This window comes from Microcaecilia unicolor, chromosome 4 (genome assembly GCF_901765095.1).
Source record: "Microcaecilia unicolor chromosome 4, aMicUni1.1, whole genome shotgun sequence".
Lineage (NCBI taxonomy): Eukaryota > Metazoa > Chordata > Amphibia > Gymnophiona > Siphonopidae > Microcaecilia > Microcaecilia unicolor.
In genome coordinates this window covers 260,975,402-261,119,580 of record NC_044034.1, presented here as the reverse complement: position 1 = coordinate 261,119,580, position 144,179 = coordinate 260,975,402, and the positions used below count along the sequence as shown (strand labels likewise).

The 144,179-nt window shown below is 41.9% G+C and overlaps 1 protein-coding gene across 1 annotated transcript; it reads right to left on the bottom strand.

Moving 5' to 3' along the window:
* Window positions 1-29,078: 29,078 nt before the first annotated feature.
* SLC5A7 (solute carrier family 5 member 7) lies at window positions 29,079-108,243 on the bottom strand. Its single transcript, XM_030199562.1, has 8 exons — window positions 108,066-108,243; window positions 106,509-106,622; window positions 87,500-87,655; window positions 71,530-71,678; window positions 53,352-53,495; window positions 50,920-51,073; window positions 36,705-36,928; window positions 29,079-31,442 (listed from the first exon to the last, which is right to left on the bottom strand). The coding sequence occupies exons 1-8, from the start codon at window positions 108,241-108,243 to the stop codon at window positions 30,810-30,812; spliced, it is 1,752 nt and encodes a 583-aa protein (XP_030055422.1). The 3' UTR covers window positions 29,079-30,809.
* Between the last annotated feature and the right edge of the window lie 35,936 nt (window positions 108,244-144,179).

Here is a 144,179-nt window from a genome sequence, read left to right as displayed (position 1 = left end):
GCACTACTGGAAAGGGGGAGGAGGCAGGATCACAGAGTAGAAAACAGTAGAAAAAGGTATTTTATTTTCAATTTGATATTAGGAATATGACAGTATTTGAAAATGCACATCTCCGATACCTTCAAATTAGCAACCCTGCAGGGGTCTGAGTGCATTTTCTTAAGTCAGTATTCTACTATTTATAGAGTCTGGCTTCCTTGGGCAGAGAGGAGGGAGTTCTCTATTTCAATTTTTGTTGCTGGTGGTGGTTTCTTTTGTTTTGGTTTTTTTTTGTTGTTGTTTTTGTGGCTCCCTATTCTGTATTAGATTGGAATATTGTCACAATTTGGGTTTCTGCCAGGACTTGTGACCTGGGTTGGCCACTGTTGGAAACAGGATACTCGGCTAGATGGACCATTGGTTTGACCCAACATGACTACTCTTATGTTATATAGATGAGGATCTGTCCATGTTCTGCATGTGTGCCTGAGGTGAAGGATTCTGCTAGCACGTAGCATCTGTGTAGGAATGTGTAACAGTGCAGCTTGTTCCAGTTTCCCAATAGTAGGTTAATTGGTACTCTAGAGCCCAGTGTAATATAATAGCACTATCTGTTCAAAGGTGGGTTAGGGCTGTTATGGTGTGGCAAGTTTTGTGTTCTAGAGCAGTGTTTCCCAAGTTGGTCCTGGAGTACCCCCTTGCCAGTCAGGATTTCAGGATATCCACAGTAAATATGCATGACATTGATTTGTATATATTGCCTCCATTACATGCAAATCTTTTTCATGCAGATTCATTGTGGATAACCTGAATGGCAAGCGGGTACTCCAGGACCAATAGGGAAACATTTCTCTAGGTCCCACTGTAATATTTATAGCACTGTCTTTTTGTAGGTGGATTAGGGCTGTTATAGTGTTGTAAGTTTTCAGTATAGGTTTTGGGTGTCTTTTTGCAGGGGGTTGTGTTATTTCACAAAATGTCTAGCCCTATTTGAAAGCAGGCTCTGGGGCAAGGGCCCTTGTCACCTAAAATAAAAATGTTCAGGACTAGTGTTCTTCACATCCTGTAGAATCAACACACAAACTCCCGTTTGATTTAAACAAGGTGTCTAACAGTGGAAGGAATGTGTGTACTATTCCTAAGGTGATGGTCACGATTTGAATATTTTTACTTTGTAGTTAAGAAGACAAGTTACCTGCTCTGGCCAGTCCAGGGATCTCTTCTGCATCCTGCCTCTTGATGTAACTTGCTGTTTCCTTGTAGGCAGGACGCAACAGAGACAGCCTATATTAATCAGTGCCCGCTACAGCTCCTGAGCAACAACACAGACACTGATGTGTAACTGACACCAACCGGCGCCTATTTTATAAAAGTCTGCTCCCACTGAGATCAAAACCTGGCTACGCCCTGAAGACCCATCTGTTTTCCTGTTCTTTCCCTCCAATTCATGATTTTCCCCCTTCTTTTAGTATATATATGTTATTTTATTAATAATTTTTATTGTTTTTAGCTTTTCTATTTTACAGACTGCCTTATGCCTGTTTGTTTTTGTAAACCACTTTATGTCTGTTTGTCAGGCTACAGTGGTATATCAAGTTCCATGAAATAAATAAGGGTCCCTTTTACCAAGCTGCTGCAAAAGGGGGCCTGTGTTTTTGACGTGCACTGATGCCCCCTTTTACCGCAGCTGGTAAAAGATAGGTCTTTCTTTTTTTAAAGAAATGGCTGTGCAGCCATTTCAGGGAGCTCTTACTGCCACCAATTGAGGTGGTGGTAATGGCTCCAGTGCTAACCCGGTGGTAACCAGGCACTGCCCGTTTACTGCTGGGTACACACCGGTGCTACAAAAATAAATATATATTTTTATACAACCAGATATGACAGCGCACTGGGGGTGGGAAGTACCACTGGGCTGCTGTGGTAGCCCAGCAGTACTTCCTTTTTAGCAAGCAGTAAGCCTGCGTTGGGCTTACTGTCACTTTGTAAAAGGGTCCCTAAATAAATAAATATGTATACTTTCTTATATACCATATATCTCCATCATTCATGATGTATTGTAAGCCACATTGAGCCTGCAAAGAGGTGGGAAAATGTGGAATACAAATGCAACAAATAAATAAATAAATAAAATAAATAAGTAAAAAAATGAACAACTGAATGACAAGGGTTAATTTTATATGTGTTTGTATGGAATTCATGTTGCTTGACTCAATGACTTCTGGTCTACTTTATTGCTGAATGCCAGTTGTTTTTCTTAATGGTTGCATTGTTGTTATTGCTGTATGCTGTGCTCAGATGTTCATCAATGAAAAAGTTATAAAAAATTTAAAAAAGTCAGCCATGCATACAGAATTCTCATTGCACTTTTTGATGTTTCTGTTCTCTGCAGAATGTTTTTGTTCTTCTGTTTCTCGCCTATCTCTAGGCATCATTTTATAGAATTACCCCTAATCCTGATGCTGGCAGGAAGGATTGGAGGTGTAACACCTAACTATTCTCTTCTTATTCCCCTTTCTAGAACATTATACTTCACAGTGAGGATAAGGTTTTGAGCACACTTAGAACCCAGGCTACTGGAGTCATCTATCTTAGATGTCATGGTCCTGTTAAAAACTTATCTAATACCACTGAAGCCCTCTTAACTTTGCTTTCTATTCTGTAGTTAATCTTTTGGGAACTAAAAGCGTAACAAACTGTAGATAATTTACTTTGAATTAAAAATGTTTCATTATCCATGAAAGCCTATGCAACTGCACATGTGTTTCTTCTAATTTTTCTCTGAGTTACTACCAGAATGACTGTTGCAATAGTGGATTGGAATAGCTTGTTTTCTTTTGTCCTAATTTCATCTGTCATAAAGAGCAAAGAACAAAACTAATTACAGCAAATATTTTTCTTTTCTCCTTCTCCTTCTCAAAGGGGAAATGCTAGAGATTAGCGATAGATTGCCTTTTAAGCTCTCATCAAAACATGCCAAGATAAATATGACTTGAGCTTGTAAGTAAAATCTTTTCGGTGGAATATCACTTTTATTGACTAGCAGGAGCACAAACATTTTTGGAGAAGGCAACATATGACCTCTTTTGAGCAGGGACTGTCTCTTTGTATCAGGTGTTCAGTGCTGCGTGTGTCTGGTAGCGCTATACAAATGATAATAATAATAATATGACCTATTTTGCCAAGAGAGTTAGCATTTTTTTTCCACATGTGTAAATAGAACCGCAATTCAGGATGCTGCTTTGAGCTAATACAGCCTTTTTCTTCTTTAGATTCCATCTGATGCATGTTTCATTGTGCTGCAGCAATCAAAAACCTATTTGTGTATGAGTCCTGGAAGGTTTACACATGAAGAGAACTGCAGGCACATCATATACTTGCTGTCCCCAGGCATGCATTCAGTTTTTATAAGTGATGAGCTTATCAAGGCTTCTGCTCCATAAAAGCCCTTCTGGGAGTGATTTGTCAGACAGTTTGCTTTTCTATCTTTAAAATTCATAACAGTATGACTATGGCAATGTCTGCTTTCAACTATATGCATTAGAACACTAACTGGTATGTATAGAGCAATGGGGTATATAGAGCAACTGAACCCAAACTAATAAAGCCTGAGTTCAAATTCCATTTCTTCCACTGATGCTCATTAGATGTTGGGCAAGTTATTTCACCCTGTTTTGCCTCACGTGTAACTTAGACTATAAAACCTCTTGGACAGCGACCTACCAACTGTACCTGGATGGGTGTTTCTCATCTTGATCATGGATTTGGAAACACAAATAATTACATACGTATAAAATCTAAATCCTCTATTAGTCAAAATTTTTGAGGAGCTAATCACTCATCAGTTAATGGAATATCTTCAGCATCATTCAATTCTACATAATAATCAATTGGGTTTCAGGCCCTCATATAGTACTGAAATCATTCTTACTACATTAGTAGCCAATCTTAGATGAGAATTAAGCTTAGGCAACAACGTTTTAATTCTCTAATTTGACATGTGCAGTGCATTTGATACAGTAGATCATGACATCCTTTTAAACATACTTGACTATTATAGAATCTGTGGAACTTTCCTGAAATGGTTTTCTGGATTTTTAAAATCCAGGTCTTACCAAGTTAAGCAACTGGGTACTATCTCATTGTCATGGGTTTCTTGTAATAGAGTGCCACATGATGATCCCTTTAGGTCATTTGCTAGAATCAAACAGGTTTTCAGCATTCATATATGCTGATAATGTTACAATTTATATCCCATTCATCAAAGAATTACATGAGATTGCAAACAAAATCAAAGTAGGTATTGACTTAATGGAATCCTGGGCTCTTAATTTTAAACTGAAACTTAATACTGATAAAGCAAAATTTATGATAGTACCTAGCCCTTATCACTCAATAACCATCTCAAATTTTAAGATTGATAAAGTTACTTATTCTTTGGATTCAACAATGAAAATCTTGGGGATCTTAATCGATCAGTTTCTTTCTTTTGATTGCCAAATTTCCAAAGTAGTCTCAAATTTTCTCTTTAATTCATTGTGGAAACTTAAAAGATTAAGACCATTCTTTTCAAGATCAGTCTTTCGCACTTTAGTTCAGTCGTTAGCCTTAACCAAATTTGACTATTGCAATTCAATTTATTTAGGTATTAAGTGGAGACTCCTAAGAAAACTACAAACTGCACAAAACACAGCTGCCAACCTTATATATAGATCACTTTACATTAAAGCATCTCCTCATTGGTTACCTATCAATGAAAGAATTTAATTTAAGCTTTGTGTTCTTGTTCATCAGATTCTTTATGGTATCTTACTATCATGTATGATAGATCTCATTAAGTTATCACCACAAAATGCCAATTAATCATGTAGAGAATATCACATATTACATTTCCTATGTTGTAAAATCTTAACCTACAAAACTATCTACATTGCTAATTTTTCTTACCAAAGTACCAAACTCTGGAACTCATTGCCCAAATATATCAGTTGATTATATGTCATTTAGAAGTTTACTTAAAGCCCATTTCTTTAGATCTGTGTTCAGCTAATATGAAAAGATTTTTTAAAATAGTTGTATTCTTGTATTACTTGCCTTGTAATGCTTCTTCTTAATTTGTTATGGAAGCTGCATTGAACCTTGGGAAAATTGGGATAGAAATGGCATAATAAATAAATAAAATCCACATCTTTCTGTAGATCATTGAACCCCCATGGTTAATAAAATAGCTCTATAAGTACTGCTAATACGTGAGAATATTTAGCGTGCCTAGCATTCCATGTTGAATTGGCTTAACAAGCTAATCAGTGTTAAGCAATAATGAGCACTAATTGGCAATAATTAGAATTTATATGCACAACTCACTAAGCGTATTCTGCAATGAGCTGCGCCTAAATTCTAATGTGCGTAGTTCAAAAGGGGCATGGTCATGGGTAGGGAAATGGACATTTCATGGGCGTTCCTAAATTTACGCATGTAGTTATAGAATATGGCATTCTATGCCTAAATGTACATGCTGGGATTTATGCCATGTTTTTGTTGGTGTAAATGGAAGCACGTAGTTTTAGGTGTTGGGATGTCAACTAAGCATATTCTATATACCACGCCTAAATCTAGGTGTCGCTTATAGAATAGGCTTAACTGGAAATGTTTACCTTGTGGATTTTTTAGGTGCTTTAGATAGAATCTTGCCCTTAGTGTTGATATTTAGCAGCACTATCCAGTTAAGAGCGCTGTTCCCTCTATGTTGAGCTGGAGTCCCCCATCTACAGTCCTGCCAGTGGGAGGTGCTGTTTCACTATCACATTTTCAATAGCGAGGGACAGATAAGTTCTGCAGGACTCCAGGGAATCTGCCTGTGCTTAGAGACTGAAAACACAATTTTGAAGCACCACCCCCTACTGGTAGCAATGCAGTTGGAGGACACCCACTCAGCTTAGAGGGAACAGTGGTTAAGAGCCACTGAGTATCAGCAGATAGCCCTTGCTGACATCTTCTATGTTATGTTAAGCAGCAGGAGCGTCTCCTGCCCAGTTAAACCAGTTTGAATATTAACCTATGTCTTTTAATCTGTTGGTAGAAAAGGATATTTAACATTAATATTTCAAGCTTTTCATTAGGAAATTATAGAGGCAGAACTATGCAGAAGATGTTACTGAGTGGCAATTTGATATGTTGTTGACACCTATGTGAGCAGAGCAAAGAGGGCCATAGTAGGCTGGTGAAAAGAACAACATCTAAATATCCCAGTGTGCAAACTATATAACCTATAAACTATATAACCTCTCCTCAATTCGATCCTCATTGTGCCTGAAATCGACCACAACATCACCATGTATTTGTTTCTCTACCGGACTTGGCGAACACCTTTACGGTACTATATAAGCCACATTGAGCCTCCAAATAGGTGGGAAAATATGGGATACAAATGTAACAAATAAATAAATAAATTTGAGAGATGTGTTTTGAACTCAGAATTCAGTTTAAATTCAGTGGATATAGCTTTAGGGCTATGTAGTGTCTCAAGTCATTGCTTTCCTCTGCACTGACCTTCCGTGTGGGATCAGAATTGATGAGGAAACTTACCCTTCACTTTGAATCTTTGTCTCTTGCTGTCATCTGTGAAAAATAATTGACTGACAGACTATCACTTTCCCTTATTTTTTGAAGCAGAATCTGTCTGCAGCATGGTGAGGCTTAGAATGTGCCAATCACGTCAGATCAGGTGCTGACCGTGGTTTGAAAACTGTTGTGAGTATTTTAATTGTGACACATACTATGGCAGCAGGAGGAACATGCCTCATGCTGACTGCCAAGACAGTGTTTTGATAGTTCAGTTATATATATATATATTTTAAATCTCCTTTTCTGAAAAAAGGACATATTAGGAGGTATATGATAAATTCCAAGTTACTACACATATTTCTAACTGGAAACTATACAGCCATTTCATCATGTGCATGTGAAAACTAATGAAATCATAGCTAAAAATACATTTTGCAGAGCAATGTCTTAAATTAAAAAAAATTGATTCAAATGACACCTCAATATAGTGTCATTTTTATGTATTTCTTTGGCAAAGAAATTCCCAAGAAAGACATTGAATCAACAATACTCCGAATTCTACAGTATAATTTATTTATTTCATTTATATTCTACATTATCCCAATAGATCAGATTCAATGTGGCTAATAACTTGTGATTAACAGTGCAAAAATTGATGCAGGATAGTATACATTAAGTAGTAATAAAATAAATGAGGATTGAGTTATTACAATATGTAATATAGAAAGAAATGCTAGATGCAAAAAGGTAACAATTTATAGTCATCCATCTATAATAACAATTAGAATGGAACTGAGAAATTGAATAATTGTACAATTAGGGATTTAAATTAATTATGATCATCCATGAGAAATTGCTTAAACAGAGAGGCTTTAAGGTATTTCCGGAATATTAAATAATTAGGTCCCATCTGAAGAATTTTGGGAGGGAATTCCACCATTTGGTACAGAGGTAAGGGAATCCGGACATGTAGATTGACTTGCAGATCAGATTTTTGCAACTGGGATAGTGGAGGGTTAGATAATCTCTTGAACCAGGGAGAGCGTTGCGAAGGGGGAGATCAACTAAAGATTGCATATAATCAGGGGTTGAGCCATATAGAGTTTTGAAAACAAATGTACATAGTTTGAATGCTATTCTGGCTTTGATTAGGAGCCAGTGCAACTTTGTAAGCAAAGAGGCTGCACTTTCAAATCTTGTAGCAGAACAAGATCACAAATTAGAAATAAAAATATTTAGACAAAAATTGAAAGGGAACCCCATGAAGTTAAACATTGCATTACTGCAACACTGGAGACATAAAACTTTTCTACAGAACACAATACAAAGACATTTGCTATGCACATTTCCAAAAGCTAACATATTCCATTTAAAACATTCAAAATAAAATGCTTCGTTTCTACCTTTGTTGTCTGGACATTTTATTTTTCCATCTTGCTGGTTCCAATTTCTCTTTTCTGCTTTCCTCTCTGTCATCTGCTAATTCTTCTTCAAGCTGCTGCAGTCCATTTGTCTTTTCTCCTCTCTCCTGTCTGTTCCCTCACTATTCCTGCCTCTGACATATTGATCATTCCTTTTCAGCTTTTTTCTGCCCTTCTTCGTCTCCTTTTTACTTTTCAACTACCTATCAAATTCCCATCTTCTTCTTTCACCCACTAGCTCTCCCATTCCCCATCTTACTCCTCCCCATCCCTACTTTCTCTTTTATCTTTAATCTACTCCCCATTACCATATTTCTACCCTCTGTAATCACTATCTCTCATTCATTTCCTTGCCACCCCCTCCTCCACCTCTTGGCCTCTCCCACAGGGCTCCACCATTCCCATCATCTTCCTCCCTCCACCCTTCTAACCAGCATCTGATCCCCTCCCCACCCCACCCTGGTAGCCTTATATTTTCCTGCCCCTTCTCTCTTCATTCCTGTCCTCTCCCCCATGGCCCAGCATTCCCCCCCTCACCACCTACTGTATACCACTCCCTCCCTCTCATCCACCCCCATGTCTATCTCCTCCTCTCATTCCCACTGTCCACCATCTCTCTCTCCCTCTCCCTTGTGTTCTGGTCCAACATCTCTCTCCCCTTCCCATGCAGCATCTCTCCCTTCCTCCCCTCTACCATCATGTCTAACATTTCTCCCTTCCCTTCACCCCTATGCCCACCATTTCTCCCTCCTCTCCACCCCTATGTTCAACATTTCTCCCCCTCTCACCACCTATCCCCTCTCTATGCAGCATGTCTCCCTCCCCTCCACCTCATATGCAGCCAAGACTTCTCCCTTCCTCACCCCTCCACCCCTTTGCTGCATCTCTCCCTTCTTCCCCGCGCAGCATCTCCCCCACCCACCATGCCTCATCTTTCCATCTTCCCTCTCCCCTGTGCAGCATCCTTCCTTCCATCTTCCCTCCCCCTATGCAGCTGCTGTCCCCCGTCTTCTCTCCCCCGTGCAACATCTTTTCCCCATCATCCCTTCCCCCATGCAGCAACTTTCACCCCATCTTCCCTCACTCTCCTTGCAGGCCCGCCCAGCAGCAGTGTTCCTGTAGCTCGCAGCGATTCCAGTTGCAGGCTCGGCTTGCAGCAATTCCCACACGCTGCCTGCCGGCTATCGCTCAACAATCTCCTTGCAGCTACTAAATGCTAACCCAGAAGCCTCTCTTCTGCCACAACTTCCGGTTTCTGCCCAGTCAAGATGCGGCAGAGGAGAGGCTTCCGGGTTAGCGCTTAGTAGCTGCAAGGAGATTGTTGAGTGGCAGGCAGCTTGTGGGAATCGCTGCGAGCCGAGCCTGCGACTGGAATCGCTGTGCAGGAACACTGCTGCTGGGCAGGCCTGACCCCAAATTGGGTGGGCCCAGGCCTACCCAGGCCCGCCCATGGCTACACTCCTGGTTTGGATCTACGGCAGCGTCAGATGTCCAAATCCCGCCTTTGCAAAATTGTGACTTGGACATTTCAAGCACATGGATGTCCATTTCAGCATTTTGTGACATCCATATGTTTTGAAAATAAGTGTCATGGAGGGGCATAATCGAACAGTGCTGGCCATCTATGTGGGCCGCCATCTATATGGCCGACACCGCAAACAGCGGTCCCGAACCGTATTATTGAAAAAGATAGCCGGCCATCTTTCATTTCGATAATACGGTTGGGGCTGGCCAAATGTCAGAGATGGCCGGGTTTGCGATGGCTGGCATCAGTTTTCGCCGATAATGGAAACAGTTTCCGGCCATCTCAAATCTGGCCAAATCCAAGACATTTGGTCGTGGGAGGGGCCAGCATTTGTAGTGCACTGGTCCCCCTGACATGCCAGGACCACCCTAGGGGGCACTGCATTGGACTTCAAAAATTGCTCCCAGGTGCATACCTCCCTTTCCTTGTGTGCTGAGCCCCCCAAATCCCCCCCAAAACCCACTCCCCACAACTCTACACCATTGCCATAGCCCTTATGTGTGAAGGGGGGCACCTACATATGGGTACAGTGGGTTTTGAGGGGGGGTTGAAGGGCTCCCATTTACCACCATGTGTAGCAGGTAGGGGGGATGGGCCTGGGTCCACCTGCCTGAAGTGCACTGCACCCACAAAAAACTGCTCCATGGATCTGCATACTGCTGTCAGGAAGCTGGGTATGACATTTCAGGCTGGCATAGAGGCTGACAAAAAAGTTTTAAAAAATTTTTGTTATGTGTGGGAGGGGTTGGTGACCACTGGGGGAGTAAGGGGAGCTGATCCCCGATTCCCTCTGGTGGTCATTTGGTCAGTTGGGGCAGCTTTTTGAAGTTTGGTCCTGAAAAAAAAGGGTCCAAGTGAAGCCGGCGAAATGGTCGTCAGGGCCGGCTTTCTTTTTTCCATTATCGGGTGAAGCCAGCCATCTCCTGACCACACCCCATCCCGCCCCCGTCCTGCCTTCGCTACCCTACTGACACGCCCCCTTGAAGTTTGGCCGGCTCTGCGATGGAAAGCAGTTGGCGCTGGCCAAAATCGGCTTTCGATTATACCGATTTGGCCGGGTTCAGGAGATGGCGGGCCATCTCCCGATTTGTTCGGAAGATGGCCGGCGTTCTCCTTCGAAAATAAGCAGGATAGTCTCAAGCTGTGGGCAAAACAGAGCAAAGATATACATGATCTGTTTTGCATTCAAATTCCCTGCAGAGTATGTATTATTTAAGACTGTTTTGTTAGAGAAATCATAGTACTGGAATTAAAAACAACTATGAAGTTTTAATATTTGCTATTGAAATTCCTTAAAAGTCAAAAACAGATTAGGTAATTTATATGTAAATGAAAGTTCTTTCTCAAAGAAACTTTCATGTTTTATAATTAGCAGTTACCATTGGTCTGGGGAATAAGGTGACAATTACAATATGTCATGCACAGAGAAGTGCCACTGTAAAGGGTGAGCACTGCATTTATTTTTGAAAAATAGTAAATGAAATGCATTTTTATTAAAACTGTAAGATGTTCAGTAAAGCTGATTTAAGATATATACAGATGATATAATGTAGATGTATGAACAGTAATGAATAGCAGTAAGCTACTATTCTATCTGAGCACATATGTATTGCATTTCTTTCTCCAACTCCATCCAATCTAAGCCCGTGGGAAACCAGATTACATAAAAGTAAGTGCTATCCTGTGAAGTGTGTATGTAAAAGGAACCTATTTTGGTGTGAAAACATGTTGTTTGGCTAAATGTTAACTGATTTGTGGACCTGAACTTTTAAACTAACAATTTATCTGATTATCTTCTGAAGTTGACTGACTAAATTGTTTCAATATCAGCCCCCTAGAATTTTCCCATAATGGGCCAGATTCTGTAAATGGCGTCTAAAATCTAGATGTGTCTGAGAAAAGCGTGTAGCGCTATTCTATATAATTCACCTAAAGATAGGCATATTGTATAGAATAGTGAGGAGGCATGTATGGTAGCAAGTCTCTGGGAGGGGGGTTTGGGATTGGCAGGGAAAGGGGGGGAAGGGGAAAAGTGTGCAAGAGAAAAGTGACAGGGTATGTAACTTGTGTTAACCATGCTATTTGTTCAGAGGAGTTGAGTAGAGGTGGAATTCAGTTATGCTGTCATCTACTTTTCGCTGCCTCGTGAAGATGGAAAATGTATCGGAATATATAAGTACTGTGATGAAATGGCGTGTACTAGGATAGATGTTATGTATTTTTGAGGATGCAAGTCATGTTGATGTTACTATTTTGCATATTTCTTGCCAATAAAAATTATTAACAAACAAACAAAAAAAGAATAGCGCATAGGGCCAGGGAATGCGCCTACATTCAGGTGCGGACAATTATGCCACTGAAAACCTGGTGTAAGTACCCATGCCTAAATGAAGGTGCATTCCCCTGGATTCTATAACAACGCATGTAAATTTGAGTAATGTCCCTGACACATCCACACTCCTCCCATGGTGCACACCCTTTTCAGCTATGTACATTAGAAATGACATGCTCCTCTTTTTAGAATACGCCTAGAAAGAAGCGTTGTAAATTTCAATTATTGCCAATTAGTGATAATTGGTTGCTATTGGCCAATTATTATGACTAATTGGCTCGTAACTCAAATGAGTAACATACTAAAATTGGCCACACGCACAATTTAACACACACTACTTGTTGTACCTTATATAGAATCCAGGGGAATATATATTAGGAATTTGCACAGAGCAAACGTTTTTGGTCCATATGACATTTCCTCCCAATTTTTGTTTGTTTTTTTTTGGTTCGTCTCACACATTTGTTTTAATAAAATCATTTTTAATGCACATTAAAACTTTTTAATGTGCTCTAGTCAACTTAATGTGCATTAGTTCATAGGTTAATGGTTTATGCATGTTAAATGAATTTAGTGCACACTAATTTCTTTAAAACACACTAATGAGCAAATGCATGGTAATGAATGCACATCCCTAATGTATATGAAGATGTGGATGGGCATTTTCAATGTGACATCTAAATCTGATTTTGGATGTTTTGCAAAAAACATCCAGAAATCCAGTAGCAAACATGGCTATTTTCAAACCAGAAAAGCATCTAACTTTTTGTTTTGAAAATTGCCATTTCCTAGATATTTTTGCCTGGGCAAATTCATTAATACTTGGAGACCATAGGTCAAATTTAGCAGGCAATGGAAAAGATGCCAGTACTCAATACCATGAAATATCCATGAAAAAAGCTTTGGTTTAATATAATTTAATAGAGGCATGACATAATCATGGTTGAAAGGCGTACATTCTTTATTCAATCTCTACTGTTTAGCAAGGTAGAGATTACTAATAATTTGGGTAGAGGTTAAGGATCACATCCATACAGACCTAAGAGTCAGACTTTTGGGACTTAGGTTCTACTTGTGTCTGATTATATGATGTTTTTTTAAACTTTTTATTTATAAGATTTAAACTAACATTACAAGTTAAATCACTTGCGCAAGAAATACAGAGAAGGATTCTTACAGATCAGATGAAAGGTAAACAATCATTACCTTGATAAAAAGAAAATTACAGAAAAACATTCAAAGAAGCCAAACATCTACCTCAGACCACAGTAATAGAGGGGGGAGTGGAAAGAAAGATAAAGGAGATCATTAGAAAAATATTTGAAGGAAAGACCTAACCAGACCTCTTCCCGGCATCTAAATACCATTTAGCCAAACTATGATGTTCCAACACGGGTCAACTTCTTTAGGTCCAAAAAGAATCTAAGGAGATCAGGTGCAAAAAAATACATATTTGAACCCTAAATATTTCACAACACACTTGCATGGATATGGCAGAAGAAAGGTATGTCCCGACTTCTTTGTCTCTTCTCTCGTAGCCAAGAATTCTTTCCTTCTCTCTTGTGCAGATTTTGTTACCTCAGGACATGACCAAACAGGTTGACCACAATAGAGTCCTGGTATTTCTAAAATAGAGTCTTATTATAGAATTCAAATCTTGTTCAAAGACAAAGTTTACAATTAAGATAGCATGTTCATTCACTTCTGAAAAAGAGCTCTCCAATATAGCTGAGATATTATTCCTTCCATTTGAGGCTGACCTTGAGCTTCAACCCCAGGCAATAAGTGATCTTCCAAAGTCTGATCTTCCAAGGGCTGAACTCCTATTGTACTCTTCTTAGAAGTAATTGGTAGATAATAAACTTTATTCAAAGGGGGAATAGCATCTCCAGGAATTTTTAAATTATCCATAAGAAATTTTTAAAATATATCCTCAGGGGTCATGCCCAATACTTTGGGAAAGTTTAAAACTCTCAAGTTCGATCTCCTACTAAAATTCTCTAACTGCTCGATTTTCCTATAAACAAACTTTATCTTTAGTTACTGTGGAAACAACTCCTTTAAGATTACTGACTTTAAGTTGAATTTGTGAGATTTGCTCAGAATTTTCCTGCCAAACTCTATCCAAAGATTGAGATAACATATCCACCTTACTCACAAATGTTGCCTGTGTCCTGCACAGTTTTCTCCACCGTGCCATCCAATTTCCTTATGGCCATCCAGGTCACCTCCAAAGTCACCACTTTGGAGATTGCCAAATCCTTGGCCGTCCCAACATTTCCCTGTTCAGCCGCTTCCTTCCAGAACTGGGCTCCACCGCTTCTGGACTGCGATCAGTATCTCCTGATGCCTCCGCAGCTGCAGACTTGGCCCTGGTTGCTGCTGGACAAGGTGGTACCTCTGCTTCCGGGGGGGGGGGGGGGGGTGCAACAAAACATCATGCCTGAAAATAGTCAGGGTCTCCTCCATCTGAACTCAATGTGAGGACTTTCCAGCATAACGACCTAGTGATTACTGGAGAGCTTGCTGGAGTAGGGACAACACTACAGCTGTCAGCGGAACAGCTTTCACCCTCCTCTTCCTTTTTTGTATGCAGTATCTTGGAAACAAAGAATAAAAAAAAGAAAGGGGAAATTCTCTCCAGCTTAGCAAGAGCACAAGAACACTGCTACATGTCCAGTTGCCATCTTGACCACAACCCCTTTGATTAGATATTTTTAAATTATAAGTCCCAACACTGCTATTGACTATCCCAGCTTGTAGTGTTCTGTTCCATGTACAGAATGTAAGTACACTTTTCACATGGCCATAGGTGCAAAACTGCCTGAGAGGTTAAGCAAACAAAATAAACTGTAAACTGTAACTATCTCTTTTAGCCTCTCAGACAACTTTGGTGGCGATGGGAGCTGAGCTAAATGTTCCCGCTGTCACCATTTCTGTGGCTCTTCCCTTCAGTGACTATAAGATGGGCTCTATCAAATACTCTTCAGCCGCCCTTTCTCCTTCACCTCTGGGTTTGTCATGCTGCTTCAGGATAGCAGTAGGAAGTTCATGACCCTCCTTCTTCTCCTCTTCTATTTCACAGCCCCTCATCAACTGACTGGGTAGTGGGATCAGGGACGTAGCCAGACCTCGAGGTGGTGGTGGTGGTGGTGGTGGTGGTGGTGGGGGGATCCAGAGCCAAAAGTGAGGGGGCACATTTTGGCCTGCCGCCCTTCCCCGAAGCAACACCACATACCTTGGCTGGCGGGGGTTCCCCACCCCTACCAGCTGAAGCGTTTCTCCAGCGATGCTCTCTTTACATTGCCTGCCCTGCTTCCCCTCATGTTGCGCTTGCTCGATTTTAATGAAATTGCGTATACATGGTATCGTGAATGCTCAGCTTCACTAAAACCAAACATGCACGCGACGAGAGGGAAACAGGGCAGACAATGTAAGGAGAGCATCGCTGGAGAAACGCTTCAGTTGGCAGGGGTTGGAGACCCCTGCCAGCCAAACCAGGGGCCCTGGATCCATTTTGGGGGCCCAGGCTCCCATGGTCCTCTGTAGCTGCACTACTGAGTGGGATAAAAGACAGTTGGGTGTAACTGAGTCCCGGAGCAGCACACAAGCCCCCCTGAGGGGCCAACATGGGTCATCGATGCTCACGTAAGAAAAAAAAGAACTATCTTCTCCTCCCAGTTACAAGAAAGATAAAATAAAAACCTCACACAATCTAATCCTTCTAATAGGATGTCCACAAACTAATGAAACAAAGGAATGTTTTTGTTTTTCTTCTAACCCCAAAAGTGTATGCACCTGGTATGATCATTCATTGCCTTGTAAATAGACAAGTAGAAATTGGAAAAACAGCTTGTCTGGCTATTTGTCTTCAATGTACTGTATAGATGTATTTGTCACAAGCAGTTAAACAAGAGTGACACTAGTGAATGAAAACCGTCGTCTTGATAAATTACTGTGTTTTGACAGTGCTAAACCCAGTTCATGGAGCTCAAACACATTGAAGTCGAAGAGTATATGGCATTTTCCAGCTCTTTCTAGAACTGATTTATGTTACTTGCTGCTCTTAATGCCTTTGGCAGTTTTATACATATCTTGAGCCAGCCCTTGAATGAAGTAACTCCATTCTGCAGGCTAGCTTTCTCCTTCAATCCAGGGCTTCTTATTTTTAAATTACTTACTGTCGCGTAAGGGTTATTGGCATCAGTCCATTTCTTCCATTTTAGAATTAAATTCTTGACTTTTAGCAGAATGTCTCCTTAAACCTTCTGTGCCCTTCAATTCTAAGGTCTATATTTGGCTAATATTTAATTATAACAATCTCTTTGTCTCTGTTCACCACAAATCCTGGAACATTCTGGTTGTTCTCTGGTGGACCTTGCAGCTCATGTGACTCATTATTTGTAGGGTAACGTGACCCAAATTAAACACAACAGAAAAAACTAAGGTCCCCCACCGAATGTCTGTTGCTGGTGTTGAATTTGAATAGTCAATACTGGGCCATATCCAGTCACCAGCATTGAATATCTGTTTTTTTTTTAAAGCAGAATAGCGCATGCCTGGTTAACTTGATATTCAGAGCTAACTGGCCATATAGTAGCGCATAAAGGGGCCTTTTTACTAAGCTTCGGTAAAAAGGGTCCTGCGCCAGCAGTGGGGGCCATTTTTGCCACAGGCTGAGGCCCTTTTCACCGCAGTAGGTAAAATGACCAAAAAAAGACATGGCCATGTGGTAAGATTGCTCTTACCATGTGCCATGTTGTGTGTGCTTGTGTGCTTGTGTGTGTGTGTGTGTGTGTGTGGAGGAGCACTTACTGCCACCCACTGAGGTGGCGGTAAGGTCTCCTGTGATAACACAACGGTAACTGGACAGTTTGTGGTGCTGCCCAATCACTGCCGCGTAAACCCTTCTGTTAGTACTAGAAATGCTGTGTGCTGGGGGTGGAGCTACCTCTAGCACCCGCATTGGGTCGGTCCCAAAGATAGACCAGCTATTTATGCTGTCCTATTTATGTGCTAACATGGGCTAGTCTCATATACACACACACACACACACAAGGAATGACACTGGCTGCACAAACTATAGCAGTTCATATTTATCCACTTCTATCCTATCTAAGGGGTCCTTTTACTAAGCCGCGTAAGGCTCTACGTATGTGCACCCAACACGTGCCAAAATGGAGTTACCGCCCAGCTATCATGTGGCTCTTGCAGTAATTTTGGAATGCATCCGATATGCATGTCTGAAAAATTATTTTTATTTTCAGACTCACGTATCGGATTTGCACCAAATGACATTTGACGCGTGTAGATCATTACAGCTCGGTTACTGCGTGATTCTTTACCACTAAGTCAATGGCTGGAGGTAAGGTCGCAGACCCAAAATGGACAGGTGGCAATTTTGATTTTGCTGCACATTCATTTTCGGCAAAAATAAAAAAAGGCCTTTATTACAGGTGTGCTGAAAAATGGATTGCCCAAAATCCGTGCCTACACTACCGCAAACCATTTCTCAGCGCACCTTAGTAAAAGGACCCCTAAGAAAATATTCAAGCACCTTTCTGACCTGATTTGCAACTTTCTTTAAATTATTACCTTAATTTCTTACACCTTATCTATCTATATACACCATCTTTGCTTACATCCTATGCTGTCTATTAAAATGTTTTATTGCGGATTGTGTTGACATTGTAATGTAGCATACTACTAGAGAATAACATGGGGACAAACTTTGTCCCCGTCCCCGTGGGTTCTGTCTTCATCCCCACCCCATCCCCGCAGGCCCTGTCTCCATTCCCATCCTGCCCCGCAGGCCATGTCTCCGTCTCTGCCCCATCCTCGCAGTTTCTGTCCTCATCCCTGCCCCATCCCCATGGGCTCTGTCCTCATCTGCAGAAGCCTTGAACACTTATGTTTAAATATTTTTATTAAAGTTTAAAAAGAAACAATATGCTGTGCAACTGTTGTGTATAAATTACAAATAGAAAACAATAATAACAATGAGCAGCTATTATAACTCTTCCCACCCCCACCCTCTACCCTTCCAACCCCAACAATAGATGACTTCTACTACCCCAAGGAATCCTAATCCACCCTGTTAAAATGTCCAGGGGTACAAAATACAATCCATTTTTTATGCTCTAGAGGGGAGAAATATGCCCTATGAAGCACTGTTATGATTTTTTAATCTATGGATGAATGAGACGCCATCAACAATCACAGGATTCAATCTAGCTCTCCTGTCTTCCACAGTCCTTCCTGCAACAGAAGATGTCTTATTAGAAGATGTGCTGGTAGCAGGATGCACAGGATCCCTCGTTCAAATTTTGCTAGCCGTGGCCAGCATGTTTGCTTTTTTTTCCAAAAAAGTAAAAATATCATTGTTTGCATCAATCTAACATAAATAACAGTCCAGTTCATTAACAGGCTTGAAAGTAGAAAATGACACGGGGGCAAAGTTTGTCCCCATCCCCACGGGCTGTGTCTCCATCCCCACCCCGTGCCCATGGTCTCTGTCCCCATCCCTATGGTTAACACGGGTCCCTGTCCCTGTGTCATTCTCTACATACTACGCCATACTTTGTATTGTTATTTGAATATTTTTAGTGCTGTATTTGTCTATTGCTTATGTTTGACTTATGCTTGTTGTACACCACCTTGAGTGAATTCCTTGAAAAAGGCAGTAAATAAATCCTAATAAATAAATAAATAAATAAATAAATAAATAAATAAATAAATAAATAAATAAAATAAGTGCCACTGAAAATGACCAGATAGCTGCCAATAAGCGAGTTAACCAGTTGGCTGCCGTTCCCGGCCAGCTAACTCGCTTTGAATGTTGGCCAGAAGATCTTTTTCCATAGAATTGGAGATATTCATTTTATTCAAAAATTGCTCATTGCCTTAGGTGCGAAACATAGAGTAAGTAGGCAAACAGCCACGCCAAGATATTCGGAACAGTGTTGGGGCAAGGTCTCTATCTTTTGTGCCCAGCTGTAAAGCTGGGTAGGTTTATATTGGATTTTTTAACTCTGGGAGGTTACTTTTTTTTTTTTTTTTGCCTCACCCTGTACAAACAGCACAAAGGAATCCTGTTTAGAAGGAATGGATCTATGGAATCTTAGTGGAGATTGGGTGGCAACGCCGGTAATTGGAGAGTAAAACCAGTGCTGGACGGACTTCTACGGTCTGTGCCCTGATTGTGGCTGAATAGCTATGGATGGACTGGAGTGTAAATTTTAAGGGGCTTCAATGTTAACTTCAGAACTGTTAGTACAGGAACAGTGCTGGGCAGACTTTTACGGTCTGTGCCCTGAGAAAGGCAGAGACAAATCAGACTCGGGGTATACATATAAAATATCACATATCATGTAAAATGAGTTTATCTTGTTGGGCAGACTGGATGGAACCTATGTTACTATGATATGTAAATTGGAAATACACACATACTTTTGAGACTGACTTAAACTATGCCTAAATCTTGTCCCCTTCAAAATCAGTTTGCTGTGGTTTTCTAAAATTTCTACTTGCATGCTTAAAGCAAATTGCATGTGTAAGCCTGCTATTTTCATGTGCAAATGCCATGTAACCCTTTTAAAATGACCTTCATGTTCGTTCAACTGACCTTATAATTGGATGTTGTTTCAACTATTACGAATATTGACTGGCTTAGAAAAATACTTCTGCTGAGGTTTTGCTATGTGAAAGGCTTGTAAATGAGATGCCATCAATTTCTCTTTGTACAGCACATCAGAGTATCAACAATACAGTTTAAAACTCTGATGAAACACCATGGTACAGTGAGTACAATATTAAAGTATCACACTATAGATTAATGTTACAAAAATGTTTGCTTGTCCATTACCCTACAGCAGGGTTTCTCAAGCGAGTCCTTTGGGAGCCTCAAGCCAGTCTGGTTTTTAAGATAGCCATAATGAATATGCATTAGAAATATTTGCATACAATGGAAGCAGTGTATGCAAATGTATCTCATGCGTATTCATTGTGGATATCTTGAAAATCAGTCTGGCTTTGGATTCTCCGAAGACTGGGTTGAGAAACCCTGCCCTTCAGATTCAAATTAATTAGTTGCCCAAATCATTATCCTAAAAATGGATCAGCAGAATGTCTGGGCACACAGCTGTTACAGCCAGTTCATACAGTAAAGGCAATAACGGAGTGCAGTACATGCTCCCTTAGCCAGTCTAATGGACCAACCACCCTTTAGACCCAGATTCCAGGCAAATCTGCTGCCTCCAGCTTATCTCTTCAGCTGACTAACACATCAGTGTTTCACTATCCATAATAACAATCACTACTTGTTTCCTGGAGGTGAAGAAACAGGAAGACAATTGAGTTGTGACATACATGATGTGGGGGGACTGCAATGTAAACTAAAAATCCAGAAGCATCACCTCCCATGCCATGCAGTTCATTTCATAGCTAGGCTGTGAGAGGGCTGCAGGGTCAGCTAGAAGGGGGAAGTTTGCTGCAGGAGATGAGGGAACCAGGGTGAAGTGAGGTGAGTTTTGGATGGCCTGAGCCAGAGCAACCTGTTACAGATGGTGTCTGCATGCTGTGCGATAGGGAAAAGAAACAGAAGAATAGCAACCCTTGCAGTCACCACACAGACAAGTCAAACACAGTGAGGGTGACAAAAGATACAACAACAGATGATAGCCAATATATTGTGGCTTTATTACAACATCCGAGACTCGACACGAGTCGTGTTTCGGATGTTGTAATAAAGCCACAATATATTGGCCCTCGTCTGCTGTTCTATCTGTTGTCACCCTCGCTGTGTTTGACATGCTGTGTGATAGGGCCACCTACTATTTGTGGCTGTAAGATCATAGTAAATGTGTTTAACATTGCTGAATATTTTCACGTGGACATGGATATGGTAATGGGAGAAAGCAACATGGGTCTGAAGTCATCCCTATGTGCTAGCCTGCAGTAAAAAGTACTGCACATTTCTTAAACTGATTGCACATGAACAAGTTTGCTATTGAAGAGTTTATATAATTTCTGTCCCAGTGCTTCTGTTGGTACTCTGGTTACTGCAAAAAAGGAAGGAGACAGAAAAAGAGAGAAGAGGCGAAAAAAAAATAAATGTTGACAAAAGGTGTTAGAAATGTGGAAAGTGAAAGATGGTAAGAATGAGTGAGAGGGAGTGAAAGGAGGAATAGAGAAAAATATTAAAGGGGGGTAACAATGGGTAAGACAAGGTAAAAGTAAGAGAGCGTGAGAAAAAAAATGAGTGACAGCAAAGGAGACAAAAAGCAATGGAGACAGGAGTGGCCTCAATAAGCAACAAAGTTGAGGATGTCACACAAGCAGCTTGTCCTCTGTTTCTTCAGTCCATGCACCTCAGTACTGCCCTAGAACATTGCAGCCTTTCCTCCATGACCCAGAACTGACAGGATTACAGAACTGACAGGATTACAGTTTCCTTCTTCCATTGTTAGTAATTGCTTCTAGGATTGGAGAACTCTTCAGGCAGAATAATCCTTTACAGGCCCAGCACCTCTACTTGCAGTTGTCAGTGGAAGTCTAGACTACCTCCAAACAGTTGATGGATGTGGCAATCTCATTTACAGCTTCTTATTGGATACTTCTGGTAGTAGCTATGTGCAGTGCTCAAGGGCCAGGTTAAGAGGGATGTCATTTGCAACAACAAGGGAAATGTCCAACAACATAACCCATGTCACTGTTTGTCGCTGACAAGCAAAAACAAGCAGAGAAAACACTACATCTTGTGTTTTTCATTTGCTGATAACAATGTGCTGTCTTTGCAAAGAGGGTGTACTCTTTTGGAAAAAATGTGCACTCCTTCCCGATAGTGAACTTAGGTGTGAACCATAGTACATGGGTGAACCATTATACACCATCATGACAAAATGGCCAAGAAGATCTGAATAAAATGAAAATTCCTGTAAACAGCAGGAGAAACAACCTGAAATGCAAAATTCTCAGCTGCCCAGCCCCACACAAGAAGGAGTCCCTGCTTTGTTCAATGTCTGCAGTACCACCTGTCTATAGTAGTTCTAGAGGAAGAGGGACTTCTTCCTCATAGACTGTTTATGCCCTCTCTCCTTCTATTTCTACTCGCTTGCCTTTTTTCTCAGCTCCTCTTCATTGTCCTCCTTCTTCCTTCTTCAGTTTCTAGTAATTCTTTCCAATCTTATGCCGTCACTGTCCACGGATTTCTTGGAAGTTCTGTTCCTTTAAGGCAGTCCAGTATGCTGTTGGCCAGGTTCTATAGCCAATATTTAGTTCCAAGTTTCCGAGTTTATTTAAACAAATTGATATACCACCCAATTGAAACCTTCTAGGCAGTTTACAACACTAGAAATTAATTGAAAGAGGAAGGAATGACATTTTTTTATAGGACAGGAAAGAAGAGAGCAAATAGCCTAGAAAGAGAAAGGAGATATTCTAAACAGTTATGAGTACCTCTAAATACAAAAAACAACAACAAAGAAAGGTGCCTACATATTCAGAGGAGTCAACATCAGTGCTCAGTCTAGACCCATCAAGTTGGGGAAACTCTAGGGGTAAGAGAACTAAGTTCCAAAGACATCTTTAAATAAAAAAGCTTTTAATTGTTTCTTTAAAATAGGAAAGGATGTCTCTAACTGTACAGATGACAGAATTATATTTCAAAGGGAGAGACCAGAAACATTAAACATCTTGACCCTTAAGGTGTTGCACGTAATTACACAAAATGATGGGACTACTATTTGATTTTGTGAGAGAGATCTGAGTGATCTTGTGGGTGTATTCAGAATTAATAATCTGGATAAATAGAGTGGAATACCTGAGTTATGTAACTTGTGAATGAAATATAGAATTTTGAAAGTTATCCTGTGATTGATAAGGAGCCAGTGTTCTTCCCATAATAAATGTGTGACATGATCGTACTTTTTGGAATTAGCCAGTAGTTTAACTGCCAAATTTTGGACAGTCTAATATCTGATTGATGTATGCTAATATCTGACTGTTGTATGCTGTCATATAGGACATTACAATAGTCTAACTGACTGATTATAAAAGAGTGAACCAAAACCTGAAGGGCTGATATAGAAAAGAAATTTTGAACTGAATAGATCATCTTCAGTTTACAGAAGCTGTGTTATACAACACTAGAAATCTGTGCTCTAAAATTCTGGTTTTCGATAAGTAAAACACCCAATAATTTTAGAGTGGAATGTAATAAAATTTTGCTGCCTGCTATTGTTTGTGGAAACCGTAGTTCTGGTGAGATTTTTATGGATTCAATTTCAGCCTCTGGGAATTGAACCAGGCTGCCAACAGATCAAGTCTGAGTGACAAGGTTTGAATTTCATGTGAAATGGTATGGTCAATAGAGTATAAGATCTGAATAACATTTGCATATACATAAAGAGTGAGGCTTACAGACTATGCCAAGCAAAGGAGAGGCGCCAAAAAATGTTAAATAATATAGGAACTAACAGTGATCCTTGAGGGACTCCTGAGGGAAGAGAGTAGGAGCAAGGCTGTAAATCACGCCAGTGAACCGCATTAGATCGTCTTGAAAGATATGAGTCCAACCAAACAAGTGCTATATCTGTGATACCTATTTCCTGTAGGCGATGAATTGTGTCAAAAACTGAGGATAGGTCTAAGGAAATGAGGACCACAGTCTTATCTTGAGCAAATTGTTGGTGGAGAAATGTAGTGATCCCGATAAGTGCCATTTCAGTATTGTGGTCTTTTTAAAACCTTGTTTGATTAGGATGTAAGGTGTTAGTCTTTTCCAAAAAATCTTCAAGTTGATCAAGGACAACTGATTCTGTCAATTTCCCCTAGAAAGGGTAAATTGGCAATTGGATGATAACTGCTAATGTCTACATCCTTAAGTTTGCAATTCTTTAATTTTGGATGAACAGAAGTGTTTTTCCAAATCTGAAGGACCGAGCCTGTTTCCAAACTCTTAATGATCATCATGTGAATGAATGGTAAATGTAAGCAAGTGAACCTTTTCACTAAGCCTGATGGAATGAGGTTATAAAGAGCTGTAGTGTCTTTAATAAAATCCAGTATCTTAGCTAGATTGGCGTTCATAGGAAGGCTAAAGGCAGAAAACAAGCTAGTTGAAATCTCTCAGGATCACTGGGATCCATGACATTATATTGTGGGAACTAATTAAAGATTAAAGTAATTGAAAAGTATAGGGAGAGACTGGAGGGGGGAGATATACCAAAAGCAGGTCTAAAGATTGGTGAGAAGAAACATTTAAATCAAGTGACTCCAAAGTAGGAGTCTGGTTGAAAGAGAGTATAGTAATATTGAGTGGAACGATAGAGAACTCCCAATCCATCTCCTCTCCTACCTAGTCTGGAACTGTGAAGGAAGGTATACCCCAAAGAGGCCACCTGCGATATATAGGCCAATTCTGATTCCTGTAGCCAAGTCTCGTTTAAACAGAGTACATCTAGGTTATATTGCTCTATATGGTCCATAACCAAATATTTCCTACCTTTATGGGATTGAGTGTTTAAGCGGTCTAATTGAAGTGAAGTCTTCATGGGAGGCTGAATATCTGACCCTTGACAGGGCAGGGGATAGAGAAATCTAGGCCTAGGAAAAGATTTCTGATGGTAATAAGTAGGCCTAGAAGTCCAATGAACTGGAATGGGTAGCCCCCTGAATGGCTTAGAATGAAGCATTAAGATAAAATTTATTGTAAGCAAACAGCCACATAAAAATAAACAGAAGTGCAGACATAATGATCTGCATTCTAAGTTGCACACAAAGGAATGCACTAAGGAGCACAACCGACTCCTTAAGTTTGCTCCTTCAGCGTACGCCACAAGGGGCTAGTGGTGATATCTGGCACCAATCCATACATCAGTTCCAGGAGGCGGCACTTGTGATCCTGTGTTCATGGGCCTCGGGTGCTAGGCAACTAGTGAGCAATGATGGAATGTCAGTTCCAGAAGGCAGGGCTTGTAATCTTCCTGCTACTGCTGCTGCCGCCGTCCCCTGCTTTTTTTCTCTCACTCTCTGCTGCTAGCGCTGCTGCTGTTGTTTCTTAGTCATTTTACTGGAGGTGAAAATTCTACTGCAGTAACTATGGGGTTAATTCTCAGCAGTGGTAGTCATCATTTTAACTTACTTGCTCACTGTGGTTTTTAAGGGTTGATATTCAAAAGAGTTTAGCCAAGCAAGAGAGAATCCTGCCTGGTTAAATCCAGCTGACCTAGCCAGCCACCGATATTCAGCAGCAATTAACCGGGTAGTGCCCCTGAATATCTCTGCTAACTGGCCATCCTTTAACAGGCTAGGTTGGGGGGAGGGGGGCACAGGGATGGAGTTAGGGTAGACCATCAACTTAGCTGGTTAGCGGTGATATTCACTTAACTAACCAGCTAAGTAAGCACATAAAGTTGGGATAGCAAAACAGTTGTCCTAACTATAGGCACAGAGTTAACTGGACACTGGTTTGAAATCAGCTGGTGCCCAGTTAAATTAGGGGTTAGTGGACATACTTGAATATTCAGTGCTGGGGTTGTGCCTACCTTGTCACTGAATATCCAGGTTAGTTCAGCTCATGGTTGGAAGCAGCTTATAAGCCACTTACCATCACAGATTGAATATTACCCCTTAAATTAATATATATATTTAGTGTATAGTCAGTGGTGCTCACAAGCATTGATAGTCATATAACGTAGAAATCAGTAACTTGTGGTACTGAAACAGTGGCATAGTATGGCCCACCCACTTTGAACTCAGGCCCACCCAGCTGCAATACAGTTGTAATGTGGCTGGTGGGAATTCCCAAGTTCTGCCAGCTGAAGAATCCCAGCATCTCTCCCTCCCCTCCCAGGGGATCGGGGGTCTCTTCACTCCACTCCCCCAACCCCATGGTACCTTTTAAATCCTTCAGTTCTTTGCTGGGAGTGAGCAGGAACTGATACCTGCTGCTCATGCCAGCCCCCAGCCTTTCCTCTGATGTAACGTCCTGTTCGTAAGACCAGGAATTGCATCAGAGCGAAGGCTCAGGGCCGGCACGAGCAGCAGGTATGAGTTGCTGCTTGCTGCCGGTGAAGAACGGAAGGACTTAAAAGATACTGGGAGAGTTTGGGGAATGTAGTGAAGAGATCCCTGATCTCATGAGGGGAGTGTGAGATGCTGGGTGGGTGGCAGGGGTTTCATATCCTCCCATTTTGGGCTCAGGCCCATGCAAAATCAGTTGTCTGGTGGCTATGCCCCTGTATTGAGCTATTACCAGTTGTGGCTCCTGTGATAAATTATGTGTTAAAAGCCAAATTTTTACTGTATGATAGCTACCCCCTAAATACACTAGGGCAGAACTTTGGTTTATGCCATTTATGACTACATTGATTTGCATTTTCTCATGACAGCTCCAATGAGGATCATCAGTTCAACTGATCACGTGTGAATATTTAAAAGATAGTTTATTTCAGTACTATTGCTGATTTGACATGAAACATCACTTACTGTGCTGAATTAGGATAATAAACATGTTTCTTTAATACACAAAAATAAAGCTGAAACTGGACAATATTTTCCTGAATTACAATGGCACTATTTAATACAGTACTTGGCATTTAAAAGATATTAAACATCTATAAGAGGTTACTGGATTTTTTTTAGCATAATAATTGTATATATTATTTCCAACAAAGACAAAAATATACATTATATAATGGCGTCCTCAAATACAAGCCTGCTTAACAATAGACTTATTATCGCCTGAATACACAATGAATCTGCATGAAGGGAAGACCCTGTGATATTTACTTTGTATTAGAAATTCTTGATTATTATACTGAATGGAAATAAAATTCCCAAGCACAATGAATGTCAAATTTGATTGTTTTTTAGTCACACAGTTTAAGATTCATCTGGTTGGTGGAACACACGATAAAATCATATTCAACATGTATCTTACTGTTGGAAGAACAATTTTAGAAATATGAGTTTTCGAAAAGAAACGTTATGCTGGGTTAAAGAAAAATCAGGGACGAGCAGGATTTTTTAAAACTTGCCTAATAAGTACAATATATCTATAATCTTTTATAAACTAACATACTAACTAATTAGTAGTTAAATTTGAATAATTACTGTCTTTGCAAAATACAGTTTTGCTTTCATGTTATTGATTGAAACTTGTCTGGAGGTTTTGGAACATGACATTATGACAATACTGTATACTAAAAATAAAAAAAACTATAGGAGGCAGAATATGGAGGAATCCGTTGAAAGAAACTTGAAATCTTGCTAAAGCAAAGGCAAAAATGAAATTTTGCTGATAGATGCCTGTGTAAACTATAATATTCTATAAGTAAAGAATTAGTGGCTTCATAAAATATAATTTCAGCAACAGCAACTCTGAATCATCATTTTTTGATGCTTACTTGAATATATATATCTAAAATGCCCATGTTGTCATGTGTGGCTGCTGGTATTGCTACAGAGCAGCTGAAGTGGCCACCCTTCAAATTTACCACCTGGAGTAAACAGCACAATTTCTGGAAAAAAAAACATTTAAAAGAACTCCAGAAAAGGAGCAAGATAATCTTGAAGTTCAACCTCACCTACATTGGGTAACATCTGACAACAAATTTCAATGGCTTTTTCCTTTAACAGTTATTGGCCACATTCAGTTCTACAGATATCAGTAAGACCTTGTCATGCAGTCTAAAGTGAGGGCAAACAGGTTTTCCTGTGCTGAAATTTTCAGGACTTGATTTATAGATTTCTTCAATAGGCATGATATAGAAGACATCCCCTTCCTTATTACTACAGAGATCCCAACATTTGGTAACTATGGACATTATTCTGCAGAAGGAAGAAGAGACACACTTTTCAGCAAACTTATCTCTACTTCATCATAGCCACTCATGCCTATTGCTTTTATTATTACATTTAGAACTGATTTTACATTAATTTATTTATTGCTGTTAAAGAATGACTTTCCTATTGTTTCTGGAGATACAGAGTTTTTAGACTAAAAGGACAAAAGGAGCCTGTTTACCAAACCACCTGCTCTGGAACCCCTAGACCACTAAGACCCCTAGACCACTAGGAATTCTAAGAGGTAGGCCTGGAGGACCTATAGAAGAGTGAGGGTCTTCAGAAGGGGGTCTTTTTTTTGGGGGGGGGGGGGGGAGCACTGTTTATCCTTGAGAGGCTCTGGCCCCTTTAAGATGGCACTCAGGAGCCTCAAGCCAATGATCCCAGGAAGGAAAAATAATGGCAGCATTGAGGTGTTTTGCATGCGTTTGCTTGCATTGCATCTATTATGTTTCCTATGGTGGCTAAAACCAAAGTGTATTATGGTGATATAATGCACAATAATAAAACACCATATTGCCATTTACCCCAGGATTCTATATATTGTGCTGAGATTTCTGAGCAGAAATCGAAGTGTATTCCATAAAAATGTGCATAAGGTAATTGGCTAACAATCTAATCAGCATTGATAATTAGATGTTAAAACATTCTTAAAGTATCAATTTTTAAATGCCATCAAACTTGCATGTGTGTTCATATTCACACTAAAGCATTTTTTTAATAAGGGGAACCTCAGGTATCATAATGCTATGAACGATCACTTTCTTGATGCAGCACTGCATACTCCTCATTGGTCCCTCATTTTATTTTAATTTTTTATATCCAAAATCCAAAAGCTACTTAGCTTAGAAAAGGAATGGCCAGGTTTCGCAATCTTCTTCAGGGTACAGCTCCAAAATGGCAGAGGCTACATCAAGAAAGTGATCGTTGATAACACTTGCATTGTGATATCTGAGGATCCCCTTACTAAAAAAATGTTTTAGTGTGAATATGAATACACTTGCAAGTTTGATGGCGTTTAAAAATTGATACTTTAAGAATGTTTGCTCAGAAAATTGATTTTGTTAACAACCAATTATCAGCACTGGCATTAATTAGAATTTACAAGCAAAACTGTCTAAGCGTATTCTTTAACGTGGCGCATGTAAATTCTAAGTCACGTATTTGAAAAGTGGTCATGGCCAGGGGTAGGTCATGGGTGTTTCTAAAATCTATGCGCATTGTTATGGAATACACCTGGTCCACGCATAATTTAGGCGATGGGATTTACACCGTTACTTGGCGTAACTGCCTGCGACTAAATTTAGTCATGCGGAGCAGTGCTCTGCGTATTCTATACACCACATGGAAATTTAGGCTTATTCTATAAAGTACACCTAAATTAAGGTGTACTTTATAGAATACACTTAGGAGAATGTCATTTCGGCACAAATGTTTTTAGGCGTGATATATAGATATATAGAATCTAGTCCTTAATGTGCATCAAGGTGTAAATATCATGTGTTATTCCCTTTATGATTCAAAGCATAAAATACCCTTTGCAGTAATAAATGGCAATATCCATTTCACACAAAAAGTTAAATAAATTTCACCTTAATGAGATGCTGTGATGGAAATTTCATGCAAAGGAGTTCATTAATGAGGAATTTTGCAACAACAGACATGTGAAAAGACTACTGTATACTAGTTTTTGTGAAAACATTTTTGCTGGGATCCAAGATTTTTTGCAGTTGCAATTTAAAGAGGCCACTGGTCCTGTCACTCATGGTTATTGGCCATGTTACTCTTCTTCCCCTCCCTATCCTTGGTCTGGAAATAGTTCCTGGCTTGATGCCAAGTCCTGCCCAACATCTGAAGTTTTTTGCTTCTAAAACCTTTTTTGGAAGGTGGGTTCGCATCTCCCGAGTAGTCCCAATTCTGTGAGCATTTTCTGAATCTCTCAACGGGCCAGGAGTAATCCATACTCTCTCCTGTCCTGGTGCCACTATTTTGGGCAGGCAGCCTATAAATATTCATGAATAAATCAATTTTAATAAACAAAAACAGTGGCACCTGCTCCCTAGTGGTACATCAGAACATATGACTAGAGGTCAGATGTTATCTAGTTTCCTGACCCCTAGTGGTTCTTTCCAATGTACTGCTAGGAGGCACATGCTGCCAGTTTGCAAGGTGGCAGGGCTAAGGCATGATCTACTGGGAAATGCTCCTGTCCTCTTTAGGTGTTCACCTACTTGAGATGAGTCAGGGCTATCTAGCAGGGGATGAGGTATGGGGGCAACAAACACCTCCACAATTTTTAAGGGTGTGGGACTTCAGTGCGTGGTTGGGACTTAGCCACAAGGCCAGGAGCTTTTAATCACTGAGACCCTAATTAGGGCTGGGAAGGGGGACGAGAGTATTGGGGCTACTAGATGACCAAGAATTTGAGGCCCCTAAGAATGGGGATGGACATTGGGCCACTATGAATGTGAGGCTATATCACAAGGGCCACTTACCCTTTAAAACTGATGCTGCCGTGTGAAAGGGACATTTTTTTTCTTTTTAGTGTGTTTCTACAGCTCTTGGCTATGGTAATGCAAATAAAATGAATTGACATTATTTTGCTATTTAAATAAACTCATCTGTATCCTGTTGCTAAATAGCACAGAAATGGCCAGAAACTGCAACTTTTTGACATGGTAGTACATCAGGTCCTAAAGATATGGCTAATCGGTAACAAATCTAGTGGGTGAATGACAATGTATTTGGGGTTGCAGAAATGTTCATTTTTACAATGACCTTAACATCTCTCTAACAACTGAACACTATCAGGTACAGCAGATTCTGCATAATAGATTTTTCTGCTACTTTTCTGGGGCCTGTATACGCTTATTTTGAAATATTCCATTTCTGTTAAATTCAGTAGGACATGGTTCTTTTCATCCATGTGTCTTGAAGATGGCTTTTTCAGCAGCAGGAACAAAAAAGTGGTGAGAAAACATCAGCGCTGATCCCATACATTTCTTTCTCCTTGAAATGACACAGTATTGTGCATTGGTATTTGGCAAGGAAAATCGTGTCTTGTTAACATGCTGCGTATCATTGCTTCTAGAGCTTACCCAGTTTTGCACTATTAGCGTTAGAGCAGCATTTTGACCTGGTCTCCTCACAGTTCATGATTTTCAGCAATGGGTGAGGGTGAAGATGACTGAGAGCTACCACTGAAGGCCTCTTTGTTTGTGAAAGCTGAGTTGAGTGTCACGCTTTGCCTGGGCTTCACTGAGGCGAGCTCAGACAAGTTAATGTTGTCACTCTTTACAAGAGTTGCTTTGTCCATATTTTCTTTGCTATGTTTTGCAATCACAGCTTCTAGGAAGTCTACTTTGGGTGGCAGAGATCCACTTTCAAATAAATATTTTGCTAGGTAGGAAAAAGCAATGTTGGCCAGAAAGGAGGACAGCATGGAAAGCATCTTAAATGGGAATCTCTGAACATAGATATGGTCTTCATTCAGGTAGCAACCAGGATAGCAGATAAAGGGCTGAAGATAGAGGTATGGTTCTCCTCCACTTATTCGAAGCAGGAGGCCAAAAACATACCCTGCAATGGAGCCATAAGTATTAGTTCCTTTGATGAAAAGGACACAGAGCAGCTGAGGGAAGATGATAATATATACAAGGTCAGAGCTGAGGTACCAAAGTCCATAAACTGACTTTGCTAGTAACGCCATTGCAGTTGCTGATGCTCCAAATAAGAAAACAGTGATTCTCATCACCCATGTGAGTTCTCTCTCTGAAGCCTGAAAAACACAACCAGCTTTTCTTTAAATATTTGTAGTAATCATAATATTTATAATGATGCTTTTATGCTTCTCATCAGAAATAAAGTTTGATTAAAAATACCATATAAGTTTGTGATTTAATGAGATGAATGACTGTGCGGTTGTGTCAGATGGTTGAATATATTATTTTTCTAACTTGAATTATTATTTTCCTTACAGCTGAAACATGTAGAGAACTAAATATCTCTGGAATGGATTAACAGAACAGGATATGTTCATTGGTAGCTTCACAAGAAGCTACTATGGTAACAGCTTCTTTTACTAAGTATTTAAAACTTTCAGTTAATTTGCCTTGAACAAACCTTAAAATAAGACTTTAAATTAGCCATATGCGCTGCCACTTGATCAATGCAACGCTTTGTAGACTGAGAAAGTAGCAGCAAGCTAGAATGCATGGATAAATATAAAGACATTCCAGCTGACATTCATTGGTAGTCGGCTTAACTGGCCGGTTGCATAGCACTTAACCGGATATCCGTGAATATTCAGTGGATGATATCCAGCTATTTCCTGCTGAATATTTGTGGTCAGTGCATAGTAGCTAACCAGTTATATTGTGCGATATAGCCGGCTAGTTGCAAATATTCAAACGCTGGCTGGCTAAAGGGTCCTTTTATTAAGCTGTGTTGGCGCCTACATGTGTCCTATGCGTATCAATTTTGAACTACTGACTGGCTACCACGTGGCTAGGAGGTAATTTCATTTTTAACGAGCATCTGCTATGCGCAGCAGAAAATCTTTTTTATTTTCTGGTGTGCGGCGCTAACTGGGTGGTAATCGACATTGTACACACGCTGACGATTACCGCCCATTAACACATGAGACCTCACTACTAAGTCAATGGGTGGCAGTAAGATCTCAGGCTCAAAATGGATGTGCGCCAATTTTCATTTTGCTGCGAGTTTATTTTCAGCCAAAAAAAGGCCTTTTTTGCAGGTGTGCTGAAAAATGGACCTGCACATGTCCAATATTCACGTCTACACCAGCGCAGGCCATTTTTTGGCACACCTTAGTAAAAGGACCTCTAAGTTTTGTGGCCAAATCAGGCTGTATAAATAGCAGTCTGATCTTTGGCCACTATGAACTTAACTGGTCAGCTCTGAATATTTACTTAGTTGGCTAACCAGCTTATAATCGAACGAGAAAAACGCCCAAGTTCCGACCTAAATCGGGAGATGGACGTTTATCTCACAAAAACGAATAAAGCGGTATAATCGAAAGCCGATTTTTGGGCGTTTTCAACTGCACTCCGTCGCGGATGCGGACAAAGTTTATGGGGGCGTGTCAGAGGTGTGGCGAAGGCGGAACTGGGGCGTGGTTATCTGCCGAACAGAGATGGGCGCATTTCACAGATAATGGGACAAAAGTATGCGTTTTTAGCTAGAATTTAGGGCACTTTTCCTGGACCCTGTTTTTTCACGAATAAGGCCCCAAAAAGTGCCCTAAATGACCAGATGACCACTGGAGGGAATCGGGGATGACCTCCCCTGACTCCCCCAGTGGTCATAAACCCCCTCCCACCTCAAAAAATGATGTTTCACAACTTTTTATTTTGACCCTCAAATGTCATACCCACCTCCCTGGCAGCAGTATGCAGGTCCCTGGAGCAGTTGTTAGGGGGTGCAGTGGACTTCAGGCAGGTGGACCCAGGCCCATCCCCCCCCTACCTGTTACAATTGTGCTGCTTAATGCTTAGTCGTCCAACCCCCCCCCCGAACCCACTGTACCCACATGTAGGTGCCCCCCTTCACTCCTTAGGGCTATAGTAATGGTGTAGACTTGTGGGCAGTGGGTTTTGAGGGGGATTTGGGGGGCTCTACACACAAGGGAAGGGTGCTATGCACCTGGGAGCTCTTTTACCTTTTGTTCTGTTTTTGTAAAAGTGCCCCCTAGGGTGCCTGGTTGGTGTCCTGGCATGTTAGGGGGACCAGTGCACTACGACTCCTGGCCCCTCCCTCGAACAAATGCCTTGGATTTATTCGTTTTTGAGCTGGGCGATTTCATTGTCCATTATCGCTGAAAAGCAAAAACGCCCAGCTCATAACTTGGCGAATAAAACATGGACGTCTAATTTTTTCGAAAATACGCTTGGGTCCGCCCCTTCACGGACCCGTTCTCGGAGATAAACGCCCATGGAGATAGGCGTTTCTGTTCGATTATGCCCCTCTAAGTGTATAGCGACCAAAAATAAACTGGATATTCAATGCCGGTCACCGGAAACTGTCCAGCATTGAATATTGGGACTCACCGCCGACCACAGGAGTTAGCCAGGCTGCCTCCCATGGTCTGAATATCAGCCCTCATTGTCATTAACCTCATAACCCAAATTCTATAAATGGTGCTCAAGGTCAAATGTGCTGTTGGGCGCACAGTTATGGAATACGGTCGGTTACGCATGTAACTTAATTGGCTAATTGGCGCTAAATAGGCACTTAATTCATGATTAGTACTAAGAACTGGCTTTAGCAAGCACTAATTGGCACTAATTTGTAGTTATGCATGTAATTGCCATTAGCGGATATTCTATAAGTTGCGCACCCAAAATCCATAATGTGCAACTAAAAGGGAGATGTGGACCTGGGAAGGGCATGGGTGGGCTGGGAGCATGTCAGGCAGTTACACAAGCTGCTTACGAATGTAAGTGCAGACTTATGCTCTACTCTACCACAGATGATGATCAGACAGTGAAGATGATTATGAAAATGCACAGAGTCATTAATAGTGCTGTCAAAGCTTTAATCAAATTAATGTGTGACTCTACATGGGCCTGTGTTTCGGCCACTGGCCTTCATTATGAGTCTAATGCCAATGGAGCTGCTAAATTCAGTGTTCTCTGCACCTTTAATGCTATGAATCAGTAAACGTAGGCAATCCTGTTATAGGCTCACTCTCCTCAGTTGTTGCTCGCTGAGCTTCAATAGAGTACTACAATCCTGTTCAGGATAAAGTTAAAGGTGCAATGAACACTGAATTTAGCAGCTCCAAGGGCATTAGACTCCTGATGCAGGCCAGGTGGCTGAAACACAGGCCTGTGTCGAGTCATGCCTTGTTTTGATTAAAAACTTGTCGGCACCATTACTGACTCTGTGCGTTTTTGTTGTTGTCTACGCTGATTTGTGAGGATTGGCTCTTCTGTTTTGTTGTCTACTCTATCACAACAATTGTGCACACAATTGCTGTTATAGAATTTGCACTTAGCATCCATCATCTTGGTGCCTAACTTTAGGCGACCTTTGCAGAATTAACCCGAAAAGTTGAAGATTAAATTATTAGAGAAACCATAAGGAGCCTTGAGACAGATTAAAAATTCACAAACCCCCAGAATTTCATGAAAGGCTCTGTTGAATATGGAGTCTTTTATAAAATATGTATAAGGATGGCATCATAAGGACATAAGCGTTGCCATATTGGGACAGACTAAAGGTCCATTAAGCCCAGTATCCTGTTTTTAACAGTGGCCAATCCAGGTCACAAGTACCTGGCAAGATCCCATTTTGTCATTACAGGAGCAATGACATTAAATAGTGCACATTATCCCCCAGGTTCTATATATGGCACTCAGATTTGCGCCTAAATTTGTGCACAATCCCAAGATGTGCGGGCAACCTAATTGGCTAATGAGCTGTTAATAAGCAATAATTGGCTGCTAACAACCAATTATTGATGTTGATTGGTACCAATCAGGGTTTCTTTGCGCATCTGGCTACACACTGTTCTATCCTATCATGCACAGCTCAAATGGGGGCGTAGTCATGGGAGGTGCATGGGAGTGTCAGAGCAGTTCCTAAAAGTTGTGCATGTTGTTAAAGAATACACATGTTCAGAAATCACATGTATATGCCTGAACATTTAGGAGGTAATTCTCAAACTGGGCTCCCATACATGTGCCCAGAGGGCGCCTGATAGGAGTCTAGGGAATAATTCTCTACAGGTTGCACAAATTCTATATCGGCAATTATACGCCTAATTGCTTTTATAAATACTAGTATAAGTCCGAAGTTATGTGCCTGACTTTAGGACCAAGCACTTATGCTAATTTATTGACTGGTCTAAATGCTAGAATCTAACTGATGGCAATTAGGTGCAAAACCGATAGTATTCTTTAACCTTCGTGCATAAGTTCTAGGCACGCCCATGACCCATCCATGCCCCTCCCATGTCCACACACCCCTTTTGCTATAGAATTTGCACACTAAGGTTATAGAGTACTAGATGAGCAGTTATGTGCGTAACTGCAAATTAATACCAATTAACACTAACTATACCCAATTATTGACTGTTAATGCCAATTAGCAGCTAATTTAACAAACGAAGGGCCCCTTTTATCAAGTGGCAGTAAGCCCAATGCGGGCTTACTGCTCGCTAAACAGGAAGTACTACTGAGCTACCGGTAGCCTGGCAGTACTTCCCACCCCTAGTAAGCCATCATATCCGGCGCTACAAAAATATAGCGGGTTACCACCGGGTTAGCGTGGGAGCCCTTACTGGCACCTCAATGGGTGGCAGTAAGGGCTCCCCCCGAAATGGCTGTGTGGCAAGTGCTTTACTTGCCACGCAGCCATTTCCTGTGAGAGAGACTTCCCTTTTACCTGCTGTGGTAAAAAGGGGACCTCAGCGCATATGAAAAACACGTGCTGATGCCAGCGCATGTCCACTTTTATCGCATCTTGGTAAAAAGGGCCCTAAATTAAACATGTGTAACTGGCAGTATTCTATATCTTGGGTGCATAATTTTGCACACTAACCCCTGGATTCTATATATGCCCCCTCCCCCCAAATTGCATACCCAAGTTGCCCTTCAGGAACCGCTAGCATACCTTGATAAAAGAGGCTCACAATGTTTTTCCTTTGGAGGGCAGCTGTAGGCATTCTCAGGGGTACAGATTGGGCATAGTGGAGATAGAGTTGTGAGGTACATTTTTTTAACAAAAGTTGTGGGTAATAAAAATAATACACACACAAATTTACACCTTTTTTTGAATAAGGTGTAAATGAGTGTTGAACATTTATGTACTATCGGGGCTGGTACTAGGTGCCTAATTTATAAAGGTGCATTGGCGCCTCTGATGTCTCTATAGCAATTATAAAAAAGGCAACTTTTTGGACTTTCCACGTGGGCATCCTGTTATAAAATTAGCCCTCACATATTCAGTAAACATTGCGTTCCTCCCATTATCCTTTTTTTTTTGCACAGCAAGTCATTTTATAAATTGCCCTTACATTTTGCCTAAATGCAAGCTGGTAGATATTTCGAGCGAACATTGAGCTGGCTGACAGGATTGAGGAGTCTGCTGAAGACATCACAGCAGCAGATACAGCACCAAGACCGAAGAAAGAAATGTACTCTGGACACAGATACTGCAGGACGATAGGTAAAATCATGTCTGCTTCCTTCTTGTCCTTGGGATCTCTACCATCGAGGCCATACTCAGTCTTGTTCCAATCTGTAAATATAAATTTTAAAAAAATCAATAACATGATTACTTTTCCCCCAACATTCAAAGCTATTTAACCGGCCAGAATCGGCCGCTGACTGGTTAAATAACATTTTGGCACCTAACCACGAATATTCAGTGGGAGATAACTGGTTATCTTCACTGAATATTCACAATCAGCACTGAAAAGTTAACTGGCTATATTGCATGATAACCGGCAATATTCAGCGCTGACCAGCTAAGTTTAGCAGGCGAATTGGACCTCATACATAGCAGTCCTATCTATGCTCACTATTAGCTTAGGGCTCCTTTTACTAAGTGGCAGTAAGCCCAATGTGAGCTTACCGCTCGCTGTACAGGAAGTACCACCGGGCTACCCCAGCAGCCTGGCGGTACTTCCTACCCCTAGTGTGCCGTCATTTCTGGCACTACAAAAATTAGCGCCGGAGTGTACCCGGTGGTAATTTTACAGTGCTGTGCGCTGCTCGGTTACTGCTGGGTTAATGCAGGAGCCCTTACTGCCACCTCAATGGGTAGTGGCAAGGGCTCCCCCCCTAAAAAATTGGCTGCATGGCAAGTGCTTTACTTGCTGTCTGGCCATTTCCTGTAGGAAGATGAGACTTCCCTTTTACCACTTGCGGTAAAAGGGAGCCTTAGCCCACATGTAAAACACACGCTGATGCCAGCGCTGGCCCCCTTTTGCCACAGCTTGGTAAAAGGGGCCCTTAACTGACCAGTGCTGAATACTCGCTTAGCTGGTTAAGCTAGCACTGGTCAACCCCCCAACCCCCCCAGATATTCAATGCCGGTCACCTTTAATGGCCTAACATTGAATATCTGGGGTTAGTGCTGACCGAGGCACTTATGTGGGCTGCCCTTTGCTGGTTGAATATCTGCCCCTTTGAATTAGGCAATATTGATGTCCAACAGAGTTGTGTAGAATTTGCACAAACACACTAGAGTTTATGCATTACAACACTAGAGAAATAAAAACAAGACTGCATTTCCTCCTGTAGTTTCAAGATTATTATTTGCTATACCACCCATGAAAAACTGCCTAAACAGTTTACAAGGACATATAACATCGGTAAAATGAAAACCTGAATAGAATTCCATTAAGACAAGAAAGGTAAGGAGAATAGAAAGCAGTATCAGAATGGAAACTATAGAACAATAGAGTAATAGAATATTAGCACCCCCAGGATCCCCCCCCCCCCCCACTGCACTCATGGCTCAACTCTCACCCAGTAAGGGACAGAGGGCTCAAGAATATGCAAGAACAAAGTCTTTAGGTCAGCTTTAAACTGGGCCAAGGAGTTCTGCAATTGCATGTCAATAGGAAGGGTGTTCCAGAGGCTGGGACCTATGACGCTGAAAACCTTTGTCCTAATATATTCATGTTATATTTGTCTAAATGTAAGTATACTAAGTGGAGAAATAGATGTGACAAGAAAAGAGGAAGGCCAGTAGAGTTTTGAAAACCATCTTGTATGATATGTATGTATGTACTACTACTACTTATCATTTCTATAGCGCTACTAGATGTACGCAGCACTGTACACTTGAAGTGGTAACCAATGTCCCTCATGTAGAAGGGACGTCACAGGGTCATACTTCCAACACCCTTCACAAGTTCAATGGCAACGTTCTGAATCAATTGGAGGCGTTGAAGATCAGATGTCCTAAGGCTCTGATAAAGGGCATTGTAGTAGTCAGTGCTGCTGATGACCAATCCATGGATGAGCGTTTCAAGTGCAGCTGGATGAAAGAGATGTCTCATGGATCTAATTTGTCTCAATTTGTAAAAGCAATGCTGTAATAATGATGAGGTTTGAGCTTGAAAACTAAGTTTATCATCCAATACAACACCTAGTATTATTAGGGTCAAAACTAAAGGTATAGTTGCACCCTGGAACATGACCATGCTGTGCAAAATACAAAAAAGCAGATTTACTTTCTAAATACTGAAATGTTCCAATCATGAAATTGAAAATAAAATTGTATTTCTACCTTTGTTGTCTAATGATTTTATTTTTCTAATCATGCAGGTCCAAGTCTCTGGTTTCTGTCTTCTCTTAAATATCTACTACTACTACTACTTAACATTTTCCCACAGTCTTCTGTCCATTTCCTATTTCTTCTCTCTCTTCTCTTCTTCATCATTTCCTCCACTACATCCATCTCTGATATTATCACTTTTAGCTTTCTTCCATTTAGTTTTCTGCCTCTAAATCCACTCAGGTTTTACCCTCTCCTTCTCACCATCCAGTCTTCAAGCACCTTTTCTTAACTGCATGTATCTGCAGCTTTCCATCTCTTTCCCAGCCTTTCACTTATTCTTCCCCATATGCAGCATCTCTAATCTATCTCTTCTCCCCTGTGTCCAGTCTTTCTTTCTCCCTTCCCTCTCTCTTCCCTCTGTGCCCAGTAGCTCCTCCATGCCCAGCATCTTAACCTCTCTCTTATCCTGTGTTCAGCATCTCCTTCCTTTTTCCCTCCACATGCCCAGCATATCCACCCTTCCTCATGGCCAGCATCTCATTCCTCCTTGCTCTCTCTTTTCCCCTATAATCTGTATCACCCTTCTTTCTAACTTACCCCCTAAGCCCAGCATCTTCCCTCTATCTTCCCCCTATGCCCATCATCTCCCTTCTATCTCCCCTTCTCCAAGCCCAGCATCTCCCCCCGTGCGCCTATAGAGGCACCCAGAGAGTGCTCATATGACATGAATTCTACAAAGAAAAGTAGGTGCTTACTTTATAGAATACTAGCTTAAGAAGTGAAATATGTACCTATATGTTCATGCCTAAATGCCAGACATAACGTGCACAATTTATTGTATTCTATAAGTTATGTATGTAAATGTGAGTCCTACCCATACTCATCCTGCTCTGTAAGATATACGTGTGTTATTTACAGAATAGTGCTTAGGCAAAATTTTGTTATCTAAATGGGTATGTGCAGAATGTTGCCTTTTTAAAATCAATGCTGAAAAGTCATCTCCTAAACCAGACTACCAGACCACCAGACTGCCATGAACTGCTCATACTTCACTGACTTTATGGTCTTGCTACATTTGTGAATATCTGTTGTTTGTATTTTAGATTGTGTATGTTGTTTTGTTACCCACCTTGGATGAAGGTGGACTGTAAATAATAAAACATAAACATTATTCTAATCACTGATGTGCACAATTAGCATATAAATGTTGGTGCCCATTTTATAGAATTACCCCTAAATGTCAGCACACATAAATTTCAATAATAATCCTAAATGTGGTTCTGTAAATACCCACTTAACATACATAGCCAGTAGCTGCAAGGGGAATGGAGAAGGAGTAGCCTAATGGATAGTGTAGCAGGCTTTGACCCTGGCAACCTGGGTTCAATTCCCACTGCAGCTCCTTGTGATCTTGGGCAGGTCACTTAACCCTCTATTGCCCCAGGTACAAAAAAGATTGTGAGCCCTCTAGGTACAGAGAAAGTACCTGCATTTAGTGTGTAAAACATTGTGCATGTAAGGTACATGTGTTCCTCACCACATCTAGGTGCCTACACCTCTATAGCTAATATTAGTGCAAGTGCCTACATGTTGGGTGAACTGATACTGGGTTATGCTTGTATTCTATACCTGAACCTAGGTGCCCAGATTATGTTGTAGAATAGGCTCAAACCATGCAGCAAGAGAGCACCTAAATGGAGGCGCCCAGTTAAAGAATTACCTCCTTAATGCAAATATTTGATTTAGGGGATGTGGAATGAGCATGGATTGTGCCTTGCAAGTAACGGCTTGTTACTGCATATTTATTTATTGGAATTTATTAACCACCCAAGGCGACGTACAATGTAACATAAAACTTACAGCGTTGTTAGCAGCAGAACAATAATAAAATGACCAAATATAAACATAAATGCAATCAATGACGTAAACTTGGAGATGGCAAATTGAAACCTAGTAACAGGATTAAGATGATACAGTATCAGAAATACAAACATTTACTGCACTGTAAAGCAATCATCAAATTGATTTAGCCTGCACAAAACATTTAAGGTACTAATGAATTGGATGCATGCTAATGAAAGCACTTTCTTTACTTTTCTTTACACTGGACTTATATCCCGCAATTACAAAAAAAGCAGTTCAATGCAGGTTACAGAGATAGAGTGAACCAAATGTTCAGATTATACATAGATCATTAGTTTATAACTACAATGAGTCCTTAATTACAATTCAAATCATGATTTACAAACTTCAAATCCTAAAATATTTTCTAGATAAAAAAGTCTTACATGACTTCTGAAAAAGTAAATAATCACTAATCATTCGAAGTTCTAGAGGCAATGAATTCCAAAATGTTACTGCCTGGTAAGATAAAGCAGCAGACAAAAATCTTTTGAACCTTTTGTTACAGAAGGAAAGCATAATAAAAGTTGCCTTCATAATCGATCTGATTTATAGCCGGTGGAAGCATTACCCATATTCATCAAACAGGATGGAACCTCACCATATAATATTCTGTCCTTAATTTGAACTGCACCCGTGCCTCAATTGACAACCAGTGTAAATCAATCAATCCCCCAGTATAAATCCCAGGAGAATATTTTGTAGCGCCATTTCACAAACAGATTATGTCTTGGTTTTCTAAATCTTTGCTCAGTACCCTAATGTTAGATTAGGGTGGGAATTTGAAAGCAAGTAATGGATGAATATATTCCCTCCAAAAATATCTTATGTCTTCTAGCTTCCGCCCAGTCCATCAGGCAGCATTTAGATGCAATAGTGGTATCATTGTAAAAACTCAGAATAGAGCATTCCAGAAGAGAGAACTGTCCGCTCATTATTTAGGCTGGAAAACAATCATGTTTTCAGTTTTCAACAGATTCTTACCATACACATAGTAGGGAAATATCTTCCACTATTAAGTTTCCAAGCTCCATCACTTCTAATACCTCAGCCTCCATGGACAATTAACCCATATTACAGCCTTGATTAGATATGTGGAGCCTATATGCTGATCAGCAGGGCTCTACAATAATGGCTTTCAGTACATTATGGGTATGTTTTTTTTCTCTTTCCCTGCATATTAAAATAAATAAATGACACAACTTACCAGTTCAAGTTCAAGTTTATTTGATCTGCCACAAACACATTAAAAGTCTAAGCGGTTAACAAGGTAAAGCAAAACAAAAAGGACAGAGCGTCTTGTTAAAGACATAAGTGACCAAAAGATGTAGATAAGCAACTTGCACAGAAGGAAGTACGGGGAAGGAGAGATACAATTTCATAGTAGGGGATGGAGAGGAGGAGAAAGGAGGGCTGGTTCAACAGAGGACATAGGACGCTCTTCAGGAGTCATGCTTCAAGCTGCTGACAGTTTCTTTTCTCTATACATCTGAATTCTTGGAGGTGGGAAATGCCTGCTGACCTCTCTCTAAATGACTCACAGAAGAAACCTAGTAGCATTCTTTTTGGTCCATTTTTACACCTGGAAATAATTACCACGAGTCTGTGGAACTCATTTTCGAAAGAGAAAAACATCCAAAAAGTGTCATAAAGCAGCATTTGGACAAATTTCTTCTCAAAAGGTTGAAATCAGTATTTTCAAAACCTATTTTGCAGACGTTTATTTATGCAATTCGTCTGCAGTGCATTCAGATCATAAGGGGGCATGTCAGGGGTGTTCCTAACACTTCAACATTTTATAGCCATAATGGAACAAAATGAAAACGTCTAGGGCTAAAACTTCAATGTTTTGATCTAGATCTGTTTTTTTTAGAATGGATAAGGCACAAAAAGGTGCCCTAAATGACCAGATGAGCAATAGAGCGAATCAGGGATGACCCCCTTACTCCCCCAGAAGTCACTGACCCCCTCCCACCTCCAAAAATGTGAATAAAAATAGTACTTACCAGCCTCAATGACAGCTTCAGATGTTATAGCCAGTTTTATTAGAGCAGCAAGAAAGTCACTGAAGCAGTGCAGTGGTCGGTGCAGTGCACTGTAGAAAGGAGGATCCAGGTCCATATCTCACACTACCTGTCACACTTGTGGTGGAAGCTGTGAGCCCTAAAAAACTCACCAACAACCTACTGTACCCACATATAGGTGACCCCTTCATCCATAAGGGCTATTGTAGTGGTGTACATTTCGGGGCAATGGGTGACTGGGTTTTGGAGGACTCAGCAGACAAGATAAGAGGGTAATGGTGAGATGTGTACCTGGGAGCTTTTATATGAAGTTCACATCAGTGCCCCCATATGGTGCCCCATTGCTCTCCTGGGATGTCTGTCTGGCCAGTCTACTAAGAAAGCTGGCTCTTCGTACATTCCAATTGCTTGTTTTTGTGCATTTTGTACTTGGACATTTTTTTTTCAAAAATGGACCAAAAAGATAAACACACAAAGCACAAAACCATCTAGCATGTTCCTATCAAAAAAAATATATAGACATTTTGCTGTTTTGAAAATGGCATTATTAATTCCTAATGCTCGACGATAACAATATGCAGGTGATATGCATGCTATTAGCTTCATGCATTAGGAAGAAAAGAGGGAGGATGGTGATGGCGCATGCACTCCTCCACTCCTACAAAAGCATCATCACGTGATGTCCCAGGAGAGAAAGATGTCCATTAGTTCCCACTCCCCTGCCTGGCACAGTGCAAGAAGTTCCCCTTGCCTGGAGTATTTCTTTTGAAGATTAAACTACCACAAAGTTGAACGGCTTGCAGAAAAATGTTTGAATGACACATCAAAAACCAAAAGGGCACACAGAGGTGTTTCAAAACTGGAGATGGTCGGAATCAGCAGCATAAAGTCCAGCCTAATCAAACCACCTCCCCGCTCCTGCTGCTGCCTCTCCAGCCACCACTACTCATGATCTCTGAAGCCTCTTCCCGAGCCCAACCAGAGTACAAATCCTCTCTTCATAAACTCTAACGCCAGCTCTGAGCTGGCGTTAGGTTCTTTGTGGTAAGGGCACCCTTCTTTAGGGCACTGTTCTCTGAGCATTAAAGGGGAATAGGAAAAGACCTAATTTAAATCTTCTTGACTGCATTTGCACAGATCTGGGGCAAGATTTCCGTGGTAGGGGCCTCTGAACATTGTGTGCCAGCAAATGCAGATGCTAGTCTGGCGCTAATAGCCTCTGGCGCCCGCGTTTACTTCTGATCATTGGGGTCTTGGAAAAGAAAGAGAAAAAGAATCCTTTGTGAATAACCTGCAAGACTGACGTTCATGTTACGTGCCTGGGGAGCATGGTAGAACAATACAGTTCAGAAGAATGGTTGTCTGACTCTGCCTGTACACTGTTCTGTCTGTCAGTACCATCCTTTGGTTCTGTGCAGCCAGAGGGTGACATGATTATTACAGTTCCTCTCTGCTTCTGTATCACAGACCGATCTCTCTCCTATTAGTGTCACTATTAGTGACAACTAGGCAGATAAAGAGGGGGTGTTCTGTAACAGGGCACCCATATTTGGGCACCAAATGCATGCACTCAGGAGCCTATTTCTAGGGAGGAAGGTACTTGTTTACTTTACTTTGTACAGTGCTGGTGTAACAGTCAAAATGCGCATGTTGTGTTTGGGTGCGACCACTTACACCAGACATAGATTGATGCGAGTATTCACACCTAAATGCAGCAAGAAGGTGCACAATGATGCCAATTTACCTAGTTCCAAGCTGGGAATTTTGGGCCAGTGCTGGTTTTGAACTTACACCCCAAAGCAGTGTGGGATCTGTAGTGCTGTAAATCCCATAATACACTAGGATGGGGTGGGCAGCAGCGGAGTGGAGTGGCCTAGTTAGAGCACCAGTCTTGTAATACAGAGGTGGCTGGTTCAAATCCCACTGCTGCTCCTTGTGATTTTGGGCAAGTCACTTAACACTCCATTGCCTCAGGTACAAACTTAGATTGTGAGCCCTCCTGGGACAGAGAAATATCCACTGTACCTGAACATAACTCACCTTGAGCTACTACTGAAAAAGGTGTGAGCAAAATCTAAATAAATAAGAAAATGTTCCCTCTAAGCAGAGTGAATGAGTGATCACTCATACACTTTAGGAGCATTGCTCACAGATTTGACATGGTCGCTCACAAAAATACCAACCTGACTATTTAGAGAAATGCATTGCTAATATTGCGCTCAAAAATTGTTGGTTTTTAAAACTTGTTGCTCACACATAAAAAAACTTTGTGTGCACTAGGCCACTCCTTAGAGGCACATTGGTCAGAAATCCAGGACTGCCCCAAAATCTCCAGCCTGAAACTGGGCAATTTGACATCTCTGCGTGTTGATGGGAGACCTGCCTGGGCTCTGTCCATGTGTGTGCTCTCCCTACAACTATACGCTATGGGGGGCATGTGCACAGTTATAGGATGACGCATAGGCAGTGTAGGGTCCATTTGTATATGTAAGTGCAGAAATGTGCATGTAGGTGGCCTTTATTCTGTAACTATGTGTGCAATTTGCAGCTAAGTGACCATGCATGTTATTGACAGTAGCTCTGTAGTCACTACTAGCCAGCCAGCCACAGGTAGAAAGCATGAGGGAGTTTTAAAAATCACTTTTCTCTGCTTCAGGGGCAAATCTGAGCCAAAGAACTGTCTGCTGTTTGAATAATTTGATTCTTCATTTTCTTTTACATCTTTTCCACTTCAGCAAAACACATTTTTTTTTCTGAAGCAGCTGCCAGGGAATTACCTTCCCTAGGAGAAAATGGTGCTCTGCTTTTTATTCCTGTCCAGCTGCTGACATCATCACCCATGGGATTTCAGACAACGCAAGCAGGGATAGGTTTTTTTTGGCTCCTTTTCAAATTTTCAACATGATTTGCAAAGTGCCTTATGCTTTTTCTTTCTCCTTCTCCCAAATTGGCTCCAATGTGTTTGGCTCTATGGACCATACTTTACTACTAAAAATGAATGGCATTGATGGGGGTTACATAAGTACATAAGTACATAAGTAGTGCCATACTGGGAAAGACCAAAGGTCCATCTAGCCCAGCATCCTGTCACCGACAGTGGCCAATCCAGGTCAAGGGCACCTGGCACGCTCCCCAAACGTAAAAACATTCCAGACAAGTTATATCTAAAAATGCGGAATTTTTCCAAGTCCATTTAATAGCGGTCTATGGACTTGTCCTTTAGGAATCTATCTAACCCCTTTTTAAACTCCGTCAAGCTAACCGCCCGTACCACGTTCTCCGGCAACGAATTCCAGAGTCTAATTACACGTTGGGTGAAGAAACATTTTCTCCGATTCGTTTTAAATTTACCACACTGTAGCTTCAACTCATGCCCTCTAGTCCTATTATTTTTGGATAGCGTGAACAGTCGCTTCACATCCACCCGATCCATTCCACTCATTATTTTATACACTTCTATCATATCTCCCCTCAGCCGTCTCTTCTCCAAGCTGAAAAGCCCTAGCCTTCTCAGCCTCTCTTCATAGGAAAGTTGTCCCATCCCCACTATCATTTTCGTCGCCCTTCGCTGTACCTTTTCCAATTCTACTATATCTTTTTTGAGATACGGAGACCAGTACTGAACACAATACTCCAGGTGCGGTCGCACCATGGAGCGATACAACGGCATTATAACATCCGCACACCTGGACTCCATACCCTTCCTAATAACACCCAACATTCTATTTGCTTTCCTAGCCGCAGCAGCACACTGAGCAGAAGGTTTCAGCGTATCATCGACGACGACACCCAGATCCCTTTCTTGATCCGTAACTCCTAACACGGAACCTTGCAAGACGTAGCTATAATTCGGGTTCCTCTTACCCACATGCATCACTTTGCACTTGTCAACATTGAACTTCATCTGCCACTTGCACGCCCATTCTCCCAGTCTCGCAAGGTCCTCCTGTAATCGTTCACATTCCTCCTGCGACTTGACGACCCTGAATAATTTTGTGTCATCGGCGAATTTAATTACCTCACTAGTTATTCCCATCTCTAGGTCATTTATAAATACATTAAAAAGCAACGGACCCAGCACAGACCCCTGCGGGACCCCACTAACTACCCTCCTCCACTGAGAATACTGGCCACGCAATCCTACTCTCTGCTTCCTATCTTTCAACCAGTTCTTAATCCATAATAATACCCTACCTCCGATTCCATGACTCTGCAATTTCTTCAGGAGTCTTTCGTGCGGCACTTTGTCAAACGCCTTCTGAAAATCCAGATATACAATATCAACCGGCTCCCCATTGTCCACATGTTTGCTTACCCCCTCAAAAAAATGCATTAGATTGGTGAGGCAAGACTTCCCTTCACTAAATCCGTGCTGACTTTGTCTCATCAGTCCATGTTTTTGTATATGCTCTGCAATTTTATTCTTAATAATAGCCTCCACCATCTTGCCCGGCACCGACGTCAGACTCACCGGTCTATAATTTCCCGGATCTCCTCTGGAACCCTTCTTAAAAATCGGAGTAACATTGGCTACCCTCCAGTCTTCCGGTACTACACTCGATTTTAGGGACAGATTGCATATTTCTAACAGTAGCTCCGCAAGTTCATTTTTTAGTTCTATTAATACTCTGGGATGAATACCATCAGGTCCCGGTGATTTACTACTCTTCAGCTTGCTGAACTGACCCATTACATCCTCCAAGGTTACAGAGAATTTGTTTAGTTTCTCCGACTCCCCCGCTTCAAATATTCTTTCCGGCACCGGTGTCCCCCCCAAATCCTCCTCGGTGAAGACCGAAGCAAAGAATTCATTTAATTTCTCCGCTACGGCTTTGTCCTCCTTGATCGCCCCTTTAACACCATTTTCGTCCAGCGGCCCAACCGACTCTTTGGCCGGTTTCCTGCTTTTAATGTATCTAAAAAAATTTTTACTATGTATTTTTGCTTCCAACGCTAATTTCTTCTCAAAGTCCTTTTTTGCCCTCCTTATCTCCGCTTTGCATTTGGCTTGGCATTCCTTATGATCTATCCTGTTACTTTCAGTTGGTTCTCTTCTCCACTTTCTGAAGGATTGTTTTTTGGCTCTAATGATTTCCTTTATCTTACTGTTTAGCCACGCCGGCTGACGTTTAGTCTTTTTTCCCTTTTTTCTAATACGTGGAATATATTTGTCCTGAACCTCCAGGATGGTGTTTTTAAACAGCATCCACGCCTGATGCAAGTTTTTTACTCTGCGAGCTGCTCCTTTCAGTCTTTTTTTCACCATTTTTCTCATTTTGTCGTAATCACCTTTTCTATAGTTAAATGCTAGCGTACTTGATTTCCTAGTTTCACTTCCTTCAATGCCAATATCAAAACCGATCATATTATGATCACTGTTATCAAGCGGCCCTCGTATCGTTACCCCCTGCACTAGATCATGAGCACCACTAAGGACTAAGTCTAGTATTTTTCCTTCTCTTGTCGGCTCCTGAACTAGCTGTTCCATGAAGCTGTCCTTGATTTCATCAAGAAATCTTATGTCCCTTGCATGTACAGATGTTACATTAATCCAGTAAATCCTGCTCTCCCATCTGTTTGATTTGGTTTGATTATAGGTTTATGAACTGAAAATGCCCTCGTTCATTGCAGACAATAGATGTGTATGAACAATATATACATGGGTGCCAAGTGCCCTCCTGCAGCAGTGGTGAAGTTACATATATTACAGCTGAAGGGGGAAGTGGAGAGCAGAGGTGTGTACTTCTAGGCATCTCACGGCCTCCATTAAGGCACGTATCTCAGTCCACATCCCCTCCATTGTTGTGACCATGAGGTCCTTGGTCCTGTGTAGGTGAGTAAATGTCAGCCAGCAATGGTGATTCCAGGACCTTAGTCATCACCATGGACAGCAGGGAGGGGGGATCAGCTGCAGGAGCACCCTCTGCCTGCCCTTCCTAAATAATCTGTCCTCATTTTGGAAGACCAGGAGGGCAAGGCAGTTTTTTTCAGAAAAAGTTCTCTCCCACCAGGCCTCCATCTTCCACATGCATGTGAGAGCTCCGTAGTGAGTGCAGTATATATACATTGCAGAGGCGTAGCCAGGTTTTGACATCAGGGGGAGCAGACTATTATAAAATAGGTGCCGGTTAGTGTTAGCTAGACAGCAGTGACTGTGCTGTTCTCAGGTGCAGTGGCTGTGGCGGGCAATGATTAATACAGGCTGTCTCTGTTGTGTCATGCCTACAAGGAAACAGGAAGTTACATCAGGAGGCAGGACGCAGAAGAGGTCCCATGTAAAAATATTCAAATTGTGACCATCACGTCTGGAACAGCACACACATTCCTTCCACTGCTAGACACTTTGTTTAAATCAAATGAGCTTTTGTTTGTGTGGCGACTCTACAGGATGTGGAGACCACTAGTCCTGAGCATTTTTATTTTGGGTGACAAGGACCACCAAAGGCAGTCCTTGCCCTAGAGCTTACTTTCAAATAGGGCCAGACTCTTTGTGAAATAACACAAAACCCTGCAAAATGACATCCAAAATCTATATTGAAAACTTACAACACCATAACAGCTCTAATCCACCTATGAAAAGATGATGCTACAAATATTACACTGGGCCCTAGAGTAGTGTTTCCCTAGGTGGTCCTGGAGTACCCCCTTGCCATTCAGGTTTTCAAGTTATCCACAATGAATTTGCACGAAATGGAGGCAGTATATGCAAATCAGTTTCATGCGCATTTATTGTGGATAGCCTGAAAACCTGACTGGCAAGGGGGTACTGCAGACCCACTTGGGAAGCACTGCTTGGTAAAAGGGGCCCATAATTACTAAAAAATGCACAAATCTTTTTGATTCAACCCATTTGTGATTTCCAGGTCCTTTCACCAATGTTAGATAAGCTAACAATAATAAAAAAAACACATTTTTTCTAATGAAGCTTTCTACGTGTTGCTTCTTGGTGGATCATAGCAAACTCATCTGATACTCTGCCTATTTGACTTTTACTTGAGCACAACTTATCCAGGCCTTTGCCACTGACCTATAGAATTGGTTCAGTTTCTATAACTAATGAGGACAATAAAGATAAAGATATTATTTAAGACACAATTAAGGCTATTAATGAACTGGACCATGTACAACCAAACCCTATATTGTCTACTTTAGATAAACGTTTATGCTGTAACCCCTCTATCTCCTAGATTCTATATAAGGCACAGTGAGTAGCACGTGTTAAATTGAGTGCATGACCAATTTACGCATGCTACTTGAGTAACGAGCCAATCAATGATGATAATTAGCTGAAAACAACCAATTATCATCACTAATTGGCAATAATTGGAATTTACACACTCTTCTTTTTAGGCGTATTCTAAAAATAGGTGCATGTAAATTTGAACACATGGGGGTGCAGCCATGGGAGGAGTGTGGGCATGTCAGGGGCATTACTAAAATTTATGGGCATAGTTATAGAATTTGGGGGAATGTGCCTACATTTAGGCGCAGGTATTTACACCAAGTTTCCAGTGGCGTAAATGGCTGCCCCTAAATGTAGGTGTGTTCTCCGGTCCTATGTGCTATTCTATACAATGCACCTAACTGTAGGCACATTTGGCCTTATTGTATAAAGGTTATGCTCCTAAATTTACTCTCCTAAAGCTTATGCTCCTAATTTATGAGCATAATGTATGCTCCTGAATTAGGAGCATAATCTATTTTGGAGAATGAAGTATGCTCATAATTTAGGAGCATAAATTTTAGGAGCGTAAATTCAGGAGCATAACCTTTATAGAATAAGGCCCATTATATAGAATAGCGCTTTCTTCAAACGTGACTGGATTTTAGATGCCATTTACAGAATATGACCCCATATTTGTAGGATGCAAACCCATTGTCTGGTCAATATGGGTTAATTGTGATATATATTCCTTAAAATATGTTATATAAGGAAAATCTGTTGTATCTATCATCAATTTACAAAACAAATTTTCTATCACTTCAACACAATTTTTTCAGTATATGCAAATGAACTTAAAACCGAAACAATAAAAACCAAAAAAAGAAAAAAAAGCAACAACCACCATTTACCTGTTGAAGCTCCAACCGCTCCAATTAGCACTGAAGGGATAGCCATCACTAAACACCCAAAAGCAGCCAAGAATGAGAGAACTTGAGCATAGGTAGCGGAAGAGGCAGAAAGAACTCGCTGGAAATATGCTTGCCAGGGGATTCCTCCTAACACCTAAAAAGACAGCAGGTAAATAACCTCATGTCCCAATGGCAAATGATTTCCTTTTCATACTTAAATATTAATGATATGTTACTCTTAATCTCTGTTGATATCTAATTTAAGAGGTCATTTACTAACACAACATATGTAATTTACCAAAGGGACATTTTATGGAATGTGCCTTCTATAACATAGCATAGCATCAAAATTTGCAGTTCTATGTGTATTACAGACTAAAAGAAGCCAGATCAATCTCTAGGATTCATATTTATTTTTTTAGTTATTTGTTCTTATATCCCACATTATCCAAAAATTAATTTCAGTTCAATGTGGCTTACATTTAATGAAACACTGCAGTACTCCCTAAAACTGCTCCAGGGACCTGCATACTGCTATCATGGAGCTGGGTATGACATTTGAGGCTGGCAAAAATGTTTTTTTTTAAGGGTGGGAGGGGGTTGGTGACCACTGGGGGAGTACAGGGAGGCCATCCCCGATTCCCTCCGGTGGTCATCTGGTGTGTTGGGGCACCTTTTTGAGGCTTGGTCCTAAAAATAAATGGACTAAGTAAAACCAGCCAAATGCTTGTCAGGGCCTGCCTTCTTTTTTCCATTATCGGCCTAGGGCGGCCATGTGTTAACCACGCCCCTGTCCCACCTTCGCTACGCCTCCAACATGCCCCCTTAAACTTTAGCCGCTCCTGCGACGGACTGCAGTTGAGGCCAGCCAAAATCGGCTTTCGATTATGTCAATTTCGCTGGACTTGAGAGATGGCCGACCATCTCCTGATTTGTGTCGGAAGATGGCCGGCCTTCTCTTTCGAAAGTAAGCAGGTTAGGCACCTATGTTTCAAGCTGGAAACCTGTGTTGCTTAGGAGTCTAAATTAGGTTTTCATATTTAGGCCCGCCATTCACTCTTCTGAATATATGAGGTGCCTAGCACTGGAATTTAGTGCTGAATTCCTGATTTTATTTTTTTCATCATCCTGGTCCCACTGCATTTTAGGTGTCCAAATAAAAACACACATCTAATCTTAGATGCTTAGCTGTGGGACATTTTCATTTATGGAGATGTAGGCACCTTAGTCCTTGAGGGGTCCTTTTGCTAAGCCGTGGTAAGTGCTGCAAGCAATTTAAAAGGGCTTCTACAAACTGCGCGCGAAAATATATTTTCAATTTTATGGCACAGGGAGTGCGTCTGGGGGTGGAGAGTGGACATGCCAGCACGTTATAGAATATGCTTAGACAATTGTGTGCGTAAATTCTAACTATTGCCAATTAGTGTCAATAATTGCTTTTTTATTGGCAATTATCAGCGTTGATCAATTAGCACATGATTAGCGCATGAGACCTTACTGCATACAAAATAGATGTCAATAAGTGCTCATGTGCTAATTTGTTTTAATGTCTGTGTGCTAATGGCCATTAATTAAAAAAAAAAATGGGAAATCAGTCATTTTACTGCTGTGGTAAAAAGTTGGCTTAATACACAGGGCAAGGGTGCACTAAGGGCAATTTTCCTGCACCTTTGTAGAAAGACCCCTAAATAAGAAAACTACTATGGGTAATCTGAACAGCATTTGTGTTGCTCGAAAATCATTTCAGCTTCTGATGTTTGGGGATTGATATTATTATTTTGAGATATTTGATATAAACAGAAGAGGTTGGCAGCCATGTACATATATTCTGAACCTGCTGAGGCATATCTTTAATGCGATACTGTGTTTGTTATACTTTGAGGGAAAACACAGGCAATTTTGTGCCTTCTGCTTAACCTTTAAATAACTGCTGAATAAATCTTTTGCCAGTGAATAATTTTAAGTTGCACTTTCAGTGGCATAGATACATTTTTACCTTATGACTTTACATTTGCAAATCTCACAGTGATTTATTTATATATTTATTGGGATTTATTAACCGCCTTTTAGAACAGCTTCATCTAAGGCGGTGTACAGCAGGTCCAGTTTAGCATAAAACTTACATTTTTGTTAACATAAAAAATGCAGAGGCAGATTTTAGACAGCATGTGGGGAGCGAAATTCACTTGTCCCATAATATTTTATAAGAGGCTCTACGAAATAGGTACAGGCCTGCACTTTCAAATCCCTCCACATCCAGAGGCAGCAGCAATTTGATGGAGATGCACGTAGGAAAAACAAATGTAGGTTTCCCCCAACCCCAACATAGACATGGCAGCAGTTTTGTAAAATGGCTGTTCCCTCTGGAAACTCCCCTGCAGCAGTGATATGCTCTGTACTCAGTAATTACTGACGTTCAAACTATGACTTACCAGTAAAAAGAAACTGTCAACCCAATACCAGGCATCGTCGCTTTTAATTGATCCAAGCCAAGGCTTCTGGTAGACTTTTTTTACTGCTGTTATCCCAATGTCTGTCACTGCAGGATGTAACATTGCAAAAGGCACACTAATCCACTGCAACCAAAAAATAATGATGCAATTAGATATGAATCATTCATTTATAATATATCAATGCATGATCCCAAGGTCACAAGTTTTGGGTATTTTCAGGGATTTCAAAATATTTCAACCTTATACATGATCTAAGTACGTACATGTTACATGAAGAATAAATGATGAATCTCATTATACTGTTTTATGATATTAAAGTATTTTGGTGTTTATCATCAACCATAGATCAAAGTTTGACCTTTGGCAGGAATATCTCAAGATGGTCTTATTGAGTCTGACTTACAATAAAGGTTTCACCAGGCAGGAGAGACTCCTGTACGACTAAAAACCATGCTGAGTGGGCTGGGAGGGAATATTCAGAAGCACTTAACTGGACAATGCACTGAATATCTCCTCTGACCACTGTGGCACTGCTTATATAGCAGTCCTAATTTTGCCCAATATAGCTATTGAATATCATCTGTATCTGCGTAACTATCAGGTATTGCTGCTCACCTTGTTATTCAGTACCGGTGTCCGGACATGACCTGGCATTGATTGTTCATGTCTAATTTGGCTGGCAGCAGTGAGCATTTAAAAAAACTACTCTCTTCTGGCAACTGAATATTGACTGGTCTGTCTTTTAGATTATGTCAATGACTGTCAATCATGTTCAAAAAGAAGTCCCATTTAGGGGTTTCCTTTGAAAATGCACAAGCCATGTGATGCAGAATGGAACAATTCTACTTTTGTCATTGGAAATTGGGCCCACATAGGCTGTGAATTGAGGTTTTCAGAGAACTGACGTTGGAGTGGAGGAATACCCTAAAGGTTAGTGCAGCAGGCTTTGATCCTGGCAACCTGGGTTCAATGCCCACTGCAGCTCCATGTGACCTTGGGCAAATCACTTAATCCTCCATTGACCAAGGTACAAAAGCTTAGATTGTGAGCCCTCTAGGGACAGAAAAGTAACTGCATATAATGTGTACAGTATTGCATACATCTAGTAGCACTATAGAAATAATTCTCCCTGCCACAGCCAGAGGCCTTCACCTCCTTTTATCATTCCTTTTTCTGTATATGTGAACATGTTACCCTGGCCAGGCTCTGTGTATGTGTATATATTTTGATTGGTTGCCCTGTCCAGTTTCTGTCCTGCTTTGGGCTGGGCACAGCAAGAGTATAGCTGCACTATGCACTGGTACATTTGAAGCTACACTCAAGGAAGTTACCTAGAAATACTTTCAAAAGAAATAGGAAGAAATGTTTTTTTTTTTCACTCAATAAATAGTTAAGCTCTGGAACTCTTTGATGGAGGATCTAGTAACAGTGGTTAGAGTATCTGGGTTTGTAAAAGGTTTGGACAAGTTCTTGGAGGAAATGTCCATAGTCTGCTATTGAGACAGACATGGGGAAACCATTGTTTGCCATGGGATTGCTAGCATGGAATGTTGCTACTATTTGGGATTCTGCCAGGTATTGTGACCTGGCTTGGACACTGTTGGAAACAGGATACTGGGCTAGATGGACCATTGATCTGACCCAGTATGGCTGTTCTTATGTCTCTTTTCTTTTTCTTTGGGTTTTTGCTCTGATATTCTATTTTGTTTTTGCACTATGGAGATGTAGCCACAAATCTCTGCAGTCCAGACCCTTCATACCCCCTTCCTGTGCAAGGGAGGCAAAAGATTGCCATGAGAACCTTTTATTTGTAACCAGAAGCTATGTGAGGTGATTGTTCGGCTGGCATCATATAAAAGGTATCTATCATATCCTATTTCCTGGGTGAATGTCTGAGTCTGTAGTCTATGCACATTAGAACTCACAAGGTACCAGCAGGAGCCACTGCTGTTCTAGATCACCACGAGAATAGGGCTGGCTATTTGGCATGTACATTTGTACCTGCTTTGAAGAAGGCACACCTTTAGCAGAGTTGCCAAGTTACCCGGCTCCTGGCCAGAGACCTTTTGGCCAGTATTGGTTTTGAACTTACATCCCAAAGCAGTTTGGGATTTGTAGTGCCTGATCCTGACCATTGAAATCCATGCTGCAAGTCCAATAATGCACCAGGATGGGTTGATCAGAAATCCAGGACTGTCCCAAAATTTCCAGCCTGAACTGGGTAACTTGGCATTTCTGCTTTACTCACTAAAAATGCACATGGGTTTTCAAACTGAAAGCTCTGCTCAAAGATTTCCTCCCTTCATTTCACCATCCCCTTCCCCTTCTCCATCAGTTTTCTGCCATGGGTGAAAGTACCTGCATTGTGATCAGAGTGGGTAATTTTACCTGTGGGGATGAGGTGGGTGAGGTGGATTTTCAATGGGGTTTCTTCTGCAAATAAAGAGCTATCTACCCATGGAAAAAGCATTGAAATGTGTCATCCCCATCACTTGAAATTTATGAACTATAAGGAGGTTTATTCTAATTGCTCCCTGTAGACTCAGTTCTAAATCTCACAGGTTCCTTCCTGCCAGTTGAAACAGCAGCAGGCAGTAAAGAAAGAATGAATGTAGAAGAAAAGGAAAATGATCACTGAATCTCCTGTTTATGAAAGACTTGGCAGTTTTAGAAAGACTGAGAAAAGGACATAGATAGTACAAAAACAAAAAGATGCAGGACATGGAAGATTGATGGTGCATCTCAGTAATACTATTATGGCTCTTTATAATGTCCCATCAAGTAATATCACATCATTTAAATGCAGCATTGGCTCCATTGCAGAAAAGGCTCATCATTTACACAAAAGAATAATGTTTTCGAAACCTATGCTAAGCTTTACTTACAGGATTCTACAAAAGATAATAATCTACAGGAAAACCCTTTAAGTGGTTTTTGGATAGTAACTATAGTGAATGATCTGAACCTTTTGTTATATCCAGCAAAATATTTTTGATTTGTATTTTCAAAAACAGAAAAATTACAAAAAACCTGCCTGATATTCGAAATGATTTAGCTGCCGCTGACTGGTTAAATCGCTTGGTCAGGGCTATTCAGCAGCACTTAACCAGTTAAGTGCTGCTGTCTTATCACAGTTAGCACCGAACACAAAACCGGCTATACTGGGGGCATTCTGGAGGCGGAGTCAGCATTTGGCCACTTAAATACTGATATTCAACACTTAAACGACCAGGGTTAGTGTATAACTTTATTTATTTAATTTCTATCCCAATAGATCAGGTTCAATGTGGCTAACAACTTATTGTGATTAACAGTACAAAAAGTGATGCAGGATAGTATACATTAAGTAGTAATAAAATAATGAGGATTGAGTAATTACAATTTGTAATATAGAAATGCATGCTAGATGCAAAAAGGTAACAATTGATAATCATCCATGTATAATAACGATTTTAATGGAACTGAGAAATTGAATAATTGTACAATTAGGGGTTTAAATTAATTATGATCATTGGTGTGAAATTGCTTAAACAGAAAGATTAAATACTTAGGTTCCTATCTGATGAATTTTGGGAGGGAATTCCACCATTTGGTACAGAGGTAAGAGAATCTTGACATGTAGATTGACTTGTAGATCAGATTTTTGAAACTGGGATAGTGGAGGGTTAGATAATCTCTTGAACCAGGGAGAGTGTGCGAAGGGGGAGATCAATTAAAGGTTGCATATAAACAGGGGTTAAGCCATATAGAGTTTTGAAAACAAATGTACATAGTTTTAGGGGCTATTTTACTAAGGCATGTAGGTGCCTACGTGCATCCGATGTGCGTCAAATTGGAACTACCGCCTACCTCTCGCGTGCCCCAGGCAGTAATTCCATTTTTGATGTGCATCCAAAACACACGGTAGACGTGGAGCTTAGCCAGCGGTAATCGGCAGTTTACGCACGCTGATGATTACCGCCCAGTTAACACATGAGACCTTACTGCTAAGTCAATGGTTGGCGGTAAGGTCTCAGGCCGAAAATGGACGCTTGCCGGTTTTAATTTTGCCATACGTCCAGTTTCAGCCACAAAAAAGGGCTTTTTTACCAGGTGCTCTGAAAAATGGACCTACGCATGTGCAAAACACGCGCCTACACCAGCACAGGCCATTTTTCAGCACACCTTAGTAAAAGGGACACTGAATGTTATTCTGGCTTTGATTGGGAGCCAGTGTGATTTGACAAGCAAAAGGGACTGCACTTTTAAATCTCATAGCCTTGTAGACTAATTTGGCTGCTGTATTTTGAGCTGTTTGCAGTTTTATCAAGAAGATTCCTTACAGCCAGCCTAAATGGCATTACAATAATCGAAGTGTGATAATACTAATGTTTGTACTAAGGTTCTAAACATATCATTAGGGAAGAGACTATGCCCTCAATCACCTTTACTAGTAAAGGGATAAAGGCTACTGGGCTGTAATTTGTTACATCATTTATTTTTGCCAGGGGATTTTTAGGGATGGGGTTAACATTTTGGACCCTTTTTTCTGCAGGGAAATGACCTAAGGATAGCAAAAGAGAGATATGTGATCTCTGGGATTCTATAAACAGGTCAGGGACAGCTTCTAATAGAAAACTAGTGCAGAAATCCAGTACACAGTTAGAAGATGAATATTTCAACAGAAACGGTTTGACCACGGAGAATGAAAGAGGGAGAGAATGATGACCAATATCTATCAGTTTTGATACCAGTGAAGTTATGTGTCAGTTCTGGGTCTCCTTTAAACATTATAACGTTATCTCTAATTTTTATGATTTTATGCTCAAAATATGTAGCTAATTGGGTAGCAGATGGACCAGATTTGTTGGTGATAGTAAGCTCGGGTATCTAAGAGGGTGTTGACTATATTGAAAATATGTTTGGTATTGAAAGGATCAGTTTATATTAGATTTCCTTAGTAGTTTATTTTAGTCTTTTTTTATTGTATATTTATAGAGTCTTAGAGCTAATTTCCATTGTAATTTATTTTCTTCAGTTTTGGATTTTTGCCATTTTCTTTCAAGCTGCCTACATTTTCATTTGATGCATAGGATATCTTTATTGAACCAGATGGATTGGTTCTTTTTAATTTAGATTTAATTTTTACTGGTGCCATGGAGTCTAGTATTGATTTACTTAATATATCCCAATCTTTTATGAATGTTAATGAATTAGAAATGGGACCACATAAATGTCTGTCCAATTTTTATGTGGTAACTCATGGCCGCTTAAGTGATGAAGATTGACTTATGCGACTATGTGTTAGCAGGCTTAAAAATAACTAGATATTCAAAGTCGAAGTCTGCATAGGTCCTGGATTTGAATATCCAGAAATAATGCTGATTTCTGAATATTGACCCCAACCTGTTCTTTGTGCTTTGTTCACTGAAACAAAAAGGAGTGTGAGAATTAGCTCCATTACAGTTCTTGGCCCGTGAATATAATACGCAAGAAAATAGGGGTAACAGAATTCTAGAAGCAGAACATAAAGGATAATCTTGTGGCAAATGTGAGGGTTGGGATGACATTACTTTTGTTTCCCCAGTTTTAACCAGGGCTGGACTGCTAAATCAGGACCCTGATGGGCCACTGATATAACCAGTCTTAAAGGTGCAACGGTTTGCAGGCCAGCAATATAGGAACAGCTGCCAGCTCATGAGCTCCTGCATCTTTAAGAGGGGAGACTTGGAGGGGACATACCGCTGCTGGAATTTGTTTACATCAATTGAGGCTAGGCAGAGCCGTAGCGAGGGGAGCTGACACCCGGGGCGGGTCGCCGCTGCGCACCCCCCCCCGGGTGCAGCACGGCGCACCCTCCTCCTGCTGGAGCGCACCCCCCCCGGAGCGCATACCCCCCCCGGAGCGCATACCTCCCCCCCCGGAGCGTATACCTGCGGCGAGGGACGGGCGGGAGGGCCGATCCGCCCCGACTGCACGCTGCTGGGGTGTGTCGGCTCCGCGCTGGTTCACTGCTCTCTCTGTCCCGGAACAGGAAGTAACCTGTTCCGGGGCAGAGAGGGCAGTGCACCAGCGCGAAGCCGACACCCCCCAGCGGTGTGCACCCGGGGCGGACCGCCCCCCGCCCCCCCTTCCTACGCCACTGAGGCTAGGGCTTGCAGTGATAGCAGCTAGTTCTTGGAGCAGCATAGGGTTTGGCAGAAGGAGGAAGGAATGAGGGACTGAGGTGAGAGAGGGGCTGGAGAGAGGATCTTCATTCCCTGGGCTGATTTTTGGTCACAATCCCCTGGATTCTATATAGTGTGCATAAATCTAGGCATATTCTATAACTATATGCATAGATTAATTATTTTAAGAAGCTGTTAAGTGTTGTTAACAGCTCTTAACAAGCATGAACACTAATTGGCAAAAATTACACTTTACATGCGTACATTGCTAAGCGTATTCTGTAATGTACTGTACCTAAATTCTAATGTGTGCAGGCAAAAAAGGGCGTGCTTAGGGGGTGTGGAAATGGGTGTTTCATGGGCGTTCCAAAATCTACGTCATTATTATAAAATATGGGATAATGTGTGTAAATCTTCGCACAGGGATTTACACCAGTTTTTCGTTGGTGTAAATGGACGTGCTTAGATTTAGTCAAATGAACTATGCCTAAGCATACTCCTTTTTGTTTCAGTGAACAAAGCACAAAGAACAGGTTGGGGTCAATATTCAGAAATCAGCATTATTTCTGGATATTCAAATCCAGGACCTATGCAGACTTCGACTTTGAATATCTAGTTATTTTTAAGCCTGCTAACACATAGTCGCATAAGTCAATCTTCATCACTTAAGCGGCCATGAGTTACCACATAAAAATTGGACAGACATTTATGTGGTCCCATTTCTAATTCATTAACATTCATAAAAGATTGGGATATATTAAGTAAATCAATACTAGACTCCATGGCACCAGTAAAAATTAAATCTAAATTAAAAAGAACCAATCCATCTGGTTCAATAAAGATATCCTATGCATCAAATGAAAATGTAGGCGTATGCCTTGTAGCGCTATAGAAATGCTAAATAGTAGTAGTAGTAGTAAATACCACACGTATTTAGAATACGCTTAGGCTTAATTACCTAGTAAGTGTTAATTTTAGGCACCATATATAGAATCAGAACCAAAGTGCCCTTGCTTTTAACTGTAGCTTTGTAGATTCAAGGCTTATAAAATTAGTTATGTTAGACTTTTTGACTTGGATGTAACTTAGACGTTGATATTCAAAGTTAATTATTCAGGTAGCTATACTTGTTACCTAGTTAAGTATGGCTGAGCAGAGCCAGCCATGGATTTCCAGCAGCATTATCCAGATAACTTTTCTAAAAATCACTACAGACTGCCCGGATAGTGCTAGGGAAATACTGGGACAGAGTCAGAATTTATCCAGAGGCTGGCAATATTTTACATCAGTATCTGGGATAACTATCCAGATAACTTAAGACAGGAAAAAGCTGTCCAATGTTATCCTGATTTATATAGAGATGATGCTAAATATCGCCATTGGTGGTGGTCCGTGGCATACCCAGATATTCAGTCCCGATAGCTGGATAGCAGCTAGTATTAAATGTGTGGGTGTAACTTAGAATGCTGTGGCTGGTATTCAAATGAAAAGATATGAGAAGGAGCAGTCAAACAAACCAACCAACCAACCAGTGGCTGAACAGTCCAATAAAATGTAATCGGTAAAACAGTGTGTTGTGTTGTCTTACAATACAGATGTGTTAAAGAAAGCCCAACAGTTTTGGCAGCAGACTGCCTGACTCAGTGGCACGTTAGGTCCTTATCATGGGGACAAGTAACACACCTTACTATAGGACATTCAAAGCATAAACGTTGCTTGCACTGGGCTCAGTGAGGCCAGAGTGAATATTCAAAGAACGCTGATTTCTGGAAAACTCAATGTGCTCCTGATGCTGACAGTCTTCTGCCAAAATACATTGGGCTTTCCTTAACATGCCTGTATAGTAGGAGAATACAAACACACTGGTTTACCAAAGGCTGCTTTTTAATAAATTTAATTAGACTGTTCAGTCACTGGTTGGTTTGTTTGGCTGCTCCTTCTCATATCTTTGGATTGGTGTTGTGGCTCTTTTGTGCCTCTCTTTCTTCCTGTACTTAAATGAAAAGCCAACTGTGGAGTCTGAAAGTTGACCCTTAAGTTTTCTGAAGTAACTCTAATGTACAAGTGTCCTTTTAATCATAGGTAGAATAATAAACTCACAGCCATATGCTAGAAAGCTATACTTCTATGTTGGATTTTCAAGATGTTATGTTAAAAGTCATGGAAGAGAAGCTACAGAAGAAAGTTTTAAGAACTCAAAAAGAACCTCAAGATATTGTTTTGCTCCCTACGTGACTTTATTATTTCATAAGTATGTAAGGAGCTTTTCAGAAGCCTCACTAACCCAGTGTTCCTGGATGCAGACCATCCCAATTTAGAGTAGAGAGGAGGTGAGTACAATTCTGCTATAGCTTCCCCTCTTAGAACAGCTGCAATGGTTCTACCTGACCTTATATAAGCCAGAAACCCCTAAGGTGAGTGTGGTAGATTTTATTGGTGGATTATGTATTGGATTTTGTGGCGGCGTTCTTTTGCCTGATGAACAAGAGAGAGGCCCAAAAACTAAGCTTAAAAAGTGTGCTAATTAGTTTATTTCCAGTATGAGACCTCCTTTGAGTTTTGAATTTGAGTATATGGTGAAATGAATATAAAAGCTGTGGAGGGGCATAATCGAACGCGAATGCCTATCTCCATGGGCGTCTATGTCCGAAAACGTGTAAGTGAAGAGAAGGGACAAACCGTATTTTCGAAAAAAAAATGGACGTCTTTTTTTTCCGAAAATATGATTTGTACGGACCAAATGCATGGATTTGTTCGTTTCTGAGCTGGGCAGTTTTTTTTTTTTAGCGATAATGAAAACTAAAACCGGCCAGCTCAAAAACGTCCTAAGCTGAGTCATTTGGTCGTGGGAGGGGCCAGGATTCATAGTACACTGGCCCCCCTGACATGCCAGGACCCCAACTGGGCACCCTAGAGGTCAGTGCGGTGGATTTCAGAAACAGCTCCCACATGCATAGCTCCCTTACCATGGGTGCTGAGCCCCCAACCCCAACCCCCTCCCCCAAAACCCACTATCTACAAATGTACAACACTACCATAGCTCTTAGGGTTGAAGGGGGCACCTACATGTGGGTACAGTGGGTTTTGGAGGCCTCCCATTTACCACCACAAGTGTTACAGGTAGAGGGGATGGGCCTGGGTCCGCCTGCCTGAAGTGCATGGCGGTACCCACTAAAAGTGCTCCAGGGACCTGCATACACGCAGGCCTCTAGGACTTGTTGCTGCTGTAGAACCTTGGCACACCAGTTGACATCTGAAGACTAATGTCTCCGAAAACGTCCTTTATTTGAATAAGCACGCTTACTCACAGTTAACTGCAGATCAGAGGTTGTGCCCCACTGGCAAAGAGTCTCCCTGGTAACTAACTAACTAACATTTCTAAAGCGCTACTAGGGTTACGCAGCGCTGTACAATTTAAACATAGAAGGACAGTCCCTGCTCAAAGGGCTTACAATCTAAAAGACAAGAGAACAATCTAAAGACAAGTGTACAATCTAGAGGACGAGTGAACAGTTAATCTGATAGGGTGGATAGATTGGGGCATTCTATATTTCTCGAGCGGTTAGGCGCCGAAGGCAGCATTGAAGAGGTGAGTTTTAAGCAGAGATTTGAAGATGGGTAGGGAGGGGGCATGGCATATGGGTAAAGGAAGATTGTTCCAGGCATAGGGTGAGGCAAGGCAGAATGAGCGGAGCCTGGAGTTGGCAGTGGTGGAGAAGGGTACTGAGAGAAGGGCTTTGTCCTGTGAGCGGAGGTTACGGGCGGGAACATAGGGGGAGATGAGGGTGGAGAGGTAGTGAAGGAGCCGCAGACTGAGTGCATTTATAGGTAAGGAGGAGGAGCTTGAATTGTATGCGATATCTGATCGGAAGCCAATGAAGTGATTTGAGGAGAGGGGTGATATGAGTATTTCGGTTTTGGCGGAATATAAGACGTGCAGCAGCGTTCTGAACGGATTGAAGGGGGGATAGATGGCTGAGTGGGAGGCCGGTGAGGAGTAAGTTGCAGTAATCAAGGCGAGAGGTAATGAGAGCGTGGACGAGAGTTCTGGTGGTGTGCTCAGAGAGGAAAGGGCGAATTTTGCTGATGTTGAAGAGGAAGAAGCGACAGGTCTTGGCAGTCTGTTGGATATGCGCAGAGAAGGAGAGAGAGGAGTTGAAGATGACTCCGAGGTTGCGGGCAGATGGGACGGGGAGGATGAGGGTGTTATCAACTGAGATAGAGAGTGGAGGAAGAGGAGAAGTGGGTTTAGGAGGAAAGACGAGGAGCTCGGTCTTGGACATGTTCAGCTTCAGGTGGCGGTTGGACATCCATGCCGCAATGTCGGATAAACAGGCCGATACCTTGGCCTGGGTCTCCGCGGTGATGTCAGGTGTGGAGAGGTATAGCTGGGTGTCATCAGCATAGAGATGATACTGAAAACCATGAGACGAGATCAGCGAGCCCAGGGAAGAGGTGTAGATTGAGAAGAGAAGGGGTCCAAGGACAGATCCCTGGGGAACTCCAACAGATAGTGGGATGGGAGTGGAGGAAGATCCATGGGAGTGTACCCTGAAGGTGCGGTGGGAGAGATAAGAGGAGAACCAGGAGAGGACAGGGCCTTGGAACCCAAAAGACGACAGCGTGGCAAGAAGTAAATCATGATTGACAGTGTCAATCGCGGCGGAAAGATCGAGGGGGATGAGGATGGAGTAGTGACCTCTGGATTTGGCCAGGAGCAGGTCATTGCAAACTTTAGAGAGTGCCGTTTCTGTCGAGTGCAGAGGGCGAAAACCGGATTGAAGTGGATCGAGGATGGCATGAGAGGAGAGAAAATCAAGGCAGCGGCTGTGAACGGCGCGCTCAAGTATTTTGGAAAGGAAGGGTAAAAGAGAGATGGGGCGGTAGTTGGAGGGGCAGGTAGGGTCAAGTGAAGGTTTTTTGAGGACAGGTGTGACAACAGCATGCTTGAAGGTGTCAGGGACAGTTGCAGTGGAGAGAGAGAGGTTGAGGATGCGACAGATGGAGGGGGTGACAGTATGGGAGATGGTGTTGAGTAGGTTGGTGGGGATGGGATCAGAGGAACAGGTGGTGCATTTCGAGGAGGAAAGAAGGCGGGAAGTTTCATCCTCGGTGATCTCAGGAAAAGAGGAGAAAGAGGCCTGGGTAGGTTGGTTGAGGGAGAGGGTTAAAGGGTGAAGAGGAGGTGGAGACTTGGTCGTAAACTCAAGGTTGATCTTTTGCACTTTGTCGCGGAAATAGTCGGCCAGTGATTGAGGAGAGAGAGAAGGGGGAGTAGGAGCGGGGGGGGGCACTTTTAGGAGGGAGTTAAGTGTGGTGAAGAGACGACGAGGGTTGGAGCTGAGAGAATTGGTCAATTGGGTGTAATAGTCCTGTTTTGCACGGAATAGGGAGGAGTGGAGGGAGGATAGCATGAATTTGTAGTGGAGGAAGTCTGAAAGGGTACGAGATGTCCTCCAGAGGCGCTCAGCGGATCGGGTGCAGGAGCGAAGGTAACGGATGCAAGGAGTCAGCCAGGGCTGGGGATTGGTGCGCTTTGTGGGACGGGAGATGGATGGTGCGAGGGTGTCCAAAGCAGAGGAGAGAGCGGTATTGTAAGCGGAGACCGCTTTGTCGACAGTTTCGGAGGACGTGATGGAGGGGAGGAGATTAGAGATAGTAGATGATAAGGTGGAGGGGTCAATAGCCTGGAGGTTCCTGGAGGTGGTGGTTAAAGTTGGACGGGGTGGAGGGGGGGGGGGTGAAGAAGTGTGAATGTGATCAGGTGATGATCGGAGAGAGGAAGAGCTGAGATGTGGAAATTGGAGGGTGAGCCGGAGGAGGAGAGGACGAGGTCAAGACAATGGCCGTCACGGTGAGTAGGGGTGGTGGAGCACAGCTGGAGGTTGAAGGAGGATGTTAGGGTGAGGAACTTAGAAGCATGGGGGTCGGATAGGTCATCAGCATGTACGTTAAAGTCTCCGAGAATGAGGGACGGAGATGAAGGGTCAAGAAAGACGGAGAGCCAAGCATCAAAGTTGGTGAGGAAGGAAGGGAAGGATTTATCAGGGGGGCGGTAAATGACTGCCACTCTGAGTGGTAGCGGGTAGAATAGCCGGATGGAATGGGCTTCAAAGGATGAGAAGCAGTGAGACTGCGGTAGGTGGAGGGGTTGGAAACTACAGGAGGGTGAGAGTAGTAGCCCAACGCCTCCGCCGCGGCCAACTGGGCGGGGCGTGTGGGAGAAGAGATAGCCTCCATGGCAGAGGGCTGCAACTGAGGCAGAGTCTTCCGGGGAGATCCAGGTTTCGGTTAGGGTGAGCAGTTGAAGGGAGCGAGAGATAAAGAGATCGTGGGTGAGAGACAGTTTGGTACTGAGATTAGCAGTAGGTCAGATCTGGCAGAATGCTATACAATGGCCACTTTCAATAACGTGGGTAACACATGAAAGGGAGCTAAAACTGGCTTACAAAAATGACCACTACCTCATGGACTACCGGAAACAAAACAGGACACACTCTGACCCAGTAAGCAGGGGGAAAAGCACCATGGGAGTAGAGCCTACCAACTACCAACATCATGAGCATTGAACACAAGCTAGTGGAATCACGGAGCCCAATACCCTACACCCACCACAATGCACTGCCCTTAACTCTGCAGTGCCCTTATCAGAAAAGGTGTCACACTCACCCGAGAGCCACATCAGAACCAGGGAAAGGCTGTCACAGGATGGAACACATTCTGCTGTCATTAAGATGGGTACGGCCTTTGAGGCTGGCATACAGGCTGGGAAAAAAAGTTTGTAAAGTGGGTTTTTTTTGGTGGGAGGGGGTTGACCACTGGGGGAGTCAGGGGAGGTGATCCCCGATTCCCTCCGGTGGTCATCTGGTCAGTTGGGGCACTTTTTTGGGACTTGGATCTGAAAAAAAGGGTCCAAATAAAGCGGACCAAATTCTCGTCAAAAACACCCTTCTTGTTTCGATTATCAGCTAAAGACGCCCATCTCTCCTCGGCCGATAACCATGCCCCAGTCCCACCTTTGCCACGCCTCCGACATGCCCCCATCCACTTTGTTCGTTCCTGTGACGGAGTGCAGTTGAAGACGACCAAAATCGGCTTTCGATTATACCGATTTGTTCGCCCACGGGAGAAAGACGCCTATCTCCCGATTTGGGTCGAAATATGGCCGTCTTTCTCTTTTGAAAATAAGCTGGATAGAGATATAACTTACCCCTCTGTCTGCTATTAAAGAGTGGAACATCAGCTTGACCCTCAAACCCAATGGGATAAGTAGAGAGAAGCTCCACTCAGGAGTTTGACTATTAGAGGAGATATTGTAGACAAAGAGGAGCATAATCGAACGTTGCCGGCGAAATAGGTCACTGGCGATCTACTTTGGCGGCTGCGCAACAGCTGGCCAGAAACATATTTTCAAAAAGGTGGCCGGCCATCTTTTTTTTTCGATAATACGGTTTAGCCCGGCTAAATGCCAGAGTTCGCCGGGTTTGAGATCGCTGGTTTTGTTTTTCAGTGATAATGGAAAAAATGCCGGCCATCTCAAACTCGGCGAAATCCAAGGCATTTGGTCGTGGGAGGAGCCAGCATTTGTAGTGCACTGGTCCCCCTGACATGCCAGGACACCAACTGGGTACCCTAGGGGGCACTTCTAAAAATTAAAAAAATATATACAAATAGCTCCCAGGTCCATAGCTCCCTTACCTTGGGTGCTGAGCCCCCCAAATCCCCCCAAAACCCACTCACCACAACTCTACACCATTACCATAGCCCTTATGGGCGAAGGGGGGCACCTACATGTGGGTACAGTGGGTTTTGGGGAGAGGTTGGAGGGCTCAACACTTAGCACCACAAGTGTAACAGGTAGGGCGGGGATGGACCTGGGTCTGCCTGCCTGAAGTGCACTGCACCCATTAAAAACTGCTCGAGGGATCTGCATACTGCTGTGAGGGAGCTGGGTTTGACATTTGAGGCTGGCATACAGACTGGCAAAAAAGAGTTGTATTTTTATTTTTTTAGTGTGGGAGGGGGTTGGTGACCATTAGGGGAGTATGGGGAGGTCATCCCCTATTCCCTCCGGTGGTCATCTGGTCAATTGGGGCACCTTTTTGAGGCTTGGTCGTGAAAATTAAAGGACCAAGTAAACCCGGTGAAATACTGATTAACACCGTTTTTTCCCCATTATCCGCAAAAGCCGGCCATCTGGTAGCCACGCCCATGCCCGCCCATGTCCCGCCTTTGCTTCGCCGCTGACACGCTCCCATGAACTTTCGCCAGCACGGCGACGGGAAAGCAGCGATGCTGTCAAAAACGCCACTGTCAATTATACCGATTTCGCCGCTTTTGCGAGATCGCCGGCCATCTCCCGATTTATGTCGGAAGATGGCCGGCGATCACTTTCGAAAATAAGCCTGAAAGACTCCCTTGTTAAGGGAGTCTATGTAGTATAGGATCCATGAATGGAGAGACTATGAAGGAAAAGGTTTGCCCAGCAACCAGGAAACCCTGCTATTCTACCCCCATATTCATGGAGGCAGGGTATATTGTGACGTTTATTTAATATGAGTATTATTTGTATTTAATTGCATTGCCTGTGTAATAGATAGCACTGTGTAATGGGGCTTCCCTATAGTTTGCAGTATCCTGTGATTGAATAGTCAGCTTTCCCTATTGGCTGTTTGCTCTGAGCTAGGAGCAGTCCTTACTCTCTGCCCCTGCAGGCTGTGTGAGAGAGCCCAGTTTTGCTAACATGCTTTGTGATCAGCAGCTGTTCTAGGGCTGATTCCTGCTTAATCTACTCTAATTCAATCAAGATTTTTAACCATTTCCCAAGTCATTCCTCATCTATTTTCACTGAGTTTCTCCCCCTTATTCTCCTTTGAGTGTTACAGTTTTTCCTCTCTGTTGGGTTGAGGTTCTGGCCATCTCCTTGCCTCTGGGATGGTTAGATACAGACTCTAAGTGCAGAAGGCAACAATTCTCTTTTAAGCAACTGAACTGTAAACAGGATTTTCTTTGTTTATTCTGAGTACTACAATATGCATTTTCATTCACCAAATCCTGTTTGGTCAAGCCCCATCATATATGAATAATCTTATTGAATTATCCCCTCATAATGCTGTTTCATCATCTAGAGAATATCTTGTCTTACATTTCCCTATCTGTAAGAATGTGATATATAAAACAATTCACTCTGCTAATTTCTCCTATCAAGGCACCAACATTTGGAATTATCTTCCTAAATCAATCAAGTTTACAGATGATGTCTAACTTTTAGAAGTCTCTAAAAACACATATCTTCAGTCTGGCCTTTCTGAATACAAATAACTCTATTTGAATTTTATCCACACCCTTTTCTTAATCTTGTTTCCTATATAGTCCTGCCTAATTATGCTCTCACCTATCCACCCTTATTTGTTTGTCCTTGAGATAGTCTAAATCCCTGGTTACTTACTGCACATGTATTCATTTGCTTCTTGAAGTTATTGTAATTTGTGTTATATTCTGTACATTATTATGTTTTATTCACTTTATTGTTTGTAAGCCACATTGAACTTGAGTCTATTTTGGGCTAATGTGGGGTATAAATGTCATGAATAAATAAATAAATAAAGAAAGAAAGAAAGAAAGAAGATTTGCTTAAGAATTGAGAGTCTACTGGTAAAGCTTCTACTTGGGGATGGTTTAAGCTGGATATTTAGCTACACTATACTTTGCCTAGAATACTAAAGTAACACATCTTTACGGTAGCCCTTGTTGATAACTCCCCTCTTAGATGTTTATGCAAGACTATATTGAAAATACGACAAGGCTTGTGCCCCCTTCTTTCCCTCCGTTCTACCAACAGAATAGGTCCCCTGGGGCTAACCACCTCACTGGTGGTCCAGCGGAGCAATGGGGGCAACGGGGAAGCTCACTCACTCTAGCCGCTAATGGCTGTGTCTTGGAAATGGCCACCACAACTTCTAGCGGTAGTCTTGTAATACTAGCAGTAATATTTTAAGACTACTGCTAGAGGTTGCAGCAGCCATTTTCAAAACACAACCATTCCCATCACCTTGCTGGACCACTAATAAGGTGAAGATAGGCCCAGAGAGGCCTATTATAACTAGTGTGTGTGTGTGTGTGTGTGGGGTGTGGGGGGGGGGGGGGGGGTTGGAGGAGGGCCTGAGCTTTGTTTGGGAGGCTGGAAGGGAGGGGAGGATGCTGGTAATGTGTTGGCCTGTACCGGAAGTTATGTGGGTCATGGCTGATATTCAGTACAGGACCCACATAGCTAACCGGGCAAGTTTCAGGCTGCTCTTTATGTGGTCCTACATTCTCAGTTAGCTATGTGAGTGCCAACACTGATTATTGCCAGCACCCACATAACTCCTCCCCAGCTCCATCCTATAATGCCCTTGTGTGGCCCGGCTCCAAAATGGCTGGTTTGTGCTGATATTCAGCAGCACTGCCTGATTAAGTGCTGCAGTGTATAATTGGTTTGCTGGCTCCAGGCCTACTTAAATTGCTTTGATTATCAACTGGACAGTAAATAAAATTAGGTCTATGAGGTCAGTATTCAGTAGCAGAGCCACTGTTTACAGTAAATTTAAAAGGATAAGAAATTGTAAGTTATATGTATTTTCAGCAGCATTATATTTAAAGGTACTAAAAATGCTATTTGACACACTCAAGTCACTTATAAAATTAATCCCACGTTTAAAGTTTTCAAATAACAAGAAGCTGAAAATATTTTGAAAATGCTTTATACTGCTCTGGTTCATGTCTATGATTGATGTCATAACATAAATGCTCAATCAAACCTTGGTTTTGTTTGTTTCTACTGAAAATTAAACCCTGTGTATTCACTTCTATTTCTAAATTACCAACCCTGGAAGAAGGGGATACAAAGATTGAACTTAAGCTGATGCTCTGTCTTTCCTTTAGTTTAACAATGAAAGAAATGTCCACACTAAATGATAATTTTGATAATATAAAATGAAAAAAGAAAACATTTCATTTTAAATGTTTTATACTTCTTTCCAAAAAGGTGTTTCTATGTTTACTGACTTATTTTTAGTTCTGTGCCCTTCGCAATGTTCATCAGCTAACAGCCGTAATTCTTGCTTCTCTCTGAATTAGTCCAACCCATTGTTCTTGTACTTTGGAGTAGAAAAGTGAACTAGTGGTTCAATAGGCCAAGAACCAAGAAATCCAGGGCTCAACTCCTGCTTCCACAACCAACACTCTTTATGCTCTTGGGCAAGTCACTTCACCCTCCATTACCTCAAGTAGAATTTAGACTGTAAGCAGTAAGGTCAGGGAAATAACTTGTGTACCCACTTATAAACTAAATTGTGCTCAGATTTGGAAAAGGCAAGTTTAAAAAAAATCTAAAATCCAAATCTAAATGAGATATGGAAACAGGGCATACAGGGGATTACTGGGAACGGGGGTGAGGGAAGATTTCCCATGAGTCCACTGCTATAGCCATGAAGGCCAACCAAAGTTATCAGCAACAAAGCACGTGCAAATGGATGGATCACAAGGGATTAACTATTTGAAGAAGAGAAAACTCTTATAATCTGCATAATTTCTTCATTTAAGAAAGCAAAGTTGTTCAATACTTTTGAGGTAAGAAACCTTCATAATGACAAAAAATGAAATCAGATTGGATCTCTGCACTTGGGGATGCCCTACACTCCCTGTTCTGCAACTTTCATTGCACCTCACTGTGCAGAAAGGTAACTAGAGAGGAAGAACCTGGAAAATATCTCAAGCTAGTGGCAAAGAATGTTTCAATTATCTTTTGGGTGGTATGCTTGAAAGGCTAATTATTACTAGCATATATCTACAATGGCAAGTTTTATCAGAGATAAAATATAATGAGATTTGTGGAGCCAATTCCTTAGATCTGCTGCCTTCCATGTGATGAGAGAGAACAAGCAATCTGTACCACCCATAGGAGACTGGAGCATATCCCTCTCTGTTCTCAGGTATGCAACAGTGGGAAAAAATACACGGCATAAACTCACCAGTCCAAGGAAGATGCAAAATAGCTGAACAACATCGGTGTAGGCAACAGAATAGAGTCCACCGACTAGAGTGTACAAAGTGGCAATCAGGGCAGAAACAATGACCGCCATATGGATATTGATGTCTACTATCACACTTATGGTAGCTCCTGGTGAAAAAGAGAAAATGCATTATTTGTTACACTTTTTATTTTCCTATTCACAAAATTGGGACTGTAACCTGTCATACAAATATACAGAGGGGCATTTTCAATAAAATGTCAAAGCTAGGTTTTGGACAATTTGCTAAACACGTCCAAAAATCGAGTGGCGAACATAGCCATTTTTGAACCTGAAAAACATCTATCTTTTTGGCTCAGAATCACCTTTTTCTAGACGTTTTCCACCTGATTCAATACAAGATGCCAAAATTTCCATGCCCAAATTTGGGCATGCTCCCAATTTGCACACAGAATTTAATTGAATAGTGCGCCAATTAGTGGCATAATTGGCTTTTTAACAAGCCATTATTGGCACAAAATAAACTTAATTATTATGTACATGTGTAAATTAATTTTAAGCATGGTTGAAAAAAGGAGGAGTGGAAATGGGATGGAGCACGGGAGTGGTTTTACATTATGCGTGCAATTGGGGCACTGCTTTTAAATTTAGGTGCAGTCATTTGGCCATGCCTAAACTTACGCACGACCCCAGCACCTAACTTTAAGCACGGCTTAGAGAATAGTACTTTTTTCAGCGTCGATTTTTTAGGCAACCTATATAGAATTCCCCCCTTTGTGCTCGGTGCGTTTTTCTTTTTGGGAACATTTTGGAAAAACAAAAATGTCCAAGAGAAAATGCCTAAAAAACAGTCATTGGGCTGTCTGAGGGGCCACACAGATATCCCAGCAGAGCAGTGGAGCAGTCCTGGGAATCTAGGGACTTCACATAAAAGGTTCCAGGTACACATCACATCATAACCCCTTTATATTGTATGGTGAGTCCTCTAGGAACAGAGAAAAACCTACTGCACCTCACTGTACACCACTACAATAGCCCTCAAGTTTGCAGGAGACACCTATATGTAGGTACAGTAGATATTTAGTGGTTTTTGGAGGGCTTACACATTCCACCACAAGTGTACCAGTTAGAGTGGAATATGGGTATGAGTCCCCTTCTCTACTGTCTACTGCACTGACTACTAGGTTACTCCTGGGACCTGCCTGCTGTTCTAACAAAAATGGCCATCATATCTGAAGCTCTAATAGAGCCTGGTATGTACCATCACTGTCATATCTTAGGGGGGTGGGAAGGGGGGGGGGGGGTCTGTGACCACTGGGGGTCTAAATGGTGGAGGGTTATGCCTTTATCCCTCCAGTGGTCATTTAGGGCACCTTTTTGCCACTTATTCGTGAATGAAACAGATCTAGCCAAAACATCTTAAGCTTGGCCCTAGGCATTTTCATTTTGTTTCTTTATTGTAGAAGAATATCTTTCTTTTGGTGCTGCCCATGTCCCACACAAAAAACAAGCTGCGAACACCCCCCCCCCCCCAACCTTGTAATGTGGACGAACTGTGGAGAAAAATGTCTAGAATCAGAGTGTTGAAAATCACAACTTGGACGTTTTTGAGAGATAAACGTTCAACTACCACCTTATGATGGTTTTTAAAAAATGTTTTTATTGTTTTGAAAGTAAGCCCCATAATGTATTTTTAGAGACAATGTATTGAACATTGGTGGTTAATTATAGTCTTCTAATTATGGTGAGTTTCATTTATTTACTCAGCTCAACCATGAATCTTACAAAGTGGTAATTGCATTTATGTCCTAGGAGATATGATAGACTGAAGGGACTGCATTTGTATTTGATATTCATTCAAACAACTAAAAATGTAATGAATCTCAGGGTTTTGAGCTGTGTTAATGTGTTACACGGGTTAGCAACACAGCATCTTATACCCAAAGATTCATTTATTTAAAATCTCCTGTTTAAGAAAAAAAAAATCATGGCTCGGGTCTATTTTCCTTTATCCAGAAAAATACCTTTGATCTGAAAGCTAGTTGGTTTTATAAATTAGGGACCTGATATTCAGCTGGTTGCGATCAGTATATTGCTGACCACTGCCAGCATTAAACCCAGGTTAAAGATAGGACTGGTCCTTTTTAAGTAGTTAACCTTGCCTGTTCGGTGCTGAATAAGTACATCAGTACATAAGCACTGCCATATCGGGAAAAGACCAAAGATCCATCAAGCCCAGCATCCTGTCTCCGACAGTGGCCAATCCAGGCTTCAAGAACCCGGCAACCCCTCCCCCCCAAAAACAAACAAACAAACAAACAAAACTTAATTCTTAATCATGTTCAATGGACTTTTCCCTCAGGAATCTGTCCAAACCCCCTTTAAATTCCGTAAGGCCAGCTGCTGTCACTACATTTTCCAGCAACGAGTTCCAGAGTCTGACTACACGCTGAGTAAAGAAAAACTTTCTCTTATTTGTTTTAAATCTACCATATTCTAGCTTCATCTTGTGACCCCTGGTTTTGTTGTTGTTTGAAAGTGTAAACAAACGCTTCACATCTATCCGCTCTATTCCGCTCATTATCTTGTAGACTTCTATCATATCACCCCTCAGCTGCCTTTTCTCCAAGCTGAAGAGCCCTAACCTTCTCAGCCTTTCTTCATAGGGAAGTCGTTCCATTCCCTTTATCATTTTTGTCGCCCTTCTCTGCACCTTCTCTAATTCCTTTATTTCTTTTTTGAGATGCGGCGACCAGAATTGGACACAATATTCTAGGTGTGGTCATACCATGGAGCAATACAACGGCATTATAACATCCTCGTGTTTGTTTTCCATCCCTTTCCTAATAATCAGTGCTTTTTTTGTGCCGGTACGCGCCGGTACAGCGTACCGGCACCTTTTTTCTGGGTCCGGGGGTTCACCTGCCCGCTCCCTGTTTCCATCGGCCGTGATCCCTGCCTTGTAAAACTACCGAAGTCGCGAACCGGCAGACTGAAGACACCCCCCCCGCCCCACTTGCCCACCCTCCCCTGCCCCTGACTGTGTTCCCTGCCTTGTAAAACTTTTATTTTTTACAGAAGTCGCGAACCGGCAGACTGAAGACTGAAAGCAAACAGCAGGCAGGCTCACCTCCTGTTGCATCGCGTCGCTGCTTCGTTTCCCTCCCTGCCTGCATTCAATCTCAGCGCGTCCCGCCCTCAAGGAAATGACATCAGAGGAGGGCGGGACGCGCTGAGAATGCAGGCAGGGACTGGGAAACAAAGCAGCGACGCGATGCAACAGGAGGTGAGCCTGCCTGCTGTTTGCTTTCAGTCTTCAGTCTGCCGGATCGCAACTTCTGTAAAAAATAAAAGTTTTACAAGGCAGGGAACACAGCCAGGGGCAGGGGAGGGTGGGCAAGTGGGGCTGGGGGGTGTGTGTATGTGTGGACAAGTAGGGCTGGGGGGGGGGGGGTGTGTGGGCAAGTAGGGCTGGGGGGGTGTGTGGGCAAGTGAGGCTGGGGTGTGTGTGTGTATGTGAGCAAGTGGGGCTGGGGTGTGTGTGTGTGTGTGTGTGTGTGTGTGTGTGGGCAAGTAGGGCTGGTGTGTGTGTGTGTGTGTGTGTGTGGGCAAGTAGGGCTGGGGTGTGTGGGCAAGTGAGGCTGGGTGTGTGGGCAAGTGGGGCTGGGTGTGTGTGTGTGTGTGTATGTGTGTGTGTGTGTGTGTGTGTGTGGGCAAGTAGGGCTGTGGGTGTGTGTGTGGGCAAGTGGAGGTGTGTGTGTGGGCAAGTGGGGCTGGGGTGTGTGGGCAAGTAGGGCTGGAGGTGTGTGTGTGTGGGCAAGTGGGGCTGGGCAAATGGGGCTGGGGTTTGAATGATCTCGGGGGCAGGTGGAGGCTGGGGCGAGTCACTGGACATGGGAGGGGAGGGATAGGGGGAAAAGAGAATCGCTGGACATGGAGGGGAGGGAGGAGAATCATTCTGGACATGGATTGGATGGGATGGCAGGGGAGGGCAGGGGAGAGAGGAGAATGGAGATTTGCTGGGCAGGGGAGAGAGGAGAATGGAGAATTGCTGGACATGGATGAGAGGGGAAGGCGGGGAAGAGAGAATTGCTGAACTTGGATAGGAGGGGAGGGCGGGGAGAGAGGAGAATCACTGGAAATGGATGGAGAGGAGAGCAGAGATAGAGGAGAATTGCTGGGCATGGATGGATGGAGGGGTTGCCGGGGAGAGAGGAAAAATGCTGGACATGGAAGAAGAAAGGAGGAAAGTAAAGAAATGAATGGAAAGGAAGCTCTGGAAACGGAGTTAAGAGAACAGATAGAGAGCAGCAGAATCAGAAACTTGGACCAGTATGGAAAGAAAACAGTCACCAGACAACAAAGGTAGAAAAAAATCAATTTATTTTCATTTTAGTGTTTGGAATTTGTCCAATTTAAGAATTTACTCTGCTGTCTTATTTTGCACTGGGTATACTGGAGCTGTAATATCTTACAGAAATTATTTATAATGAAAAACAATCACAAGTTATTGTTTTTCTCCTATACTATTATATTTTCAATGATGTCTGTTTATATGCGCCATGGCTGATATAAGGGGTGTGGCTAATGTGGGTGTGGCTATCATAGGGGTGGAGCCATATGTGGTAACCCCGCCCACAATGAGTACCGGCACCTTTTTTTCTACAAAAAAAGCACTGCTAATAATACTCAACATTCTGTGTGCTTTTTTAGCCGCCGCAGTACACTCAGCAGAAGTTTTTAACGTCTTATCAACGATGACTCCCAGATCTCTTTCTAGGTCCGTGACTCCTAACGCGGAACCTTGCATGACATAGCTGTAATGCGGATTCCTTTTACCCACATGCATCACTTTGCACTTGTCAACATTGAAATTCATCTGCCACTTGCACGCCCAATCTCCCAGTCTCGCGAGGTCCTCCTGTAATCTTTCACACTCCTCCTGCGACTTGACGACCCTATAGAAATGCTAAATAGTAGTAAATAGTAGTAGTAGTAATTTAATTACCTCACTAGTTACTCCCATCTCTAGGTCATTTATAAATATGTTAAAAAACAGTGGTCCCAGCACAGACCCCTGTGGGACCCCACTAACTACCCTTCTCCACTGAGAATACTGACCATTCAGTCCTACGCTCTGCTTCCTATCTTTCAACCAGTTCTTAATCCATAGTAATACCCTACCTCCGATCCCATGACTCTCCGGTTTCCTCTGGAGTCTTTCATGAGGCACTTTGTCAAACGCCTTTTGAAAATCCAGATACACAAAATCCACTGGCTCCCCATTGTCCACATGTTTGTTCACCCCCTCAAAAAATGCAGTAGATTGGTGAGACAAGACTTCCCTTCACTAAATCCGTGCTGACTTTGTCTCATCAGCCCACGTTTTTGTATGTGCTCTGTAATTTTATTCTTAATAATAGCCTCTACCATTTTGCCCGGTACTGACATCAGACTCACCAGTCTATAATTTCCCGGATCTCCTCTGGAACCTTTTTTAAAAATCGGCGTAACATTGGCTACCCTCCAGTCTTCCGGTACCACACTTGATTTAAGGGATAGTTTGCATATTACTACATCCATAAGTAAAAGCTGGGTCCTCTGCAGACTTGACTGGAGGAGGTATAGAGTGGATCCAACTTCTGCTTATTTTCTCCATCCATGTGCAGTTTTTATCCTCTCTTCCTTTCCCCTCATCTCCATCATCTCCTTCCTCTCTCTTCCCTCCCCTCCATTCATATGCATCTTCTCTCTATTCCCTCTCCTCCATCCATGCCCAGCATTACTCCTCTCACCCCTCCCCTCCATCCATGTGCATCTGCTTCCTCTGTATTTCCTTCCCTCCATCCCTGTCCAACATTTCTCCTCTCTTCCCTGTCTTCCACTCCATCCAAGTCCAGCATTTATTCTCTCTCCCCTCCCCTCTATGTGCATCTCCTCCTCTGTCTTCCCTCCCCTCCATCCATGTCCAGAATTTCTCTTGCCCTTCCCTCCATCCATGTCCAGCAACTCTCCTCTGTCCCCTGCCCTCCTCTCCATCCATCCATCCATGTCCAGCAGCTCTACTCTCTCCCCTGCCCCCTTCATCCGTTCATGCCCAGCAATTCTCCTCTCTCCCTTGCGCTTCCCTCCATGCCCAGCGATTCTCCTCTTCCCTCCCATTCATGTCCAGCGACTCTCCTCTGCCCCCCTCATCCGTCATATCCAGCAATTTCTTCTCTCTCCCCTGCCCTCCCCTCCCATCCATGTCCAGTGATTCTCCTTTGACCCCTATCCTGCCCTCCTATCCATGTCCATTGACTCACCCCAGCCCCCACCTGACCCCCTTTTCAGCCCTCGAGTTCCAGTTCCAACTCCAGCCCCACCTGCCCGCCCTCTTCTCCCCTAACATCCTCCTTTTCATTTCTGCTGCTCTGCGGGGTTTAAATCTTTTATTTTACCTCAAGTCGCAGCGGCGGCAGTGAATGCAGCATTATTTATTAAATGCTAACTCCTCCCACACTGTCACTCAATAACCAGACACATTTTCATCTGCAACTTACCCAGGAACCCACTCCCTTGGGCTGGATCCTTTACCACCCAGGACTCCAGAATCCTCCACTCAGAAACTCTGGAGAGTTCTACATTCTGACACTTAGTAATCCCCTTTTAATGGGGGATTACACAATATATGCATACTTTTTGATATTGCTATTTAGGCACATGCCTATTTAACTGAGCGCCTATTATAGGACTGGCCTTCTTCCCCCTAATTGTATAAAGTCACGTGCCCAGTTTAAAGAATAGCATGCAAAGTTACATGCACAAGTTATAGAATAAGGGCAGTTGCATGCATAACTTCAAAGATTAATTAGATGCTAATTGGCTTTAACAACCAACGATTGGCTACAATTGGTGGTAATTGGCACTAATTGACACTATTGGCAGTTATGCATGCAATGGAAATAAATGCAGTGGAGTTCATGCAGTATGGAAGAAATCTACATCAAAGTTCTAATTTAAAATCTTCTAATTTAAACAAGCCTGGTGTTCAGGATAGCCATGCTATTCAAATTAGACATGTTCTTTGACCAGAGGCATGCAAATATAGGTGCTGTTGATATCCTAAAACTAGACTGTCTGGGAGCTGCTCTACTTGAACAACACTGCTCTAGGCAAGCTTTCACTGGTTAAACAAATGATATCACAGCCTTGAAACAGTCCAGTAAAAGTAAGTAAGTAAGTAAGTAAGTAAGTAAGTAAATAAATAAATAAATCAGTAAGAAATTAAACTGTGAAATTCCTTCAAGTTGTTTTGTTCCAGGTACTGTTACCCAGCAGGAGCGGCAGTTTACTCTCAAGTTTTAAAAGGAGAACATATGGTAAACAAGCTTCCTATTGTTTTGCAGCTAATCAGGCCACAGCTGGAAACAGACTCAAAAATTATATAAAAATTAAGATTGTATGACAGTGAGGTAGCATGTGTATAATGTCAGCATCATCAGCAGGGGGCAGTAAACAAGACTACTAATGGTGTAATCACTTGAATCAATTCAAGTGGCTTTTGAATGAATAACATAAGAAATGGATGTTTTTATTTTTCTTTCTAATTACAGATACCCTTTTTACTAAGGCACATTAGGATTTTTAATGCACCTAAAATTAGCACATGTGCTAATTGCGTTGGCACCTATAGGGATATTGTAGGCATGTATATGGTTAACACAAGTACATGGTTAATGCACGTTAAAAATGCTAATGTGCCTATAACAAGGCTTAGTAAACGGGGCCCTAAGATTGTTTACTAATAAAGTGATTTTTATTGCTGAAAACATTTGGCATAGATAAGAAAGCTAGGTATATTTCTTTGGATTAAATATGAAACCCATCCAAACTAGGGTTGGAGGAGGAATTTGGTAATTGGTGTCAGATTTATACCCATGTAGACTACAGACTGGTTCACATCCAATTTAATCTGTCTGGGGGCAAAATAACTCTAAAAACTTAATGGAACAGGACCAAATTTAGCATAAGGAAAATACTAGCGGAAAGACACCAGTTTGAAAATAAGCCAGATCGTCTCCCCCAACTGTCCCAATGTATTTCTATGGGAGAGGCAGCTCCAGCATAGAAATATTGGTACATTTAAACATAGTGGTTAGAGAGCTGCTCATTTCAAATTGCCCCTCCACTCCCCTAGTCACAGATACACAAAGAACCAGTACAAATCTATACACGCACATGTATGTACAAATACACATATGTATATATAAATACATATACATATACACACACACATGTAAGGAGAGATTGGAAGAAATTTCATGAAAGGGAAAGGGACTTGATATACCACCTTTCTGTGGTTTTTGCAACTACATTCAAAGTGGTTTACATATTATATACAGGTACTTATTTTGTACCTGGGGTAATGGAGGGTTAAGTGACTTGCCCAGAGTCAAATGTCCAAAACCGTATTAAACATCATATCAAAAATGTCCCTCTATGCCACTCTGAATTCTCAGATGTTTGCTTAAATCTAAACCAATTACAATTTAATCTAGACCCATGCTTGGGATTAGCTCCATTTTAACTAAATTGTATTTTAGTTTTCTCGAACAAGGAAACTCGTAAATCCGCTAGAAATGTTTATACTGTTTTTTTCCCTAATCCGAAGCCTTATCGCTCAACGAGTGTTTACAATGCCACTTTTCAATACCTAGTTGCTACTACTTATCATTTCTATAGGACTACTAGTCGGACGCAGTGCTGTACACTTGAACATGAAGAGACAATAGCTGCTCAACAGAGCATACAATCTAATCAAGACAGACAAATAGGACAAATAAGGGATAAGGGGATTCCTTAAGGTGGGAATGATAAAACAGACATGGGTACTGAACAAGTGAATAGGGCTTAGGAGTTAGAAGCAGCCTCAAAAAGGCGGGCTTTTAGCCTAGGTTTGAAGACGGCCAGAGATGGGAGAGAGTTGTGCATACCTGGAACTCACTAGACCCAAGCCATAAAAACTTAGGGCTCCTTTTACAAAGTGGCACTACCGATTAGCATATGTTAAATGTGAAGAAGCCCATGGGAATTGAGGGGCCTTTTTACTAAGCCGTGGCAAAATGTGGCCTGCTGCAGTGTGAGTGCATCTTTTGGACATGCGCTGGGCCAGTTTTTGCCGCATCCTGGAAAAAGGGCCTTTTTTCAAGGGGCCAGAAAATGGATGTGCAGCTGAATAAAAAACAGTGCGTGTCCATTTTTGGCCTGAGACCTTACCACTACCCATTGACTTAATGGTAAGGTCTCACATGCTACCTGAGTGGTAGGCATGCAGCGCGTGGCCACTGCCGTTTACTGCTGGGTAAGCACCACACGGTAGAAAATAGAAAATATTTTCTACTGTGTGTTTTTGGTGCATGCCAAATTCAGAATTACCACCCGGGGCACACGGTAGCCGGGCGGTAATGCTGATTTGGCGCACAGTGGACGTGAGTAGGCTCTTAAATGCCTTTGTAAAAAGGCCCCTAAATGAGCTACTTTGCATTGAGTGAGCTGCTAATCAGTAGCGCCACTTTGCAAAAGGAACCCTTAGTTTTATTCTTAGTAAGTTTGAGACGATAAATTAAAATCCAGTTTTCTATAGTACTAACACAATTTTGGGTTTTACAGTTACAGACCACAACTGAGATGCAGGAAATATGACAGTAATGTCATCTGTGTATATATAATGTTTAACCCCAATCTGGTCAAGAGACTCTCCAATGGACTGCATCAGCACATTAAAAAGTGATGGGGGGGGGGGGGGGGGGAAAGAGAGGGGAACCTTGTGGAACACCAATAACAGATCTCCTTCTCTATGAACAGATCCCTTCTTTTTTTACTGTGTAATATTGGTTAGTCAAAAGCCAGGATAGTGGTGCCCTCATTTTTGAGTCATGCTCACTCAGTGAGCAACAGTAACACAGGGCAATGATAGGAAAACTAGAGGTGATATCAACATCCACGCTGCCTATTAGCCATCCCTGTTGACCTTGACCCCCCCCCCCCAAAAAAAAAAAGAATCAGTCCTGGCTTTGCCCCTACAACAGAGGGAGGTATCCCAGACTAGTCAGGCCCAACAGGGGAGAACAGGGCAGTTCAACCCCTAAGAAATATAGCTAGGTGTTTCAAGAATATTGTTGACAAGTAAGTAGTCTGTCTGTGGATCTCAACATGGGTGCATTCCAAAGATTTCAAACTGCGTAGTTTTCCTGAGGAGTTGGTGGGACCCCTTAAAACTAGGAGGGAAATTTTGTGAGTGTTTAGTGATTTTTCTTGTGCTTTTCCTTGAGGAACAATTTAGAATACTGGGTAAACTATCTTTGAATCTTTTGAAAAAAGTGTCCAGGCACAGACTTATTTAGGTACCTTGACCAGGCGCTCTGAGTGAAGAAGTGAACATTGGAGTACCTTACAGGAGAAAGAGGGGACTGGGTGGCTTCCTGAGGTTCCATTGGAGTCAAACGAGACCATATTTTATCAAGGAGAAGAGGAATAAGTGTCAGTGTGAACAATTATTTAGCAACTAGTAAAAAAGGCCCGTTTCATTATGAAATGAAACGAGCGCTAGCAAGGCAATCCCCCAACCTCCCTCGCTGTCTCGCTCTGTCCCCTCCGAGTTCCAGACCCCCCTCCCACCCTCCCTCACAGTTCAAAGCCACCCTCCCTCCCAGTTCAATGCCTCCCTCCCTTCCTCCCTCCCACCCAGTTCAAGGCTTCCCTCCCTCCCAGTTCAAGGCTGGCCTGCCTCCCTCCTCCTTCCCAGTTCAAGGCTTCCCTCCCTCCCAGTTCAAGGCCTGCCTCCCTCCCTCCCAGTTGAAGGTCTCCCTCCCTCCCAGTTCAAGGCCTCCCTCCCAGTTCAAGGCCCCCCTCCCTCCCTTCCACCCACCCACACAGGCCTCCCAGCCTCTCACCCACCCATTTCAAGGCCCCCTCACGCCCCTCCCACCGAGTTCCAGACTCCCCCCTCCCTCCAATTTCAACACCCCCCTCCACGTTAAGGACAACTGGACCCCCCTGCCGTGACCCCCTTGACCCCCCTTCCCGATGAAAACACTCCCCTGCCGCCATTGCGTATCTGTGCTGATGGGAGACCCCAGCACCCGACAGCCGATGTTCTGTTTTCGTCTGTGCCGGCGTGTTGCTTGCTGAATGATCATCTGTTGAAGTTTCTGTGCGTGCGTCTGATGTCAGACGCACGCACAGAAACTTGAACAGCTTATCATTCATGAAGCAATGCCCCGGCACAGCCGAGAAGAGAACTTTGGCTGTCGGGGGTTGGGGTCCCCCGTCAGCACAGTTACGCGACGGCGGCGTTAGGGAAGTGTTTTCGTCTGGAAGGGGGGTCGAGGGGGTCACGGCAGGGAGGTCCAGGGGTCCGTAATGTGGAGGGGGGGGGTGTTGAAATAGGAGGGAGGGCGGAGTCTGGAACTCGGTGGGAGGGGCACACGTCATGATGGTGCCTAGCAGACCACAGGAGCCATGATCCCAGGCAGGACAGAATGTTGGAGGTGAGAATTATATATATAGAAGATTAAGGGGCACTTTTACTAAGTGGTGGTAAAAGGTGGCCTATGGTGACGTCAGCGTGTGGGATCATCATGCACCTAGGTCACCTTTAACTACAGCAGGTAAAAGGACATTTCCCCAATAGAGGCAGTAAATGGCTGTGCGCCAGTGGCGTACCTAGGGTAGTTGACACCCGGGGCTGGTCATTTTTTAACACCCCCCCCCCCCCAAATCCAGTACTAGGCATACCGAGAATACAAAACACTCAGGACCTATAGAGCAATTCTACCATATCATAAGCAGTCATTTCTACGAGTCACACAAGGAAAAGGAAAGCATCTTAAACACTACAGTGAGCACTAGAACATCAATTCACCTATTGTAAAACGAAACCAGACAGAACAGTACAGATCGTAGATCCTGCACAGTCAATGCCAACTGAAAGCCATGTCTTTTTCACAAACACAGATACACCCTAATCCACTATAGAATAAGTAATCATAAACTTTCTATTTAGACAAAAATTAAACTGAACCCCCGATGCCAGACTCTGTATACAATGCAACACCACAGGAACAGAAAATGTCCTCTAGTACTGTGCAAAATATAAAGACAGCAGATGTAAATTTGAAAAAACTAACAAATACCAATCACCACTTTACAAATTAACAAATAGAAATAAAACAAATACAGAAAATAAAATAATACCATTTTACTGGACTAATACATTTAGCTTCCAGAGGCCAAAATCTCCTTCCTCAGGTCAGTACAGTATAGTGCTGTTACAGTATCTTATCCTGACCTGAGGAAGGGGGTTTTGTTCTCTGAAAGTTAAGTCAAAATGTATTAAAATTAGTCCAATAAAAAGATTACCTTATTTACATGTTCTATTTATAAACAACACAGCTACAATACTATATCCTAAAGCAAAATAATAAAAATATATATTTACAGTTTGTTGTCTCTGGTTTCTGCTTTCATCTTCTTTTCACTGTCTTCCTTCCATCCAGGATCTGTCTTTGCTCTCTCTCTGCCATCCAGTGTCTGCCCTCTCTAATGTCCCTTCCATCCACTGTCTGCCCTCTCTCTCTCTGCCCCTTCCATCCACTGTCTGCCCTCTCTCCCTTCCATCTACCATTTGCCCCAGTCTGTCTTCTTTCTCTCTCCCCCTTCCACCCACCATCTGACCTTTCTCTCTGCCCCTTCAATCCGTATGCCCTCCCTCTCCCATCCATCCAGGGTCTGCCCTCCCTCATGCTCCCCACTTCCTTCCAGGGTCTGTTGTCCCCTCTCTCTCTGCCCCCCCTTTTCAGCCCCCAGTTCCACCTGCCCCTAGTTCCAGCCCCAGTCCACATCTCCCACCGGCCCCCCTTTTCAGCCCCACTATCCCACCAGTCCCCAGCCCTTTTCTCCCATCAGTCCTGAGCTTCAGCCCCCAGCCACTTCTCCCTGTTCCCTTTTCAGCCCCTAGTTTCAACCCCAGCCCTTTTCTCTCACCAGTCCTGAGCTTCAGCCCCAGCCAGTTCTCCCTGTCCCCTTTAAAGCCCACAGTTTCAGCCCCTGCCCCGTTTCAGCCCACAGTTCTAGCACTAGCCCCCTTATCCCACATACCCTCCTTTTCAGCCCCCAGTTCCAGCCCCCTTCATCCACCACATGCTTTGCAACCCCCCTTTTCAGCCCCAGACCCATTCTCCCACCTGCCCCAGGCATGGACCCATTCTCCCTCCTGCCCCCTTGTCGGACCCCAGTTCCAGCTTCAGACCCCTTCTCCCCTCTGAGCACCCCCACCCCTCCCCAATCCCCTTCTCCCCTCTGAGCACCCCTATGAGCTCCCCCACCCCTCCCCAGTTCCCTTCTCCCCTCTGAGAACCCCTCTGAGCTCCCTTGTCCCCTCTGCGAACCCCTCTGAGCTCCCCCACCCCTCCCTAGTTCCCTTCTCCCTTCTGCGAACCCGAGTTCCCCCCACCCCTCCCCAATTCCCTTCTCCCTTCTGCGAACCCCTGAGCTCCCCCACCCCTCCCCAGTTCCCTTCAACCCTCTGTGAACCCCTCTGAGCTCCCCCACCCCTCCCCAGTTCCCTTCTCCCCTCTGCGAACCCCTCTGAGCTCCCCCACCCCTCCCCAGTTTCCTTCTCCCTTCTGCGGACCCCTCTGAGCTCCCCCACCCCTCCCCAGTTCTCTTCTCCCCTCTGCGAACCCCTCTGAGCTCTCCCACCCCTCCCCAGTTCCCTTTTCCCTTCTGCGGACCCCTCTGAGCTCCCCCACCCCCCACCCCCCCACCCCAATTCCCTTCTCCCTTCTGCGAACCCCTCTGAGTTCCCCCCACCCCTCCCCAATTCCCTTCTCCCTTCTGCGAACCCCTCTGAGTTCCCCCCACCCCTCCCCAATTCCCTTCTCCCTTCTGCGAACCCCTGAGCTCCCCCACCCCTCCCCAGTTCCCTTCAACCATCTGTGAACCCCTCTGAGCTCCTCCACCCCGCCCCAGTTCCCTTCTCCCCTCTGCGAACCCCTCTGAGCTCCCCCACCCCTCCCCAGTTCCTTTCTCCCTTCTGCGGACCCCTCTGAGCTCCCCTCACCCCTCCCCAATTCCCTTCTCCCCTCTGAGCTCCCCCACCTCCTTCTCCCATCTGAGCCCCCCCCCCTCCGTGGAGAGCGACAGAGCCCTCTTCTCCTGCCACCATCCTGCGTTTTTTTTTTAAATCCATGCAGCGATGCAGGCAGCGCCTCGTGTCTGCCCTGCAGTGTGCTGTCAAAAAAGAAAATCGCTTTGCCGGTGTCGGGCCTTCTCTCGCTATGTCCCGCCCTCGAGGAAATAGGAAGTTACCTCAAAAGTGGGCGGGACATAGCGAGAGAAAGCCCGATGTCGGCAAAGCGATTTTCTTTTTTGACAGCACATTGCAGGACAGACACGAGGCGCTGCCTGCGTCGCTGCATGGATTAAAAAAAAAACGCAGGATGGTAGCAGGAGACGACGGAGCACCCCACCACCCGCCGACACCCAGGGCGGACCGCCCCCACCGTCCCCCCTTGGTACGCCACTGCCGTGCGCTACTTAAAAATTTGGTGTGTGGACATTTACAGCCAGAGCCCTTATTGCCTCCAATTTAGGAGGCGGTGAGGGCTCCAATGGTAACCCCGCCTACTGGTGCTAGAAAATAAAAACTATTTAATGGCGCTGGAAATGGTGCGTGACAGAACCGGAACTACCGTGTAGTTGGTAAAAGGGCCCCTAACTCTTAAAAATGAAGCTGATATACTTTCTTGGAGTGGAGGAGTAGCCTAGTGGTTAGTGCAGTGGACTTTGATCCTGGGGAACTGAGTTTGATTCCCACTGCAGCTCTTTGTGACTCTGGGCAAGTTACTTAACCTTCCATTGCCCCTGGTACAAAATAAGTACCTGAATATATGTAAACCACTTTGAATGTAGTTGCAAAAACCTCAGAAAGGCAGTATATCAAGTCCCAATTCCCTTTCCCTTTTAAAAAATGAGTTTCTAATTTTAGGCAATTTTTATTTACCTAAATGAGGCAAATACTGCAGGTTATCATCAAACAATAAAGAAAATTGGCAAATAATGAATGAGGTTAAAATATTTGTGCATGGAAAATTGATTTAACCTACAAATTAACATGTGTACAATCAATCTGCATGTATCAAAAGTTCTAAAGTGTTACACATTTTTGTATCAAACAAACAATCTATTATTAAACTGAATGTGGAAAATGACCTGAAAAATGTCAAAACAGTGGAAAATGTCCTAACATTGCTCAAAAGTGACCCAAATAGTTTTTCCTTGAGCTAATTAAATATATAGAGAAAGCAAGTGCAAAATCACACGGAAAATATGATATTTTGTTTTTTCCCTTCGCATTTTTTACTGTAGTGACATTAAGGGGTCCTTTTACTAAGCCGCGTAAGCGTCCACGTGCACCCAATGTGCGTCAAAATGGTGTTACCACCTGAGTACCGTGTGGCTCTTGTGGTAATTTCATTTTTGGTGCGCGTCCGATACGCACGTCTGAAAAATATTTTTATTTTTGGACGTGTGTAACAGACACGTGCCAAGTGGCATTTGGCATGCATAGGTCATTACCGCCCGGTTACCGTGTGAGTCTTTACCGCTAGGTCAATGGCTGGCGGTAAGGTCTCAGACCCAAAATGAACACGCGGCAAATTTCAATTTTGCTGCAGGTCCATTTTCGGCAGAAATTTAAAAAAGGCTTTTTTTACAGGCGCACTAAAAAATGGATCGGCACGCACCCAAAACCCTCGCCTACACTACCGCAAGCCATTTTCAGCGCACCTTTGTAAAAGGACCTCTAAATCTGTGTTTAAGCAACCTGAGGTGGAGACAGAAATACAGATCAGACTTGCATGTGACTTTTCACATGCATGTCTTGTTTTCTCCAAAGATTTTTAAAAATGCAATGCAAATTCATTACCTAGTGCAGAGAGGATTGCGGCAGCCCAGAACATCTCTCCCATAAGAGCAGGAATAAAGAGCAGTCCCCCCATACGCTTTCCATAAATTTGTTGAAAGGGGTCTAGCATTGTCACATAACCCTTAGAACGCATAGGTTTTGCAAAAAAGAGGCCACCTGAGTGATAAGAAAAAGCATAAAATAAATAAAGACGGCATCTGTAGTACTCAGCAATGTTTAAATAAAAGTAGTATTCAAAATAAACAGCAAAAAGGTTATTCATGCCATGGTGTGCAAAGTACATGGACATAGGCAATTAAATACAGTAATTGCACATTAGAAAATGCACTGATAATTCGAAAAAATAAATAGGGATAGCACTCAGATACCTGCATCAGATTTTTCAGTTTCTGTTACAAGCTATGTAACAGATTTTTCAAAATTCTACAATAATTATGTGTTACATTTGCATATCAAATAATACATATGTGTATTATACTTTATAAAATAAAAGGATTGACATTCAAATTACTTTCCACCCTGTTTAGAAAGTTGGACTAGCAGTTGCCGGTGCGCTAAAGCTGCGTGGCAACCGCTAGTGCAGCTTTGTAGACAGGGGTTGTTTATGGAATTTTGGGAGTTACCTGGACGAAGTACTGGATATAAATTTTCCCACCTGCTGACTGCATAACTTTTCTCCGGGCATCTCAGTGCAATAGAAACAGAGAAATGATGACAAAAAAAGATCACATGACCTATCTAGTCTGTCTATCCATACCATTTGCTATCCTTTAGAGAATCTATGTGCTTGTCTCATGCTTTCTTGAATTTGGATACCATTTTTATGTCCACCACCTCTGCTGGGAGGTCATTCAATCATTCACCAACATTTCTGTAAAGAAGTATTTCCTTAGATTACTCCTGAGTCTATCCCCTTTCACCTTCATCCTATGCCCCTTCATTCCAGGGCTTCCTTTCAATAGGAAGAGGCTCTTCTCTTGTGTGTTTATACCATGGAAGTATTTAAATGTCTCTCTCACAGGGGCGTAGCTACGGGTGGGCCTGGGTGGGCCGAGGCCCGCCCAATCTCAGCTTAGGCCCACCCAGGCAGCCGGCAGCTGTCCGGTCCTCCTCTGCCTAATTTTGTTTTTAGTGCAGCGGCTGCAGCCATTGTACTCTTAGACGCTGGCGCCGCTACTCTGTCGCTCACCTCACTCCCTGAGCTCTGCTCCTCCCCTCCCTCATGCGCAACGGCAGTGGCACCGCAGTGCTGCATGGGAGGGGAGTCTGTGCCGGCTATCGTCGCGTAGCGGTTGCGGTTGCGGTCGCGGTTCCGGTTCCTGTTCCTCCACTCTGCCGGTCTGCCCTGCCTCAGCAGCACTCCCCCGTGGCCCCACAACAAAACACATGGAGCAAGAGCACAATTATTGCGCTCTGAGTCTGCTCCACTATCTGCTACCACCACCAATGCCCAGCTGCCCAGGCCAGGTAAAACAAATATATTTTTTTTAATTTTAACATCCTGTACAGTGTAATGGTGGGTGGGGGTGTGCTCTTCACTGCCTAGGTAAAAAAAAAAAAGGCATATTTAATAATTTTCATATACCTTTTTTCACTAGGCAGAGAAGAGCCCACCCCCACCCAGAAGCCCACCAACAATAAATTTGTTTTAATGCTCAGGTTGCAATCTAAAAAAGGTTGTATATTTTTCATGTTGATGAGTTCGGGGGGGGGGGGGGGGGGGGGGTTGTTCTCTGCAGGGCCCAGGTTACAAATTAAAAAAAAAATGTTTTAAATTTAATATAGGCAGGTTTCTGGGTGGAGGTGAGCTCTGCAGTGCCCAGGACATAAAAAAAAGTCTTATATTTAATGCAGCTGTCCTTCATGGTTGGGGGAAGAGATCCCAGACTGTGGGAGGATGGGTAGGGGGTAGGACAAGGCTGATGCTAGGCTAAAGGGCGGGGTTGGGGGTTATGGTAGGGCTTATCTATGGGATGAATGATTGGGAAGGGCTGATACAGTGCTACAGGGGAAAATGGGGAAGAGGGTAAGGTAGGAAGGGCTGATGCTGGGCTATGGAGATGGATGGTGGGGTGGGGTAGGGAAGGGAAAAGCCGATGCCAGGCTGAAGGGCAGGGATGGACTGATGCCAGTCTACAGGACAATTGCTAATGTTTGGTCCTCTATTCTGTAATTGATGAAAGTTGGTATGTGCTCTGCATGTGACCAAGGTGAGAGATTCTGCTGGCATGTAGGTTGTGTCGGGTTGTATGAGTCTGACTTTTCCAATAGGAAGTGTATTGCTGTTATGTATATGCACTGCTGCATTTATAAAAGTACTGTTATTGGTATTCATGTTCAGAATTGGTGTTGAGATTTGCAACATAGGCTCTAAGAAGTTTCTTTGCAGGATTTAGTGTTACTTCACAAAGTACCTGACAGTTAAGGGATTTTGTATTGCTATTATTGAGGTGCTACCAGAATTTGAATACATCTTTCCTGTGTATTTATATTCCAAGATCCTGTTGTGTGTTGAGAGGTTTGCCACTGTAGTAGACTTATGTCGGGTCAATTTTAAGATATGGGAAAATGTAATTATATTTTAAAAAATTGTTTTTTCTGTTATGTATGTGGTTTACGCTGATGCAGCTGTTAGGGGGAGACTACTTAGAAATCCATCATCAAGTGCATTCTAAGGCCTTATTTTGTAGTATCCCAAGAAACACTACTCATACCTATATACATAGTGCCCACCCATATTAACTCTGGGCCCACCCAAAATGTCAAGTCTGGCTACGCCACTGCTCTCTCATATCTCTCTTCTGCCACCTTTCTTCCAAAGTTATGTGGTTAAGTCTGGGAGGTGTGAGGGTAAGTCAGGAGTATGGTTTAAAGTTAACAAGATAATGTAGATATTAAGTAAGATCCACTTAATTGCTTACTGTAAAAAAGGATGTCAAAGCCTGAAAAATCTTTCTCAGTGACCTAGTAGGCACCATAGTCTCGCACTCCTGGAAATAAAAAGTAGCTGTGGCTTTGCCCAATCCTCTTCCCCCCAAGACATTTTAAAAAAAATGGTTATGTGGAAAAAGGCAAGACTGTTAACTCCTCTTGCTGGTCTGAATGTTGAGCACTTTACTGACTAACTCATTCTCAGAAATAAAATTGCCAGTGAAAGGATCAATTAGTGGTGAAGTTCAGTGAATAAATATTAAAGTGCTGATCCCACTGACAGTTGTACACCCTTACTATTCAGACCTGTGGAAAGAGATAAATCTCTCATTTCCTGTTGGGCTTCAGTGAATCCTTTGCAGATTCAAGTATGGTGGCAGGGGAAGAGGGAAAGGAATGTTGGAATTGGCAGGAGGGGAGCAATGACTGGCTTTACATTTTAGGTAATCCATATGCAACAGTGAGGAGGAAGGGAGGGGAAGGATTTCTGATATATGCTTTCCTCACAGTTACTGCTGCCTCAAGCTTTCTCTCAGTCTGTCCCTCAACTTTATGTTAGTGTCTTTTGTTTTCCTATACCAGATGTAGCAGTAGAAGCAAACTCAAAGTGAAAATTCAGTGTCTGACAATTGGGCTCATTTTCGAAAGAGAAGGACACCCATCTTTCAACACAAATCGGAAGATGGGTGTCCTTCTCACAGGGTCGTCCAAATCGGTATAATTGAAAGTCGATTTTGGACATCCCCAACTGCAGGGACGGCCAAATTTCAAGGGGGTGTATCGGAGGCGTATTGGAGGCATAGCGAAAGCGGGACTTGGGCGTGCCTAACACATGGATGTCCTCAACCCATAATGGAAAAAAAAGGGTGTCCCTGACGAGCACTTGGCCGACTTTACCTGATCCTGTGTTTCTTATGACCAAGGCACAAAAGGTGGCCAAAATGACCAGATGACCACCGGAGAGAATCAGGGATGACCTCCCATTACTCCCCCAGTGGTCTTTAACCCCTCCCACCCTCAAAAAACATCTTTAAAAATATGTCGTGCCAGCCTCTATGCCAGCCTCAGATGTCATACTCAGCTCTATCACAGCAATATGCAGGTCTCTGGAGCAATTTTAGTGGGTGCAGTGCGCTTCAGGCAGGCAGACCCAGGCCCACCCCCACACCTGTTACATTTGTGGAGGAAACAGCGAGCCATCCAAAACCCACCACAAGCCCACTGTACCCACATCTAGGTGCCCCCTTCACCCGTAAGGGCTATGGTAGTGGTGTACAGTTGTGGGTAGTGGGTTTTGGGGGGGTATGGGGGGCTCAGAACACAAGGTAAGGGAGTTATGTTCCTGGGAACATTTTATCAAGTCCACTGCAGTGCCCTCTAGGGTGCCCGGTTGGTGTCCAGGCATGTCAGGGGGACCAGTGCACTACAAATGCTGGCTCCTCCCACATCCAAATGGCTTGCATTTGGACATTTTTGACATGGACGTCTTTGGTTTGGAAAATCGCCGAAACTCAGACATCTATGTCTAGGGATGTCCAAATTTAAGGACATTCTTGGATTTAGATGTCTTTGATGGTATTTTCGAAATGAAAGATGGACGTCCATCTTGTTTCGAAAATACAGTTTTCCCCGCCCCGGATTTCGATGTTTTGCAAAGATGTTCAAATCGTAACTTGGATGTTTCTTTCGAAAATGCCCCTCCACATCATGTTTGTCATTATGTTTTAGGACCATCAGAGGTGAATTATTTCACTTGAGCAACAAATTTCTATATGTTCATAACTCCCCTAATTTGTCATCGGTCCAACATGCATTTTATTTTTTGCATATAAAAGCTTCCAAGTTTCCAAATTTCTTGATTGCTTGATATATTGCCAATTGTTAGATACCATCATAGCAGTTTACAACATAAAAATGTAAAAGTTAATATACTACTTCAATTCAACTTTTGCACATCCGCGCCATAATAATTTAAATGGAAGGCACAGAACTTATCTTAAGATCAAGGACCAACTGCCGTGGAGGGGCATAATTGAACGAAAACGTCTATCTCCATGGGCGTTTATCTCTGAGAACGGGTCTGTGAAGGGGCGGACCGAACCGTATTTTCGAAAAAAATAGACGTCCATATTTTATTCGACAATTTGTGAGCTGGGTGTTTTTGGTTTTCAGTGATAATGGAAAATGAAAGCGCCCAGCTCAAAAACGAATAAATCCAAGGCATTTGTTCGTGGGAGGGGCCAGGATTCGTAGTGCACTGGTCCCCCTCACATGCCAGGACACCAACCGGGCACCCTAGGGGGCACTTTTACAAAAACAAAAAAAGGTAAAAGAGCTCCCAGGTGCATAGCACCCTTCCCTTGTGTGTTGAGCCCCCCAAATCCCCCCCAAAACCCACTGCCCACAAGTCTACACCATTACTATAGCCCTAAGGGGTGAAGGGGGGCACCTACATGTGGGTACAGTGGGTTTGGGGGGGTTGGACGACTAAGCATTAAGCAGCACAATTGTAACAGGTAGGGGGGATGGGCCTGGGTCCACCTGCCTGAAGTCCACTGCACCCCCTAACAACTGCTCCAGGGACCTGCATACTGCTGCCAGGGAGGTGGGTATGACATTTGAGGATGAAAATAAAAAGTTGTGAAACATCATGTTTTGTGGTGGGAGGGGGTTAGTGACCACTGGGGGAGTCATGGGAGGTCATCCCTGATTCCCTCTGGTGGTAATCTGGTCATTTAGGGCACTTTTTGGGGCCTTATTCGTGAAAAAACAGGGTCCAGGAAAAGTGCCCTAAATTCTAGCTACAAACGCATACTTTTTTTCCATTATCGGCGAAAGGCGCCCATCTCTCCTCGGCCGATAACTACGCCCCAGTTCCACCTTCGCCACGCCTCCGACACGCCCCCGTCAACTTTGTACGCTTCCGCGATGGAGTGCAGTTGAAAACGTCCAAAATCGGCTTTCCATTATACCGATTTATTCGTTTTTGTGAGATAAACGTCTATCTCCCGATTTGGGTCGAAATCTAGGCGTTTTTCTCTTTCAATTATAAGGTGGATAGTATCACAAAGGCTAAAATTAATTTCTCACAATAATTGAGAAAGGATCATTCCATAAACATTATAATTCTCCAGAAAATCAAAAATCTAATACTAAATATATTTTTTGGGTCTATACGTTTTCATAATAATGTAGGAAATGATAGCAGATAGCAGCATGATCCATCTAGTCTGCCCAGTAAGATGGTTAGGGTTGAACCTGCTGCTCCATACAGCTTACCTACCTCCATGCTTTTGTATAGAACTGTATCTACCTCTCAAGATTTAATTTATTTGATTATTCACTTAGGGTCAGACCATCAAAGTGGATTACACACACTTCAGAAAATCATTAAAAACCAATCTGTTCAAAAAGGCTTACCCCAGCGACTCTACATAAATATCTACACCCAGCAACACAGCAAAAACAAGGATCGTATTGGACAATATACAACATCCCTCTCTTTGACCCCCATGGTCCCTGATTTACACCTATCTTATTCGACCATAACGTAACCTGTATTTGTCTATTTGCCAGACTTGGCGAACGTCTTTACGGCACAATGTAAGCCACATTGAGCCTGCAAATAGGTGGGAAAATGTGGGATACAAATGTAACAAATAAATAAATGAATAAAAATTTATAAAAGGAAAAATTACAACTTTACAGAGTCTGTGCAGATTACTTTACTTTACAATCACTTGATTACTTGCCTCACCCAAATATGTCTAGATGTGAGATACAATTATAATTTTCTTTACCCATATTAAAATAATAGAAAGAAAAATCCTTATGCCTATCTTACTGCTACTAATACTACTTATCATTTCTATAGTGCTACTAGATGTACGCAGCGCTGTACACTTGAACATGAGCAGACAGTCCCTGCTCTACTATTTAATCAGGACAATCAAACAGGACAAATAAGGGAAATACTTAAGGTGGGAATGATAAAACAGACATGGGTACTGAGCAACTAAATGGGGGTTAGGAGTTAAAAGCAGCCTCAAAGAGGTGGGCTTTTAGCCTAGATTTGAAGACGGCCAGAGATGGAGCTTGACGTACTGGCTCAGGAAGTCTATTCCAGATGTATGGTGCAGCAAGATAAAAGGAACAGAGTCTGGCGTTAGCAGTGGAGGAGAAGGGTATAGATAAGAGAAATTTACCCAGTGAATGGAGTTCCCGGGGAGAGGTTTAGGGAGAGATAATAGTGGAGAAGTACTGAGGAGCTGCAGAGTGAATGCACTTGTAAGTCAATAAGAGGAGTTTCAACTGTATGCGGAAACGGATAGGGAACCAATGAAGTGACTTGAGGAGAGGGCTAATATGAGCATAGCAAGACTGGCAGAATATAAGCCGTGCAGCAGAATTTTGAACAGATTATCTGATTCTCTACTTAAATGATCCGTGGAGGGGCATAATCGAATGCGAATGCCTATCTCCATGGGCGTCTATGTCTGAAAACGGGTATGTGAAGAGGCGGGACAGACCGTATTTTCGAAAAAATGGACGTTTTTCAGCTGGGCGTTTGTTTTTTTTAGCGATAATGGAAACTAAAAACGCCCAGCTCAAAAACATCCTAATCTGAGCCATTTGGTCATGGGAGGGGCCATGATTCACAGTACACTGGCCCCCCTGATATGCCAGGACACCAACTGGACACCCTAGAGGTCAGTGCGGTGGACTTCAGAAAAAGCTCCCACATGCATAGCTCCCTTACCACGGGTGCTGAGCACCCAACCCCCTTCCCCCAAAACCCACTACCCACAAATGTACAACACTACCATAGCTCTTAGGGGTGAAGGGGGCACCTACATGTGGGTACAGTGGGTTTTGGAGACCTCCCATTTACCAGCACAAGTGTTACAGGTAGGGGGGTGGGCCTGGGTCCACCTGGCTGAAGTGCACTGTGGTACCCACTAAAAGTGCTCCAGGGACCTGCATACACGCAGGCCTCTAGGACTTGTTGCTGCTATATAACATTGGCACACCAGTTGACACCTGAAGACTAATCTCTCTGAAAACGTCCTTTATTGGAATAAGCACGCTTACTCACAGTTAAAAGCAGATCAGAGGTTGTGCCCCACTGGCAAAGAGTCTCCCTGGTACTGAGATGAGCAGTAGGTCAGAGCTGGCAGAATGCTGTACAATGCCCTCTTTCAGCCACATTCAAGGTAAGAACTAAGTTCTGTAACGTGGCTAACACGTGAAAGGGATCTAAAACTGGCTTACAAAAATGGCCACTACCACATGGACTACCGGAAACACAACAGGGCACACTCTGACCCAGTAAGCAGAGGGAAAAGCACCATGGGAGTAGAGCCTACCAACTACCAACATCGTGAGCATTTAACACAAGCGAGTGGAATCACGGAGCCCAATACCCTACACCCACCACAATGCATTGCTGATGTGACTCTGCAGTGTGCATAACAGAAAAGGTGTCACACTCACCCGAGAGCCACATCAGAACCAGGGAAAGGCTGTCACAGGATAGAACACATTCTGCTGTCATGGAGGTGGGTACGGCATTTGAGGCTGGCGTAGAGGCTGGAAAAAAAGTTTTTTAAGTGGTTTTGTTTTTGGTGGGAGGGGGTTAGTGACCACTGGGGGAGTCCGGGGAGGTCATCCCCGATTCCCTCCAGTGGTCATCTGGGCAGTTGGGGCAGTTTTTTGTGACTTGTTCGTGAAAAAAAAGGTCCAAAAAAAGTGGCGGTAAAACGCCTTTTTTTTCGATTATCAGCTAAAGACGGCCATCTCTCCTCCGCCGATAACCATGCCCCAGTTCCGCCTTCACTACACCTCCGACACGCCCCCGTCAACTTTACCCGTTTCCGCGACGGATTGCAGTTGGAAACGCCCCAAATCAGCTTTCGATTATACCGATTTGGCCACCCAAGGGAGAAAGACGCCCATCTCCCGATTTGGGTCGCAATATAGGCGTTTTTCTTTTTCGATTATAAGCAGGATAGCATACTAACTACCGTAATTCTAGCAGAACAAAATTCTATAGCTTTGGGTCTACATAGCTGAATATACCTTCATTTAGTTGATTTCAACCTATTCCCTTTTGGTATTTCTAATAACTCATGTTGTGCAGTATATAGATTTCTGGATGGTACATATATTTTAAAATGTTTTATTTAAATATGACAGACCATCCAATCTGAAATAAATATCAAACATAGCGTCTTAAACTTTTTTCTTTGTTCATCGGAAGCCAATGTAACTCCTTCAAAATAGGTGAAATATGATCCTGAACTCCTTTATTCATCAGTAAATGAGCCGCCGTATTCTGGAGTAGTTGTAAGCATTTCAATTGATATTCAGATAAGCGACAATATAATGCATTACAATAATCTAATCTTGACATCACAAAGGCATGGATCAATGTACCCAAAACTCTCTTCTCTAACAAATGTCTGAATCATCATATATGGTACACCACTGTAGAGATATTATAGACTGATAACTTGTCTATCTACAGTCTATAAGCTGTTCTCTGCAATAGATGTCGATAGAATATACAGTCATACAGACTTCAAAAACATCATGGCAATAGAGTAGAAGGGAAATATGAGAAGAGCATATGGAACGAAAGACTAGTTAATGTTGAATAAAGCCATCATGGCCAGTTTTAAAAAAGCAGAAATCTTAGTATAGCACGGATTGACGACATGAAAGTCTTTGCTAGTGTTCCACGTTCCTGGATAATATATTGCCTTAAAATGTACAAAATCAAGTCTGAATTGATAGAATACATCAAGTTTACCATGAAAATATGGCAAATCACACTCCATCTGCAGATGGAGAATTTATCATTCCTAACATCAAGATTCAGTGAGGCATACTTCAGGGAGACTTCCTGTCCCCGCTTCTGGTTTGTTTGGCACTTAAATACTCTTGAGTACTCTTATTAACTCCTTGGACTATGGCTTTAGCCTTACTCTAAAAGATGCCAACAATCCAGAGGTTACATTGCATTTACTGTTTGTAGGCGACCTGAAACTCTACAGTTCCAGTGACCAGCAATTAACTGAACAATTCGAAGTGGTGAAAAGCTTTTTAGATGATATCAAGATTACTTTTGGGCTGTACAAATGTACTAAGGTCACTTTCCTTAGGGGAAAGTTGAGCAAAACTGAAAGCATCTCTATGACCGATGTCTGTGTGTGATGAAATTCCTAGCCACCCACCTGGGGCTAACCCTCTGGCCACCTGGAGGGTATGTCCCCAGCACAGCTCAGGTCCATCTGCACCTGCCACTTGTGTTCTACACTAGCACCCTCCACCTAACTGACTGGGTCTCACTTGCGTCTGGGTGAGTCTCCCACTCTCAGGTCATTCCCCAGTGATTTCTAGGTTACTGGGGCTACACTCTCAGGGTTCCCACAGTTCCCAGAAAGCACCTACAGACCAAAACACAAACCACCAGGTTTCTTAGTCAGTCCAGGACACCAGAGTCAATAAACTAATCAGGTTTATTGTCAGAGTAGAACAGTGAACCATATAAAACAGATGGAAAAGAACAGGCAATAACAAATAACTGAATATAGAACAAATATAAAACTATCTAAACATTTATCTACTACTTAAATAGGGAGTTCAGGAACAAGATATAACTTCTCACAGGTTATAAGCTCCTTTGAGCAGGGACTGTCCTTCTATGTTGAAATTGTACAGCGCTGCGTAACTCTAGTAGCGCTTTAGAAATGTCAAGTAGTAGTAGTTATGAAGTCTAACTGTTCACAGGTTTTCAGGAAAAGAGAACCTTCTCTTCTATTCCCTTATTTGAAACTAAAAAAATGTCCTCATAAATTAAGCTAATAGCTTTTGGCAGGAAGAAGAAACTGACAATTCTGGTACAGCTTTAACAAAAAAGACAATCACCATCTGCTGGCCAGTTAGGAGAAGTACATGTCATCAGTAAAACAATACAGTTTCATCACACTGTGCCATAAAGGAACTTGAACAGGAAGGTGTAAATAAATATCTAGGAGGGGAGAAAGCAATAACTATCAAGCAGAAATGGCTGAGAGAAAAAAAATCAGTAAAGAACATTATAGGAGACTAAACCTAATATTGAAGAGTGCATTAGCATAACGGAAATAAGATAAGGTTATTAATCATCTGGCACTTCCTGCATTCTTATATAACTATGGGATTAAAGACTGGCCTCTTAAAGACCTTGAAAAACTAGATGTATGAACAAGAAAACCCCTCTAGGCCCATGAGGTCAACTATAAGAATCAGTATATGCCGAGACTCTACATTCTTAGATCTGAAGGAGGGATGGGTTGCATAGAAATAGATTATATCTATCAAGCTACTATCATAGACCTCCAAGCTTATCTAATGGCATCATCAGATCCCAATGCAAAAAGGTGTTGAAATATGAAAGAAAATTTCCAGAATCCACTTCCATCATTAAACTTGAACAAGCATTTCGATGAGTAGAAAGAATGGGTGAAACTCCATCAGTACCAAAAGGGAAGGAAGCAACAGAATTTGCAAAGGAAGAGGAAAAAACTCTTCAAGGATTTGGATCAGCAGGGAAGAAACAAGTGGCAAATGCATAAGTACAGTGTGAAATACAAATTGTTACTCCAGGAACCATTTGTGGAAATGAATGGTTAAGGAGAGGTGAATTGAAACCTAAAGATAAGCGATTGATAGTTGCTGCCCCGGACAGTGGATTATGGAAAACATAGTTTACAGCATGCACTGAAAAAAACTGATTTAACAGACATCTGTAGATTCTGTAAGAAAGAGCTAGAAACAGTTACTCATCTCGAGACTGGCTGCAAAGTGCTGATGGCAGAAAATGTTTATACAGAAAGGCACAACAAGGTGACACATCTCATTCATTGGATATTCTGTAAGCATTACAACATCAGTGTACCAGAAAAGCATTGGGATCATGACCCTAAGAGAACTGTGGAAAACAAAGAGGTTATGATCACCTGGGACATCCCCATCCCAACTGAGAAAAAGCTGGATGCCAGAAAACCGGATATAATAGTAGAAGATAAAAATATCAGAACAGCATTGATTATGCAGGTGTTGGTCCCAAGCGATTACTCAGTGAATTGCATGGAGAGAGAGAAGATCCTCAAGTACTAAGAAATGCAATCCGAGACTAAGAAAGTGTGGTAGAAAGATACAGAAATATTTCCCATTGTTTTGGGCACCACAGGCTTGATCAAAAAGAACTTCCAAGCACACCTGGGTAAGTTGCCTATACATGTTACATCTTATGAACGCCACACAGAAGCTCTCTTTGGCACAATGGAAGTACTAAGGCGAGTGTTAGCTGTAAATTTGAGAGACTGAAATCATACTCCACATACCCTGGCTTAGGAGTGAGGTTCATTCCTGTCATGGTATGCGCAAAACTAACCCACTTGGAGAAATTGTCTCCCCTAGAGATATACTATCCAAAGCCCAATCCATTATCTAACCATACACCCAAGTTTTTAATTCCTTTTCTCAGTCAATGTAAAACCATCAATAGTAGGGCTATAAGACAGCAGGTTTTCCTGTCTTGAAAAACACATATAATATATATATTTTTTAGATTTAATATTAATTCTGCCTTCTTAAACCAGGCTGATATTGCTGATAAGCAACTGTTTAAAACTTTCAATACCTCATCTTGCTCCTTTCCTACCTCTACCCAAAGTTGGATGTCATCTGCATATACTGTATAAACATGAATATAAATCAATATTTTTGCTCCCAAAAAAGCCCCAAAATAGGGATCTTGATTTAAATTTGGGTCTCTCTTCCCCCCCAATCAACACTGGAATTTCTTCCTCCACTCCCCCCCAAGGATTACTGGTATTTCTTCCTCCACCCCTCAACCCCCTGTGATTACTGCCATTTCACTTCCATTTCTTACCTCCTTTGGCTGACGCTGACAAAGTTATGAATTAGGCCAGAGCAGGGCCTTTGCACATCTGTGAATGCTCAAGGCCTGCTAGCTCTTGGCCGCTCAGGGTGAGGATGAAGGAAGAAATGTATTTATTTATTTGTTACATTTGTACCCCATATTTTCCTACCTATTTGCAGGCTCAATGTGGCTTACTTAGTACCGTGAGGCGTTAGCCACTGGCAGTAACTTTGGGGGAAGGGTGTATGTGGAGGAAGAAATTACTTTCATTGAGGGTGAGTGGTTGGGGGAGTTACTGTACTCTTGAATATAACACCTTCCCCTGGTTTATATTTGAGTTAACAGTTTTCTTCCCAAAAAAGGGGTAAAACTGTTATTTTGGTTTATATGTGAATAGGCTTATATTCGAGTATATACGGTAGATGACATAAAGTTCCAGGTGCTTCTATGATATCCATCACTGGATTCAGGTAGATATTAAAAAATAAAAAAGATAACACAGAATCCCATGGTAATCCACAGGCCAAAAGTCTCACTTCCAAACACTGTTCTTTCCATGTAACCACTTGGGATCTAGTCTGCAAAAAGGATACAATCCAATTTCAAGCTAGTCCTTTAATATCCAATTCTGGTAATCTCATTAATAATAACTTATGATTTATTGATTCAAATTATGCTGTAAGATTCCATAAAATCAGTAGGGCAGCCTTTCCTTTGTTCCTGCTTCTTCTAAAATCAGTCACTAGCGAGACCTGTACCGATTCAGTACTGTGGTTTCTCTGGAATCCTGACTGCCTTTTGCTCAAGATATGATTTGCCTCCACAAAATCCAGGATCTGCTTATATACCATTTTTTTCCCCATGAGATTCCCAGTAAAGGAATTTGGAATAAGATGTCAACAACTTTTTATCCAAATTACCTCTTTTTAGGATCAGTGTTACCCCACAATATGCCACTTTTGAACAGCAAAAATCATTTGTTTTGCTATGATTCCATCCTCTTGCAATATAGGGATCCTCTGGGCTTATCCCACACCTTTCTGAATTCCATCATTGTTTTTGTCCCAACCATCTCCAGCTTCATTTCATGCCCTCTAGTTCTATAGCTTCCATTTCTTTGGAAAATGTTTGTTTATTAATACTTTTCAAGTATTTTAATGTCTGAAGCGCATTATACATGTTCCTCCTTTCTTTTTGGGTATACATGTTCAAATGTTCAAGTCCCTTTTCATCCATCTTCTGGTGCAGGTCTCATGTCATTTTGGTTGCTTTCTTCTAAACCACTTTAAGTCTTTTTATACCTTTTTATATCCTTTTACCAAGCTGCAGGAAAAAGGGCCCTGATGTAGTGGCAGGGGCCATTTCTCTCTCTCTCTCTCTCTCTCTATATATATATATATATGTAAAATTTGAAGACTGGTTAAGTGGTTAGCAGTTATTCAATCCATTTGAAGGTCTTTGTATTATATATTTTTCCAGAGAGTATTCTATAACCTGCATGTATAAGTGATAGGCAGGTTCCTCCCAGTTCCACATGCCTTGCAAGTACCTGCTTTGAATTTTGCGTGCATAGTTTATAGAATACTGATTTAGGGCAGTTACATGCATAACTGCTAATTAGTGTAACTAATTGCCATGAATTATAGCCAACAACTGCCAGTTAGCATCTAATTATTAAATTAAATTACCCACACAACTGACAATATTCTATATTGTCCATTTAACTTTGTTTATAGAATTAGGGGGATAGAGTATAATTATTCAGTCACAACACATGGGACATTCCCAAACCAACCAATAAAATTCCCCCAACAAGAACTGCAGAGAATTGCAGAGCAGATGTAGAGCATTTCACTTTACATCTCAACATACAAAAATATTGTATTCAAGTACTGGTGTCATATCACTAACAAAAATGCAAACTCCCCCTGCTGATAGACATTGGGTGAAGTAACACAAAATCCAACAAACAGACATTCAGAAGCTTACCATACCATACCAGCACCAATACAAACTACATCAACCCTGCCTGTGAAAATTCAGCACTATGAATATTCTAGAATAATACTACACCTCTTGTTGGGAACAGAGAGCAAGCTAGACTGCAACAGATTCATCTCATTTTTCCACATGGGTTGGTTCTACTACTATCTCTCTACCACTTCCTTTGGTTGATTTTCTCCTAAGTCCTTTTTCAGGATCTCATTTCCATTTTCTTTGTCTTCACTTTCCCTGTCTTCTTTCTTTCCTCCCATTTATCTTTCTCTGATATTGATCTTTCTGTGTCATCTTTTTTCTCCATTTATCTACCACTAACTAGATTTTATTCTTCTTTCTCTGATTTCCAGTCCTCGGTCTCCCTTTTTTCACTTTTCAACTACTTCCCAGCTTTCCATTTACTACTTTTATCTCCCTAGTTCTCTCATTTCCACCTGTGTCTCTCATTCTTTAGCCAGCCTCCTTCTCCCCCTGCCTTCATCCATTTTCTCATCTTCTATTTCTATGCTTTGTAGTTATCCTTTCCACAGCTTCACCTATCTTCTTCTGCTTCTCATCCCCTTACTAACCCCAGCTCCTTCTCTGTCATTCATTCCCTCTCCAATTCCAGTCCCTTTCTTATTTTTTACTCCCTTTCCAGACTCCCATTCTCCCTTTTGTCTCCACCATTTCCACTTTCTCTCACCTCCTTCAAAGACAAGTTTCCCTTTAGCACTGAACCAGAAATGGTCACGTATTGTATTGCTGGATGTGATGCGCTGATGTCAGAAAAACTGCCTACAGAAAAGTATCAATAAAGGTAGCATGTTTCACTCACTGGAAGATATGTAAAGTATAACATAAACACTGGGATCCTGACCCACATAGGAGTAGGGACAATGAAAAAGTTGAGAGAATCTGGGACATTCCTATTCCCAAAGAAAAAATAAAGGGTTGGTGCAACACCCCCCCCCCCCCCCAGACATTGTAATAAAGGAGAAAAGCACAAGAACAGCATTATTAATAGAGCTATCACTGTCAATTCACTATTCTGCACTGTGTGTGCAGAGGCAGAAGATTCTCAAGTACCAACCAATGCAATCAGAAATCAAGAACATGTCATTGAAAGACACAGAAATGATCCCAATTGTATTGGGTACTGCCAGCCTGATTTAAAAAGAATGCTTCCTGTGTATTGCACCATGTGAGCTCCAGAACGAGGTTCTCTTTGGAACAATCAACATGTTGAAATAAGCATTAGCAGTGAATCTGAGATCTTGGATTGGGGTAAGATTTATTCCTGTCACTGTCCCCCAGATTCTATAAAGGTTACCCAAATCTGTGTGGCAAAATTTGGGCACAATTCTGAGATGCAAACACAAATTAATTGGTTAATGAGCCAATTAACTGTAATAGTTTGGTGCAATCAATTATTGATATTAATTGGCACCAATTAGGATTTGTGATGACATCTGGCTGAGTACTATCCCATAGCGCGCAGCTCAAAAGGGGATGTGGCCATGGGAGGGGCATTGGTGGGTCAGGGGCATTCTGAAAATTTGGAATTGAACAAAAGATATTAAAAACTGAGTCAGACATAAAACTTTTAAATGAAAAACTAGAAACTATGGAGAAAAGTATTACAGATATGGGAAATCTACAAGAATTAATGATAAAGGATATAACCAATCTGAGAAGAAAGGCTGAAACCTATGATAATTATATGAGGAACAACAATCTCATATTCATAAATTTTCCAAAGGTTAAGTTGGTTAAACCAATAGATATGTTAAAGAGATATCTCCAAGATGTATCAGAAATTCTTGAAGCAAATTTGCCTCCTTTTGTTCAGGTGTACTATTTACCACAAAAAGAATCGAGTCCACAAGAGCAACAGAGTCTCTTAGATGTGACTGCCCTTCTGAAACCTTCCGAAACTGATTCAGCCATGGTGGCTACTGTGGTAGCCACTGTAGCTTTACCTCCGGATAAGCAATGGCTTTTCGACTGTTTTTTAGGAACAGGGATAAATTATTCTTGGGCCTAAAAATAAATTTGTTTCCTGATGTTTCGAATGAAACCCAGAAAAGGCGGAAGCAATTTCTACTGTTAAAACCAGCCGTTCTCCAACTGGGAGGAGTATTTTATTTAAGATTTCCTTGTAAATGTATCATACGATACAATTCAATAAAATATGTCTGTATGGAACCCTCACACTTAACATCTTTCATAGCCTCAAAAAGATCTGAAGGAGTTTAATTGTATTAATTCTCTGTTCTGTTCAAGGTGCTGTCAACAATTTAAGTGGACTTGAGTGTTAATAATCATGTATATTATGATATATGTTATTTGACTATTATATGGAAAAAAAACACTTTTCTGATTCAAGTGTATAATCTTGAAATTTGATTTAAAATGTAAAACTTAAAATAATAATAAAAAAAGAATAGCCATGGGCTGATGCCCAGAAGCAAACATGGGCCCTAGAGGCCATTAGTGCCTGACTAGCGCCTGCATTAATGAGTGCCGAATGCTCAGAGGCTCTAGTGCAGGAAATGAGTGTGCCAAAGATTAGCACAAGTAGTATGCTAATTTAGTGAAATGGATGTTAATGAGGTTATGTCCTATTCCCTCCCAATACTCAGAGAATGGCGCACAAAAGGCCGCCTTACCGCTGCTCGGAGCAGGCATTAGGGTCTGTCTCATGATTCATTCTTTAAAATCTGATGTTTTTTTAAAATATAATTTGGAAGCAGAAGGAAGCCCGTGCAAGTCTGTAAGTGCTACTAGTGAGAAACAAATGTGCACGAGTCAGAGCAAACCCAAAAGTGAAAGCACACATTGGCGTCTGTTTCCTGGCATTTAGTACATAAGCCTTCCAAGTAAAAAAAATTTGAAATGCTAAAGGCACAGAAAACAGATGCCAAGGTGCGCTTCATGTTCAGATTTTGCCAGGCGCATGTGCACAGGAGCTGCACTTACCATGAGGTGAAACTCTTCTGTGCATGAGCCAAGCACATCCATCCTTCTTGCTTTCACTTTAACAGCGCACATATGATTTGCATACCATTTTCACTGAGCATTGGCAAGCTAGTTTTCTGTGCTGTTCTGAAGGTGTAGTTTCTGCTCTGTTGGCTTACTGTGGGAGTTTCGAGCATCAGCCTGCCAGTGTGATAATAGTCTGGCACTAATTACTTTGTGTGGGTGGGGCAGGGACCGGATGGAGTATGTGTGGAGATTAGGCACGCACATTGCAGTCAGTGTGGTAGGTAGTGCATGCAAACTGTCCAATATGTAGTTAACAGATTAACCTACCGCCACTTTAATAAGAGGTATTATTTGCATCCACCTCATAGCAACTGAAAGTAAGTTGAGTTAGAGAATTTGTCTGTGTAGATACTGCAGGGGAAATGATGCCCCCACCCCCACAACAGTTACCACAGGGCCTTTGCACTTAAGTTAGGTTACTTTTGGCTGGTAACCCATACAGTTAACACTTTTTAGTAAACATACTGCTTAAAATACCTTAGGGACTTCTCCTGAGTTTAAAAGGCATTGACAATTTTCATAAGAACAGTCATAGATTAAACAGTCTTTCCTTATGTGTAAAAATGTATTTAAATGAGAATGCATGATAAATTATATATTTTTTAAAATCAGTGATATTAAATTAATTGAGGTGTAATTTTATAGCTGTACACATTGGTGAAAATATTTGTGCTGGATTTTCAAAGTAAATGTAGTTTGAAAATTAGCCCAGGAAAAATACACACACACATTCACACCTGTTAATTTGTGCAGATGCTTTTTTTTCTGAGTAAAACCAGGTGTATAATCAAAAGGATGCATGTAGTTCCAAACCCCACCCCCATTCCACCCTCAGAAATGCTTCCCACAACTGCATGGAAAAGTTTACGTGAAATGGCAGTACTGCATCCTTTTACTTGCCCATAGGTTGCACAATTTTATACAAGTCTATTTCAGAGGGTAAAGCTGTGTTTGATCTGCATGAATGTCTTTGAAAATTGCCTTCTTCATTCACTGTGCATTACTCTCCCAAATTTCTCTTGTCTTTTTCTTTCACAAAGTGATTAGGGATCCATCAATCCAATGTATTGCCTTTTGTGCTATATTATATAAAAGTTAATTGTTATTTTTATCTTTGCTTACCTACAACTAGACTGAGTGAGTATCCAATAGGTGCCTGAGCCCATGCCAGCCCATAGTTTGGAACATAGACTGCTTCTGCGGTTCCATTGATATAACCTCCTCCAACCCAGGTAGCTGAAGACAGAATAAATACACGCAAAGTGTCACAAAAAAGAAACATAAATAAACTGCCACCAGGAAATTTGGTCAAACTTTGCTTAAATAAATCTTCTGAAATAATTTAAAAAAAAATGCAGATACATTTGCCAGCAGTGGAACCACACCTTTGGCTCTTTGTGTTCTTATGAAAAAGGCCATATTATATTATATTAAAAGAGATGCTCTTCTATGCCGTTAAGCTTTCATGATGAGCTACATGCTGAGTCCAGACATCCAAAATGAGCTTTAAACAATTAAGTACTGTTGAACAAAAACTTTTATGCTTGCCTAATTGATATCCTTAAAAAAATATACAGTACTCATATGCTTCAGGAGAGGGCAATCAGAAGAATTAAAAGAAAGATTTAAGTGACGTTTTCTATTATAGGTTGTAGATGCCCAAAACTAATAACATTTTTTGATCAAATGATCAAAAATTTAACCTTATTATTATTTGTGTGGCTTAGTAAATAGGAGGGTAAGTTAATACTTTAAGTGTCACATAAGGCTGTCAATGTCCTTTCATCTAATTAAAATGAGTAAAGTGGTGTGGTGTGATCTGAAGGAGAGGGGTTACCTTCGAAACCTAATCAAAAAATGTATTAAGTTAGTCCAATAAAAAGGTATCATCTTATTTTATTTTCTCTGTTTTGCTTTATTTCTATTTATTGAGCCAAATAGTTATTTACAATATCATTCACTCCTTTCATTCCCCCCTCCCCAACAGAGTAATGTTAAGGAAATTCCAATAATCTGAAGGATTAAAGAGATCTTCTTGCAATGTCTTGAAATCAAAATACAGAATCATGAAATTCAGGATGACTGCAGTAGAGTAACAATTTGGTTTATAGATACATTTTTGTATTTCTAAATAATTATTTATTTATAGATACCTATATTTGGCTACTCCAACCAAAGGAGCTCAAAGTGGATTAGGACATTAACATAAAACACATATATAAACATTTACCAAACATAAATGCAAATAATCAATGAAATATTATTTGTTAATGCCAATAATCTAGGTTATTATTTCTCTATTCGTAATGTTTTGTACAAGTACAAAGATGTATTATTTGGACAGATTGCCAGGCAGAGGGTCCTGATGACAACTGAAAATATTTAGTTTGTTTTTCATAACTTTATTGCATCTATTCATTCTACCAACTACACCACTGAAACCAGCCCAATCCATTGTTTAAAGAACTGATTGAAATTACAACCTAAAAGTACAGAGGCACAAGTAAACATGTTGCACTGCAATGCAATGCAATGCAATGCCTAGGGCAGAAAAAGCTTCTCATGCATACAGAAAGCAATATTTCAGTGTGACATTATTAGTAGCAATTATTTATCTATCTAGATATTAGTTGAAACAACAGACAAGCAACAAAAAGCACGAGGGGTTCTGAAACATACCGGTCATGGTAAATCCTCCAACTAGTAAACCTATGTCTCTCCCGCCAACAATAATGGCTTCACGAGGATCTTCACCGCTCGTAGAGTTTTTGGTTTTCCAAGCAGCCCATATTCCAACAAAAAGGATTGCCAGGTAAAACAGGATGATCGCAATCAGCCCTGCCACGTGGAAAGCCATCTTCGGCCAGCGATCGGGATGGTTCCTGGGCTGCTATTTCATTAAGACCTCTGGAGAGAATACAATAATAACGTTAGTTATTTGCTGGCAACAGGGTGGTAAATCGTGCATGGTGAGGCAGACAGTTAAGAGTAAAGAGCATTCAATTTGAATGCAGATGTAAAGTTAAATTAAGGCACCAGCTTAAATGAATGAATGCATTTATTGTAATTGATCACCAAGGCTGAGCTTTTGATTAATATCCGACACTGTTTGATTAATATTTGAAACCATGTTCTCAAATGCCGTCCTTGGTCACGCTTCAAAGGCAATTCATCCTACTCCATGATTTGTGGGGAAAAAAATTAAAGTCATAATGTTATGTCTTTAAAACAGTTGATATAAAAATAAAGGTTAAAAGGCTGTTTTTTTTTCTCTCACGAAAACCTTCTAAATTTAAACCTGTGCTGAGATTTTAGCAGCCAGAAAGGAATGTCTTAACTTATGGGAACTGGAAACTAACATCACTCAGTTCAATTAACCCAGCTACTGAATGGAAAACTAGTTTTATAATAGATCATCTTGTAAGAATTTAATTTACATAATTCAGGCAATCTTTGATTCTCTAAACTACGTTGGACCACAGGAGACATTCAGACGCTTGCAGTTTTGATAACGGAGTAAAGGAGTTCTTTAGATACCACATCTTTACAATCTTTCAATGAACAAACTAGATGAGCTTTAAATCTATAAGGGGAATAAATTTGCCACCTTTCAATTAACGGTCTCTGACTTTTGTCATTCTGTCATGCATCCAGCAGCTGCTCTAAAATGTGCCTGCTGTGAACTGTCACCACAAAATAAAAAAAAAAAAACAACCTGTGTGGAGCATTAAAAAGACTTCGGTTAAAGAAAACATAGAGGTAAATGATATTCACGTTGGATCTGTTTAGTAACACTAGGGGGAAAAAATGAATAAACTCCCCTTCCCCTCCCGGCCACCATTAAACAGCTGGAATTTGCAACCTGTTGCCATTTTTCTCAACTCCAGGCTCCTACAACCACCTCAAATAGCTGAGATGATATACGGTGGCCTTGCAAAGTTCCAAACGGCAGATTGTAGATTGTTTTCTTTTGAGTTCTAAACAGGCAGATGCAGAGTTTTCCCGCTAGGCTGCTTCCACCGTTCTGAATCAATTATTTAACCACTCGCTCAGGAGGCATTAAAAAAAAAAAAAAAGGGAAGCAGGCAGAGTTCTTTACATCTCTAGCCCCGGTCTACAAAGCTACTCCCCCCCCCCCCCTCCTCCATCTGTTTCTAGTCCGTACCAAGCTGATCCCTGCCATGCCAGGAATCATCATCTCAGTTGCTCTTTCATCACCTCTTTTGCTGCAGGTTTACTTTTAATCTCACCGGGTTTTCTCGGCTAAAACAGCAGACGCGATTCCAGTGCTTTGTGTCCACCCACGGACTGAGAGGGTCTGAGAAATTGCTGCTTTCCACGTCTTTAATGGCACGAGACATCAGGCGAAGTGGGAGCTGTTTCCACAGGAGCCAGCTCTGTGGAATTCCAGCGGGTGCTGAGCACCCCCTTAATATTGAGTAAGCTCCTTCACTGTGTTCAGGGAGGAACAATCTGTAATGTGTTTGTCCCCCCCCCACCCCCGCCCTCCTCAAATCATTTAGAAATGTTGTCACCTATGGCTGTTTCTCCCTATATTAGGCAAGAATCCTTCAGTCCTCAGTATTGCTTTCCCCACAAATGACTTTGAAGTGCATTCTAGTGAAGTCTGTAACGCGTTGAGCCCAAAGTATTATCACTTGAGGCATAGGAGCCGGTGCTTGAGCACCCCCAATATTGAGCAAATTCCTTGATTGTGTCCAGGGAGAGGACATTTCTATTCGGTTTAGCACCCCCCAATAATTTTGAAAAGTTGGCTCCCCTGACTTGAGGAACGCTTAAATGAGAGTGCACTATATATTCACTACACTGCAAATGTAATAATACGACCCCCCCCCCCCCTTACAGCTTTAGCTTACACAAAAACAAACAAAAGGAATCAGAACACCACCAGTAAGAATAGTTGTTCAAATTCTCCCTTAGGAATCAGACCCTCCTACCTTTTAAGATTTTCCAGCTCTCAGTATAGCAGTTGCCTGGGGTTCTCTCAGCAGGTGGGATCAATGCTTGACTGCCTGTTTGCCCTGACAAGGGAGCGAGACAAAGCACAACAATTTCTTTGGTTGCTCATTCACAGGGTGGGACTCTACACAGCCTTGCGCTTCCTAGGACATTGAAAATTGTGCCTACATTTTACTTATTCCTGTTTATTGTCACTTCATGGAAGGCACCCCTTATAAAAGAAGAGGATGTTCGTCAGAGCTGATTGTAGGAGTACGTCAAGAATGGTATGAACGTGTGGAGATGAATGGAAATGTATCCCTGGGAAATGAGATGGGTTGGAGTCAAGAGGGGAGGGAGGACTTTAAGGCACAGCAGTGAGCCGAAAATAGCAGCATACATTACAGTATTTGTACAGGGGACCTGTCCTTGGTCCTGAACGAAAGTAGCCCAATCTGATGGATGTCAACAAAAAGCATTGCACCACATTCTAGTAGTCACTTACCTGACCGATGCCCATTATTTTCCACTCCCCACCCCCAACATTTCCAATAATTATTTCTAGTGTGGACATGCAGATGATCTTCAGTGTATTTGGTAAGTCACCTTTCTTTTAATAGAAATATCATTGTCCACTTTAGAACGTTCTAAAAATACCACATCACTTGTTCCACTTCATTTCTCCCAAAGGCATAATATTTCCTAACCAAAGAATCAGCTTGTTTACCCCCATGATAATCAGCTGGCCCGCATTTCTGCCTCAGGGATCTAGACTTAGCCCCCCCAGAGTGCTTTTTGAAAACCTGTTGTGCAGTTATGGAGGCACCTTGTGGCACTGTACAGAGATGCCAGGGTGGGCTTTCTATAAATGTGAATTACACACACAGCAGATGAGAACAGAGATTTCTGTTCAACTACAGAGATCAGTAATCACATTAAAAAAAAGCAAAAAAAAAAAAACAATCTGGAACTGAGGTGAAGTTAGTAAGAGGCCTCTGTTCAGAAAGTTTTTTGTCAAATTACCCTTGAAGCAGTTGTTGTCACCCACTCACTTTAGGTCTGTACTACAGCAGTGATCACTCCCTTGTTTGATTACTGTAACAAATTGTATCTTGGGTTACCTCTAGGTAAGAACTGTCCTTTACAAATTGCTCAAAATGCTGCTGAACCAAAGAACAAAGCAGGGGATCCCTCTACGATGATGAATCACAGCAGGCAAACGTGGAGGCTGACCAAAGACGAATCACCACAGGAGACATAATCCAACAGTCTTTTATTGATGAAAAATAAAGAAAGGACCCAACATGGGCCATGTTTCGACACATGCAAGCGCCTACATCAGGGATCAAAAAGTAAGCTCTGGTCCTGCAGGAGGCACCTGGTGATGTCAAAATGCTGCTGTTCATTTCGTCACAGATACCTCTTGCTTGGCTCATATTATGCCAGTACTTAAGGAGTAAATAAAAAAAAACATAGATCTCTTCATGTATCACTCTATCACTACGACACCAACGAACATCAATTTTTCAAAGAAAATATTTTTTGGACCGTTTGTACAAGCAAGAGAGAAAATAACACAAACTTCTTTGAAAAACTGATGCTCATTGGTAATGTAGTGAAAGAGTGACACATGAAGAGATCTATGAAGATATAAATTATCTTTGGTGCTGGGTTGTTTCCATTATTTCATTTCATTTATTACCATAGATATACCACCCTTATCCAGAGTGGTGTACAAATTAAACACCCATATCAATAAAAACAATCCAAACAAAACACATCAAATACAATACAAACAGACTTGTCTCTGTACTATGTCCATCATCTGCTGAAACCAATTTTTAGCCTGCAGCAACAAATGCTGTTTCAACCGTTTTTTAAACAATCTCAAATTCTTCTGAGTCCTAAGGGCTCCAGGGAGTTTGTTCCACTCTCATAGGTACTGACGGGGAGAGGGATCTTGGGGTGATAGTATCTGAGGATCTGAAGGCAACGAAACAGTGTGACAAGGCGGTGGCCATAAGTAGAAGGTTGCTAGGCTGAATAGAGAGGGGAGTGACCAGCAGAAGAAAAGAGGTTTTAATGCCCCTGTATAAGTCGTTGGTGAGGCCCCACCTGGAGTATTGTGTTCAGTTCTGGAAGCCGTATCTTGCTAAGGATGTAAAAAGAATTGAAGCAGTGCAAAGAAAAGCTACGAAAATGGTATGGGATTTGCATTACAAGACGTATGAGGAGAGACTTGCAGACCTGAACATGTATACCCTGGAGGAAAGGAGAAACAGGGGTGATATGATACAGACGTTCAAATATCTGAAAGGTATGAATCCGCAAACGAACCTTTTCCGGAGACGGGAAGGCAGTAGAACTAGAGGGCATGATATGTGTCACGTTTTCACAGCTGAAAACTGGTTTGTGAGCCCTTGGGCCACTGCCAAGGAGCGGCAGTGGCAGGCAAAACCACCCCCACACCAGAGACAAGGCAGAGCTTAATGAACAGTTAGGCTTTACCTGCACCTGGCCACTTTTCACCAAGGGTTGAGCCCTTGGCTTAAGGTGGCCGGCAGGACTTGTAGGAGAGGGCAGGAACAGGATCCCAACTAGACTGAACAGGGACTAAGGGTCAGAGGGGAAAGGAACATACAGGGACAGCAGGGCAAGGAAAGGGTAAAATAAAGGACAGACTGAAAGCTGTAAACAGCCACTAAAACAGGGAGCAAAACACTGACTAACAAGACACAAAACTAAAAGCTGCAGAGCAGCCACTAAGATACAAACAGACAAGGACTACACACAAAACTATAACCCAGAGACAAGACAAGCAAACAAACAACCAACAATCTAATCTAACTATCCACAGACTAGCAAGAACAGACAAGAATCAAGGCAGGAAACCAAACTAGAACAGGACTCAGCAGAAGTGCACCAGCACCCCAACATACCAGGGCCTTAGACGATGCAAAGGCAAGCAGAAATGTTCCAAGATGGCTAATAAGCCCAGAAGCAGTTGAGAATCAGCTGCTGCAATCACCAGGCAGCTACGGGTGCGGTGCAGGCTCAAACAACACAAGCAACCCTGGCAGCCTGGAAGATCCGGACCGGATTGAGCTAAATTCTGGAACGGGTGATGATCCATAGCAGCCACCCGTTCTGGCCACCAGAGGACGAGGAAAGCACAGACGTAACATTATGAGATTGAACGGGGCAGACTCAAGAAAAATGTCAGGAAGTATTTTTTCATGGAGAGAGTGGTGGATACTTGGAATGCTCTCCCATGGGAGGTGGTGGAGAGGAAAACGGTAACAGAATTCAAACATGCGTGGGATAAACATAAAGGAATCCTGTTCCGAGGGAATGGATCCTCAGAAGCTTAGCCAAGATTGGGTGGCAGAGCCGGTGGTGGGAGGGGGGGGGGCTGGTTGGGAGGCGGGGATAGTGCTGGGCAGACTTATATGGTCTGTGCCCTGAAAATGACAGATACAAATCAAGGTAAGGTATACACAAAAAGTAGCACATATGAGTTTATCTTGTTGGGCAGACTGGATGGACTGTGCAGGTCTTTTTCTGCTGTCATCTACTATGTTATATGTTACTATGTTGGAACTGGTACTGTTACCTATTACCCCACCATATTAATATAGATTATTCTGGCCTATGAAAGCACTTAAGGAGTTGCACTGGTTACCCATCCAGTGGAGAATCAGGTTTAAAATCTTGTTGCTAATTCTTAAGGCTTTAAGCAACCATGTGCCAGTTTCTGTGGCCTACTTCTTTGAAGTTCTATCAGCCTGCTCGTGCATTGTGTTCTTCTGATGAACGTTTGCTTAATATTCCTTTCTCCAACAAAAAAAGTGGGAGGGTGACCAAGGTTGCCCAAGACTGGAAGATGTATGTTGGTAAAAGGAGTTTCTTCTCTAATATTTCTTTCTGTCATCTTATTATGCTAAGGGGGTCTCTTACTAAGCTGTGGTAGCGTTTTTAGCTCAAGGTAGAAATCAGCTGGTGGTAAATGCTAAGATGCCCATAGGAATATAACGGGTATCTCAGCGCTTCCTGCCATCTGATATCTACCATGAGCTAAAAACGCTACCACAGCTTAGTAAAAGACCTCCTAACTGAGTAGTGTTTGACTATTTTTTTATATTGAGGGTGCAAAGCAGTGGAATTTGTTGCCCTTTAATTTAAGAGGTATGACTTCACTTCTTCAGTTCCTTAAACATTTGAAAACATTCCTTTTTGCCTAAGCTTTTACAGTGGTTTAAAGCTGGGTGTTTAAGCTCCTTATTGTTTTAGTGACAGATTTGTTTTAGTCAAGAATCATTTATTGCATGTGTGTGTATGTCTTCTTTTAAAATCATATTATGCATACTATGCTATGATCCATCAAGAGCTGTAGGATCGTACAGAATATACATTTTTTTAATATAAATAAATAAAGAGGCATTTTAAAAAAATTGATTCAAAATATGGTGCACTATATGAGTTTTCTTCTTTGGATTCACCTTCACTTATTTATTTATTTGTTGCATTTGTATCCCACATTTTCCCACCTATTTGCAGACTCAATGTGGCTTACAATATTACACCATGGCAGGCGCCATTCAAGAGTAGATAAACAATTGGTTACATACAAAGAAACAAGTGTAACATAATGGATATGATCAATTCAGTAAATCAGAAAACAGTCAAACTATCAAGTAAGTAGTGATGCATTGGAGTTCCTATTGTTGATTATTATGGTAAGCCTTGTTAAAAAGAAAAGTCTTTAGTGGTTTTCGAAAGTTGATTAGGTCGTGAATAGTTTTCAGATCAAGTGGTAGTGCATTCCACAGCTGCGTGCCAATGTAGGAAAAGCAGGATACATGTACTAGTTTGTATTTTAGACCTTTACAGCTTGGGAAATAAAGTCCCAGGAATGTGCGTGCTGATCTTTTAGCGTTCCTGGGTGGCAAATCAATAAGGTCTGACATGTAGGCCGGAGCATTTCCATGAATGACTTTAATTATGAGCCAGAGTGCAAACCTTGAACACAGTATGTTCCTTAACTGGAAGCCAATGAAGTCTGGAGTTATCATTAGTGAATAATAAAGCATTCTTCTACAAGTTAAATTTTCTGAAGCTACACAGGAGGAGACTTTAGGAAATGTCAGATGTATTTCCCTTTCAAAGAATATTTCTACCTATAACTTATTTTGAACCAGAAAAAAGAACATCTGACGCTCCATTATGTTGTAGTAGTTATGGTCCAACTCAGGGGCATTGGGCTAGATTCTATTTATAGCACCTAAATCTAGGCGCGGTTTATAGAATACACCTAGAGGGTTTATAGAATATGCCTAGTGGCCATGACAGCACCTAACTCTAGGCATAGCCATTTACCGAATTATCAGCGCTGATTAACTTGTTGTTCAATTAAGTTGTGCACACTCTTTATAGAATCACGCTAAGCATGTTTTTAATCGGTGCTGATTTTTCAGGCACTATATATAGACTTTGGCCCTATGTGTGTTGGAATTCTGCCCAGGCCCCACCCACATGTATGGCTGCCTGTAAAATACACGCTATGCAAGATATGCAATATTTACAGAATCGCATATAGGTGGAATATTTTATTTATATGTGTATGTGCTCACAGATACAAATATATGCCATTATTGTCAACATTTATGCATGTAATCGGAGTGTAAATCTTTATAGAATTACCCCTGTTGTACTCAGCAGTACAACCTCTTCCCTTTTTAGATAATTTCTGCCTTACTATCAGTGAAACTGATATCTCTATTCCAAGGTAAATGTACAACATAACAGGCAAAATGACAAGAATAATCAAGTTACATTGGCAGAAGAGATCCCAAGAAGTAATAGATGTTTTCAAAACATTTCTACATTGACATGAAGGTTGTTACTTTTTCTTTTCAAGACTATGTGGTTAACATTCTGCTTAGAATCTGTAGAACCTCAGTCAGTGAATCAAAATATTCTGTAAATGACTTTCTATGCTAATTGATTCCAGAAATTTCCATTCTAGTAGAAGACATAATTAATTGATGAAGCATTTTAAATATGATGCATTTACAGGCAGCTTGAAAGAACTCACTAATGTAATAGATAACGTAATACTCTTGCACACTATGGAGCTGCATACCAAGTCTGTTGTTTCAACCACAATTAGTTGGCCATGCACTTAAATACCTAGAAAAGAGGCAAGGTGGTTAAGGAAAGCATGATATCTGATTCTTTTCCTTTCAATAACAATAAGGCACAGTGGTTCAACTTCTTGTTTAGGGAAAGATTGAAGTAGTAAATTTAAAACGAACTGGAGAAAATATTTCTTCACTCAATGAGTAATTAAACTGTGGAATTCATTGCCAGAGAATGTGGTAATAGTAGTTAGCTTAGCAGGGTTTTAAAAAGGTTTGGATACTTTCCTAAAAGAAAAGTCCATTGGATAGAAACATAGAAACATGACGGCAGATAAAGGCCATATGACCCATCTTAGCCATTATTAAGATGGACTTGGGAAAATTCACTACTTTTTTTTTCTTGGATAAGCAGCATAAAATCTGTTTTACTCTTTTGGTATATTTCTAGGTCTTTGTGACCTGGATTGGCCACTGTTTGAAATAGGATACTGGACTTGATAGACCTTTGGTCTGTCTCAGTTTGACAATGCCTATGTACTTTTATTAAGAGTGCCAATATTTAGGTGCAAAAAAATTGAGCGCTAAGCAAGCTTTACATAGAACAGCAAAGTCGAGCACTAAAGTCATTATAGAATATGAGTGTAAACTGGTATTTCAGTGCCAATGTTTGGGCACGAGCATTGGCGTAAATGATCGTGCCTAAATATTGTCAGTGGCACACATAGCTGACAGTATTCTATAGGCTTTGTATTTAAGTGCCTGACATGCCCCTGACCCACCCATGCCCATCCCATGTTAACGCCCCCTTTGCAGTCACATGCTATTGAAATTAGCGCCAAGTGCTATTAAATGTGTACCTTCAAATTGGTGCCAATATGCCACTTAAGGGTCATTATTGACAGATAAAACCAATTAGCACCCACTTAAACAATTAGGCAATATTCTATCATTTTTATGTGCAATTTTGCATGGTAGTTGAAAAATTGAGTGCCCAAGTTTATAGAATTAGGGGGTTAATGCAGTGGCATTCCTAGGGGGGCTGACACCTGGGGCAGATCGCCGATGTGCCCCGCCCCATGGGTGCAGCGCCCCCCCAGATGCAGCGCGACCCCCCCCCGGCAAAAGGACCCCCCATGAAGGAACCCCCCTGGGTGCACGCCGCTGGGGGGGGTGTTGCGTGCACCTGTCCTTCATTCGTTCCATGCTCCCTCTGCATGGAACGAACGAAGGACAGGCGCGCGCGGCACCCCCCAGCGTCGTGCACCCGGGGTGGACCGCCCCCACCGCCCCCTCCTTGGTACGCCACTGGGTTAATGTCTTCACATGGGTTTGTTTTGTAGATATGAATGAAAGTAATGAAATAGACCTAGAGAGTGGATTTTAATGCACTGTGTGAACTAATGAATTCATACTTGTTCTTTATTTTTTTCAAATTTCAAAATATTTATTAAAGAAAATACACACCAAATAAAATCAAATAAGCCCCAAATCACTCAGATAACAATAGCAGATTAAAAAAAAAAAGAAGATAAGGAATCCCTTCCTTACCCCCCACCCGCCACCAAAGGTCATACTTGTTCTTAAGGACCACAAAAATTTGATACAGCATTTTGTTTATGTTGGTTGATTGTATTTAAATATATGAATCACTACTACAATCAGCGCAGGGAGAGTAATTCTATGTCTTGCTGATACTCCTGTGCCCCAAGTGGAGACTATCCACATTCTTGGAATACTTTTTGATTCAGGTCTTTCATTCATTCCACAAATTTCCAATGTAGTTAAACGCTCCTTTTACCGTGTCTCATCCGCTCTGTTCTTTCTCTACTTTTCCCATTGGCGCTCAATATATTAGTTCATTCACTGGTTATTTCCCAATTGGATTACTGTAATGCTTTATAGACCCCCCCCCCCCCCGCTGCCTACAGATTATTCAAAATACAGCCATCTGCCTTATGTAAATTTGACCTTCACCCCTTATCTTAAAGAAGTTCGCTGGCTCTCCATTTCTCATTGTGTCACCTACAAACTCATCTTACTTGTTTTTAAAATCTTACATGCTGAACAACCTCTTTATCTTTTTCGTTATCTCCTTCCTTACAGTACAGTTAACCCAATTAGTCATACAAAATCATCGTGAAATAACTCATGAGCACATTAGGCATGTTATCTTTAGTGTGCAGAGACCTTATCTTTGGAACACACTCCCTGTTTCTCTCCGTCTTCAGACTTCACTTGATAAATTTTAAACTGACCGTAAAATGCACCTCTTTAAAGATGCCTTTGAATAAGATCCATTACCCGAAGTACCATATGAGAAATACCTTTGAAGATACTCGTAGCATTTCCTCTTGTTCTTTCCACTGCCCCCTCTGTACTATCATGTATTGTAGTTCTTCCGCTAACCCTACTACTACTACTACTTATCATGTCTATAGCGCTACTAGACTTACACAGCACTACGCACTTGAACATGAAGAGACAGTCCCTGCTCGTCAGAGCTTACAATCTAATCAGGACAAACAAAGAGGACAAATATGGGATAAGGGAATACTAAGGTGGGACTCATGAAACAGCCATGGGTACTGAACAAGTGAGTAAGGGTTAGGAGTTAAAAGCATCATCATGTCTATGTCTTGACTATAATGTTTATTTCTTTCTACTTTCTACTATTTTAGAATGTTTACCAAAGGGCGGGATGCTAAAACTAAATTAAACTTGAAACTACATAAATGCCAATATTACAGCTATATGGTATTCTATAAAATGGCAAATAAATGCAATGCAGTGCATTTGAAGGTGGGCGTACACCGAGGCAGAGAATGGGCTGGTCACACAGTTATGTACACACTTTTTTACAATCTAGGTGTAAGCATTTACACCAACTTTATAGCTGTCATAAGTGGTCATACCTAAATTATAGTGGACTGCTATTCAACCTGCTTGGGGTAACTGCTGACTTTCAGTGGTACTTAACTGATTAGTGTTGTTTAAAACAACTGGTTAGCACCAAATTGCAAACTGGCTATTTGGAGGGATACTGGGGTTGGCGTTGGCACTTAGCCAGTTAACTGGCCAGGTTAACCACATAAATAGGATGCATAAAAGTCAGTCCTATCTTTATGTGGTAACCCATAGCTAGTTAACTTCTGAATATTGGACTTAACTGGCTGTGTGGTAGCCAGCACTGCAAACCCGGACATTCAATACCAAAGCCCAAACATGGTCTGGCAATGGCATTGAACTTCCAGTGTAGCATTTTCAGAAGTGCTCACTGTTCCATGCACAGGACCCTAGAGGCAAGCAGAGCTCTGAAGGATTTAGATTTGTTAGGAACTGGGCAACTTTCTGTGGAAGGGGAGCCTATTCCTAAAGGATAGACCCCACCGTAACCAGGATGGAACCAGGTTACTGGCACTAACATTTAAAAAGGAGATAGAGCAGCTTTTCTATTAGAACAGGGGTGTGGGGGGGGGGGGGGAGGATATTGCAGTCACTCAGGAGCACATGGTTTGGAATGAGGTATCCTTGAAGGATACTATTATAACAGGACATTTAGGAAATCCCAATAGAAAGGTTTCAACAAAGGTGAAAGGAAGCTAGAAGTGTTTAAGGGTAGAACAGGGCAAAGGTTGCAAATTATCCCTGTCAACTTCTAAGCAGATTGTAGATGCAAGGAAAAAACACACTTTGAAGTGGCGGTATACAAATGTTAGAAGCCTAAAAAATGAGGGACCCTTTTACTAAGCCGCATAAGCGTCTACAGGTACCCAATGTGCACCAAAACAGAGTTACCACAGGTCTACCATGTGGCTCTTGTGGTAATTTCATTTTTGCCACGCGTAGCACGTATCGGATGCATGCCAAGTGGCATTTGGCACACGTAGGTCATTACCACCCGGTTACTGCGTGAGACTTTACCGCTAGGTCAATGGCTGGCCGTAAGGTCTCGGACCCAAAATGGACACACGGCAATTTTCATTTTGTACACGTCCATTTTCTGCAAAAATGTTAAAAAAGACTGAAAAATGATTCTGCGCGCGCCCAAAACCCGCACGCACACGATCACAGGCCATTTTTCAGCACACCTTGGTAAAAGGACCCCTAAGATAGGAGAGTTAAAGTATAGATATAATAGGTATCTCCGAGACCTGGTGGAAGGAGGACAATCATTGGAACACTGTGTTACCAGGCTATAAATTATATTGCAATGATATGGTGGATCAAATTGGAAGGGGTTGCACTGTATGTTCAAGAGGGAATTGATTCAAACAAAATACAAATTCTGCATGAAACAGACAGCAACCTGGAATCATTATGGATAGAAATTTCATGTGTGAAGAGAAAGAATATATGCGTAGGGCTATACTATCTCCACCAGACCACAACAATCAGACAGATAAAGATCTGTTAAAAGAAATTAGAAAAGCTAGCAAAGTTGGTAACAGTATAATAATGGATGATTTTAATTACCTACTTCAAAATTATTCTACTATATCTTCTGTAGCAGAGGCAAGTAAAAGCCCTCAGGTCAGTAAAAAATTAAATAGTTGTGTAGACATGGGAATAAATGGCAACATTTTTAAAGCTGTGTATTCTAATGCCTGTAGTATGGGAAATAAAGTTCCAGATCTAGATGCCGTAATGGAAGAGGCTGCCTTGGGTATAGTGGTGATCACAAAGACATGGTATATGGAGATAGTTATACTGGGCTATAATCAATTTAGGAAGGATAGGTAGCAAGACAAGTAGGGGCATTATGTTATATGTAAAAAATAATATTAAAGTCACAGAACTGCAGGGCTTATCTGGTAGGAAAAAAGCACTATGGTTTAATCAGGTGTGATTTACAGAAGAAATACATACATGAGCAAAGCTAAAAGGATGCTTGGGTGCATAGGGAGATATGGCCAGCAGGAAAAAGGAGGTGATTGTACATCTGTATAAGTCTCTGGTCAGACCTGGTTTGGAGTACTCTATATAATTCTGGAGGCCACATCTTTGAAGAATACAAACAGGATGGAGTCAGTTCATAGGGTGGCTACTACAGTCTATGCCCTGAAAATGACAAGGACAAATCAAGATCAAGTATGCATATGAAATATCACATCATACTTTATGCTATGAGTTTATCTTGTTGGGTAAACTGGATGGACCATACAGGTCTTTATCTGCCATCATCTGCTTCATCATAAAGCATATGGAGATAGACTTAAAGATTTCAATATGTATTCTTGGAAGAAAGAGGAAGATGGGAAATATGGTAAAAGACATATATAATATCTATGATATTCTCTTTCAATTGAAAGGACCCCTGTAACAAAGAGTCATAGAAGGTGAAAGGGGATAGAATCAGGAATAGTATATGGTAATATTTCTTTATGGAAGGGTGGTGGATGCATGGAATAGCCACTTGGTGGAAGTAGTGGAGATGAGAACTGTGTCTGAATTCAAGAAAACATGAGACACGACAGAGGATCTCTGAGGGAGAGGAAGGGGTTGTACAGCTTAGTATTTGTTATGGATGGGCTGTTTGGTCTTTCTATGTTGCTATGCATTTGGCCTTTGTTGTGAGACAGCAACTATAGGACCAAAAATATCTTTGTATCCACTGGTACAACCACACCTGCTATTTGTTTAACACCAGCAATAATACTGTCCTAGAATCCTTGAATACTCGGATGTGTAGTCTGTCTTACCCTTAATGGCTCTGCTGAGGTCGCTCTGCTTCTGGACTGGTTCAGTATTGGTGCACTATCGGTGTTATCTGTGCTACTTCCTTGTTCATATTGGAGATTCTAGTTGACCATGTTTCATTGTATTCCTGATAAGCAATGGCTTTTACGATTATTCTTTAAGCACCGGGATAAACTATTCCTGGTCCAAAGAATAAGTCTATTTCCAAATGTTTCGAAAGAGACCCAGAAAAGACATAAACAATTTTTGTTATTTAAACCAGCTATCTTGCAATTTGGAGGAGTTTTTTTTTAGGTTCCCGTGTAAGTGCATTATTCGGTTGAACTCATTTAAATATGTTTTCATGGACCCTTCACAATTGTCATCTTTTATTGCTTCGAGAAGAACTGAATGAGTTTAATTTAATGTTTATCTCTGTCCATATCTGTGTTTGACTAACTTTGTTGATTCTTATTTTTTCCTTAAAATTTCTGCTATCAACATCTTGGACCCAATAAATAGTGGACTTGAGTGTTGAAAACTAAATTTATTACCTTTATTATAATTATTCTCTATTATTATAAATTTATTGTAATGTTTACCACACTATGCTTAATCAAGAATATATCTTGAAATGTTTGTATAAATCTGAAATTAAAAAAATAATAATAATAAAAAAAGAAAAGTAGGTGCCTACTTTTCTTTGTAAAATGTGACCATCTCTGGGGAGAAAGTGACTAAAGTCACCAGAAACAAAAAATAAGGTTTTAATGAATTCTGTTAGAACAAGCAATTTGTAATACAACAGTCCAAAACCCCATCCTTTTAAGGGAAAAAAAATAAAAATGTTACAGAGGTTTAAACGTGTAATTTTTAAAGACTGCTTATGGACCTATGACCTGAAAAATTAACCATTCTTAACATTTTGGATCCGCCACTTTAGTCACTTTTCCAGAGGTGGTCACAAATAGGCTCCAAATATGTGTTCTTGGAGCCTAAATTTAGACACCCCCTTATGGAATTACCCTCAAAATGTTAACACAGCAGATAATGCTGATTATTTAATGCCACCTCAACAGGTGCCAGAAGTGTATTGTATCTGCTGGGCATGCCCCAACAGTTAATGTAGAAGATTTGCAGTTACAGTAATCTGGGCAACTATTGAGTGGTATCTGCAAAAGATTTACTGACCATTAGTAAAATGGCCCCCCACAATTTAGAGGGTCACTGCTAAAGAGGGTTCTAATTCAATTTCCACCAGGTCCCCATAATCTAGGTTCTTCATCTGACCCTCTTATGAGGAAAACTTTTAATCATCAACAAAATTAGTCCAAGGATCAATGCAACACACACACACACACACACACAACCAACCAAAATAAATCCAATATGTTTAATGAAAATTCTTTCTTTTCTTGTTTTCTCTTTTCTGGTATGGTACCTTTCTGTAGAAAACAAATGGCATGCAAATAATAGAATGTTAATAAGCCTCTTCTAAAAAAAAAGGAGGAGGAAAAGAAAACCTCGGAACTTTACCCAGGAAACACTGTTCCTTGCTATTGCTTCTTATCATCATTGGTCCTTAAAAAAAACATTCAATTACATTTATTTATTTGGATTTAGCTCACACCTTTTTCAGTAGTAGCTCAAGGTGAATTACATTCAGGTACATTAAGAAAATGACATGTGTTCATTTTCTGGTGTATATTTAGTGGGAATATTACAAGGTAGGAATGCTCCTACCTGGTTAAATCTTGCTGAGCATCTCTGGTGCTGATATTGAATGATATTAAACTGAATGATGCTACTGAATATCAGCTCTGACCAGCTCTGCACTATCTGGTTAGAGTAAGAGTCAGGTGGTCCACAAAGTTATCTGGGCTCTAATAATATCAAGTAGGACCACAAAAACATTTGTCCTACCTTGTCCAAATATCTACCTGGATACTGGCTCCAAATATCAACAGTACCTGAATAACTTCTGAAGGTCACTGAAGACCTGGATATTCAGTGCCAGTACCCAGATTTAGCCTCCGGTGGTCAATATTTTAAAAACACTGACCGCTGTCAGATGAATATTAGGCCCTTTGCTTTTTAAACTTAAACTGCAACAAAATAACTTTTTGCTTCAAAATTTATGATCGCAATTTATGGTTATCTTCCAACTTGGGGGTCCCAAACCTGGCCCTGGAGGCACCCCCAGCCAGTCAGGTTTTCAGTATATCCACGATGAATATTCATGAAAGAGATTTGCATACACTGCCTCCACTGCATTGCAAATCTCTCTCATGAATATTCATTGTGGATATCCTGAAAACCTGACTGGGTTGGTGACTCCAGGACCAGGTTTGGGAAACACAGCTCCAACTGCAAATAATACTGTTCAAACCAGATTAAAGAACGGCATGACTCACCTTTTGCAAAAAAGGCTTCATCAGGGGCTCATGCTCCCAGTAATTATCTTTAACACACAAGCCCCATGTTCTCACTAGTATTCTTTTATTTGCATGTAATTTGTCATTTAGATATTTGAATAATTTTAAAATTGTAAAAATTAATAGGCAGGGATTTATTTTGCTTGGCAATGTTTACTAAGGTGTCCTTTTACAAAGGCGCACTGAAAAATGGCCTGCAGTAGTGTAGGCATGGGTTTTGGGCACGAGCAGAATCATTTTTCAGCGCACCTGTAAAAAAGGCCTTTTTTGTCGTGCGTCCATTTTGGGTCTGAGACCTTAGTGCCAGCCATAAACCTAGCGGTAAAGAATTTGGGCGGTAATGACCTACGCACATCAGATGCCATATTTTTCAGATGCGCGTAGCGGATGCGTGCCAAAATTGAAATTACCTCAAGGGCAACATGGTAACCGGGCAGTAACTCCAATTTGGCGCATGTTGGCCAAACGTGGGTGCCTATGTGGCTTAGTAAAAGGGGCCCTAAGCCAGCTAGCAGAAAAGTCCATGGGTACTGATGCACCTAAATAACTTCAATAAATTGTCTAAAAGAAACTACCCTAGTAGTAGGCACCCTAAAAGGTCAGGTACGTAGAATCTATAGAGCACTGATTTCAGGTAGTGCTATCCAACGGAGACCTCAAACACTTGGGATAGAGAAATGGGGGCTATCACTAGAAAGAGGACTAGAAACAAACAATTAATTAGATCCAAAGGTGCTCTATATCTTTAAGTATAGTACAATAAGAAGGGCATATTTAACCCAGTGAGATTGAAAGGGACTAATTAAAAGAACTCTGGTTTGTGTTGGTGTGAGGGGATCTTGCCTGAGATGTAGGCGGCCATTGGGAAGAGGACCCTTAAAGGTAAGCAATATCAAGTGCAGCCCCACAGTGGTATTTAACAAGTTCAGACCACAGTGGTATTTAAAGGCAAATTTTTAGTAGCACAAGTCTTAAGAAGACAGGCAGGTTCAATATACACTGAACTTTGGTGCAGTGAGCAAGTTAACAACACTCACCCTTGCTGTGATCCATTAGTCCAAACAAGGTCTAGGAACAAGGCATGAATTCAAAGGACATGAGGCATGAGAAAAAGCATCCAGGACTCTCCCATTTTTATGTCCCCATTTTTTACTTGTGCGTAAAATTCCAATTAAATCTAATTTGTGCCAGTAATAGCATGTTAAAAGGCCAATTATTGGTGTCAATTAGCTTATTATTAATTAAATTGAACATGAAAATTGGGCAGATGCCCAAATTTACATGCACAATTTTTGGCGATTTTCATAGAATTGAGGGGGTAGTACCACGCATTAACTGCAAGGTGCAGTCAATGCCCATTCCTCACCCCATAGCACACTAAGCAGTTAATGTGGAGTTAGCATGCTGTAATTGCCAAGACACTCTCTTACTGGTATGGCCATGCGTTAACAACATTTGCTGATTCTCACGTTAACCGCTTAACACATTTTAATAAAATTCCACTTAGTAGGTAACCTATTGTGTGGTTACAAGTTATCTGGAACCACAAGTAGCTAATGTTTGACTATGAGGCATAGTCAAACATTAAAGAACTTGATTTCTCATATCTTACTATAGTATCAAGCACGTAGTGAGACAAATATTCAAAAGCATTTGAGCCATTGACAGTAGTAAAATGGACTAATATATACACCCTGATGTCCTGAAGGTGTGCACTTTTAAGTTACCTCAGGTAAGCGAGTTTAAGGGTGGAGCTTGGACAGAGCAGGCAGGTGAAAACATGATTTGCATGCATTGTTTATAAAATATGTGAACATAAGAGCATAGTCATACTAGGTCAGACCAATGCTCCATCTAGCACACTTTCCTGTTTCCCAACAGTGGCCAATCCAGGTCACAAGTACCAGGTAGAAACCCGAATAGTGGCAACATTCCATGCTACCAATCCCAGGGCAAGCAGTAGCTTCCTCATGTCTATCTCAATAGCAGACTATGGACTTTTCCTCCAGGAACTTGTCCAAACCTTTTTTCAACTCAAGTATGCTAACCGCTGTTACCACATTCTCTCACCAGAGTCTTATACAGGGGTATCATCACCTCCTTTTTCCTACTGGCCATTCCTCTCTCTATGCACCTAATCATCTTTCTAGCTTTCACCATCAATTTTTCTACCTGTTTGACCACCTTAAGATCATCACATACATATATCTATGCCAATGACTCAAACTATTCCCTCAGGTAAGCAAAGGAAGAATCTCAGAGTGCAATCAATAGAAGTAGTAAATAAAGATGTAAGGTAAATAAAAAGATGTCATCCAGTATAATAGAAAAACATCAATATAGTCAGCATCTCAAAATTAAGACACAATCTTTAAAAATGTGCTTTCTAAAATTATAAACCAAGATATTAAAATTAACAGCCACTGCTGTGCTATTCTTCTTTAATGCATGCAAAGGAAAAGGATATTTTGTAGCATATATTTTAACCCCCCTGCTCTGTCCAAACTGCACCCTTGAATTCACTTGCCTGCAGGTAACTTAAAAGTATACTGCTTGTGGCCTGCTCCAGCTCTTTATGTCAGACATGTCCCATCCATGAGGAAACAGGAAGTTGTATCAAAAGGGGCAGGATGGGTCAGAGGGAACGCTTCCAGGAGTGAAAGGAGGACTGCAAATATTCAGCCAACCTTATGATAGTGATCTGGCACAACTGAATGTATAGTGGAGTGAATTAATGTGAGGAATAGAATTCTTGGAGGGCTTAGACAGGGACACTTAATTATTTTTCACTTAGATTCAAGTGTCAGAGCAAGATGTCCTGTGAATGAAATTGCATACTTAGGCAGTCCTTTACTAAAGATTAGTTGAAGTTATCTGCAGGAGGGCCCGTAGGAATAAACTGGGCCCTGCTGCAGATAACTCGAGTTAATCTTTAGCAAAAGACCCTCTTAGGGAGTAAGTTTATAAACCTTTTCCATGCACATTAATAAAGAAATTCTATAATAGGATGACTCCATTTAGGTGGGCTTATGCTATTAGTAACATAGTAACATAGTAAATGACGGCAGATAAAGACCTGAATGGCCCATCCAGTCTGCCCAACAAGATAAACTCATTTTACATGGTATATGCTACTTTAAATGTATACCCGAGTTTGATTTGTCCCTGCCTTTCTCAGGGCACAGACTGTAAAAGTCTGCCCAGCACTGTTCCTGTACTAAAAGTTCTGAAGCTAACGTTGAAGTCCCTTAAAATTTACACTCCAGCCTATCCATATCTTTTCAGCCATGATAAGGGCGCAGACCGTAGAAGTCCGCCCAGCATTGGTTTTACTCTCCAATTACCGGCGTCACCACCCAATCTCCGCTAAGATTCCATAGATCCATTCCTTCTAAACAGGATTCCTTTGTGTTTATCCCACGCATGTTTGAATTCCATTACCATTAGGGGTTCTTTTACAAAGCTGCGCTAGCATTTTTAGCACGTGCTAAAAATAAGGAAGTGCTAAACACTAGAGACACCCATAGGAATATATGGGTGTCTCTAGTGTTTAGTGCTGGACATGGATGTATAGAGGAGAGGGCAGGGGAGTAAGGAGAATTACTGGACATGGATGGATGAAGGTGAGGGCAGGGGAGAGAGGAGAATTGCTGGACATGAATGGATGGAGGGGAGGGAAGGGCAGGAGTGAGAGGAGAATCAGTGGACATGGATGGAGGAGAGGGAAGAGAGGAAGGAGATGCACATGGATGGAGGGGAGGGGAGAGAGGAGAAATGCTGGACATGGATGGAGGGGAGGGAAGACAGAGGAAGGAGATGCACATGGATGGAGGGGAGGGGAGAGAGGAGAAATACTTGACATGCATGGAGGAGAGGGAAGAGAGGGGAAGGAAATGCATATAGATGGAGATGAGGGAAAGAGAAGAGAGGAGAAAAACTGCACTTGGATGGAGAAAATAGACAAAAGCTGGATCCACTCTGTACCTCCTTCAGTCAAGTCCGCAGAGGATCCAGCTTTTACTTATGGATGTAGGGCAAGAAATGAAGAAGAAAAGAGGAAAGTAAAGAAATAAATGGAAAGGAAGTATCACTACTATGGTCATGACTCCACTATCGGACTCAACATGTCTTCCGGTGGTCAACTTCAGAGATGGCTCCAGTCTGTTTTTTCCTTGCATTATTGCCTCTGCTACCACTTCTGTGTTTCAAGCCTCACTCTGGTATTCAGTGTGTTTCAAGGCTCACTCTGGTGTTCACTGTGTTTCAAACCTCTTTCCTGTAGTCATGACATCATCACTGAAGGCCTTCATAAGGAAGGTGAGGACATTCATTCAGGGCCTTTGCAACGCCAAAGGTCTACAGGTTTTCCTGTGTGCTTGTAGCACTTCTGACTTGTTCCTCGTTGGTGTGCTTGTGTAGCACTTCTGCTTTGTTTCCTAGTCTGTGTGCTAGGATAAGCACTTCTGTTGTTTCCTGTATGGCCCAGCCTTGAGTTGTTTCCTTGTGTGGCCTCCCTTTTCCCTTTCAGTGGCCGTGTGGCCCAGCCTAGTGTTCTGCTTAGTCTGCTTTACCTAGTGTTCTACCTAGTCTGCCTTGCCTAGAGTTCTGCCTAGTCTGCTTCTGCCTGTGTGTACATGCCTTTTCTTTTGCCTTTTGCTGTTGTGCTTGGATTCCAGTTCAGTCTTGTGGCCTGTATGAGAGGGCTACGGTGTGCAAGGGTTCCAGTTCAGCCTTGCGGCCTGTTTGAGTGCCTTTCTTCTAGCTTTACTTGGTTCTGCTCCGGTGTACTCTGTTCCTGCCTAGCCAAGCTCTACTCCTGTGTACTCTGATCCTGCCTAGCCAAGCTCAGTTCCTGTGTACCCCGTTCCTGCCTATGTGCTCATTGCACTTCTAATCTGTTCCAGTCCTGCCTGTTTAGTCCAGTCCTGTTTGGAAGGTTCGCCTGATGCTGCTGTTCATTGACAGCGGCGCAAGAGCTTAATTTGCAAAGTCCCCGAGGCCATGGTCGTGACAGTTTGCAAAAGCCCCCAAGGTCGTGACAATTTGCAAAGGCCCCGAGTTCATGATAGCAAGCCCTGGAAGCAGAGTTAAGAGAACAGATAGAAACCAGCAAAATCAGAGACTGGGACAAACATGATCAGAAAAACAAAGTCACTAGACAACAAAGGTAGAAAAAAACATTTTATTTTCATTTTAGTGTTTGGAATATGTCCAATTTGAGAAGAATTTATATCTGCTGTCTTATTTTGCACTGTACAGGAGAAAATGTGTTTCTTTCTGTATTCTGGTATTGTGCTGCATGCAGAGTCTAGCTTCTTAGGATTTCAGGTTAATTTTTGAAGAATCTGAAGATGGGCTATCTCTGTTCTGCATGCTGGACTGCAAGGTCAAGTGTCTGAATCGGGATCTCTTTGTTAGGTTCTGAGATTTTGATAACATATTGTGTATTAGATTTGGCAAGACTGTTCTCCTAATTTCTGGTCCATGTGCTGATTTGGTTTGTGTCACTTGGGTATTTTGGTGCTGTAACAGCTTACAGAAATTATTTGTAATGAAAAAAAATCAGAAGTTATTTTTCTTCTCCTATACTGGTATAATATTTGTAATGATGCCTGTTTATATGCACCATGGCTACTGTTGGTGTGACTACTTTAGGGGCAGAGCTATAATGATCCAACCCCTAAGGTTACCCATAATGAGTACCAGTATCTTTTTTCCTACAAAAAAAAGAACTGGGGGGCAGCTGTTTGGTAGTAGAGGAGTTTGTGTTGCTCTCACTGAGGGGAGGGGAGAGAGAAGGTGCTAGAAAGGGGAGGGAAGGGGTTTGGAGGAGAAAGGAGAGACAGGAGATGCTGGATGGGTAGGGGGCTCCGACTAATAGGCTGCAGGGGGACGCAAGAAACCCTAGCACTGGCCCTGTGTGCATCTCCCAAATTCTAAATCAATGCACATAATTTATTGGAACACTCCTGACCAGCCCATGTCCCTCCAAGGGCCACATGCCCTTTTGGGTTGTGCATGACAGTATTTGGGCATGGATCCTTATAGAATTGTGTGCAGCCAGATCTGTGTGCAAATCCAAATTACTGTCAATTAACATCAATAATTGATTGTTAGCAGCCAATTATTGATTGTTAACGGCTCATTAAGGAGGTCTTTTACAAAGGCATGCTAGTGTTTTTTTAGCATGGGCTAAATGCTAGAGACACCCACATGAATATATGGGCGTCTCTCGCATTTATCGCATGCATATTGTTAGCGCTTACTAGAAATGCTAGTGTGCCTTAGTAAAAGGTCCACTAATTTGTTTGCATGCGGATCTCAGGATCACGTGCAAATTTGGGTACCATTTATAGAACCAGGAATATCAAAGTACTGGAATATCAAAATATTCATCTCCTATCAATGTGTTGACTCTGAAGAATCATTGCACTACTGATGCAGAAAGTAATGCTGAAACATGGCGATGTCGAGGCCACCTAGGCTTCATGTTCCAAGACTGTTGATGTTGATTCCAATAAAAGACTTTCTCTGCTCCTGTTTGGGGGCCATCCCCACTGTGTTTGCTTGCCATATTTACCTGTATGTCATAAACATCAGATTACAAACACTTCAAAATGCAGCAATCTTTTTAAAAATTTGTTTGAATAATGTGCACATGAATGTTATTTGCAATAATCTAACTGAGGAATTAAGAATGCACGAATTAATGTATGGATTATATTTTTCATCAAAATAAGTACGTACAGATCGAAGCCGATGCAGGGATGCTAAGCTCTTTTGAACTACAGATGAACTTTGGGGAGTAAATGTTAATTGGTAGTGAATTAGCACTTCAGGTGAGATCATGGAACCAAAGAATCGTGATGCACTAGCAGGCAGATGATCAAAAGCAAACGCCGGCACTAGAGGCTGTTAGTGCCATACTAGTGCCGGCGTTTGCTACTGCTCCATGATCAGAGCCCTGGAACGTGTGAAACAACACGCTAGAGGGCTCTTAGCACAAGTAGCGTGCAAATGCATGCTAATAAGTGCTTAATGCATTCATCCCCAATGATCAGCGTCCAGCGTGCCAAAGATTGGGTTGCTGGCCGCGACAAACCCTACGCCAGCTCTGAGCTGGCGTTAGGGTTTGCAGATCATTGGGGAGGAATGGTGAGCCCTGTCCAGCATGCATCTTCTGACAGATATTTCTGGATGCGTCTCAATTTTCTCATAACATAAAATGAGCTCCTTACAAGTGAATTAACCTGATGGTCCATAGATAATTTATCATCCAACACAATACCCAAAATTTTAATTCAGTGATCTAATAAGTAATATTCTCCATCAATAATGAAATTTAAATCCATCTGTAGATACTCCTCTTTGATGGGCCTATCAGAAAATGGGTTATGTATGGTTAAGCTGACTAGGCCTTTGCATCATAGGACCGATTCCCATGACTTAATCCTCACTAAGCTGAACCAATCATGAATTGCCGAGCTCCATTACTTCCATGTTAGTCTGTCAACAGCTAATGACAGGATATACCATTAATGGCTAAGGAGACAAATCCTATGTGGAACCAAGAGGTAGTAGAGGATGACGCAAAAGGTGACCAACCAGGGAGATGAATTCAAAGTTCTTTAATAAAAGCACCAGAAATATGGACCCGACACAGTCCGTGTTTCGGCAGACGCTGCCATCTGCCTCAGGGGTCACAATCAAACTCTGGCAGTCAAATCAAACAAAGTGTGCTTGGTGCAGGAGTGCAGTACAGTTTATTGGTTTCTGACTGTGGGTAAAAAACAAACCAGCAGCCTCCTAAATCCACCCTGAACAGATGGACTTGAATTCCTTAAAGCTGGTTTAACATAAGATAATAAAGAAGGCGGTAGGGAGCTGTCAAACAGACCAAAAGTACTTGACCTTATGTCTCCTCCCTCAGCCACATAGAATGGGGAAAAGCATAGACAAAAAAGGGACCTGTGACTGGCTCGACTAGTCAGTCTCATGATACAGTGCTACCTACATGAAAGCCAGCCCGCAGACAGCAGCAAAATATGCTGAGTTTAACTAATGTAGTCCTGCAAATCCCTGAAGCTGAGATTCGAAACACTGGCCATCGACGAATGGTTGCAGTGTGTCGGTAGGAAGCTTCTGGAGTCTTTGGACAGAAGTACATGAAGTTTGAAGCTAAGTGTTTTTGAATTTTTGAGTAATCAATAGAAATAAAACAAAATAAAACATGGAAAAGAAAATAAGATCATTTCTTGATTAGCTTTCGAAGGTTGCCCTTCTTCGTCAGATCGGAAATAAGCAAATGTTGGTAGATGACAGTATATATGAGTGAGTAGAGAATCCACAAACGTGGAGAACTCAACGAAATCCCACGGATAGTCACAATATAACAAAACAGTGGGTAAAAAAACCAGGAGTTCCAGAGTGAAGATGAACCAAACTTTATTAATCAGTATATTGACTCTAATACATTTCTTGATTAGCTTTCGAAGGTTGCCCTTCTTCGTCAGATCGGAAATAAGCAAATGTTGGTAGATGACAGTATATATGAGTGAAATCAAAGCATTTCAGTGACAGTCTATATGCATGGAGACAGGAGTGAAACATCAAAGCATTTCAGTGACAGTCTAACAGGATGGATAGGTGAGAGTCAGGGAGACAGGAAGGTGACAGAGCAATACAATTTACAAAGCAATACAATTTTATGCTTTATAATGGGCTAGAAAACCCAGATCTTTGTTAAGTCCTGTCTGGTAGGTGTCAAAATATTTGATCATTCTGACTTCAAAGGTCTTACATTCTTGTATTGTTTTAAAGTTCCCTTTCAGGATCCTTACCATAAAATCACTGGTATAGTGTTCTAGTTTTGTAGAGTGCTGTTCCACAGGCGTGACATCTTTGTTGGTACTGGCATTTTTCATATGATGTCTATGTAAATTAAATCTCTTCTTCAGCATCTGAATTGTTCTCTCCAATGTAGCAGCCTTCATCGCATTTTTTTTACATTGAATTATATAGACCACATTGGAAGATGAGCATGTGAAAGATTCCTTAATGTTGAATATTTTTCCTTTGTGAATGACCGTAGGGTTCTGTGAGATATTTTTTTTGTTACATTTGTACCCCGCGCTTTCCCACTCATAGCAGGTTCAATGCGGCTTACATATTATATACAGGTATTTATTTGTACCTGGGGCAATGGAGGGTTAAGTGACTTGCCCAGAGTCACAAGGAGCTGCCTGTGCCTGCAGTGGGAATTGAACTCAGGTCCCCAGGACCAAAGTCCACCACACTAACCACTAGGCCACTCCTCCATAGTTTGCAGCTGGATATATTGCAAGGATCTGTGCCATTCTTTTCTTTTTGAGTCTGTGTTGGGAGCTTACTTCTAATTAGCTTGTGTTTTAAGTTGGGTGGCTGTCAGAAGGCCAGCACTGGTGGGGATGGGAATATCTCTTTCAGCAATTCATCCTCCTGGAGTAGAGGCTGCAAATCTCTTATGATTTTTCTTAATTTTTCTAGCTCTGGGTTGTATATCACTATAAGGGGGATTCTATCTGTGGTTTTTTTTCTTTGTACTGTAGCAGATTTTCCCTGGGTGTTTTGAGGGAGGAGACAATATTCTTGGATATTATTTTGGGGTTGTAGCCTTTCTGTTCAAAGGATGCAGCCAGGGTTTTGAGGTGTCTGTCTCTGTCCCCTGGGTCAGAGCATTTATGGTGGTATCTTGTGGCTTGGCTGTAAATAATGGATCTTTTTGTATGTGAAGGGTGTAAGCTGGAGTTGTAGAGGTAGCTGCATTTGTCTGTGGGTTTCTTGTATATGGATGTTTGTACATAGCCATCGCTGATTGAGACTGTGGTGTCCAAAACATTTTGAGTAAAAGTTTTGTAAAATTGTTTGAAAATTATCTCAAAAAAGTTATTCTTTTATCACAGGATGTTTTTTCAGCCTGTGATTATATTGAAGCCAACGATAGACCGAATGTAATAAGTCTTGGCTCTATGAGGTTTTTTCCTCCCTGTATTAATTTTGGGTTATTTATCCAGTGATTTATAGAGTGTGGTGTATTTATTTTTTGGATTGACGGAACATTTAGTATCCCACTCCCTTCCTTTAAATTTTGTTTAGTGTAAAAAAAACAAATAGGTCACTTGAACACATAATAATGCCAGAAACTTGGGGAAAAATTGAAAAGAGCGTGAGCCAAACTTTTATTTGGCATGCACCCTCACAAAAGAAAAAAGTTTCTCATGGTAACATAGTAAATGACGGCAGATAAAGACCTGAACGGTCCATCTAGTCTGCCCAAGAAGATAAACTCATTTTATATGGTATGTAATACTTTACATGCATATCCGAGTTTGATTTGTCCCTGCCTTTCTCAGGGCACAGACCGTAGAAGTCTGCCCTGCACCAGTTTTATTCTCCAAATACCGGCGTCGCCACCCAATGTCCGCTAAGATTCCATAGATCCATTCCTTCTAAACAGGATTTCTTTGTGTTTATCCCACGCATATTTGAATTCTATTACCATTTTCATCTCCATCCCCTCCCGCGGGAGGGCATTCCACATATCCACCACCCTCTCCGTGAAGAATACTTCTTGACATTACTCTCATGTCCAAGTAAAACTGAAAATTATAAGGAGGTTTTCAAATATCAGTTCACAAGGTTTTCTTTTAAATTCAGTATTGCTTCAACATCTTTCCCCATGTTTTTAAGATCCAAAAGCTTTTTTTCACCTGGCTTAAAGCTGCAATCATGACTGTATCCTGTGCATTATAACATACTATTTTATTTGTGGTGTGATAGTAGGAGACAGAAGCCATCTGGTGGAAAATATAAGCAACTTGAAAAAAGCATTATTGAACATACACTTAAGGGCATAGTTTTAAACCAGTTTATGTGCACAAAATTTTACTTCCAAAAGATGTAGAAGGATATGGAACAATTATTTCAATCAGCATACTTCTGTATCATGTAGAAACCTCTTTCAGGTTGCATCATCATTCATTTAGCTGTGCTCTCTGCTATTCATAGTACTGTATTGTAATGTTCAATTAAGCAGAAGAAAGTGAGAAAACAATAGCGAACAAGACCAATTCTTCAGAATTACTTGGTGTTTTTACCCCATATCTAGATTACCTTGTACCCAATGGGGCTAATATTCAAACTGCGGGAGGTAGCTGGACTGCCTCCAGCGTTTGGTGCAGAGACTGGATTTTCAATACTGGGCCGTTTCTAGTGACTGGCATTGAACATCCAGGTGTTTTTTGGCTGGTTTAAATTTAACTGGCCAATTCGATATTCAGCGCTGGCTGGTTAAGTTTAAACCAGTCAAAGATATTCTAGCTATTTCAGTGGCCTAATTTGGCCACCAAACTTAAGGCGTCTTTTACTAAGGCGTGCTTACGTTTTTAGTGCGCGTTAAAATTGTGGGCACGCTAAACATTAGAGATGCCCATAGGAATGCATTGGCGTCTCTAACGTTTAGCACGCCCACATTTTTAGCTTGCGCTAAAAAAGTGAGCGCGCATTAGTAAAAGATGCCCTTAGCCTGCAATGCGCTGAATGTTGGTGGATAGCCGATTATATTGCATGATATAAATGTCTATCCACCAAGTACTAACCAGCAGCATTCAGCAGGAGATAGCCAGCTATCTCCCGCTGAATATTGCCAGATAGCCGGTTAAGTACCATTTAACTAGACAGGAGCTGTTCCTGGCTGGTTAAATGGTTTTAATATCAGAAGGAATGTGTTTATCTTCTCCTATATATGATTTCCATTCAAACATATACAATATAGTCCAAGGCCACCGAGAGACTGAGCCGGGACTGAGGCAGGGCCGCCGCCGGACCCACCCCCCCAGGATCGCCACTGCTGCCCCCCCAAGGATTGTCACTGCCGCCACTCCCCCACCCACAAGGATGTCGCTGCCGCCACACTCCGCCACCCGCCTTTCACAAAAGATGTGCGCAGTATAACAGAATAGTGGGGATTCATGCCCAGCTTGCATGCCAAGATTTACACCAGGTTTCAGCTGTAAGTCCTCGCATTCCAAAGTTGAGCGTGAAATTTGGCGCTCAACGTTATTCTATAAAGAGCACTCATCCCGGATCACACTTTATAGAATAACATTGAATACCAGTTTTTATCGCTGCCTAGTTTTCGGCACCATTAATAGAATTTCCTTCATAAAGAATAGAAGTGCTTCTAGGGAATAGTTTAAGTGACGCAGAGGCAGAGCCTATTTCATAACATAACATACATACTATGTATGTATGTTATGTTATGAAATAGGTGAGAGAAGATAAACAGAAGAACAATCTTCCACAAGACTCTGGCAGGAACAGGAAAAAACAGTGGCGGTGATATGGAACAAAAATCCAAAGGCACCAAACATTCCTTTATTATTGTTCTTAAGTAGACTCAATACAAGCCGTGTTTCAGCCTGTTGGCCCACAACAGGCATCTTAGAAGGTGTTCAAGTGATACTACTAATCACCATGGTGTAATGTATGAAACTAAATTTAGCGAGAGCTGATGTACTTAATCGAGCTGTGGCTCAAACCCGATTGCACCCGCAGCAAGTATTTCACATACAATAGAATGCTCCCAGCAACAACATATTCACCACTGTGTACTGGCAAAATTTCAAATGCACTACCAAAGTGAAATCAGTACACTCACAGGTTTACACACCTCAGAGCATATGGAAATGTTTATGTTGGTATTTGTGTGGTTTTGAGTGTCCACGTTGCCTTTATAGAATAGGTGCTTTCCTGGACTCATATAAGCATCCTATTATTCAATCAGGCTCCAAATGGATACTCGAGGCTCTGTCAACAGGGTTTCTTCCAACTGTGTCCCTGGCAAAAATATAATTACTGGATTTAATTACTGGATATCAATTAAACAACAATACCTGCCATCACAAGTGGATCTTTAGTGTATTCTGATGTATTTGAAGGCTATTTTACTAAGCTGTGCTAAAAAACGGGATTTTGCCGCATGTCCATTTTCGGCAAAAATGTTAAAAAGACATTTTTTGCAGGTGCGCTGAAAAATGATTCTCCGTGCGCCCAAAACACGCGACTACACTACCGCAGGCCATTTTTCAGCGCGCCTTTGTAAAAGGGCCCCTCAATATGCAGTGAACATAGACAACTTAGGGGCCCTTTTACTAAACAGTGATGATGTGCTAATGTGCACTTAACACAGAAAATGTGTTAAAGTGTTTTGCAGTAGCTTGCCTCTTAGCACATGCTAATCGCATGCTATTTAATTTTTTAAAAATGTTTTTGGGCGGGGTGTGGTATGGGTAGGGAATGCAGAGAAAAGGGAATAGCGTGATCAATAGGACACTTCCAAGCAAATCCAAGGATCCTGTTGATCACGCTACTCCCTTTTCTCTGCATTTCTTCTCGGAGCAGATCGAGTTTCTCCACTTCTATGGCTTTTTTTTTTTTAATTTTAAATCTTTTTTATTGACATAAAATTCAATATAAACAAACATATAACTTCAAAATCACAGAATACAGATACATGGGTAGGGAATGGGCATGGAATTAGCACTTGGCTTTGAAAAAAATAATAATCCTTATTATTGGTAAATATGGGCTTTGCTTGCTGGAAAGTACTGCATTAGCACACACTAAGTCCAGATTTTGCTGCAGCTTAGTAAAGGGCCCCTTAACCAGTAAATGAGGCCCATGCTAAGTAATATGTTTTAACATTTCCAACAGCAACAGGCTTTTACTTCTGTGGGATTTTTAACAAGCTTGAATTTCAGAAAAAAAACAAATATATGGTACAAAACATGTCATCCTTGAAAAATGAAGGCATTTCTGCATTGTTTCTTTAAGAGCAAATGGGCTTTTTTTTATTGCAATACGATTTGTAAAAATAGATGGTTGCGACAAATCTCCCTATTTATCAATCATTTGTTGCTTTCTGTTAAAAACTTGAATCTCAGCAAACTTTGATATGATTGACATGTCTGCTATGCACATTTTGAGGGATGACATGGACAGATAACTATTTACTGCAGCCAGCGCTGTCTCCTTTATTATCATTTTGATGGATTATTTTTGTTGGCTGGCTGCTATATGCTCTAATAGATGGGAGGAAATATAGCTGAAAAAAATTCAGTGACCATAGGAAAATGTGGATTATGAAACACACAACATTACATAGGGGTCCTTTTACACAGGTGGGCTGAAAAATGGACTGCGGTAGCGTAGGCGCGGGTTTTGGGTGCGCGCAGAATCATTTTTCAGCGCACCTGTATAAAAGGCCTTTTTTGCTGAAAATGGACGTGCAGCAAAATCAAAATTGTACCCTAGACCTTACCGCCAGCCATAGACCTAGCGGTAAAGAATTTGGGCGGTAATGACCTACGCACGTCAGATGCCACTTGGGGTGTGTGCACAATGTGCATCCAAAGATAAAAGATGCGCATAACGGATGTGCACCAAAAATGAAATTACCGCAAGAGCCATGTGGGAGTCGGGCGGTAACTCCATTTTGGCGCGTGTTGTGTGTGCGTAGAGGTTTATGTGACTTTGTAAAAGGACCCCTTAATCTTTTTAATGCAAATCTAAGCCATTATGCTCTACAACATAGAAACAGAGAAAATGACAGTAAAGACTATGGGCTAAATACTGTAAATGGTACCTAAAGATAGGCACTGAAATAATGTGTGGTAACCAATTATTCTGTCAAGGGCACTCCGTGTGGAACGACCTTTACAGAATACTATCCTAGCACACATTTTGGGCTACATTCTATATATGGCGCCTGAAACTACCGCATGGAAAAAAATGTTGCCTAAATTTTATAGAATAAGTTTAAATTTCTGCGTGGTATGTAGAATACGCCAAGCGCCAGTCCACCATGACTAAATTTAGTTGCAGTCAATTACACCAACTAAAACCTGGTGTAAATTCCAATGCCTAAATTAGGTGCGGAGCAGGTGCATTCTATAACAATGCGCATAGATTTTAGAAACACCCATGACCCACCCATTACATGCCCATAACCACACCCACTTTCCAACTATTTGATTTGGAATTTATGCACACTATGTTACAGAATATGCTTAGGGCCCTGTTTACTAAGCCACGCTGTAGGCATGCTAGCTTTTTTAACGTGTGCTAAAAATTAGCACGTGCTAACGCTAGAGGCACCCATATATTTCTATGGATGTCCCTAGCGCATGCTAAAAACGCTAGCGCACCTTAGTAAACAGGGCCGTTAGACAGTAGTGTGTGTATATTCTAATTAATGCCAATTAGTGCAAATTGCTTGTTAACACCAATTATCAGCACTGATTAGCTTGTTAACTAATTAAGTTATGTGCATTGTGATGGAATACACTTTGATTTCCGCACAGAAAGGCCGGTGTAAAAACTTGCACCCAACTGATAGCATTAAACGCACAAATGCAAGCATTCTATAGCATCACACCTAATTTCTGGGAATGCCCTTGACCATCCATGCTCCTCCCATTCCCATGTCTCCTTAGGAGTTGAATGCTATGAAATTTAGGCATGCATGTTATAGAATAGGGCATAGGGCAGATCTACATATAACTTCTAATTAGTGACAATGAAGTGCTTGTTAACACCAGGTATTGTTTGTTACTGCCTAATCAGCTAATTAGTTTATACACAGCTCAGCAATCCATGCTTAAATTTGCACACCCTACTTTGGGTGACCGATACAGAATCTGGATGCAAAGAGTGGAGGAGTAGCCTAGTGGTTAGTGCAGTGGACTTTGATCCTAGGGAACTGAGTTTGATTCCCACTGCAGCTCCTTGTGACTCTGGGCAAGTCACTTAACCCTCCATTGACCCTGGTACAAAATAAGTACCTGAATATATGTAAACTGCTTTGAATGTAGTTGCAAAAAACCTCAGAAAGGCAGTATATCAAGTCCCATTTCCCTTTCCCATATGGGCTACCCTGTCAGCCTATCCATACAACCACCAGCTTCTATAATCCTTCATCTGTGCTTGTCCCATACTTTCTTGAATTTAGACACTGTCCTTTGCTCCACCAGGTACGCTGGGAGGCTGAGCCATCCATATACCACCCTTTCTGAAAAGTAAATATTTCTATAGATTACTTCTCAGTCCTCTATTTGAATCCCTCTTATACCATCTTTAGCTTGAAAAGGAGGCAGGTGTAATATTTAGTCATTCCTGCCATGCTGATGACTGTTTCCAGAATAGCCATGGCTGACCTGAGGCCAGTTTTTAATTACTTCACTTTTATTTATTTATTGTATGTCCACTTAGAATTATGATGTATCTTATTTTTAGCTATTGTATCATATGAATAGCTAAAAATAAGATCTTATGTCTATGTTCTTATTTTTATATTTATTTATTTACATGTAGATTTTGTGACCCCCTGAGGCTGGCGATCTTCATTGAAACATGGCTCCATATCAGGTCTGTTCAATTGTGGTGCTTTTTAATAAACCTCTTGTTTTGAATTGTGAGACTTCCTTTTGGTTTTGTGTAGATTTCCATTGTCCTACCCTACTTCTCTTCTTTTTGGATCTTCGTCTATGTAGGGTATTTCTTCTGGTTCTGAATGTTGGTGACCTGAGGCTGGTGTCATTTTCAGTGTTTGCCAGCGAGTTCATTTTCTTAGGTGGCAAATATTGCAAATGGTACCAACCTTGAATCAGCAGGCACCATTCTGGAAGGGGCACATGAAAGACTGGGCATTGCTCCTACCCACTTTTCAAACTCTAGATGGTTATGAGTGGTAGAGGTCAGTGGAGAGAAGGCCTGGAGGAGAATTGTTATGATGGAGACAATGGTATAGGGGAGCTTGAAGTTTAGGGCTTGGGGTGGTACTTTTGAAAATGAAACAAAATTAACTACAATAAAAGAGAATTGCTCTGTTTAATGGTGTGTTATGTGCCTGTGACCAAGGGGATCTTTCGATCTTCATCCTGCTGGACCTCTTGGCAATGTTATACCATTGGATGCTGATATGGAGGATCCCAGGGATATTTGCTTATGGTTTAGTTCCTTCCAGATCGATCACTCTCAACAAGTAGTAATAGGTCACGGATGCAGGAGTTCAGGCCTGGAGAACCGCATACAGGCCAGATTTTTAGGATATCCCTAATGAATATGCAAGAGGTAGATCTCCATGGATTCTACCGTCACAGTATGCAATTCTATCTCATGTATATTCATTACCTACTCAATATAGAATATTAATTCTTCTTTATTAGTATCAATTTTTTTTTTAAAACATTAATTTTTAAAAACTTTTTCACAATGATGCTACAATGCATTTTACCGGGTTCTCCTACTTACCCTAACTTTCAAATCCACACTTCTTACACTCTTCCACATTCATACCATTCACTTTAGTTCCCATACACTATCTGAAGAAATACAGAGATATCCTATACACATAATATTGCTGATAATACCACAATACAGTTCTTAAATGATTTTGTTGTTTAATGTTCTTCCCTCTGTGGTTCCTTACTGTTGTGCATAAACAGTCTTCAGTTCAAAGTGCTCACTATAAAAGTGGCCACGTACTGGAGTTTAATATATCTCCTGTTGAAATACCAGCATGCTTACCCCAGCAAGCTAAATGTTAGTTTTACAGTCACTTTTCTTCTAATATCACTTTAGTACAAAGGGTATATGCTTTTCCGTTGCCGTTCTCTCTTTTCTGCAACTCTCTGTGCTCTTCAATAGTATTTTAACAAACGTTTGATTCATTTTTCAAACCTGTGGTTATTGTCGTCCTCTCCATTGCTTATGAACATTCTGTTGTGCTCCCTTAATTTAAACGTGTCAAACCCAGAAGCCTCTGCTGCGCCATTGTTCCGGACACCTGTAGGAGACCCATCCATCCTGATTAGGCAATCAGCAGTTTGATAAAAGTTAAACCCCTGAGAACGCAGCGAGCGAAACACATTCAATGTGTAGGGTTTGACTCGTTTAAATTAAGGGAGCATGACAGAATGTTCATAAGCAGTGGAGAGGACGACAATAACCACTTTTATAGTGAGCACTTTGAACTGAAGACTGTTTATGCACAACAGTAAGGAACCAGAGAGAGAAGAACATTAAATGGCGTGATTACCTAGATTTCCACATGATTATAGAACATGCCAAGTGCCCATCTGCACAACTAAATTTAGCCATGGGCAGTTATGCCAAATAAAACTTGGTGTAAATGCTGATGCCTAAATTAGGCACAGACTGGCTCTAATCTACAGTATAACAATGCACATAGATTTTAGGAATGCCCATGACCCACCCATGGTCACGCTCCCTTTTCAACTATCGGGCTTATTTTCGAAAAAGAAGGGCGCCCATCTTCCGACACAAATCGGGAGATGGACGTCCTCTCAGGGCCGGCCAAATCGGCATAATGAAAAGCCGATTTTGGGAGTCCCCAACTGCTTTCCGTCGCGGGCACGACCAAAGTTCAAGGGGGCGTGTCGGCAGTGTACCAAAGGCGGGACGAGGGCATAGTTAAGAGATGGCCGTCCTCGGTCGATAATGGAAAAAAGAAGGGCGTCCCTCACGAGCATTTGGCCGACTTTACTTGGTTCCTTTTTGTTCACAACCAAGCCTCGAAAAGGTGCCCAAACTGACCAGATGACCACCAGAAGGAATCGGGGGATCAACTCCCCTTACTCTCCCAGTGGTCACCAACTCCCTCCCACCCAAAAAAACAAAATAAAAAACATTTTTTTTCTAGCCTGGTTGGTGTCCTGGCATGTGAGGGGGACAAGTGCACTATAAATGCTGGCTCTTCCCATGACCAAATGGCTTGGATTTGGCCGGGTTTGAGATGGCCGCCATTAGTTTCCATTATCGGTAGGAAACCAATGGCGGCGATCTCTAACGCCAGTGATCTCTAACGCCGGCGCAAAAGTTGAGATTTGGCCGGCCCCGACCATATTATTGCAACGAAAGATGGCTATGTTGTTTGAATAATACGGTCGGGTATGCTGCTTTCCTGGGACGGCTTTAGAGATGGCCACCCATATAGATAGCCGGCCACGTTCGATTATGCACCTCTATGTTACCTTTATAGAATAGGTGCTTTCCTGGACTCATATAGGCATCCTATTATTCAATCAGGCTCCAAATGGACACTCGAGGTTCTGTATCAACAGGATTCCTTCTAACTGTGTCCCTGGCATGTGAGAGGGGACCAGTGCACTACAAATGCTGGCTCCTCCCATGACCAAATGGCTTGGATTTGGTCGTTTTTGAGATGGATGTCCTCGGTTTCCATTATAGGCGAAAACCGAGATCGGCCATCTCTAAAGTCGACCTAAATGTTGAGATTTGGCCGACCCCGACTGTATTATCGAAACGAAAGATGGCCATCAATTTTGTTTCGATAATATGGGATGCCCTGCCCCTTCGCCGGGCTATCCTTAGAGATGGGCGTCCTTAAAGATGGGCGCCCAGTTCGATTATGCCCCTCCAAGTGACTTAGAATTTACACGTATCACGTCAGAAAATACACTTAGTAAGTAGTGTGCTTAAATTCTAATTAATGTCAATTAGTG

Coding starts and splice junctions, on each gene's coding strand:
- SLC5A7 (XM_030199562.1), bottom strand. CDS start 108,243: ATGGCTTTCCACGTGGCAGGGCTGATTGCGATCATCCTGTTTTACCTG. Junction 106,623..108,065: donor TGGAGGATTTACCATGACCG/GTATGTTTCAGA, acceptor TTCTGTCTTCAG/CTACCTGGGTTGGAGGAGGT. Junction 51,074..53,351: donor TTGACAGTTTCTTTTTACTG/GTAAGTCATAGT, acceptor CTGTCTTTTTAG/GTGTTAGGAGGAATCCCCTG.